At 43.4% G+C, this 144179-nt stretch overlaps 6 protein-coding genes across 9 annotated transcripts in view; 2 read left to right on the plus strand and 4 right to left on the minus strand.

Moving 5' to 3' along the window:
- Positions 1 to 241: 241 nt before the first annotated feature.
- Positions 242 to 6269, minus strand: LOC310877549 (cytochrome c oxidase subunit 7A2, mitochondrial-like). Its single transcript, XM_083791456.1, has 4 exons — positions 6157 to 6269; positions 3666 to 3755; positions 891 to 975; positions 242 to 504 (listed from the first exon to the last, which is right to left on the minus strand). The coding sequence occupies exons 1-4, from the start codon at positions 6172 to 6174 to the stop codon at positions 449 to 451; spliced, it is 249 nt and encodes an 82-aa protein (XP_083647582.1). The 5' UTR covers positions 6175 to 6269; the 3' UTR covers positions 242 to 448.
- A 1821-nt stretch (positions 6270 to 8090) lies between these two features.
- Positions 8091 to 19491, minus strand: LOC310878273 (cell cycle control protein 50A-like). Its single transcript, XM_083792519.1, has 7 exons — positions 19008 to 19491; positions 17383 to 17505; positions 14284 to 14391; positions 12571 to 12658; positions 12205 to 12348; positions 11903 to 12112; positions 8091 to 11218 (listed from the first exon to the last, which is right to left on the minus strand). The coding sequence occupies exons 1-7, from the start codon at positions 19260 to 19262 to the stop codon at positions 11025 to 11027; spliced, it is 1122 nt and encodes a 373-aa protein (XP_083648645.1). The 5' UTR covers positions 19263 to 19491; the 3' UTR covers positions 8091 to 11024.
- Positions 19492 to 23626: 4135 nt separating this feature from the next.
- On the minus strand, positions 23627 to 59577 carry LOC310877637 (filamin-A-interacting protein 1-like). Of its 4 annotated transcripts, XM_083791584.1 has the most exons (7): positions 59240 to 59577; positions 43436 to 43542; positions 42854 to 43207; positions 41782 to 41958; positions 39448 to 39626; positions 25552 to 28351; positions 23627 to 24935 (listed from the first exon to the last, which is right to left on the minus strand). In XM_083791584.1, exons 3-7 carry the CDS (start codon positions 43193 to 43195, stop codon positions 24729 to 24731), a joined length of 3705 nt encoding a protein of 1234 aa, XP_083647710.1. In that variant the 5' UTR covers positions 43196 to 43207; positions 43436 to 43542; positions 59240 to 59577; the 3' UTR covers positions 23627 to 24728. The 4 variants fall into 4 exon arrangements, with proteins under 4 accessions (XP_083647710.1, XP_083647709.1, XP_083647712.1 ...); XM_083791583.1 differs by lacking the exon at positions 43436 to 43542; XM_083791585.1 differs by lacking the exons at positions 23627 to 24935; positions 43436 to 43542 and adding an exon at positions 25113 to 25352.
- An 8552-nt stretch (positions 59578 to 68129) lies between these two features.
- Positions 68130 to 81389, plus strand: LOC310877552 (prolyl hydroxylase EGLN3-like; the record flags this gene model as incomplete). Its single annotated transcript, XM_083791459.1, has 5 exons — positions 68130 to 68534; positions 75592 to 75711; positions 79077 to 79213; positions 79561 to 79634; positions 79878 to 81389. The coding sequence occupies 5 exons, from the start codon at positions 68130 to 68132 to the stop codon at positions 79910 to 79912; spliced, it is 771 nt and encodes a 256-aa protein (XP_083647585.1). The 3' UTR covers positions 79913 to 81389.
- An 8747-nt stretch (positions 81390 to 90136) lies between these two features.
- npas3 (neuronal PAS domain protein 3) overlaps positions 90137 to 144179 on the minus strand; it is a gene marked incomplete at its 5' end in the record, with an annotated part of 363474 nt that continues 309431 nt past the window's right edge. The window contains 6 exons of the mRNA XM_083791702.1: positions 90137 to 92376; positions 96363 to 96478; positions 96702 to 96849; positions 108617 to 108723; positions 111090 to 111283; positions 122489 to 122607. Of these exons, the coding sequence (XP_083647828.1) occupies positions 90650 to 92376; positions 96363 to 96478; positions 96702 to 96849; positions 108617 to 108723; positions 111090 to 111283; positions 122489 to 122607 (2411 nt within the window). The 3' untranslated portion in view covers positions 90137 to 90649. The remainder of the gene's footprint in view (positions 92377 to 96362; positions 96479 to 96701; positions 96850 to 108616; positions 108724 to 111089; positions 111284 to 122488; positions 122608 to 144179) is intronic.
- Positions 118875 to 120782, plus strand: LOC310878461 (eukaryotic translation initiation factor 2-alpha kinase 1-like; the record flags this gene model as incomplete). The annotated part of the gene is made up of 1 exon (XM_083792790.1): positions 118875 to 120782. The coding sequence occupies one exon, from the start codon at positions 118875 to 118877 to the stop codon at positions 120780 to 120782; it is 1908 nt and encodes a 635-aa protein (XP_083648916.1).

The following is a 144179-nucleotide window of genomic DNA, read 5'->3' on the forward strand; positions in this document are numbered from 1 at the left end:
CCAGCTGTTTAACCAAGCACGTCGTCATTCTTTTTTTTTGGCATCTTTAGGTACTACTCACAGCAACCACACCTTACTTTAATTAAATGTTCACACAGGATGCTTTGATCTGTGGGCCAGAAAAATCAGTTCATGCCGGTAGGGTTGTGTTTTCAATGCCATGAACACAGTGGAAATAAGATTGGCTAGTAAGTGGTCCGATTCAAGCAAGCATGAATTTAAAAGACAAACACTACTGAACTCTGGTATATAATTTATTATCTCTGGCACATTAATTGTACAATCAATAAATAATGATCCCATGCATGAAACATATTGACATTGACAGGACAAATAATCTCCCAGATTACATATCTGCACAACAGAGAAGAGAGTAATGTGAATTATATTCAAGCTATGTTGCTTTAAAACCACTAGATAAAGTCTAGTTTTCCAGTATGGTGGTTCACTATGGTTTCTTGGGCATGGCAGCATTATACAACGAATATAGAAGGTAGCAAGTGCCTGTGAAGAGATCAAACAGAAGAGAACAAACATTAATAATGGACAAAAATGGCACATAAGACAGTTAAATGTTAGAATACTTGTTTGTTCAGTAACAGAGGTCTTCCCCTCATTCCAGCTCTTTAGAAAAGACATAAAAAAAAAACATATATTTTAGCTCAGGATACTATTTCTCAGGGAAGAGAGAACCCCCAAAAGATAATTTATCAGCTTCTAATGTTATAGTGACGGGTTCCAGTTGCATTTAGTCTGCACAGTGACATTTTACTTTACTAATGAGCTGCCATGATCCCTGATACTTAACACTATAGCAAATTATTGCAATACAAATAGATATTTAACAAAAAACATCACTTGATTATTTTACACTGTTAAAAAGGACATACCGACACCACTGCCAACCATGGTGATTCTGTACATAATTGCATCCTTGGTGCCTCCCTTCAGGTGTACGGGGACGCCGTTGTCTTCCTGTTAATGCAGGAGGCGGGTCATTCCCTCGTCACAAACACATCAGTCAAACAGCCTCACTCACAGCCCACACAATAAGGATAAATGTTTGCACTTTCAAAATTAAAAGCGCCTTTCCATAATACGGATATTAACTTGCGAGGAAACAAATATAAAGTTAATTCGAATTTGTGTATGGGGAATAAAATCTAAAATAAAGAGCATCATGCGTTTCAAAGTAATGTGCGAGGCCAAAAAGAACAAGTGTTTTCCTACTACATTGTTAATGCTCAGCTGTTTTCCAAGCTCACACCACCTCAACAGCTAGGAGGTAAACTTACCGTTTACATCAAAAGAGATCACCAAAGCAACTAAGATACAATAGTATGCAGTGCAGGAGCAATGACGTTGAACTATTATATGAGATTTAAAAAGCAAAAGTAGGCTGGGTGTCAGACTGTCAGCAGCTGTGGACATGGTTATTTCTAGTACTATATATTGCAGGGATCAGCAAAACCTTCCTCTGTGGAACATCGATTTGATGCAGGCTTTTTGCTTATCACGCTGCATGCAAAATTAGTACATGTTCAGCCGCAATTACAACCTACAGTAGCGACAAAAACCATGATATATACTTATCTGTCAGGCTACAAATGAGACACTAACAAGTCTCCAGAACCTAGGAATAAAGTACACACTAACATTATCATTAACATTATTTATACTTAAGGTTTTGTTCAAATACAAAGTAATGAAAACGTATTCAACGACAAGATTAAAAGGGCATAAAAAGAGTAAACAAGATGATCACATTGGGAGATATACTCAGTATTTACATTATTGGGTTCTGCATTGTACACAAAAATCAGGCCATTCCTAATGACAACTGAATGCATTTTAAACTGTACTGTAAACCAAAACATTAAGACGTACTGTGTGGGTTTTAGATGAGTTACATATTACACTTTATATTACATACTGTTGAAAATATACATATACCCTTAAGAAGACAACCTGTTTGTCAAAACATTGGTCAAATAAAACGTTTTTTGGCATCGGGACTCCTTTTCTTTTGAAAATATACATCCCAACATATTTTCAAAATCAATTTATACCATATCACCTTTTGTATACCCAAATCGGAGCAATGGTTTCTCAAATATAAACAAAAAAATAACACCGCTTCTAAAAAACTAGATCCACCTATATTGTTATCACATAACCCACTAGAATGCACACAAGGATGTATGACTGTTCTCAATTGAACGGTATTGCCCGATTGATTCTATACTTGGTTGGTTGCGCTCTGTTAGCCTTGCCGAGCCATGGTGCCCATACTAGGGCATCTGAGTTACCCCCAATCCGACCCATGGTGCCGAGTGTCAAGCAAGGGTCCCATACAGGTATTTTCTGTGTTTGTTATGAGGCTGGGAATCGAACCCTGACCTCCCAATCTCAGGGCCGACACTAACCACAAGGGCACTGAGCTGGCCCCCAATATAGCCGATCTACAGTCAAGCTCACAACGCTGTTGGCTATTTTCGTGAGAATATTGTTTACCAAGTAACTATTATCTGGCTGAGTGGCGAGAGTTTGGACAGAGGCACTCGGCCTACAAAGTGCCCCTCGGGGCATAGGTCTCCACCAGGCCAGGTCAGGTTGTGGCCTCCTTCGGCCTGGTGGAGCCGAACTAGCTAACTAGGCACTACACCACATACTGTATGTGGTCTTAGAGACTTAGACCCTTCTCGAAAGACAACATTGTGTCTACTTGTACGACATTGGCGAAGCTGTTACTCCACATAAGTAACATGTTTCCAACTGATGAAAGGTGTGTGATGCGAGTCGTGTCCAGATTGTTGTTTTTGTCAATCATACTTATATTCTTTGGCAAGTTTAATTCAAAAGTAAACAAAACTTGAAAAAACATAACTTTTCTTGAGTCTAGAAATTGTTGGGGCGGGCATTCCCTTTCAAACTCAGATTTTCCTAATGTAAAACATATTGTTTATAACAATGCCATATAATGTATACCAGAGGTACTTTTCTTTCACATTTCCATCATTTGAAAGTAGCTGATGCCTGCCTTCTCTTTGACGCAAACAAAACCATGTGAGCTTACTGTTAGTTACATTGTTCACCTTTAAACAAACAGTTCCACTGAAGTGGAAGAGTCATTACCCAAACAGGTAATTATGTCAAACAAACAGTGCCTCTTCTTTTAAAGTGGTCACTTGGGCAAGTGAAGCTTAGCTTATACAAAAGTAAAATCCTGTACCTCTGAGAATGTACAAATGAAAAGTCAGGGTTTTATAACACTGAGGATTTTACTTAAGTGCTGCTAACAATGCCCTGCTTAGGCTTGGAGATGCTGTACCTGAAAGAACTTCTGTTTATCTTTGATTTTGTTCTCTATCTGTCTGCGGGCACTGTCGCAAAACCGTGTGAGCTTACTGTTAAAGTTACATTGTTCACCTTTAAACAAACAGTTCCACTGAAGTGGAAGAGTCATTACCCAAACAGGTAATTATGTCAAACAAACAGTGCCTCTTCTTTTAAAGTGGTCACTTGGGCAAGTGAAGCTTAGCTTATACAAAAGTAAAATCCTGTACCTCTGAGAATGTACAAATGAAAAGTCAGGGTTTTATAACACTGAGGATTTTACTTAAGTGCTGCTAACAATGCCCTGCTTAGGCTTGGAGATGCTGTACCTGAAAGAACTTCTGTTTATCTTTGATTTTGTTCTCTATCTGTCTGCGGGCACTGTCGCTGAAGGACCGCTTGGACAGCTGCCGAAGACCCTGTTGACACAAGGAAACAATGACAGGAATTGAGCAAACCCAAGAGACGATGGATGACAATGACAACCACAGGTGGATTATATAGATGATAGAGAGAGCAAACAAAACGATCACCAGCACTCACTTCCATGTACTTTTAGGAGATTTCATTATCTGGCGCAGGCAGCACAACAATGGAGGTGTTTGGAGTCTTTGGACAACATTGTTGTGCTACCTGTGCCAGATAAAAATCTCCTAAAAAAGGAGGGATGTTTTGGTTTAGTTATTAAAAGACAAGTGCCAGCATTCCTTTTGCAGAGATAATGAGGGCTGGTGGTGACACTTTGGCTGCATCAATATTCAATTTACAGAATACATTTAATTTCAAGTCATCAGTGCTGGGAAGTAGATTGGCTATAAAGGAGTTGTCTACTAGTTTAACTAATTTTTTTCCCAGTAGCTTGTAGGGAACTTCACAACTTTCTGAATGCTCTGGTACAAAATGCCAGTGCCCTTGACCAAGGAACTGGAGTTGGTCCCCGAGCGCTGCACGGTGGCTGGCTGCTCACTGCTCCTCATGGATGGGTTAAATGCTGACTGAGAGGACAAAATTCCCAAGACTATAAAGTAAAATAAAATGATGTACATACTAGGTTTCAGCTAATTGAAGTAATTTCCCTGGGTAGCTTGTGAAAAACTACTGCTAGTCTGCTACATCACTACCCAGTACCCATCACAATAACGACATAATCCACAGTTGGGCAATCAGGCCTTTTTGCAGATCAACAACAAATAACATTATTAACCCCCAGAAAATGACAAGACATATTTTATTTATGTAAATAAAACCTTCCTCCACAGATGGTTAGGAAAATTTCATTTCATAACTAATATAAACTGATTGACTTAGTCTGTGCATTATTCTGATTGACAGCAAAGTGACCAGCTTGACTGGCAATGATAAATCACTCCAGTCTGGTAAAAGTAGGTTGCCCAGCCCTGTTTACACCACCCTATCACTCAATGTCATAACCCACAGGGACTCCTCCTCAGCCACATTAGGTACAAAGTAGCCCTGGTCCAGGGCTTACAGCAAGTCTCGACGTAACTACTCACCGAAACAAAGCCTGCTAGACCTTGATAAAACGAGAATAGACTTTTACCAAGGTCTAGCAGGCTTTGTTTCGGTGAGTAGTTACGTCGTTTTGTTTATTTGCTGGGATGTGCACAGGAGTGAGAATATCACCAGAGGGCTGCGGAAGGGACTTCCACAGGGCGTCAGAGAGACTCGCTGTAAGCCGTGGACCAGGGCTAGGTACAAAGTAACTTAAATTTTAGCTAGATACTTTTACTAAGTAAATTGCAGTAGGGGCAGCGGTGGCCGAACGGTTTGCAGAGCGGTCTTGATATCGGAAGGACGCTAGTTCGTATCCCTGGACCGGCACGTTAAAATTACCACCGTTGAAGTGCCCTTGAGCAAGGCATTGAACCCCGGTCCCCTACCATGAAATGTTCTATGAGCAGGGCCTGGCTGTAAACAAGTTATTGAGCTTAGTCCAGTTACCCTGGGTAAACATGGTAACTTTGCTTTGCTTTGCAGTTTATATGCAATATGTATTTTGAAAGATAACAACCTTTAATGTAAGAGGAAAGGAGGCACTGGAGCAACTAGACAGTTGTTATCAGGGTCACAGGGTGCAAGTAAAAGAAAAGTGACAACGCTTCAATGCATCAGTCTCAGTCACATATTCGTCAGGCAATGACGAAGATGTGACTGATACTGATACATCGAAACGTTTTTTTTTTATTGCACCCTGATAATAAAATAAGGGCCGAGTTGCTCCAGTGTGTCTGTCCTGCCTCTGAGATGCACCAGACTGGCCTGCCATAGGCTAGAGGCGCGGTTGGAACTCCCTTCTGCTTAACCTTTAATGTAACTCAGGTACATAGTACATACACTAGCCAATGGTTCACATGACGCTCACGAGGGTCTGTCATCATGATTATTCATGACGGTCATGTTTCAGGGCTAATACATACACATTACACATGCTATTTATTTTTGGGAAGACTGAGTAACTATAGTACTACTAGCTTAGTTTATAGATGCATTTTAGGTAGCTTGCCCAACACTAATGACAAAATACGAACAAACATTACCATTTGATTATGTTTATGAATTATGAATTGATCCAGACATTAATTTGCTAACGTACTACCCATGGTTCACATGACATGATAATCATGACAGTCATGTTTCAGGGCTACTAACGTACTAGCTTGTGTTTGCAGCTAGTATGCTAAGCTAGTAAAAAACATTGACAACTTTGTCGTACTTATATTGAATGTAAACGTTATTAAAACATTTCAGGGTAAATAGAAGCACGTTGCAACACATACAGTAGATAATTTCATATCTTACCATAAGTTGTCTGTACATTTTGACAGAATGTTTGTGGAGTTATATCCTGGATAACCTTATATCACACTGAGCACACGACAAGGACACAAGTATGGGTAACTTCTTCTAGGTTTACTGTCTATGTGAAACTCAAGAGACGTTGGGTACATTACTGCCACCTATTGCTCCGGAGTAACCTCGCCTCACCAGGCTTTCCGCCACCTCGGAGGAAAAGGTGAGTAACGAATTACATTTAAATCACATTGTAACTGCTCCTAACCCATCTTCATCTGGTGCAGAAATAAGACAATGTCCCAACTGATATCTAGATTCTAGAGGGCTTTTTATTTATCCCAAGCGACAACGTGAAAAACTGCAAAGAAATCACATAATATTTTTTAGCCATAATGAATTTACCACATGAAATTATGAATGCCCTTGTCAGTCAGTCATGCTGTCTTTTTAAATGACCATGAATTGTCCATATGTCACAAACACAAACAAATACACGATACAATGGCAATATAACTTTTACAGACACGAAACAAAACAACTGGGAACATACCGTATGCGCCTTCTGCACAGACTTAGGAGTTCAGTTAAGTTCTTGTTCTTTTTTATATTATTTTCTTTCTTATCTTTTGTGGAGACTCTGACATGAAAGAGCTCCTCTCTTCACCTCTGCTCTGTTTGTTCTGCCCAAACATGCCCAAACCCAACAGGTGATTGAAATGAGGTGATTAGCTGCTTAGGTGAGCCCAGAGCCGTATAATAGGCTCTGGGTGAGCCTAATTCAACCTGCCCATGAAACAGACAAACAGACCACAAATACAGAGCACAGTAGATGGCACTATCTCACCATGCATTTACCATACAAATACCGAAATATAAAGTTTGTTGCCCAAAACAAATACAATTTACCATATGCATTTTCAGAAAAATAAGCTAAATAAAATATTACAGCATACCCATAACTGGGACAGCTACACACATGAGTGGTTACAGGCAGCCGACTGTCTGTCATAAGTAAACACAACTTTTATTTGTAATAGACTTTCAATCCACTACATTTACAGGGACTTCCGAAGGCTATAAAATGAACCACTTGAGCCCTAGGCTATTTTTAAATGATATCAATGTAATTATTTTATAGTGAAATGTACTATATATCTGCTATTTCACTAGTTTTATTAACAAGCATTTTGTAACTGTGCAAATGTTTTTTATTATTCCTATTCACACAAGTCGGTGTCACTGTCAAGTCAGCCACACCACAAGCCGAAGTGTTACTGAGAAAATGCTTTTAGCGTTTATGCAAATACTGTATAGTCATGTAGGCCTACTGGAATAATTTCTAGTATGGCAGCCTAAGGGAAAGCTACACAGTAGGCTATGGTGAAGAGCTGTAGTCAAGCATGATGACAACACTTCATGAATGCACAGGACTATAAAGCTATGAAGGAACAGAAAATATCAGACAATTGGCATCTGCATTAATATAATAAAAAATGGATTTCAGACTTTAGATGTTTGTACTACATATAGCCTACATGTAGTGTTCATTGCAATGATTTAGCAATGCCCTGAAAACATTTATTTTGCCAATGTTATTTGCATATAACTATCTGCTATCAAATCAAACGACACAAATGACCAACACATTGACCAATATATTTTTAATATGGTCATAAAACAACTCATCAGAACTCCTGATTAATAATGCATTTATAAAGAACAAAATTAAGTTAGGTGCAAAAAACTAACAAATGAGACACTTTTAAAGTGCATATCATTGGTCAAGAGTGATGTAATAACTTGATTAAGTTAATTAAAATAGATTACCTTTACAAAACCTTTACAGAAGACTGGACAGTATTTGCAAAAAATAGCTCATCAGTTCAACAAAACCTTAGGAATGCCGCAATCCACACAAACATTTGTATGAAACCAAACAGTGCCATAAATACGTTTTATTTTTGGTATAATTTGTCATTGACCATATATTTCCTCTGCAAGAGTAAAATACTTAATAAATGTTTTCCATCAGCATACTAACCCACTGTGAGCATTCCGTCCAATATTCAAGCCAAGTTGAAACAGCTAGAGGTATGTGTCAGTGGGACACAGTGATACAATCATCAGCAGGACATATTACAGTACAGGATGGCCACACAAAAACTCACTTTAAAATCTCAATTTAAAATTTAAAATATATACATCCTTCAATAAGCAAGCCATTCACAACGCACTTCTCAGAGAACACAATATATACAGTATGGATAAAATACAAAGTAAAACAGATATTGAACAGCAGCAGCCATCTTGAAGCTACACCACATGCACATAGACACAGAATCCAAGGCTCCAACACTCATGCCATGACCGTCGACGTTAGCCAAGCATGATGGCACACTTCTGGTGCAACACAGAAGGATAACATGAACCTAGCCCCCCCCCCCCCCCCCCCCAATTTGTGGAAGGTGGTGACTGGAAACCAGTGGTTCTCAACCTGTACACATTTGTTTTTGGGGGGGGGGCATCCCAGATGACAGTTGACTGACTGTTTATGGAACTTTTTAATACCTCAAAAAAGACCATTACTGCTCAAACGTAATCAACAAATTATCCTATAAAAGCTGGTCAAACATTGGCAAAATTGTCAAGTTAGCGGTTTTTGAATAATTTTGAAAATAGACGGTCTACACTACAAGCTGTCTACTCCTCATGTGAGGCTTTGTGAGCTTGTAGATCTGCCATTTTAACAATATGTATTCGTGTAACCGATGTGGGCATCAATAAAAGCTGCGTGCAAATGCTCTGAACGTGATATCCAAAGCACTCCTCAGCTCATAGAATGCCCTCTCAATGGACACAGTCCCCAATGCTATACAAGACCATGCAGTCTCCGAAGGTAGTGGATGAAGAACTGACGACCATCACCCCTCTCCCCGTGTTGACACAGTGGTTGCTGCCCTCAGTTAACACTGAGGGTTAGAAGTCGCTTTACTGCAGAGTGCAAAACTCAGCAGTAAAGCAAGCAGTAAAGCGAGTATTCCAACGTAACACAAACATACATTTACAAGGACCAGTGCATTCAGGCTAATATTGACAAGCAGTCCAGAATGGGGCTCCACTGGGCGCCCAGGCATGCGTGAAGTGGTCTCTCAAGTCAAGACAGATGCAATGTCTCCCACAATTTTCAAATATATCTGTACTTCGAAAGCTCTGAAAATTTGTAGAAAATAAAGTGGATGGCATGTCAATTCCCCACTCGTGTTTGACCTGTGCGGTCATGTAAATGTACTGGACGCCAAATTAGTCAATTCCTAGCTGCTTACCGAAAATGGATATTCAAAATATTTTAAAATACATTTTGTCACGTGTCATTATTGGTTGAATACCATGTGGAACTACAGACACACATTACACATTATGTAGCATTAGACAATTGTGGAAGAGATACTAATGGCTTGAGAGACTAATGGTGCTTTGGCGATACATAATCCCAGCTCACCATGCCATGGCTCTACCCTGCTCATTTGCCTTTCCATTAGTACCTGGTACCAGGTATCCCATACTGGAAACAAATTAATTGCTTCTGACAGAATTTTCCGTCCTATGAAATCCAATGATTGTCTGCTTCTGTCGGAACACTCCGTCATTTAATGTTTTTTATCGATATGGAGCGGTTAGAGTGAAAATCAACATTCAACTGACCTGGTTGCTAGGCAACGTCTTCGTCACTCCCAGTACAAGGACGAGTGCACACGCACGCCATAGCGGCCCATAATAAGTTGAATCTTTGTTGGCTATTCTCTCTGAAAAATGCACCGCTGTCCATGGTTTTGGCCATACCAAACGGTGACATCTAAATGCTGCTGACTACTGGTTGTCCGAGAATCTATGGATGGGACTGCATGGAAGCTCATAAATTGGAAATACCGTAGTTATGGCCACCCACTGGTGGTAATCAGTGAGATTAGACGGCATTGTGTCTGTGTTTACTGTAATAAGGACGATTAGCTCTAAGAGTAACAAGATGTAGACTTTATTAACATTAGCTTCCTGCTCCGTCTTTGTCTGTCTATATATAATCCATTGCACTTAAATATATAGCATTAGCACGGAGCAGTAGGGGCACATCACCAGTTTTGTGAAAAATCTGGTTTGATTATTTGTTTTCCTGTCAGGTAGCGTGTTTGTCACAAACCTACTTTGGGTATGTGTATATTATCTGGCCATGGTTCACCCTGACATTAAGCTCCGCTGTGTGTAATAATAAATTAAACATTTGATATCTCATTTATTTTGTTGTCTTTTTGTGTTGCGCTCTTAGACAAAAAAGGTTTAAACCAGTCGTTGAAAATGAGAAATGAATCAGTGTTGAGCAACTGCATGACCTATTTCTTACCTTGAAAGGGATAGTTTACCAAAACAAATTAACTTTTTTTCTTATCGATTACTCAAATTCATGGATTATTTTGTTGATGTTTTTGTCGCATTCCTAAACCAATAATTTGATGACCAGCAGTGGGTCCCTATGGAGACACAAAGGAGACTCTTTGGGGTGAGTAATTGTTAGAAAAAAAGTAATTCTGAGGGTGAACTATCCCTTTAATGACAACAGAAACTGTGACTAATGGCATGTACAGTATAGGTATTATAGTATAGGTAGTATATGGAGATTATATCCAGACATCATTAGCACTTTGGACGGCAGTTTTCATATGACGATAGCCTACGGGAGGAGGGGGTACTATGGGGGGGCCCCAGTGCAGTGGAAAACCAAAATAAACTGAGCAGAGTAGAGTAGTGGCGTGGCATGCCACAACTATGTATGGAAAAGTGACATAAGCATGAGGTTATAGGAAGCTCTGTATAGGAAGAAGTTAGTTTGGAATATCTGGGCTGCTGTTGCGGCTGCCATATTTGTGGTGGATGATGAGCAGAACCACCCCGAGGAAAAAGCAAACAGAGCCCACGGTGATGTACGCGATGCCCAGGAAGGGGTTCTTTCCGCCCATCCAGGAAATGGTGCTCAGGATCATGCGCTTCCTGCCGCCAAAACTACGCACAGGGTAATCTGATGCATATGGTTAAAGGAAAGGAAACTTCAGGATCAAGTGAAAAGTAAAGGAAGGTGCAAATGGTTCACCTAAAATATATGAAACATTTATATGGCAACTCTCACCTATGGTCATGAAGTGTGGGTCATGACTGAAAGAATAAGGTCAAGAATACAAGCGGCCGAAATGAGTTTTCTTCGACGGGTGGCTGGCATCTCCCTTAGAGATAAGGTGAGAAGTTCAGTCACACGAGAGAGACTCGGAGTAGCTGCTGCTCCTTCGCCTGGAAAGGAGTCAGCTGAGGTGGTTCGGGTATCTGGTTAGGATGCCTCTCGTCTCGGGCACCTCCCTAGGGAGGTCCTCAACGCACGTCCCACTGGGAGGAGACCCTGGGGCAGACCAAGGCGCAGTTGGAGGAAATACATCGATTCACTGGCCTTGGAACGTTTCGGAATCCCCCAGCAACAATGTTGCTCTGGAGAGCAACATTAGTTGCTGTTGCCTCCGCGACCCGACTACGGATAATCGGTTGAAGATGGATTTATGGAAGTAGTACATTAAAATATTGATTGTTGACAACTTTACCTTGATTACAAGTCACTGCTTTAGAAACTACAGACAATTTCAGGAAGAGGGAAGCAGGCTGTAAGGGCTGACTCTTATTTGAAATGTACAAACATTGCCTGAAATAAAAAGGATACTATAGGTGACCTCGAGGACGTATTTGCCACTGGGCAGAGTTGGAGTCATGCTGGACTTTTTCTGAATGATGCGGTACAGCTTCCGGAAAGTGGGCAGGGCGGCGGTGCGCATCCACACGATAAAGTCCTCGTTGATGAAGCCGTTGTTGTCTGGGTCCAATGGGTCCAACTCAAACACCGGCTTCCTCCAGTTCACTGGCTTGTTAGTGCCTGGGAGAGGACGAATGGCAATGAATTTGTTATCCTAGCGTCTTCACTGGCTATGTTTGTCAAGCAGGTCATTTGTATGGCATGTAAAATACCTTGGAAAGATAGGTTGAGGTTGCCGTCTCCGCCGGGATTCCTGAACTTCACGTGCTTGTCTGTCCACCAAGCAATGCCCTTCTTTACCAGAGGAATGCGGTTTTTCGAATTGTTGGCATCAATGTGAAACAACTCCAGAGTGTCTAGGAATCAGAAATATTGTTAAACATAAAAGTTTGTGGCCTATCCCTCCATGAAAATAAATAAAGGCGAAAGCCACACAAAAAAAACAAACATAAAAGTTTGTTCCCACAGGTCAATGTGATACAAGGTTCTGGTTGAGAAGGAGGATGTCATCAACATTCCTTTTACCGATGAGAATAAAAATGCAAAACTACAAATGCTGCTACATTAGTTTTACTCACCATTAAAAAGGCTGTTTGCAATGGCACCACATGGAGCGATAGGCAGGCCATCACTGGTACGGTAAGGCATACATTCAAAGCTTGGGGTCTGAAAATAGTGATGTAGAAATTGAATTTATCGCAAGGATAAGAACAGGCCGATCTTTAAAACTCAAAGTGTTGTGAGCTGAGCTTCTAGATTGTCCATCAAAACAGGTGCACCAAAGTTAGTTGTTTAATTAAGAAAGGCTGTAAAGCCTAGTTCAGACCAAAGATCGCAACACAACAAAATCGTATTATAACGTTGCAGAGAAATATCACAGTGGCTTGAATCACCCAGTTCCAGGTCAGCTGATTGAGTTATAAGAGATTCAACTTGCTGAAACGCAAGCAACAAGTTGCAACACATTTCTGATCACACAAAGATGTTGCTCACATGAATCTGCCATGGTAACCTTTCTGTGTAGGCAAAGTACAGACAGTCTGTAGATGCATGGGCCTTTCATAAAAAGATTGCCTTTTCACAATGTTTGCTTCTTTCGTACTTAAAGCGCAAATAACATGCATTTTAAAACTGCTTTTAATATTTAATATCATATTATCTATGTCCCTCAAAGTTATTTCTAATGGTTTGAGCCTCAATCACCACTCTGATATAACTAGCCGTTTTAGATGTAGTACCACAATGTCCTGAGGTGGTGGGGGTGCTGATATGCAGATTATTTAATATTTGAGTCATTATAATACTGATGCTAGATAAAACCAGGCTTGTTTCCATTCCATTTTAGCTTGGAAAATCAACAATGGTGGACATTGTAAACAAAGTGGAAATGCAAATTTGGAACTGAAGACTAAAGAAGAGGAGGAATTATACAAAGTAGGGTGACATTGGTGACATCACGATGAGGCCAAAATCAGTTGAGCTGTTCCTGAGAGCAATTTCCATTAAAGCACCTGTATGATATGAAAGCCTGATTGTTCAAAATTGGTTATTTGTGGGGATAGAAAACACATATGGGAGCCCCAAAAACACAAAATAAATGGAAAAAGTTGAATTTTATGTTATAGGTCCTTTAATATTTGACAAATTGTTTTAAAAAGGTCTTAAAAGTCACCAAATTGTAACTTCAGAGAAATGTGCAGAAACCCTGTAGTGTATACAGTAGACTGCATGTTGGTTTGTTTACTTTTGAGTGAGAAAACAATGTTGCATGTTAAGCTAATGATCTGGGGACCCCCAGTTTGGGAACCAGTGGCATAGAGGCCCTAGACTAGAGTATACAATAATAATTTTATAATAAAAATAGGTTGACAATCTATGGAAATGGTAAATGTTATGGGGGATTCTGTTGAAGTGTCAATGTCCCATCATATGTGGTCTGAACTAAGCTAGCTTAAGTTGAAAGCCAATATAATTTATTTTTTAAAGTAGATCAAATACAATCACTCATCATAGTCATAGCTCCTGCAGAAACATTCAACTTTACTTACAAGTGGCTGTGGTTGACCACATAAGTCAATGAAAAAAAACATACAAAAAACAAGCAAGAGAATAAATAAACAAACAAACAAGAAAATACAAAAACAAATGCAATATACAGTGAAGGTCACAGTTTCTCAATACAGTTGAAGGCCAGGGAGAAAACACAAGTCTTTAAAAATAAAAACCTCTAGTGAGTAGTAGTGACTGGGCAGAGCAAATGTGTAGAGACAAGCTGTTCATGAGTGGCATACCTTCAAAGATGACCTATCACCATTCAATTGGCTGTCATCCCTCGACTTCACATAACGCCTGTGGTTCTGGTAGAAGTTGGACAAGCCATAATACATGAAGACATTGCTCTGCAAGGGAGGAGAGGTGGAAATGAAGATATATCAATAGAGGCAAATGTAGATATACCAAGAAATATTTTGTATGATTCACCACACAGAACAGTTTCCTTTTCTAACAGTCAAGCAAAAGGTTCTGTTTTAGTCAACATACAATGCACCGTGCAGGTTGCATCATGCTGATTTCAACTAGCGGCGACAAAGAATTCAAAACGACCAAGCCTGTCTCAGCTGCTGCCGAGTCGTTTTTTGTTTTTGTTTTTATTAGGCATTTTTTGTATATGACAACTTCAGAATATCATTGACAATGATAATGAGTTATTCAGTTATATAAAATGAAAGATAATGACAGGTAATGTAAATTCCACATACAATACATAATAAAAATATATAAATGTGATAAACACGAAAAAACAAAAAACAGTTAAACAATGACAAATGTGAACAGACCAAACAAAGACAACAGGACAGACACTCTTGCTCTCAAACTTTCCCAACACGTTGTTGTAAATTAACTGAATTACAGACATTTATTTTTAAATGAGAAAAAAATTAATAAAGAAAAGAAAATACTCAGTTCCTTTTTTTTCTTTTCTTTTCTTTCCAATTTTCTATTATGTTATCTATTGTGTAGGAGGGGTTAGCGTGCACCTATTGAAATGATCAATGAAGGGTTGCCATGTCTGGTAAAAATCTATCTTCACTCCCTCTCAATTCAAACTTTATCTTTTCCAATTGCAAGTAGTGAATAACTATCATAAGTGTAGTGTGAGTGGGAACCTGTGCTCGTTTCCAATTCAACAGTATCAGTCTGCGAGCCAGTAGAGTTTGCCGAGTCGTCATTGAAGTGTTACCACACAGGTTAAATAGCACAGGGAACTAGTTAGTGGCAAGAATGACATTTTCTTCCTTTTATGGAACAGAGAACTTGTAGGGAGACAGAGAAGGGGAGTGGAAGTGATGAAAACAAAACATACGACTGATTGACACTCCACTGCGTCATTGGATCACTGAAAAAAAGTTGAAGCCATTGACACTTCACTGCGTCATTGGATCACTGAAAAAAAGTTGAAGCCAGTTCAACTTTTTCGTAGCTCGTCATACCCGTCATGCAGTGACGGGACGTGTCGCATGTCATTTTGTAGCTTCATGATACGTGATTGTAGCCTTGTTGCTTCATCGTTAGGCTTAATTTGGTAATTTGTATAAACCGACCAGCTGTTCTTCCAATACATATACAGCAGTAAGTAGAATACTAATACTGTATGTATACAAGCCACTGAATCCAGGGAGGATTGTTTCTCAGGACAATTGTGAGCCAACAACACTAAAATAACAACATATAAATCTGCCACAGCTAGGCTTAATGCATTTATCACTCTTTGGCGTTTTCCAGAAGCGCTTGCGATGAAAGGTAGACTTAAAAATACAATGTAAGTGCAGGGGGTTCTGTGAGTAATCGATAACAGCCTTGTGGAGATGTTGCTGGATTGACTTCTTAACAGCATGCTCTAAGATGGACTAATCAATTATAATGAGTGCTCGAGCAAACGCTTGAGTGTCTCTTCAAACACAAATAGATGACTAATGGACACCATCTGCTGCCAGATTTATTTTCTGGTACTGGTACACAAAGTCAAATCCTTTGTTTTATTGTATCCATTTGTAACTCAGATAATGTACATTTGTACATTCTTTCAGTTAAACCAATACAGAAGATTTTACTGTACTGATCGACAGCATCAATAACCCATTTAGACCAGAGGATGATTCTACAAATGCCTTCTAAATCCTGACAGTTTTCTGAAAAAAAAAACATGTTTATATGTCAGTCGATTTCAAACATTTTCATGTCAAGGACCTCCAAAATATATTAATTGGCCGCCGACCCCCATCTGAAAATATGTTGTTCCAGGGACCCCCCAGAAGCAAAGATTTGAGTTAAAAACGTTTGCTCTGAAAGAGTATATATTCAAAGATTTGCACTACATTTTCACGATTTTTCCGAAATAGCAGACCTACAAGCTCGTAGCGTGGCACTTGGTGCCGCGATATAGATATAGATCTGCTATTTTTCAACAGCTAAAGTATAAAATCATGCTTAAAAAGGGGTCCCTGGCCCAGGCCGTAGCGTAACGGTCTGGGCACCGGACTGGTAATCCAGTCGCAGTGTGCCGCGGGTTCGACTCCCGGACCCGACACGGCCTTTACTGCATGTCATCCCCCCATCTCTCTCCCGTTTCCTGTCAGCCTACTGTCTGTCCCTTCAAAAATCAATAAAAGGCGTAAGCCGCAAAAAAATATCTTAAAAAAAAAAAAAAAGGGGTCCCTGTCCTGAATGGGCTTATCAGTCTTAGGCCTCTTTTAGACGGCGACCATCTCCATATAACACGTCAAAGTCCCGTTGCGTTCTCATTTTTTCTTACCCTTTACACGAGAACGCACACGTTATGATATGATGTGCTATTATGCTATACTGTCGCTAGGTGGCGATAACGGGCTGCCAAATAGACAGGTCACCCACGTACAAGAAGAAGACGCAAGCGGCGCAACACTGGGCGCGCCACGGGATGATATATATTTATTAAATAAACGCGGCTGCCGTCTATCACAAGGCTTTTTATTTACATCATGGTTTTACATTCAACATCGCTGATGAGCATCACTTTGTAGGCGAGGAGGGAGGCTTGTTCAGGAACTCCATTATATCATAATGATATTGCTCTGCATCAATGTAATAAACATATGCGCTGTGAGCCAACGTGAGCGATGATGTCATAAGTTTTGCGGATTCACCGTTTTGCCTGTTTATATGGAGACCATAGGAAACGGCATTCTGAAAGATTTCCACTCTGGGAGGCGGTTTCACTTCGTTGCGTCTTCACCTCCTGAGAACACGGTTCTCGTCTAAATGACAGCAGCAAACGACACTTTATTTTGACGTTTTATATGAACACCATCCTCGTGTAAATAGCACCTTAGGCCCAAGGGAGCTCTTCTCACCTCAAATGGTTGCTCCAGTGTAAAGTTCACAGCGCAGTTGCACAGCGTGGTGCTGTTGAAGCTGAAGTTTTGAGCGCAGTTGTAGCATGGATGAGCCACGTTGTCATCACCAGTGTAATCGATCTGAAAACACAAAAGTTGACAAAGTTACTGTAAAACAAAACAAAAAAAAAACATTGCTGCAAATTAGGGATGCAGCTGACGATTAACTAACTTTTGTTTTACAATGTGTCTTTTGTTCTTTTGTTATAATTGTCACACATACACACACTGTGCGGTGTGGTATTCCTAAAGTAACCTAAGAAAATTATGCTTAAACGGTTAAACCTAACCTTATTCCTAACCTTAACCTCAGTAAAACTATGCCTAAACTTAGCCCCAGTAAAACTATGCCTAAACGTAACCCCAGTAAAACTATGCCTACCCCTAAACTTATTTCTAGCCATATTCTCAGTAAAACAAAATAAAGAATATAAGAACCGTCGGACCGAGTGGTCGGCGTGACTACACACACTACACACGCCATATATCTTTGATTAGATTTGTAATTCTTTACTTGATTCAATCCTATTTTTCCTATTTTTCCTCAATTCTACTAAACTTATCCCAAGATCCCCTTAAACAAGGACACGCATGTATTTCTTTACAGAATAACATATTAACAAAAACAAAACACATTAGCATAATAAATTATTAGTTAAACTATAAAAAAGACAAAAACATAAAGTAAGACAAAATAAAACATATACATCATAGATGATGGGTGTGCATCTTCAATCATCATAGGAAATATTCAAAATCGGGGTCACCGTCTGTCACTGAATGAGACCACAATCCCAACATCCTCCTCCTGTTGCAGTAGGTTACCAACACTTTTATCATTTCGTAAAAAGTAAATAAAAAGGACTCCATCTAGGTCTTCAAAAATAATGTCTATACTATTGTCACTCCCATTCATCCCCACAATGTCACTGTGTTTGTTATAGGGAACAGCTAATAGAGGTTTCATTTGTCAATGTCAACTACCGGTAATACAGTGAGTAGGCAGCGAAATGCAAGTGTGGTATGGCCCCCATAATATGGTCCACACTGCCACTGCCAACATAATCATTATCACAATAATAAAGATGATGATATAGATACAGAAGATAACGATAGATAGATAGATAGATAGATAGATAGATAGATAGATAGATAGATAGATAGATAGATAGATAGATAGATAGATAGATAGATAGATAGATAGATAGATATTTAAAAAGACCCAGGAGTTTAGTATTTACTGTCAAATAGTGACAAATACTGGTATTCATACACAGCAAGCAACAGGAAACTCTAGTGTGATTTAAACTGTCTCTTAAGTCTATAATAATAGTAGTCTTGGATCAAGACTATAATAGATGTATTTGATCAATTTTCACATTTTCATATGGTAGATATAAAATATTAAAATTACATCTATGATGATATAGCCTTTCTTGACATTAAGTAACGTTAACGTCACTCATTGCAGCAGGCAGCAGCCGCATTTAAAGCCAAGTCAAGTTGTCTTCTTTGATGTGCAGAATCTCGTCCATATATTTACACTTTTTATATTTTTATTTCATTATTATTATTATTATTACCTCAAACTCTTTGATGTTGTTTGACGTGACGAAGAGACCGATGCCGATCGGGATGAAGATGAGGCCGATGACGAAGAAGGCCGGGAGGACGGTGCCCGCGGTGAGGATGGGCTGCCAGGCGGGCAGCCTCTGCTGCTTGAACGCCGTGTTGTCCGGCTTCTTGCTCTTCGCCGCGGCCGCCGCGGCGGTGCCCCCCACGGCGGGCCCGGAGTGGTTCCCGTCCTCCTCCTTGGCGTTGTAGCTGGACGCCATCATGGTGGCGGAGAGAAATAATAAATAACCGTTCCGTTCCCCCGACCGACGTCGCCGCAGCTGGGGTTCTGTTCTTCAAGACTTCACGGCGACAAAATAAAAAAGAGACGCTCCGGATGGAGGAAAAGAGGATGTTGTGGTTGGAGGCGTGTGTGTTATTCTAAACAACCATTCATCATAAACTGCTTGATTTCTGCCTTGTGTTGTTACTGTAATCTGACCAGTGTTGCCAGGTTTTGCGAGAGAAACAAGCAAGTAACCAGTCCAGGTCTATGAACACAAACCCATATACTGTACAGTGTAGGCCTACAACTTTGAAAATAGACTTTGATTGATTGATTGAAATATTTATTAACAGTTTGTAGAATTTACAGTACATTTTAAGCACAAACTCAATACAAAGACTGTCAACTGTGAGTGGACGACCCAATTAAGCATTACACTTGTTTACAACAGGGTCCACATTGTTCAATTCATCAAAACATTTAAAGACATAGGCCTACAGACATTTAGAGACATACAAATAGACATTTCTATGTAGCTAAAGTACAGAACAGGAATTCATCATATAGGAAGCAAAAAAGGGAAAAGATACAATATACAGTGAGGGAAAATGGGGGGGGGGGTGGGGGGGATTCAGATTTTACAGAGGCCAGTTTCGAATTGCAGCCATCCGTAGGTGCCCTTTGAGAGCGGTTTTGAAGGAGTCAAGGGATTCACATGTCTTAATGACTGTTGGTAGGGCGTTCCACATTTTGGTGGCATAGGAGCGAAAAGAATTTAGTCCCTTGTTTGTGCCGAATCTGGGTTGTACATGGTTTGTTGCACTCCCTCTGGTGTTGTGGGTGTGGACTTCGTTTACATTAAGGAAGTATTTAGACAGGTACATGGGGATCTTGGTGGTGTATCGAATCTTATGGACCAGACCCATTGCAAGATGCTGTACTCTGTCGTCGACCCTAAGCCATCCCAGCCTGTCAAAGTGGGCAGGGGTGAGGTGGGTTCGGGGGGTGAGGCCAAGTAGGAGCCTGACCAGTTTGTTTTGGGAGGTCTGGAGCCTTGTTTTAAGGGCCTTTGAGGTGCTGTGGTACCAAGAGGTGGATGCATAGTCAAAGAAACCTTGTACGAGGGCTCCTGTTAAGGTCTTCAAGGTGTTTTTGCTGACCAGTGAGGAGATCCTGTAAAGGAATCTTGTTCTTTGATTGACTTTTTTGATTACGTTGGTGGCCATTTTATCACCGGAAAGATTGGCCTCCAGGATGGAACCTAGGTAGGTAATTTCATCTTTTCGTGTGATAATATTGTCACCCACTCTAACCAAGAAGCCATCTGCCTTGCTGAGTTTACTATTTGATCCGAAGAGGATGGATTCAGTTTTTCCCAGGTGTAAGGATAGTTTGTTATCAGCGAGCCAGGTGCAGATTCTACCAAGTTCAGAGCTGAGGGTCTTTTCAACCTGCAGTTTGTTCCTGTCCGAGACCAGCAGTGCTGAGTCATCTGCGAACAGGAACAAGTTGCAGTCACAAGCTGAAGTCATGTCGTTAACATAAATTAGGAACAGTAAAGGCCCTAGTATGCTTCCTTGTGGGACGCCACAGCTCACTGGGATGGGAGGGGACAGTGTTCCGTTCACCTCCACCATCTGTTCTCGATCTATAAACTCACGATGCGACGCGTTGTGAGATTGGTTATTTAAAAAAAATCTTGAAGTAATGTTTAAAAATGTGGAATGTGGGGCACGGTGGCACAGTTGGTAGTGCTGTCGCCTCACAGCTAGAAGGTCCTGGGTTCGATTCCCGCTGGGGACGCTGTGGGCACTGGCGGCGTGTTCCCTCCTCCGCGTCATCAGTAGTACTGGGGTATGGGTACTGATTCAGTACCCATACCCGAGGCGGGGTTGGCGAAAGGGCCTTTCTGTGTGGAGTTTGCATGTTCTCCCTGAGTCCCCTAGGGTAGATACCCTCACAAAAACATGCCGTAATCCTGGTCTCTAAAACTACCTCCCCCTGGCCAGCCGGGGCGCCTGATGGAGGGGAAAGGAACTGGTCGGAATAACGTGTCCCTTCCACGCGCTATGTCCGGCCGGGGAAATTCCCCCCTGTCAGGTGAAAAGAAGCAGCTTGGACTCCTCATGCATAGAAGGGAGCATGAGGTCAGTCCGCTGCCCCCCCAGGTTGGCAGAGGAAGTGTAGCGCCCAGGATTACATTAGATAATTGGCACTGGGTGAAAAGAAAACTGGGTTACAAAATCGTGGGATAAAAAGTTAAGAATAAAAAAAAAAGTGGAATGTTTTGTTAGCTCTGGTCCATAGACCAGAGCTAATGTTTTTTAAACATTTTAACAACAAACATCTTGTATGGCCCCGGGGGGTGAGATGGGCGTCGGCAGACTAATATATATTAATTTGGGGGTCCTTGAATAAAAAATTTAACACTGGTTTAAATTGTAAACATTTAACATAGGAAACAAGTCCAAAAAACCGCGACCCGCAACTTTAGAGAAAAACAAGCCCTGTTAGGTCGCTTAAGGTGGAAAGCCTGGTGAGGCGCAGATAGATGGCAGGCTAGATGCGGCGAGGTAGGGTAAGGAAAGGAAAGGTACTATTGTTTACCCAGGGTAACTGGACTAAGCTCAATAACTTGTTTATAGCCAGGCCCTGCTCATAGAACATTTCATGGTAGGGGTTCAATGCCTTGTCCAAGGGCACTTCAAGTCGCTTATAATAAGCAGACATGGCAACACTGAATCTGACAGGAAGAAGGGAGATGAAGCAGGAAGTTTTCTCGACCAATGAGGTGCTGTTGCGTGACTGTGACTGTGACTGTGACTATGGTGACTGCAGAGTAATGTAGTAAGAGAGTGGTGACACGCTTTGATCTCGCCGCAAAGCGGGTGCCTATGGGCGATAGTTCCAAACATTGCTCCTATGGCTGGAACTATTCCATTGAGATAGAATGAGTACTTCCGCATTCCATTGTTACAATGAGAGTCAACGGGAGTGTCATTACTCTCTTACTAGATTACTTTGGTAACTGTGTTTCACTTTCTATTATATGCTTCACTCTTTAATGTTTTCTGTTTGTAATCCCCCCTGGCTCTGATGTTGTATTGTTGCATTAATAACTTTGTTGTTTGTGTTTGTCTGTCTTGTCTTGTTTTGCATTGTAATGTATTGTAGGCTATGTTTGTATTGTGTCTGTTATAAAGATTTGCTAAAACAAAAAAACAACTAAAATGTTAATGTTACAGGGAATCAATAGGGACACAGCCCTGACGCCAATCTATGCTTCATATGTGTGGAAATATCATCACAGAGAAACGTGATTACAAAAGGTAAATTAAATGTAGCTTTTACTCTCAGCTCTGAACTTCACAACGGCCCTGTGTTTAAAAAAGTCTGTGGACATGTCAAATGTCCTTGTAGTAGGCCTAGCCTCCTCAAATGACCACTGACAATGATAACGCCTTTAATTTCACTGTCCTCATATCACACAAATACCAAATATCTCCAAAATAAAATAAAATAATGGAAAAACTAATAATAATTACTGAGTGCATGGACAACATGCAATGAATATGTCCACGGACCACCAGTTGAAAACTAGTAGTTATATAGTAACTGTTTTAACAAGTAAACATCAACAACATCACTTATAGCACCATTATGTGCCTTTGATAATGATAACACAAATAACAAATAATATAACTGGGCTGCTCTAAATACTAATATTCTAATCATTTTTATCCCACGATTTTGCAACCCATTTTTTCATCTAATGTAATACTGGGCGCTACACTTCCTCTGCCAACCTGAGGGGGCAGCGGACTGACCTCATGCTTCCTTCTATGCATGAGGAGTCCAAGCTGCTTCTTTTCACCTGACAGGGTGGACGTAGCGCGTGGAAGGAATACGTTATTTCCGACCAGTTCCTTTCCCCTCCATCAGGCACCCCGGGTGGCCAGGGGGAGGTAGTTTTACAGACCAGGATTACTGCATGTTCTTTGTCAGGGTACCTACCCTAGGGGACATGGGGAGAACATGCAAACTCCACACAGAAAGGCCCTTTCGCCAACCTCGCCTCGGGTATATGGGCACTGATGACGCGGAGGAGGGAACACACCCACAGCTTCCCCAGTGGGAATCGAACCCAGGACCTATAGCTGTGAGGCTAAATGCTAATATTCTGAAGATCATCACCTGCATATGATGCTTTCTCAGTCAAACATCATGCAAAGACCTGCTACTACACACGCCATATATCTTTGATTAGATTTGTAATTCTTTACTTGATTCAATTCTATTTTTCCTCAATTCTACTAAACTTAGACAAAAAGTTCACTACTACTACTAATAACAACAACAACCATGGTACTGTTCTGTTCCTCTGTATAAACGGATGAAATATGAATAACTCGTCTGCTCAAGTGGAAACAATCATTTTCTTTCATCCAACACGAGCATCTTTGGTAGTTGTTGTTGCAAACAGCTTGTTAGTCAAATTGTTCTAATTGGTGGTTACAGGCAAGCATTCAGCTGTGTCGAGATAGCCGTGAGAACTTTGCTCATAGTCTCAAATACAAGATTATATGACCATCTGTTTTGATTTCATTTTCTGGCCACACAAATAATAGGTCAATACAAACTCTTATGGCTTAGCAAATTACTGTGAAATTAAACAGGCGGCCCCACAGAATACTGCCAACATTTATAGAGCTAGAGCACTCTTTCATCTTGTCTTTTCAGAAAACAAATCTCAAGCCAGTACAGTTTGGTGTTTCTTATTTGGCTTCTAACATTCTAAATAAATTGTCACAATCCCCTTTCAAAAGTAAATTTTATTTAAATTACTTTCCATTACAAAACCATGTACACAATAAAAACAACACATCGCTTGAAACATAAAACAAATACTTGGACTTCTGGTAAATTAAAGTCTTTAGAAAAGATGTCAACAAAAATTCATTACATGTGAGAGAGACACTCGCTAATGGAAGAAGCAGTTTGAGTATAGTCTGAAACACCCCACCACACGCGCACGCACGCACGCACGCACGCACACACACACACACACACACACACACACACACACACACACACACACACACACACACACACACACACACACACACACACACACACACACAGCAAATATGCTCAATGTCAGCTCTACATGATAGAAATGGATATGAAACTGACACGCATAAAAGACTGCAAAAATATAAAATATATTCCTGATTTCAAGTACAACAGCATTCCACTGTATTCTACGTCGTTAAGTGTTGCATTGTTGAAGGGAATTAGGACACAGAACATCCTTCTGGGTATCTTGGTTGTCCTCTTATCTACATCTATCTGTAAAACCACAATTACAAATCTATATGGCAGGTAGCTCATTGGTACTGTTTGTTTTAGCACCTCATACCCATTCAATGCCTTGGATAACACACTGTTTAATCCTCCGGGTCTATCAGCCTTTTCCTCCATTTTGAAAGCCACTGGTGTTTACTGCAGATTTCCTAACTTCTATTCTCATTGATTGAGTCTCTGCTCTCGCCTCGAACTTCACGCCACTGGAGATCCCCAGGGCTCCAAGCACGGTCTTCCCCGTCTTCAGGCTCTTGGACATTGGGATACGCGTCAGCCCTCCTCTGGGTGGCTGGGCCTCTTGCCCGGCCTATTAGAAAGCAAAGAGAGAGGGTTCCGTTATGAATGAAAGGAGATAGATTGCAGGAAACATGCAAGGTAAATCACTGGGAGAAAGGAAAAACATATTTCAGGTGGGTGGGGTTTCCTGAATTCAAAACAATATCACCAATCATAAGTATCATATGGAATGAGTTCTAAGAAAATGCAAATATTTATTCATTCCTTCATTCCAAGCTGAGCTGGTGAGTGCTGGTGAGTGAGCCAAGGTTTCAGTGCGGCGTGCCAGCAAGGGGGCGTCGAGCCCCATGTGGCTTTTTGTGAACGTAAACAGAGCACAGCAGCTATAAATGACGTTGATCGTAACATGGTGGCAGTTTGCCACGTCGTTACAGCTCCACTGTGCTCTGAGGTGTGTCTATGAAGCCATCTCTGTCACGCTATCCTTCTGTACCACAAAGAGCAGATCATAACGCCCCGCTGAACCCCCACCACAATGTTGCATCTTCTTCACCCAACAGTGCCAACACCGTTATGTAACAGTGGAGAGAGTGTAGCTGTGTAACACATACAAATGTACCTTATACAATACATCATGCAGGACCAGTATATGTTTGCGAAAAAACAATATTAACAAGAAAACTTACCATTGTTTGTGATGGTCTGGAAGGGGTTGATGTAACTGGCGTAATGGTAATACTGCTCATCACTTTGTTGGGAGAGGTTCTGGCAGTAGTAGTGGTGATCTGGCGAGGGGAACGCAAAACGGTCCCTGTGGATAAGGTCATCTCCTTGCAGTCTGTTCCAGCAGTGAGAGGCCTGACCACCATCTTCGGTGCTGCGCTGTTGCCTAGGTGAATGTGGATCTTGTTGTCCTCCGTGGTGGTAATGACGTTGGCATTGACCTGGCACTTCCGGATGGGAACCGGGACCATCTGTTTCTCAGGAGTGACCTTGAACACGGCCCGGCCCATGGTCATCTCCTGGGGTTCTGGGGAGGCAGAGGCGTCAGGCACTATAGATGTGCTGACTGTCATTATGGAAATCGGGGACAAGGGCCTTCCTGAAGCTGAGGATGAAGTTCGACTGCTCTCTGGGGACTTGGCCCTGGATATCGTTGTGATGGTGACAGGTGACTTGGCTCTCTCTGGGCCCCGTGGTCCAGTGGTGTTTCTGCCTCTCTGGATAGCTGCAGTGTGTGTGGGAATGATTGTAATTTTGGGCTTAGGCTGGGCCGGGTTGGGGCTAAGTGGAGCAGAGCTGGAGAAGAAGTCTTCAGGAGTCTGGCTGCTGATCTCGAGTGTGGCTGTGCTGTTCTGGTGGTTGGGAGTCACTCTTATATGCACGGGATGCCCTTGCTTTTGGGACACCATCAGCTCAGTGGGCAAAGCCATCCCGTTAATGTGCAACGGCTTTTCCAGGTTATTCCCCTGAGGGGCATTTTCCTTTTTCCTCATCCAGGGAATCCAGGACTTTTTCATGCCTAAATCATGGCCAGGACAGCGCTCAAGACCACTGGTCTTCTCGGCTGGCTTCTTCAGGCATTTCTGCCGGAGATTACTCATGATGTGATTCTCTTCCTGGACAGACTTCCTGATGAACACAGCTGGGGTGTCCTCTTCTGCTGTTCCATTCGGAACCTCTGTCTGCACTCCAGTAGATGTCATGGCAATGTCTACCATCCTCCTCCCATTCAAGCTGGGCCGCAGCGCTCGGCTCTGTCTCTTGGTCACCTCAAGCTCTTTGGTGAGGTGGAAAACCTCAAAGCCCATGTTCTTGGCCTTCTCCTCCTCTTCCAAGAACCTTTGCTGCAGCAATGTGTAATCCACCTGGAGCTGAGACAGCTGATCCTCTTTGTGCATCAGCTCATGGATCTTCTCCTTCAGTGCCACAACGTCAGACTGTAGGTCTCTGGTTTTGGCCTCCTCTTTTTTGCAGAGCTGCTGGAGGTCCTCCTCCCGGCTCTCCTCCTCTCCTTTCTCGATCGCTTTGTTCCGTGCGATCTGGCTCCGCATTTCCTCCACCTGCTGTGAAAGAATGTTCGCCTTGTCTTGCTCTGTCATGAACTTTTTCTCCAAGAGGTCATACTGATCCTCTGTCTTGATCAGGTCTCCCTCTACCACCTCGAGCTGCTTGAGGCGGTTCTTCAGTCGCTCAATTTCGAAGGTCAGTTCCTTTACTTTATTATCTTCTCTCTTGCCAACATCAATTGCTTTATCCATTTCACACTTTACTATGTGCTTTGTGGATAGTTTTTCTGCTTGCTCCAGACTTTCCAAGGTCTTTTTCATCTGGCTGACCTTGGAATTCAGGTCCTTGTTTTTATCCATTTCATAAAACAGCTTGGTGTTTATCTCCCCCTTTTCTATTGTTAGAGTCCCCACTTTGGTTTCCATCTCTGACTTTAACTTCAGATATTTTTTGCTTTCTTCTATCAATCTCTCAGTGACCTCCATGACCTTGCCCTCCTCTTCTTGGACCCTCTTGCTCAAGTCCTCTTTTTTCCGCTCCTCTGACTTCATTCTCTCCATGAGATTCTTTCTCTCATCCATCAAAGCGACAGTCAGTGACTTGAGCTTACTCAGGTCGTCCTTGAGGCTTAACTCTGACTTCTCTAATCTCAACTCGGAGGATTCGAGCTCTTTCATCCTGATCCTGAGTGCCACAAGTTCATCTGAGAGTTCTTTGGTCAGGCCCCTCTCTCTGTCCAGAGCAGTGTGCAACTGGGTGCACTCTGCCTTGCTGGTGTTGAATGCTTCCTCAAGCTTCTCCAGCTCCATCATTCTCTTCTGGAGCTTCTCCACCTCCAGCCTGAGGTCTTTGCTCTTACTGTCCTCCTCCTGCAGTCTCTTCCTCAACTCCTTACACTGGTGTTCAGTCTTGGTGATCTCCTCGTCCTTGCCCTCCATCTCGAGCACTCGTTTCCGGAGGTTTTCCAACTCGGCAATTAAGTTGGAATTTCCGCACTCCCCATTGCTGATCTTCTCCCTCAGCTCCTGCAGCTCCTCCTCTGACTTCTTCAAGGCCCGGTTGCTTTCCTCCAGCTCATCCACCCTGTGCGACAGTCCAGAGATCTTAGTGTTAAGCTGGCGGCTGTGGGACTCCTGGTTGGCCAGCTTGGCGCTCATCTCCTCGTGCTGCTGGGCGAACTTGGCCGTCTTCTCCTTGAGTTCGGTGTCCAGGCTCAGTACCCTCTGAGCGTCCTCTTGAGAACGCCCACTGGCCTCGTTCAGCGCCTGCTCGCGCTGCTGCAGCTGCTGGCCGAGTTCTTGGACACGCTGGCTCTGCTTGTCGATCTGCTCCAGGTGGAGTTGGCGCTCGTCCACCAGCATCAGGGCGAAGGACTTCAGCTTGACCAGCTCCTCTCGCACCTTGGCCAGTCGTTTGTTGTGCTCCTTCTCCTTACGCACCTGGTAGGCCTTCTCGTTCTCGAGTAACTTCTTCAGTCTGGAAAGGTTAAAGGAGAGCATAAGGTGGTATATTAGTTTGGCATTTCAAACGCTGAATATCTGTGGTTTTTGTCAAATATCTTTTGCATTTTAACATGGGCTGTTGTTTGCATTCATCATTTATTCATAAATAAAAATTCAGAGTAATCATTTCAGTGTTGTACCAGTGTTAATTCTTTCAGCATATTTTGATTTAGTCTTAGTCTTTTGAATAACACACTATTTAATCTTAGTCCTTCAGAAATGTCTTAGTCTAGTCTAGTCAAAAACCTTAGTCTTTTAGTCTTAGTCAACAAAATGAACACTGAGTTGTACAAATAGTCACCAATTATATAATGATTTATATAAATGTGGGCTACCACAAATCGTGATGTTATTAACACATTTGAAATATGTATATATGTATATGTATGCATGCGAGTAACATAACACCATGTCAAACTTGGGTAGTGAAAATAAGTGAAATCAACTAGATTTTCAACTATAACCTGAACCGACAGTACACTCTTTTGTAAACAATTGAGAGGATAACTGGTAGGATATTTTAGGATCACATACTGTAAGTTGCAATGATCTACACAACTGCCAAACTGTTTCTATTCTTACTGGACTAGAGACTGAGTACAGGAACTTTAACTGAAGCCCACACATAATCTCTCTCTCTCTCTCTCTCTCTCTCTCTCTCTAGCTTCTTTCTATGCTGCTCATGTCCATTCTCATCCCAGTTGCCAACAAATTACATGCAAAGCGAATGCAAAACTGCACCATCTCTCTGTGCACTATAAGTAAAGGACTAATAGAATGGTCAACCAGCACATTTTTGCAATGCAAAATAAACCAAATATTTCATGGACAGCATCTCTGCGAGGCAATTATGCAACTGCATCCAACAACAACAAAAGAAAAGCTAAAATTACCTCCATTCAAAACAAAGCTACTGTCCTGGATATGTGGAAACAATCTTAAAGTTACAATCACAACTTACCCACTTAGGGATGACCTATACGCAGCTCATGAACATTAGCCCTTACAGAATCCACTGAAAGTACACAAAAGCTGACAGGGGGCCCCCCCTGTATCCAGTATCCACTGCACCGTCACATTCCAATATGTCATCTGGACAGTGAAAGGTGACTAAATAGAGAGGAGCACAATCGACCAACCGGACTCAAAGATAATGATGTCACTTAGCCCATAGAGATGTTGTGTGTGAATGTGAGACAGAGAGAGAGGGAGAGAGCGTGTGTGTGTGTGTGTGTGTGTACGTATGCTCGTGCGTGTGCGTGCGGCTGTAGTTTGGACTGTGTGAAGGGGGTGGAACCCATGGTCAAAGGGAGGGCGTTCAACAAGACTCCTCCCAAAATGTGTGCTTTTTCATGTTTTACTAAGACTCAGCAGGGGGGGGGGGGGGGGGGGGGAACAAACCTGAAAGTTTAAAACCACCAGAAAGAAAGTTGCATTTCCATTCTTCTCACAACATCATGAAGACCTATGTATATGCTCAGTAAAATCCTCATTGTTATGAGGAACAAATGTAACCAAATGGACCTGTACTGCATATTAACTGCTCTGGGAAAAATCTAAAAAATAGATGAAGTCCAGTATTGTTTTCTGAAAAGACAGGAAATTACCTCCTCAGACAGGAAGCTATATAATCTCACTGGTGTATGAGAAAGGACAGTAAGCGTGTCTACTAAAGTTCCACCCTGGGGGGAGGTGTGTGTCTCTGTGTGTGTGTGTGTGTGTGTGTGTGTGTGTGTGTGTGTGTGTGTGTGTGTGTGTGTTTGTGCGTGCGTGCGTGTGATCGTGTGTGCGTGCGTGCATGCATGTGTGCGTGTCTTGAGTGTGTGTGTGTGCGTGCGTTGCATGCGTGAGTGTATATGTACTGTAATGACAAATCCAGATAAGGATGAGCCAGGTTGAACTCCCCGGAGACAGACTGGGAAGGAATTCAAGGAACCCTGACAATATGTTTATGAGGTGCAGAGAGAAAAATGTTGCATGGTGTATAGATACAGTACATGTACAGCATAAACCGTAACATGGAGTGAAAAGAAAAAGCTCTCTGAGCTCACACAGTATTATGGAAAAGGTTGGACACGAGAATGATGGGGTTTCACCTAAATTATTCCCTTCGTGATCACAAGGATGCGTTCAGTTGGAGTTTCTAAATGTAGATTCACAGTTTATGAACGATGATAAAAACCACATTGATTACCACGTGTACTTTGTTGCCAAGTGGGATTTGGTTGCAGAACGCAGCACCTGATATTCATACTTCGAATTGGCAGAAGACACTGTGAGACCTTAGCAATTGGCACTCTAAAATTACATCCACGCAAAGGTCAGAGTGATGATGTCAGGACTACTTGGTGCCAATGGTCAAAGCCACGCAAGCCGATGTGGTTATTACATCCTGACCTTCAGGTTTAAGACAAGGCTTGGTCCAGAGTGTATGAGGACACTAAAAGACAGAGGAGTGGCGGTGTCCTCAGAGATATCTACTGTAGACTAAGTTGCAGTTATTAGGCTAATCCGAGTTAGTCTCTTGTTGGATGGATGGACAATAAGCATAGTAGTGCCGTGAGATCACATTAACCACATGACCCCAAGTGTACCTATTCTGGGGGAGAAGATTCTGAGGAAATAGCTGATGTACAAGTTCACAACACATCGCAATGCGATGCTTTGAGGGCTTGTATATTGGCCATTTTCATAAAAAATACATGGAAGGGTCATATTATAGAACCATGGGGGACTTCAGTCAATGAAGTGTTTAAGTGGTAAAACTTAAAATTCAAGCTATAGGAGTGATTCCTTATGCATCATATGTGAAAGCTATAGGAGTGATCAGTGAAAGGTATAGGCTATGTTCCACTTTAGCATACGTTTAGCATACATTCAATAAAAGGAAGATGATCACTCAAGGTTTCCAGTATTACAGCCTACTAAAATATATGCATTATGAAAGCATGTTTTCCAAAGCCCATACACAGGTGCAATCCATAGGCCGATACCCTCTAAAAATAATAATAAAATACTTTCATCGTGGTGGAAAAACATTTCACTCATCCAATGTTTCCTGGGGAATTTGCGGGGAGGCGCTGCAGCGTGTCTATGTCGGGAGGCTGAGGACTGATGCAGACATGACCTGCCAAAATCCTGTCAAAACAACCTGTTATGCACTAATGGCTGCTCTTGACAGAGAGAAACCATTAAGTGCTCTGCAGCCACAGTAATGGCACACAGCGCATGAGATTGATTTACTGTTAAAAGAAAGAAATCAGACGCAAAGTAGCGTATTTCTTCACATAATTTGTTTCTACAATGTGCAGTTTTTGATCAAAATGAATCAATTCAGAAAATGACGTTATTTTATCTATAAATGATTTAATAATATATTAAAATGTATTTCTTCAAGTGCGTGTGGAATGTGGAAGCTAAAGGCTTCAAGATGAGATTGGAATATGTAATGTAATCTCACTGTACATCATGTGTACATCTGCAGCAGTGGTATTCAGATGTTTTCAGCCTGGCTCTGAAAGTCTACGTGTGTGGGTCTGTGCGTGCGCGTGTGTGTATGTGCATGTGCGTGTGTGCGAGTGTGTGTGTGTGTGTGTGTGTGTGTGTGTGTGCGTGCGTGTGTGGTTGATGTGTTCCTCACTTCAAAGTCGCAGCTGGTAAATGCAGGGCTGATTTTACTAACTATATGTGCTGCTGGGTAGCTTAACATACAGTATAATAACACAACACAATGTAACATTTAAATCGGCAAAGCTAAATCTGCAAAGTAACTAAAGCTGCCAAACAATTGCAGTTGAGTAGAATGTACAATATTTGCCTCTGGGAAGTAGAAGAGTATAGAATAATGCATCTACAAATGGAAATACTCAAGTAAAGTGAAAAATACATAAAAACTAGAAAAAGTGCCCTTCTGGGCACAGGTCTCCACCAGGATAGGAATGTAGGACATTGCAGCTTGCCTTCATCTGGTGGTTGGATAAAAGGGCAACAAAAGTAAATTAGAGGTAAAAACACTTTTCGGCCAGTTATAGCGCCACCTTGAGGCTGAGTTGAAATTGTTCATGTGGCATTTCTTCCTCGGCCTAGTGGGAATGTGCGTGCACAATTTCACGGAAATCACGCGATGTGTTCATGATTTGCAGCATTTTGTTTGAAACTGAGCACTCCTGTGAACTTTTGAAGCCAATCTTAACCAATCAGGATGGAGTCTGAGAAATCTGAAAGACCCGTTTCGTTGAATGGCTCTAGAGAGACTGTGTACCAATTTGCACGATGTTTGGACAAAATCTGTAGGTGTACTGTGCAAAAACTTGTTTTGCACAAAGCGGCCTCCTGGTGGCGCTATAACAGGCCGTTCTGGAAATTTTGGGGCAGAGGTTCATCGTTGGCATCCAGGGAGTGTGTGTGCAAAATTTGGCATCGACCAGGTTAACGGTGGCCGAGATTAGCTGCTCACGGACACACGGACGGACGGACACACACACACACGGACGGACGGACGGACGGACGGAGTGCAAAACATACTCTCCCCCCATGCCTTCGGCCTGGTGGAGACAATTAGGTATTTTGTATATGCGGCTATAGGCACAACTTTATAGGCCATCCATGGAACAACCTCCAGGAATGGTAGATATTTCATCCATTAATCATTGCACATATCTCCATGCCAGCCAAACACTATCACCTCTTGACAAATTGCCCTGCCCTCTAAGAGTGTGAATCGCTAATGGCCACAACTAGCCTAAGTAAAAACATCTTCCTTGGTGCCTGTTATTCACATTCCTGCACAAGTCTGGCACAAGATGTCTTGTTGTGCCCCCGCGCACGCGCACACGCGCACGCGCACGCACACGCACACGCACACGCACACGCACACGCGCACACACACACACACACACACACACACACACACACACACACACACACACACACACACACACACACACACACTCTCTTCTTCACTCTCTCAAGTAGTTATCTGATGGATGAGAATGAGATGTTCCCACCTCGCTTTGACCAAAATGTGAGTGTCAAGCCGTCAACACAGTGGCTTGCCAGACATGACAGACATGGGGGGTGTGTGTGTGTGTGTGTGTGTGCGCGTGCTAAAGTATGTGAAATGTGGGTGTGTACTTGTACTTGTATTAGTCATTCATTCAACCACCTGCTCATCCATCCATCCATCTCTCCCATACAGTGTGGTCCAAATGTATCCATGTAATGTAATCCCTCGTCCAGGCACTCTCTGGGAGACTTTGACAGTTTTGTGGGAACCTCCAACACATCCCCTACATCTGCCATCAAAACCTGGCCAGTTTCGGTGGTGACACCAGTGGATGGGAATGTGGGCTCTGTCGGTGCTGACTGCTGAGGCAGCGCTAACTAGCAGAACACATGTGTCCCTCTCCCTTTCGCTCTCCCTGTGGGGTGACAGAGGGCGGCCTGAACACGCGCCAGCGAGCCGACACACTGGAAACTACCTGGCAAGCGGGACGGAGGTCACCTCTGGAGTGCATTTGATCCATTCACCTGCTTACCACGCAGCCTATTGCAGTGCTTCTCAAAGTGGGGTCGGGGGACCCCGAGCAGGATCCTTGAGGGCATTCCAGGGGGTCCCAAAATGAGTTAATATAGCATAAAAATCTTTTTAACCCTATTTTGTACTTTGGCCATTCGACCGAATTTGCGTCAAACTCATTGTGAACTCACAATTAAACTATTTAACACCACAAATCTATATAGGGGTCCCTGGCACCAAATCTTTTCAAATGGTGGTCCACATATACTCTATCTCAATTGGGGGTCCTTGACATGAGGACCACTGGCATATAGGATCAAATACAGAGAAGAGCAGACCAGCGGGGGAATGAGAGAAGAGAAGAGTAGTGCTGATAGTTCTCTTCAGTGTGCTTTGATCAACAGTAGAGTTCAAGAAGCATAACTGCGTATTAAGCCTATTTGGTACTGCACGTAAAAGCTTACGTTTCATGTTCTACTGGGGATTTAAAATCAGGACTTCCCATGTAGGATACTGAATGCTATTTTTAAATGGCCAAAATGTATATTGGGCTGAAGTGGGTAATGTAGGCCTATGTTTTGTAATAATAATCCAAATCTACAAAGTAACAAAAGCTATCAAATAAATGTAGTGGAGGAAAAGTACCAAATTTGGATCTGAGATGTAGTGGAGTAGAGGTAAAAGTATTGGATATTGGAAATATTCAAGTAAAAATACCTCAAAACTGTACTTAGGTACTGTACTTAAGTAAATGTACTTTCCACTACTGTCTACCACTCTCACAAAGTGGAATCCTGTGCTCATGAGCGTCGGGCAGTACTACTTGTCAACCAATAGGTGTTCTAACTCGCTGTTTCCCAAACAGTAGTTCGGTTTATTTTTTACAAAAATGTTTAGATTGTCATTATCGTGAGAACGATGGCTTCCATTTTCCCATTGCAACTTTTCAGGACTAGAAAGCCTGCAGTTTCTATTAGCTTGTATTCCCCATCGATGATGTGAGGTTTCTGGACTGCCCACAGCCCTCCTATGAGACACAGACCGAGTAGAAAAAAATGGCGCCATTCTTTCATGATTATTAGTGAGGACCTATTATATGAAGATAGGTTGAAAAGTGGTGAAGTGGTCCTTTAAGCCTGCAAATGTGCACAGCTTTTCTGTTTTATCAGGTACATCAAAGAGAAATCATCGCTTCTGTCTTTTCACAAGCTTAGCGGTGTCTATCACCTTCCTCTCACACTCATCCGTATGTGAATCTTGTCCTGGCCTAAACACTTTCTAGGGTCAGACACTGACCCTGAGGAATGTCAGTCAAGCAGCAGAATCCATGCTGAGCAAAGTTCAGGTTCGTTCATTTTAATGAATGCAACCAGCCAGGGCTTTCACCTACTGGGTAGCACGCATATCAAAAACACCTGCAGCCTGGCATGCTTGTCTTATGTCTTGTGTGCTATCACAACTTTACCGACCTTGCTATAGACATACTGTATCGCACAAATTCTCAACCTGTGGGCCGCGGTGGTATTTAAAGTGGGACCCCAAATAATTGGCAAAACACCACTATTTTATTTTCAATGATAAAATAACACCATACTATAAGGCATTAGACATTAAACCTGTTTATAGGAGGGGCTAGTGCCCCTCAAAAGCCTGAGGAGGACAGGAGTTTCTGAATGGAGGCGGAGGCATCGGTTCTAGGCTTCTCTGGTACGTCTGTCAGACTCCTTGAGTGATAGGCAGGGCTTTGTGACATGTTTTTTCTTGGGGGTTTTGCGTGACGTTCACATGCCGTGCTTAGCATAACATCTGTGCTTCATGGGCACAAACATATGCTGCGTACCGTACCTACCTATAGAGCTTACATAAGTGTTTTTTTCATCTGCAAATAACTTGCAGATGAGGTCAAAATGCTGTATTATGAGGTATTTCAATACTGCATGAAGCACAGTTGTAAAGCATGTGTGTACATGTGTGTCACATTCAGGTAGGTAAATTAGTTTAGTTCAATGGTTCCCAGCTCTTTTGGCCAGTGCTACCCTATTCTGTAGCTAGGTTCCGTAAGCCCCCTCACACCCTCAAGAGCCCCTCAAGAGCCCCCTTTCAAAAATATTACTTCCAGCGTCCTCCAATGCACGCCCCACCGCCGCCGGGGGCCGCCCCCGCTGAGAAACACTATAGTTAAAACAAAACAACACACTATATTTATTTTTTTTCATTTCGTGAAATCGCTATGAATAGGAATACTGCGTCAGTTCCATTGATCCAAGCCAGAACACAATTGATTGACTGACCATTAAAATAAACATGCCCTGAAAATGCATGCTCACCCGTCTGGCCCACCCATCTGACCACACGGCAGCCAAATGGGCTGCAATCTAATGACTGGCTGGTTTATTCTGTACAAATGTAACCAAATGGGCCGTTCACTTCCAAGTCCCTTTGGTATACACATATTAAATTGTACACATCTGTACAGTCCATCTCTTAACTTTACTGTAAACCTGTAAAGCATGGACCCTGTATCCTAGCCCCCTGATAGTGGCAAAACGGTTAGTTAGAACTGCCTGCCCTGTTCCGTGTTCCATGTGAACGCTGAAAGGAGAGAAGGCTGAGGGATAGTGTGTGTCCATCGGGTCAATCCAGTAATGCACCGTTTGAAGTTTTCGACAGTTTATGAAATGCAGCTGGGACTGTAGTACCTGCGTGGCCCCCAGTCTGCTCTGCAGATGACTGGCCATATAAATTACACGCACACACGCACACACGCACGGGCGCACACACGGGCGCGCGTGCGGACGCGCACACACACACACACACACACACACACACACACACACACACACACACACGCACACAGTATACATACTGTAAACCCATCTGTTATCCTTCTCAGAGCTTTTGGATGACCACTATATCCATTTATACAACAGCTCGGCCAATAAATGTTTTAGAATCTGTTTAGGAGAAAGGGCAGCAATATGGTAACAAAGCAAATCCCTGAAAACCTTCCTCCATGAGTCTAACCTTGGGGCTACTATCACAAAATACATAAAATAACAACAACAACAACAACAACAATAATAATAATAATAATAATAATAATAATAATAATAATAATAAATTGAAAACACCATCTCCCATCATGCACCTGTAACCCAACATGCATTTCCTTCCGGAGCAGTCGAGTGTGTTCGGCTGCACATGCAGGCGAAATGGGGCAAAGACAATACATACTAGGGCAGAAATGGTAGGGAGCAATGTCAATAGCACTGCACAACGCTGATAATCTACAGAGTAAAGAAGAGTAAAGAAAGAAAACCTAAATAAATACGATTTAGCCTATAGTGACATTTCCAAAATTAGGACACCAGGCTTTTCAACCGTATCTTCATATAATGGGCCCTCAATGCTCATTATGAGATGGTAACATTGCTCGGTGTCTCAGAGGTGGACTGTGGACAGGTCAGAAACCCACATACGATACGGATGACACCATTGGTAAGGAAATAACTGGAAATAGCTGGAAAGTTAGCAGGCTGAAATATAAGCCACTGTCCTTGCATCAAGAAAACTGTTTGAAATCTTTGTTTGGAATCACCACAGATGATGTAATCGGTAGCACGCACATTTTTAAGAACTGTCTGAGACACAGAGCATGAAGACCGTAATGGCACCATCCCAGTGAGCATTAGTGAGGGCTAATATATGGAGATGATGTTGATAAAATAAAACATGAAAGCAAAATGGTCAATGTAACCCAAACCCCTCGTCACTCGTCACGGTTTCCTACGGTGATCCCATAGTGAGACACAAAGGAAAGTTGAAAAAGAACAGAAGAATACCGGAGCATTTTAAATGCTGGATCTTTTCTTGTCAAATATTAATTGACTGGCCAACATATCTTTCTCTCTTTTATGTACTGTACACAAACAAGAAGATAGGCTTGCATGGCACCCTGGAGGTGTTGATGATGGTGAACCGAAACGCATCAGCGCTGGAAGGGGGGTGCGGAGGGTGCTCCAGCACCCCCTGCTGGTGGAGAGGAGAATTTCTTGACATGTCTATCAGAGCGTGCTGAATGCAGAATGCACAGCGAGTGAGTTGACAGATAGACACAACATGACGAGACAGCAAAAACCTATTGTAGTTATACTTTCACCTGCACCAGGTTTAAAGAAATCTAACCCAAACAACAACACAATATGAGTCACATACTGTTATTATGATTAACTCGGTTAACTAGGTCCTAAATAAGTAATTATTAGGCCAATTATACCCGAATAAGACCCGAATTGTTTTTCCCTCCCACCCTTCAGCTCCCCCTGGTATAAATACCTTCCAGCGCCCCTGCCGAAACGTCCACTCTCTGTGTCAAAAGACTATATTTTTGCATCCAAAGGGCCTCAATGTTCATCTGTCAGTGTTCACGCCTATATTTTTGTTTGTGGACTTTCATGCTTGCCTCTCACACCCGTCTTCAACCCTAGTAAGCCTTGAGTTTAGAGCATGAATCCTTTTTTTGAGGGGCGCTAGCCCTTCCAATGCCTGGCTTTTGAAATGACATCATATGGCAGCGAAGTCTATGGACCTTTAATGTTTGTTTAGGGCACTGACGGGACGACGTGAGACGTCATGTGGCCAATATAAAAAAAAATCTTGTGAGTGATTTTATTGTTTTATACAATAATAACACACTGCATTCATGTCTTGTAACATATATAGTGGCAGTGATTCTGCAATGAATGAAAGTGACACTGCCAGACTGCGCAGGCTTCTAAAAGTCATCCTTCCATCCTTTACAGGTGCCCCTCACTTCACGTGTGAATGCCACTCCAAGTCACTCTTGGTCAGATTCTTTGTAAAACATAGCATACATGAGATCAGCAAAACGTAGTGTAAACATAGGTGGCCAAATGAGGTCAGAGAGTGTGTGTGTGGCCGGGGTTCTGCGAAGCAGCATTGTTGCGAGGTCATCGACAGGTCAAACACACACACACACACACACACACACACACACACACACTGAACAGCTGAACGCTTTCATCTCCGTGAGAGTAGTTTAATTAAGTGGGCCACTCCAACACATGCAATGCACACGTGCACACACAGTGGCAGGCTTGTTCTTCATGAGACCTTCTACACAAGATCCTCGTTGTTAAAAGTGATATGTTTTTTGTTAAAATAAGCATTAACGTAGATCTATATTCCCATAGTAATCATTGCTATAGAGTGTCTCTCCTCTGCCCAGCTATTTAGTCAATTTAAAACACATTTCCAGGTCAGGAATCAGGATACTCATTTCATCCAGTGGTTCTCAAGGTGGGGTCCAGGGAGTCTCGTTCCTTGAGGTTGAGTTATGGGGGTCCTTGAAACTAAAAACCTTTTTAAAAACCACTCTCAAACGGGACACAAAATGAGCAGCCAAAATTGCTCTTCCCAGATTCAGTCCCTAATACTTTTTTCACCTCTCTCCTTCAAACTCCCAAAAGATCCTCACCTTTCTGTCTCTTTTCCTTCCTACCTACCTCCCCTCTGTCCCCCCTTATCCTCACCTCTCTCTGTCCTGCTCCAGGAGGTTGGTGAAGTCGTCGCTCTTGTTCATGTAGTCGGCGTGCTTGTGCTTCTCGCTGTGCAGCTCGTTGACCGTGTGTCTGTGGCACTTCTCGGCCAGCAGCAGCTGGCCCAGCATGCGCCGGTACGTCTCCTTGTGCTGCTCCTGTAGACGCTCCAGCTGTGAGGAGGCACGCACACGCACACACACACACACACACACACACACACACACACACACACACACGTTTGTATTATCCCGAGGCAGATTCTACAAAATGTTTTCAGCCAGGCACTCCCAAAATTGTAAATGTATTTGGCCGTGGACCCCCCCCATCTGAAAATGTTTTGTGCCAGAGACCCCCAGAAGGGAAGATTTATATACCAGGCTCAGGCTATACCTTTGCTCAGTTCAGAATGTGGAAGTTTGGTAGTAGAATTAAGATTTTAGTTTAGAGTTTATGTGTCACTTCACTGTGTTTGTGGTTTATATCCCAATAATGATGACACTGCACATTATCCCGCATATTACAAGGCTACTTACGAGCACAAATCAACAATTTGACACAGATTATTGATTCAAAAGGGTTTTATTAGCTAAAATGTTTAAACACTTCTATAGCAACGTAAACAGAGGCTGAACAGCAGTCTGTGATTGAGAACAGCTGTCTGCTATGCAGAAATAATGGACTGCAGCATTGCCGTGAATCGAGCATTCAGCAAAGCAGTGCGATAATAGCTGATACTTTGAATTATCGCAGGCCTTTAGCTGCACTGGCATATCAGTGAAGCCTGAAACGTCGACTTTTTCTAAAGCTTTATTGACAGGCACAGTGTGGAGAGACAGGAAACATTGAGAGAGAGTGGGGCGAAGCGCCTGGCAGCAAATGATCCTTTTGAAAATAGAAGATCTACAAGGTTACAATGCGTCGCAACACAACATTGTAAGCTTGTAGATCTGCTATTTTCAAATGATTTTTATACATTTGAAAAGGTGAAATGAAATTCTGCATAATGAGTCATTTTACTTTTGGTACTTGAAGTACATTTTGATGCCAACACTTTTGTACTTTTACCCAAGTACATTTTGAATTCCGGACTTTTACTTGTAACAAAGTATTTCTATATTACAGTATTGATACTTTTACTTATAAGTAAAACAATTGAATATTTTTTCCCACCACGGCATGCATGATGTCATCCAGCTTGTCATCACATCACATCACACCACCAAAAGTAGACTTTTTTTCAGCTTCTTGGGAAAATCGCATACTGACCTCGGCCATAGGCCTGTGGTAGACACCTTAAGGATTCACACATAGATACTGACCTCGGCCATAGGCCTGTGGTAGACGCCTTAAAGATTCACATATAGATACTGACCTCGGCCATAGGCCTGTGGTAGACACCTTAAGGATTCACACTAGATACTGACCTCGGCCATAGGCCTGTGGTAGACACCTTAAGGATTCACACATAGATACTGACCTCGGCCATAGGCCTGTGGTAGACACCTTAAGGATTCACACATAGATACTGACCTCGGCCATAGGCCTGTGGTAGACACCTTAAGGATTCACATATAGATACTGACCTCGGCCATAGGCCTGTGGTAGACGCCTTAAAGATTCACACATAGATACTGACCTCGGCCATAGGCCTGTGGTAGACGCCTTAAGGATTCACACATAGATACTGACCTCGGCCATAGGCCTGTGGTAGACACCTTAAGGATTAACACATAGATACTGACCTCGGCCATAGGCCTGTGGTAGACGCCTTAAGGATTAACACATAGATACTGACCTCGGCCATAGGCCTGTGGTAGACGCCTTAAGGATTCACACATAGATACTGACCTCGGCCATAGGCCTGTGGTAGACGCCTTAAGGATTCACACATAGATACTGACCTCGGCCATAGGCCTGTGGTAGACACCTTAAGGATTCACACATAGATACTGACCTCGGCCATAGGCCTGTGGTAGACGCCTTAAGGATTAACACATAGATACTGACCTCGGCCATAGGCCTGTGGTAGACACCTTAAGGATTAACACATAGATACTGACCTCGGCCATAGGCCTGTGGTAGACACCTTAAGGATTCACACATAGATACTGACCTCGGCCATAGGCCTGTGGTAGACACCTTAAGGATTAACACATAGATACTGACCTCGGCCATAGGCCTGTGGTAGACGCCTTAAGGATTCACACATAGATACTGACCTCGGCCATAGGCCTGTGGTAGACACCTTAAGGATTCACACATAGATACTGACCTCGGCCATAGGCCTGTGGTAGACACCTTAAGGATTCACACATAGATACTGACCTCGGCCATAGGCCTGTGGTAGACGCCGTGTGGGCTTGGCTTCACGCCAGCCAGCTGGCTGTCCCTCTGCAGGGCCTGGAGGGCAGAACCCGCGGCTGCCGAGCCGTAGCGCGACTCCAACATCTCTGCAGAGGACGTCTTCTTGGAGTCCAGAACATGGATGACGTCGTCTCTGGCCTGAACCCAGGCGCGCGCACGTACGCGCACGCACACACACGCACACGCACACGCACACACACACACACACACACACACACACACACACACACACACACAAACACACACACACGCTGTTAAATATGTTCACCACAGGAAACGAGGAGGAGGAAAGATTTACAGTACGTTTCTCTGACCATGGAGGCAATAAGGTCTTCGGTAATCAATCCCAAATGTAAAATGACATAATCGGTTCATATGTCAACATGCTTTGTTAGGACAACTCTTTTTATTCATATATTTATCAAGGTTCCTCTTGCTACTGAGCTTTACATAATCATAATCATGAAACATATCAGAACCTCATAAAAAACCATTCGTTTTTCTGCAGTGCATGTCAAAACCCCCTTCAACCACAAGATGGCACAATAGTGCAGTAAGAAGACACAGCAGCACAATGAAGGGAACAATAGTTTGACCTTTCATTGGTTTCTGACACAGAAACTGGGGACCCCCGAAGTGCTTTGGCCAGGTTCCTTGAGGGGAGACCTAACAGGTCTGTAAGTCAGAGTGTACAGATGTCAAACAGAATCAGGGTGCTGCTATTGTGCTTGTTGGCTCTCTGGAAACACTCTGCTACACCAGTGGGTCTCAAAGTGTCCTTGAGTGGGTTCCAAATGGGCCCGTACCAGTGTGTAACTCAGACTGCACACACACCATTTGTACACTCTCAGATTTATGGGGGTCCTTGAAATAAAAAAAAGTTTCAGAACCAGTACTGCACACTAAATGAAACAGAGCCTTGCCCTTAATAGTATCACCGGTACACCGATGTAGAGAAGCGGCCCAGAAGTAGGAAGAGTTATTCTGTGTGCATAAGAGCCCATTACGCGTGACTAGTGCCATATGAGCTCACCTGAACTTCTCCTTCCATGATGCCCAGCAGTTTGAGCAGGTCTTCCTTGGTTAGGTCCATGATGCCTGTTGTTCTTTGCTCCCCATCAGGCTGCCCGTGCAGAGAGGAGTCCTCCTCCTTCCCTCTGTTGGAGATCAGAGAGGAGTCCTTCTCTCGGTCCGAGATCACCTCGGCCTCCGGCCTCTCCTCCCCGGCCTCCTCCTGCTGACCTTTGGCCTTCTTGCGGTTCTTCATGGGCGACAGGCCCACTTCCTGCTCCTGTTTTCCGTGGTTGTCGCCCTGGGGGACGACGCAAAGCACCCCGTTCGCCGGGCTCTCCATGCTGCTGCTTTTAGATCGCATTGTCGTCTGTACCTGCAACACCACCGGAAAGGCAATAAAGGACCAGAGAAGTTTAGCTACATCGCAGCCAGGTCTAAAAGCATTTTGATACAATGGATACAATACAGTGGTGCAGGTACAACAAATAGGCTTCATGTGAACCACTTTAAAAGCCCCATTTTTCGACTTGGGACCAATGTCTCGCCGTACCGGGAGAAATAGCAGATCCACAAGCTAGCTTGTAGATCTGCTATTACTTACTTAGGCCCGTCGCTCCCAGTGGAGCATAGGCCATCTACGACTCTTCTCCATCCAACACGGTTTTGGGCTGTCCTTTCTGCCTCCCGTCAGCTGATCTGCTATATGCGCTATTAGAAAACACACACGTTTTGATTTTGAAACATGTATAATTTTACCTAAATGACAGGTTGGAAGGGGTTAAAGAAGAAGTAGAAGTAGGAGAAGTAGGAGGAGGAGAAGAAGAAGAAGAAGAAGAAGAAGAAACAACTAATCTGACATTTCGTGTTGTGTAAAATAAATAGTTGGGAACTGTTCCCAGACCGGGGGTGGTGCAGCGAGGAAGAGTTTTGAAACTTGGACCAATGTCGTGTCACTGGCTGACATTGATGACAACTTCTTCATAACTTTGGCACCACTTTGCAGTGGTGGAAAAAGTATTTTTTTTTTACTTAAGTAAAAGTGCCAATACATATGTATAGCTGCAATATAAATAGCTGATCTACAAGCTCACCATGCGTTGCATCGCGACACATTGTGAGCTTGTAGATCAGCTATTTTCAAATGGCCGAAATATATATAGGGCTGAAGTGGTTAGTGTATGTTTTGTAATAATAATCAAAATCTACAAAGTAACTAAAGTTTTCAAATAAATGTATAGTACGTAAAAGTACAATATTTGTCTCTGAAATGTAGTGGAGTAGAAGTAAAAGTACTGGAAATTGGAAAGTACAAATACCAAACTTTCCACCACTACCATGTTGTGCTCCCCTCCATGGCAGTCTTTTCCCACAGTGTGCATTGCATTTCATTTCATTTGAAAGCGTGTCCTCTGAAGCCTCGTCTTCTTACTGGATGTGTTTCATGTCATACTTATGGTCACTATGTGTACTATGTGCACGGTCAGGTCAGCCAGGTTCAAGCCAGGCTTTTTCACTTAAGCACCTCTCAGAGGTGCTTAAGTGAATGCATGTCATCCAGTCTTGCTCTACCACCTACTGTGACCATCTGAACTATAGCATAAAATGCCACAAAGAAGTGTGTGTGTGTGTGTGTGTGTGTGTGTGTGTGTGTGTGTGTGTGTGTGTGTGTGTGTGTGTGTGTGTGTGAGAGAGAGAGACCGGTAATAAGCAACACAAGCACTGTTTGCAGCAGACTGTATAGGAACCATTTACAGAGGAATCTCATGACTTTGACCACGAACAGGCTACACCAATTTTCATATCCCCACTGCCCCTCCACCACTTTTCTACACACTACACACACACACACACACACACACACACAGTGAGATCATTACCGGGTAGTAAGGTTGGCCATAAGGCCACATCTACACAGTATCATCTGATAATATCCAGCAAGCACAATCAGGACAGCAATGGTGTGCGAGTGTTCGATTATACGCAGATGCTTTCCTTCCTATCTCATGCTGGGTGTCGACTGTCTGGGAGCAGTCTGGCACCAGTTTGTGGCACCTCTGGATGCTTTGGTCCTTTTTGCAATTTTGTTTGCCGCGTGATGTCCAAGAGAAATGCAACCTTTCCTACATTCCTACAAAAACAATCCAGTAATTTCATGAAGAGATCGAAGATGAATTGGATTTGTTTAAGAAGTAGTGAAAATAGCCGCTCTACAAGGTACAAGTGAGCTCCAATTTCTTACTTTCTCTTTCGGGCCTCGAGCTAAAAACCGCTGATCTCTAGACCCTAAGAATAAATACATAGATGGAAGCCTGTATTCTTAATCTCACTGTTCTCCTCACACAGCATTTGGTGCTCCGCTCACACAGTATGAATCCTGAGTGTTCCTTTAACTCCGAGACTCAGAGAGTATTTAAATGTAACCAAATGGACCGGTAAAGGGTCACTCTCGGAGTGACAGAGAGGGTTAAACAAACATTGAGGATTGAAACACTAGGTACTTAATGGTCACACAATCACAGTTGTAGTAGGTCATCGGCGAGTTGCTCAAGTGTGTTTGTGTGTGTGTGTGTGTGTGTGTGCGTGCATGCGTGCGTGTGCACATGTGTGCGTTCCCAGTAGTACTTAAGGCTTCTCTCCTCGCCCTTGTAAGCTGTTTTTTGATTAATAGCCCAACAACAGCTCAGGGACACGGAGCAAGTGTTCTACATTGTGATTGGTTGCAGCCATATGACATCAGCGGGGCCCTTTAATTACAAACAGATAAAATATCCCCTCCACACCTCCCCGGTGATGTCATATAAGACCCCCGACACCCCTGACTCACACACTGAGACATCCTGAAGGAGCTCGCCGGATTATGAAATGCATTTCTCTCTTCAAAACACATGGACAATATGTCTGCACACACACACGCCACGCACCACGGCACATGCGTTATATAATAGACACTCACACACGCACACATACTGACACACACGCGCGAGCGCGTACACACACACACACACACACACACACACACACACACACACACACACACACACACACACACACACACACACACACACACACACACACACACACACACACACACACACACACACACACACACACACACACACACACACACACACACACACACACACACAGCGGTGCATACGTACTGTACTGTACTGTGCTCTGCTGCGTACTGCCTCTGTGTGTGTGTCGTGCTCAGACATATGGACATGCATGCACGTACAGGAGCGGTTGGCACCGCTCAAAAATATATCTCAAAATTGTACTTAGAGCAGTATATATTCAATTATCTTTGAGGGCTCTACTGTTACAGTTACGGTTACAGTTTAGGCATTTAGCAGACACTTATGCAGAGTCACTTATACATACGAATCAGAGTAGGCTAAGCATGTACCCTATAGTCAACAGACGGAAGGGTCATTTAAGTACAGTGCAAAGACAATAATATAGTGCTTCAAACTAACTAGGATTTAAGGGAAATAAACCCTTGATATTAATAACTACCTGAAGCATTGAAACCTGGATATTCTGTCCTGTGTGAACTAAACATCACAGGCCGGGGACACAATGTTTACGGTCTACGTAGAAGAGTATAAGGTGCAGGTCTTCAGCAGCCACTCAGTCCATTTGGAGCCCAAAAGGTTTATATTTTTTCCCCTGCAATGGTGGGTCTGTCGAGCTCAGACTCCAGTGATTTCCAATGACGCTTGAAACCGATCTCTTTGAATTCCACTCATTTCCAGGAAAACAGACGTAGGTATGCATGTGAAGGCAGGAGATAACAGGAACAGAAAGACCACACTAAGTTCCCCGTCGTCTCACTTTATCTTGGCTGCCTTTATCTTTAGTTCATTGGGTTTACAATGCATTGACTCCAGCTCGGTGGGGTTCTTCTGGACTATAGTGGGCTTCAGCCGCCCTGACCTTTTTACTGTCCAACACTGTTACAACAGCTCCACATTGCTCATGCCACCGTCCCATTCAAACAGTGCCAAAGCCTCTGCATGGCAGAGAAGTCGTGCGCTGGAGAGCGGCACTGGTGGGGGCATGAACGGAGGCACAACGGGGGCACGCGGGTGACGAAAGATGCACAGTACTGTACGTGACTGGTCAAGCAGATCAAGTGCCCTCAGCGAGTTAGACGTTGGAGGTCTATTTATAGTTTCTGGTTTGATGCCATTCGACTGGACTATTATGCCACTCAGCAGAATGCCTGTGTGTGGGTGAGTGCCAGTGATTACAACAGGCAACCTAACTGTATCCAGGTGCAGTGAAAGGAATTGGGGGGGGGGGGGGGGATTTAATAAAAAGACGTTTTAAACCCGATCCTTCAAATGTGTTCAAGCTTAGGCCAAACGGATCAGAGAGCATTCATCTCCCACATCTCACATCTATGCGATTGTATACAGAGTTGCTCCGTTTTTCATTGATTATATCATGTCACTTTAACCGTGCACATGGAACTGTGATTTCATATACCTGGTGCTATTCATATGCTGGACGTTTTCCCCCCTGCACACGAAGCCTTTCAGCCATCCATATACTGTATCCATTGCAAATGTTTAATCATGTACTGTACTGTAGGATGTGTACTGGCCTGTCACATTTACCTTCCTGTTCATTTCCGCTCTAATCTCTATTCTTGTGCAATGTTGAAAGTCTGCAGGAAAAGAAAAAGTAATCATCATGACTGTAACAATAAAGTGTGTAAAGTACCTCAGCAACCTAAATAGCTTAGTTGTTCACACACCATATAGACGATATGCGTGACATCATCATACCCGGAAAAGGTTATGCGGGAATGCCTACTGAGTGGCAAAAAACTACTTTCTGGCCTTGACAGCCCATGCATCCAAACAAAAAGTCCTATCTGATTGAATTAAACAACGTTAAACTCACGTTGCCACTCACTGGCATGTGCATACCCTCTATTGCACCACTATACATTTAGTTATACATAAATATCCTCGTCTTAATGTCAGATCTTTTCTGGCTACTAGTGTATATGTAGACAATGATTCATGCTCCGCAGTGCAGGCAGAGTTTAATTATAGGACTTTTCACTACAATGTTACATTATTGTGCAATTTCAGCTGGAGGGACACATTCGTACTCAAGTTGAGAAATCAACCGTGAAGGTTTGACTTTCCCATGGTCTCTGTGGTTCAACAATTCAATGACTGGATGCATTTCAAGCACCGCTATGTGAGCTAATGATTCAATAACAAGATCTATTTTTTTTGGCCTTCTTCATAATTTGTCATGTCATATCTAGTGATTGATCTACCCTGTCACCTGCGGGGGTCACTGATAGAGGTGAATTCTCCAGGGGCCCAAATGGAGATTCCAAAGCCACGTGGCCTACATTCCAGCACTGGCACGGGACATTCCCGGTTTCCTTTATGGGGGACAGAGTAGAATTGGCAGACAATGGGCCTCAACACTCGGACCGGTGCCAACCGTCAGAATGCCCACACACATTTGTGGCATCCAAACCATGCGCAGAATGCTTTTGTTTGCCCAGCAGCCAATACCGCCAACACATGTAGTGGAATATGAATGAGAGCACTGGTACACTCGTAGTGCCACAGCGTTGAAGGCCTGGGCCTTCAACTTGGCATCCCTACTTTGGGCACGCCACACGCGACAACTTTCAGAAAACTTACAAAATCTAAAACGTTAGCCAACACCTCAACTGAACGCATGGAACCACAAACTGATGGAGCATCACAGCCAACTACTGATGACCAGCTGTTCTGAATCTGACACTGAAGACAGAAATGGGTGGGAGGAGACCAGGGATGATGTTCTGTCAGCTTTAAATACACTGACAACATGTAGAAGGACAAACGTTGTCTTTACGCTACAACAAGCTGTCCCCAAACTCCATCCATGCACAGGGATGTTGCGAAAAGGACAAATAGCAAGATCACAACATGTTGCAATGGGACGCGTTGCGAGCAGTGCCGAGCACATAGATCAACTGTTTTTGCTACTACACCCTCATACAACAACAACAAGGTATAAAATAGGAAATAACTGGCTAAAGCGTGCCCCCACTACCACTAGAGCTCTGGACAAGGCCAGTCCACAGGCAGCGAACAGGGACAGCTGTCACACAGAACTATTTATAGACTCCCCCATAACACACGTGCCACTCTGTTCTCCAATGAAGGAGGGGGGGGGGGGGGCATAACATTTAGTTGGTGGTCAGCAAGTCAATCGATACCTCTGATGTTGAATTATGTAAGTTTTATCTTTGGTCTGGCATTCCAGCCCCAATGGGCGGGGTAAGGACTCTTAAGGACAAGAATACAGTTGTGGTCATTTCTAGTTGCTGAGTTTGCACAACTTTGTGTCTACTACACCTTGTGAGGAAAGGACTGTAAGTGATGGACCGATTTCATTCTCTGCCTGGATAAACAAAATATGCCTCGTTGCTTCCAAATGGCATGACAGATGTTAGGAGGTTGTGTATAATTAACATATCATCGCTGTCATACAGAAACCTTGTATCTCCGTATTTCATATTCACAGTTTTCGTAAATGAACACCTTATTTTATACTTCGCTGTCCGTGTCACACAAAATCTGTGAAAATAGCATATCTACATGCTCACAACAGGTCTTGAGGTGATGCGTTGTGAGCTTGTAGATCGTCTGCAATATTAGAGCTACTTTCAAAACATTTCTGAAAATCCTTTGATATTATCATGTCGAAAATAAGACCACCAGAATTGAAGTGGTCAAAGTGGGTTATGCAAATAAAAGGTATTAACAAGAGCTTGTGACAAAAAATAACCACAATGGATCCACTGGAGGACAGGTTATATACATACTTTCCATTATCTTAAAAGGAACGGTTTTGGACATATGGTTACCACCGACAGCAACGATACAGTATCCTACAGTAAGTCTCTGCGCGTACAGTATGTATATGTGAGCTTAAACGTATGCGAGTTGCAAGGCTGGCAAATGTAAACATGACGAAGCCCGGAATAGACCATAGGTAATGTAGTGACACCTATATCCATGTTGTTATCTTTGCACCCTCCATGAAATCCCAGACCGCATGTATGACGTGATCTCTATATGTTGTGAGAGAGTAAGAGAGGGAGAGAGATGCTGACAAAGCCCTGGAATGGAGCCAGCTCAGCTTTACAGAGAAATAAGAGATGAGGATAGCAATTGCAAATATTCTGATGTCGCCTTTGTCGCCTTTGGAAAACATGCATGGTTTGGTTGGGAGAGTTTGATATGTGCCAAATGGTTCCTTCCAACATGACTATATAAGGACTAGGGAATTGTGCTTTCGCACGCAAGAGTTTGGCAACTTGTTACGCCCGAGGATCCTGATCAAATGCAGCAAGGCTTGAGTGGTTCTTCCGTCCTGAAAAGAGAAACATGATTGCTGGCCAAATCATAAGAATTTCAATCAAAACTGTAGTCATGGACTAAAAGTCAATCCATTTATTATTGACTTTTTTATATTTATTCTCTGTGAAAGCTCCCACCATGTGGTACAAATGGTGCTGTCTCAGTGATCGTCTGATGGACAGTGCATTCCACACCAGACCACCTCTAGCTCTCGGGGGTCAGATATTACATAACAGGAATGTTCCAGGGAAATGGAGATAAGCAGAGGAACAAGACAAGCTTCCTCTGTTGAAATGCCTGCACCATTAAACTCCATACGGGCATGCATACGTCGCTGGATGCTGGATTGTTTAAGTACCACTAAAGTAAGCAGACGTGAGCCTGTTTGATCCCAACAATTGCCAAAAGCCCTGCACTCCGGCTTTACTTGCTACAGTACGAGAAAAGGCTTCTATTTATGTAGCGATGGCTTCTATTAATAACTACAGTAATTGCAGCAGTAGGTCAAAATGCTGAGTGGCAGTGCTGGAGCAAAATGTCAGCACAGGTAATAGGTTTCAGCTCGTAGTGGTCATGTTCCATGAACTTGAGACCCTCACTGGAACCCACGGTTAAGGTTCCCCTAAAGGAGCCAACTAAGGGGAACTCAGGTAAAGTGCTATATACAGTACAGTAGTACATTAACCCATTCTGACCTGAGATCAGATTCATACGAGGTTTCCGCCGGACACACACTGGTCTGATTAACCCATTCTGACCTGAGATCAGATTCTAGAAATGTCAGTCGCTCTTCGATTTTTCAAAAATAGCAGACCTACAAGCTCGTATCGCGCCACTCGGTGGCGCGATATGAGCTTGTAGATCTGCTATTTTTCAATAGCTAAAGCATAACATGATGCTAACACCAAAATGGGCGCCCGTTCAGAATGGGTTAATGAAATCTCAGATTTTGAGCCAGGTCAGTGCTTCTTGAGTCATGCATCTATGAAATCATAGATGCATGACGGATGATGACTGATTATAGATTATGACTGTATACTTTTTTCTTTTGCAGAGGCTTCATCATCAAGAACAACAAACGTGGAATATTCTCAAATGCAGATATCTCATAAATAGACATACCGGTATGTTGATTTATGAAGGATTTGTTGGAAACTTCAAATGGTTTTACGACGCAGTATACTTGCTGTGTAAATTCACAACAGGCAATCATAAATCTCTCATACGAGTTCAAGCAGGCACCATTTTGGATGTGTGCACCTGACCTTGGCGTGGCGTTCCCCGTGTGCCTAACGGGGTTTCACGCACAGTTGTGTTCGGTCACACAGCATGGCAACGGGAATGCGTTGTCACGAGTCACAACACATACATACCATTACCATCACATATGTACCATCACCAAGCGTATATCGCTGTTGGGCAAAAACCTCTTATCTCCATATTCTATTTTTGTGTTTTTTCACAAATGAACGTCCTACTTGATCACGCTAGAGTGTCACATAAAAGGCATCAAAAGTAGCAGATCCGCAAGCTTGTAGATTGGTTAGCTTTCTTTAGTTACTAGTTACTTACTTTGTAGATTTGGATTATTATTACAAAACTTACATTAAGCACTCTTTGCCCTATACATTTTGGCAATTTGAAAATAGCCGATCTGCAATCTCACAATGTGTCACGCATTGTGACACTGTGACTATTTTCAAACGATTTTTATACATAAACTTGAAATGGGACATTGTGCATACTGTAGGAGTACGAGGATGATATGGATGGCTGCCACTGCTGTGCATCAGCCCATGAGGCAGAGGGGCTGTGCATCAGCCCATGAGGCAGAGGGGCTGTGCATCAGCCCATGAGGCAGAGGGGCTGTGTATCAGCCCATGAGGCAGAGGGGCTGTGTATCAGCCCATGAGGCAGAGGGGCTGTGTATCAGCCCATGAGGCAGAGGGGCTGTGCATCAGCCCATGAGGCAGAGGGGCTGTGTATCAGCCCATGAGGCAGAGGGGCTGTGTATCAGCCCATGAGGCAGAGGGGCTGTGTATCAGCCCATGAGGCAGAGGGGCTGTGTTACTGTGTATCAGCCCATGAGGCAGAGGGGCTGTGTTAACCGCAGAGATTACATCTCTGATTGAGAGAATTAGAAAAACCACACCACAATTTAGGAGATGTAGGCCCTACAGTAAAATGATCCAGCTGTTAACTACTCAGACATGTACACAATGTCTCTGGCTAGACTAATCATTTGGTGTTAATTAACCAACCGTAGTTACTCTTCTCAGTCTCACTCTCTACTCCCGACGCATTCTCTCTCTCTCTCTCTCTCTCTACGTCTTCCTCAGTCCTTCTGGGCGTGTCATAACAGTCGAACAATCGGTGAAAGTCTGAGAATAGTCTGTGAAAATAGCAGATTTTCAGGGGAATACATTTGGTGTAGACTAGAGCATGGATCTTCAACAGGGGGTCCGTCCGGGTCCCCTAGGGGGTCCTCAGAGTTACCACAGGGGTAGCCTCGGAAACCCAGATATTTTTTTTATTTCCAGGGAGAAAAAAAAAGTCTGGGGCAGAGTCCACTTCAATTCGGCATAGAGTAGCGCGTTGATAACTCTCTGCTGATTTCTGATCGTCTGCACCTTTGTTAAATTGACACACACGCACACACATACACAGACACACTCCTCTCTCTCCCTCTCTGTAGCTCTAATTAATTAGTCTCATGTCGCACAGCTGCGTCTAGATTCTCCCAGCGGATCCTGCCGGGAGCTGCCTATGCCATACGGCATACGCCATAGAAAGCATAGGTGGACCCCAGGCTACCACAGGGGGAGGAGGGCCACCAAATCTTTGTGTGATAGGATATTCATTTTACATTAACCACTTGAACCAATAGCATCCCTATTCTGAGGACTTTAATACAAAATAGCAGTGCGTTATTTTCGGCAAAGAGGTTTGGTGTAAAGGGGAGAAAAAGCAGACTGAGTACAGAGTGAAATGTTACGTTTACTATACTGTACATATTGATTGTTTATGTGTTTAAAGGTCTGAAAATGCACATTAACCCAACATACACTGATGAGAGTGCTGTCAAACAAGTCTATGAAGAATCTATGAAATCAAAAAGTTTAAGCTGCAACACAGTTTTATACAGTTTTATGCTTCATTTCTCTCTCAGCTACTCATCAATGAAGTACAGTATATACTGTAGTGTAGGGTATAAGAGGAAAGCAACACACTGTGAACTTAAACTGGCCAATGGAGCATCACATGACTGGATGCATGACGTGGATACATATCATCTTTACAGCTAGGGGGATCAAATGGATGCTGTTCCACAAATAGAGACAGCAAAACGACATATGGATGAAATAGATTTAAATGGGGTACTAAGTCATAAGGTCAACCATTTGTCTGAAGTGTTCCGTCTAAAGGCCCACTAGATCAGTATGGAATTCCACGCATTGACATTCCTGTCTCGCTTGGGCGGGGTCCTGAAGACACGCCTCAAGAAGAATCTTAGCAATTCCATTGGGTACATTCGACTCGGAGTCACAATACTACTGTACGCATTTAACCACTTAAACCCTATAGCCTATACTTAGTTTAGCGGGGTCCCCGATGTACGCTAAGATATAGTATTTCCCTATACGTACATCAAATCGCTTCACCAAAAATAGCCAAAGGTCAAGCTCACAAAGTCTATGTTACTGTAGCTCATTATGCATGTCACATACTGTAGATGTGTGCAACCTGTAGACACATTGCATGCATCTAAGGCCCACCAGTTGCAACTCCTTGCAACTATAGTCGCAACTCCTTGCCAGAAAACAAACCACTCATGCAACTGCCATTGGGGATAATGGTTGCAAGCATGTTGCAAGGAGTTGCATGGCGAATCATTGGTCTGGTTTGGGCCTAAAACTGCTCAGCCTTGAAAAATTAATGATGTGGATAAATCCCAAACATTGTTTGAGAACTACTAATTTAGAAGACATCTGTAGTTGGGTTTAAGTAAGTCCACCACTGGTGTGTGTGTGTGGTATTGAACGACAGGACACAATGACAGGTCAGTGTGCTATCACGTGTGATTTGAGTAAATATGCACCAGATGATCCTCTAAATCCATGACATCAGCGTACAGATGCAAGCCTTCTGCTGGCGGCCACCACCATCACATCGCATTGCATGCCTGTCCGATGCAAGAGTCATGATGATGTCACTTCCCCTCGAGAGCCGGGGAGGTACGGTACAGTACAGTGAGGAGGAGAGGAAGGGAGGGATGGACGGTGGCTCCATTCTCTCCGTTCTGGAGCATTCGTTCCCAAACCTCTTCAGCTGAGACTCAAAGGTTTTCGTAAATGTATGGATATATATATATATATATATTATTTTTTTTATATCGGAAATATGATATTCTATGAAATATTTCAGGTATTTTATTTTATTTATAATCTAAATCTGCAAAGTAACTTGTAACTAAAGTTTTCAAATAATTGTAGTGGAGTAAAAAGTACAATATTTGCCTCTGAGATACAGTACGACGGCAGTTGAAGTATTGGAACGTTAATAAAGTACCTCAAAGTTGCACTTACTGTATAAGTACAGTACTTGAGTAGTTACTCTTACCCAAAGTAAATGACCACACCGGTTTATTTTTTCACACATAAAAAGACAATGCAGCATTAGATGTGTACTGCACCCTACCCGCTGTGTGGCAGAGGCATGGAGCAGAGAGGACTGGCAACCAGCCAGAGATATAAATAGAAACCACTAGCTAGCCTACTATTCACACAAAACCGGACAAGATTTACACCATGCCTGAGGGAATATCAGACACAAACAATGGTGCAGCTGCAGCAAAACAATGTCGGTGAATGCCAGGAGTTAATTGCATGGGTACTTGTTACTATACATCCAGCAATTTGAGTTCAACCTCCGAGATAACGAACATTAAACATTCCGGCATTGGCAACACTTCATTTGATCATTTTTTGTCAGTCATTCGATTTTTCAAAAAATAGCAGACCTACAAGCTCGTAGCGCGCCACTCGGTGGCGCGCTATGAGCTTGTAGATCTGCTATTTTTCAATAGCTAAAGCATAACATAATGCTAACACCAAAAGGGGTTCCCACCCAGAATGGCTTAAAGGAGCCATAGGCAGGATGTGTAATTGGTAAAGTGCGAATTAAAGATGAATTAATGATGAACTCATACATTAATTCATCATGAACTCTAATTCATTAATTCCTTGCCCTCACCATTAATGGTGAGTGGTGACGTCACTATGACTTAACCAACTGTTCCCTTTCTATGCCCTGGATGAGTGCTCATAGGTTGGTACTGAGGATAAATCGGTCTCTGGTGGTCATTCACAAACATTAATGCTGAACTTCCAAATAATGTAGCAAAGTCTTAAAACAAGGTTGAGATGAACATTTCTTATCTTTTCTTTTTTTTAACAGTTTTAAAGAGATTAAAAGAAAATCATTGCCCGATAAATGGAACACTGTATACGGTTTACATTAAACTTATGAATCACAAGTTATGGTGCAACTGAATGAACGCATTGTATGCACTGTGTGTATGATAAATATCACATGATTGAGAGACGATCTTGGGTTGCTACGGAGTTTAGTTATTGAACTAAAAAACATGCGAGTTATAAGCAGCGAGCTCATGCAGTTCTACCAAATAAGCAAGTGTGTCTGTCTGCAACGAGTTATTATAGAATTAGAATATAGAATAGAATATTTGACATTCGTGTTCAGAGTCCAGAGGCCCTTATACAACAGGCTGTGCATGTGTCAGTGACAGCTGTTGTCCAAGCAGACCTATAGGATGATCTGACCACAGCGGAGTGACCAGCACAAAGCACTTACTACTACTCTCTCTCTCTCAGAGTCACAGACCTGCAAGGGTCCAGTTGGAACCGCCTCAAGGAACCCTGAAGTCCCCCTGGACCACACTTTGAGAACCGTCTGCTCTAATAAACCACTTAAACCCTAAATACTTTGTTTGGTTAAAGTACTAATTGTGCAGAAGTTTGAAGTTTTGAAATGTATAATAGTCTTTGAAAATAGCAGATCTACAAGCTCACAATGCCGTACCGCGACGCATTGTGAGCTTGTCGATCTGCTATTTTCAAATGTATGTAGGGCTGAAGTGGTTGATGTATGTTTGGTAATAATAATCAAAATCTATATAGTAACTAGTAACTAACGTTTGTAGTGGAGTAAAAGTACAAATTTGCCTCTGAGATGTAGTGGAGTAGAAGTAAAGTAAAAGTACTGGAAATTGGAAATACTCAAGTATAGTAAAAAGAAAATTGTACATATGTACAGTGCTTGAGTAAATGTACTCAGTTACTTTCCACCATATATCTCATAGCTCAACTATGTCCCTATCACTCTTCCCATCAGAAAATAACTGCAGTGACGTAAGGCTGAAGTAATGTCGTGAGGCAAGCCACTCGCACATTTAGCAGAGCCCCAGATACACAGTTACACACCACAACGCCACTCATGCCAGCCACCCAAATTTAATTTGCTCGAGTCACGTCGGTTTCTCTTTGAACTGGGACGTTGTTGTTGCCTTCGGGGCGATGACTCAGAGTCAAGTGTGTGACATCACAACTGATATGAACCAGTCTGCACAAGCCGACATACTGTACATACATACATACATACATACATACATACATACATACATATATATATATATATATATATATATATGGCAGCTCAACAAGCACACCTCGCATCGCAACATCCTGTGAGCTTGTAGATTGGCTAGTCTAGTCTAACTTGGACTCAGGGGGGTGGACGCCTCTGCCTTGCATAGTCCCCAGTGAAAAGGCAGGTTGCCCTTCATTGTTAACCCTATTTTGGAATTCTTTAAAAAAATATATGAAGGTATTGTGGGCTGGGATTTTACAAAAAAGCCCCCCTTTTAAATACATACATACATCTCAAAAGTTGAAGCAGTTTTTAAGGACCCACTTTTAGGCCAGTGCACAGAGCATGCTTTTGCCTTTTTTTAAACCCCCTACCCATTTTAACCAAATACATACATAAATACATACATACATACATACATACATACATACATACAGCGCGAGACACGCATATGGTAACACGTTGGACAGGCGACAACCTATACGGTCGGACACCTGAGTGCAGGGTCTTAACTCCGGTGACCCTCGGCGGCGGCAGAGTTCTGCCATGTGGGGAAAACGTGCAGTCCCTTGCAAACATTTGGAGGGTATCTGCTTATCCAAAACCTGGACCAAGTGCAACAATGTTAATGAGCTGATATCTCTCTCTCTCTCTCTCTCTCCCACCGTTTCTCCTTATGTCAGTGGCGATACCATTAAGTGCACAAGACCACATCGGCAAGAGAGAAAGAGAATTGGAGAGAGAGAGAGAGAGAGAGAGAGAGAGAGAGGAAGAGAGAGAGAGAGAGAAAGAGAGAGAGATAGTGAGGTAGAGATTTAAAGAGGGAGAAAGAGATATGTGTTTCACATAGCTGTTCCACATTATCCCCTGGATGCAGGCAGAGAGGTGCACCATACATAAGCAATTTTCATGACAGTGAAGGCCTGATTTCTACTTAGTTGCGTGCCAGGACCGTGGATGGAAAACAGCAGATTTACAAGGTCACAGCGCGCCGCACCGCGGCACGCTGTGAGCTTGTAGATCGGCTGTTTTGCAATGGCATGACACGCAACCAAGTGTAAATCAGGCATAACTCGACAGTCCTCCCTCGCTGAAGGTGAGATACATTGCAGATTTAATTTTTTTTTCTCCACATGGCTACTGGCTAGACGCCGTGATGTGTGCCTTGATAAATGTAGCTAGCGCGAACCATGTGTCTCCTCCAATATGCGGATGACGTCTTACTGATAAAACGGTGAGTCCTTTTTGGCGTTCCAACACCTCATAAATATCCGGCTTCAAAGATGTCGTTCCTGTGGCAGGTCTGGGCCTCTTAGGGGAGGCGTTCCGTGTGCCAGGCTGAGCGGTTGCAAGTTCACAAAGGTAACTAGGGGTCATGGTCAGGGTGGTGAGGAAGTGGGAGAATATGAGGTAACACAGGTTGCATGTATACTATGTATCTGTGTGTACGTGTACGTGTACGTGTGTGTGTGTGTGTGTGTGTGTGTGTGTGTGTGTGTGTGTGTGTGTGTGTGTGTGTGTGTGTGTGCGCATGGTCATACACGCTTGCACGCTATTCATTTGAAAGCATAACTTGATGAATACGCTGGATTAGCCGTGCCCTAACTCCTACAATCTGAGCATCTCAAAAGAGCCTCGTTTGTCTGGCTTACACACTGTCAGTCCTATTCTCTGGAGAAACACATGGTCTGCAAAGTACAAGAGAAGAGGTTCTCTCTCATACATACACACACACGCACGCACACACACACACACACACACACGCACACACGCACGCACGCACGCACGCACGCACGCACGCACGCACGCACGCACTAAACAATGACAGCAATATAAGTAGTAATTTATTGGAAATGTTTGATTCATGACTTGCTCTTCCCGGTCCTGTATGTGTTGTCACCGTGCCAGTATCTTTAACTGCAGCACTGAGTATAGGTCCCTTGTCTTCTCCATGCAGGCAAGTCATTAATGCACGGCATTAAAAAAATCCATACAATTTGAATGTATTAAAAAAACATGAATTACAGTACATGCTCTGGTCTGGGGGAAGACTTGAGTCCATTCATCATGGTACATCTTACGGTTAGTGGTAAGTGGCCTGGACCGCATTCTTTTGAAACAGTCTGCCCTTTATTGGCATTATAAAACCGATGACAAAGTTCAACAACGGCCCCTGTGTGCGTGTCTCTCGTCTGGCTTTGCGACAGAGCAGTGGATGCGATGGCCCGGTGCCGGTCTGACAGAGCCACATGGTCCACTGTATAGCTTAGGTACTTTCCAATGAAGCCGGGGACCAACAGGCACATATACAGCCCTTTCAGTATGAGATTGAGAAGCTGACCTACCTGCTGCTGTGTGGCCCCCAGGGTTAGGCAGCGTCCGTTAGACCCGGTGTAATCCCAGAGGATAGGTATCTCTGCGAAGTAAAAGTATCCACTGCAGTCAGTCCTCTCTTGTGTGGTCCACTTGTGGTCCTCTTGCTAGCCAATTGTGCTATAGCTACTGAGTGGTGGTGAGTGCCATCACTGAAGACAAGCTCAGCCCCCTATCTCTCTCTCTCTCTCTCTCTCTCCCTCCAAGTCTCTCCTTCCCTAAGGGCTTCAGGTCAGAGGGAGACAGCAGGGAAGACGGCAATAAAAGAGTGTAACTTCACCCCCCTGCTGCCACCCTGCCTTCCTCCTCTCGTTCTCACAACCGACCCAACTGCTCACTCCCTCCCTCCCCGACTCCCTCACAACACTTCTCTTTCTCCCTCTCACTGAGAAGTCAGCTGAGGAGTGTGTGAGACAGAGAATGAGAGAGAGAGGGGGGGGGGGGGGGGGCACTGAAGGCAGAGGAGGTAGGCAGTTATTATTCTATCCCCATAGTAATTGAGAAGAGCCGTTGCTTTGTGAAGAGCGAGCGAGAGAAGAAGAAACCTGGAGAGAGAGAGAGAGAGAGAGAGAGAGAGAGAGAGAGAGAGAGAGAGAGAGAGAGAGAGAGAGAGCTGCAGTCAGTGTGATGTCCTTTGTCACAGCTAGGGCCATGGATCTTTTCACACAGCAGCAACCTCCTCCATTGTCCCTCTCACACTCCTTGACTTGGAGTCACCAAGGCTAAAAAAGCACAAGCTCTATATTTAACTCCTCCACTATTTGCCAGCATGTTGCTGTTAGCAGCTGAGGCTAGCTGAATGCTAGATGTTTGGCTGGCCAGCAGCAGGCAAGCTCATGCTCCCCTATGAGCCTCTGTGACAGCTGAACCGCGCCATGCCATTCTCTCATGCTGGGAAAGTCCGGTCCCATCAGCCACCCAAGCCCTCGCGGTCGTTCGACCAACCACCAATTGCTGACTTGGGAGGCACTGCTGGTGCCAAACTCTCCAGGACTTTGGCAGATGAGACCACCTCATTGGCCCTGCATACACAAAACAATCTAAATTGGGCCAGCAAGCTATATTTGAGGTACAGTAATTGTGGGCAGCATCAATGGGAGTGGTTGGAATTGCTGCAAGGGCATTGTCGGGTTAGATATGTGGATAGTATGGTATTTGAGTTGGGGCCAGGGAGCTTTTTTACATGTATAGGCACTAATAAGGGTGGCAGTGACTCAGGCATCTGGTATTCTGAAGGTCCCCGGTTCGAAACCTTAATTGGCTCCTCCAGTTTTCATGTGTCTACTAGCAAGTCATTCAACCCACAACTGCTCCCCGTGGGTTCAATGTTATCAAGCCCTTTCTGGGTCAGTGAAGAGAAGTTAATTTCCCTTCAGGGATCACTATAAATCAGTTGTTCTCAAACATTTTCATGTCAAGGTCAAGGACCCCCAAATTGATGTATGTATTTGGCCACAGGCCTCCCTCCATCCCCCCATAAGAGAACATTAAATGTTGCCTAACAAATTTTGTCAACACTTTCCGAAAATAAAATACGGATTAAGTATTCGAACTGTTCCACACCCCCCCCCCCCCCTCCACACCCCCCCAAGGACCCTTGGTGGTTCCCAGACTCCATTTTGAGAACAGTGATATAAATACCACCCTTCTAATGAAGGGTGTGAAATCATATCAATGAAAAGCAGATTGTTTTTCACTATAATGTCCTTTGTAGCCACCAGAGTCAACTGCACCATATCTCTGAATCTCTCCAAACCAAAGACAAGCGGAAACCTAAAGCGAAACAGTCACAGACAGTGATGGAAGAAGTAACCTACTCACATGTGTTTTAAGTAAAAGTCTCAAAACTTATCTATACTCTGTCCCGTATTAAAAATGCACTATACAAAAGTATCGGCATCGCAATATACTGTCTTAAAGTACCAAAAGTGAAAGTACTCATGCATTGTGCAGAATATAAATATAAAAATCTGCTATTTTAATTTAAAATGGCTGAAATATACAACTGAAGTAGGTTAGTAAACACTTTCAACATAGGCATGAAATTATAGATAGACTTTTTCAAACATTTTCAAAAACAGGCTTGTGTAAAATGTGAATTAATTGGTGATGAATTGAATGGCTCCATGAAAATAGTAAATAAATATGGAGAGACAAGGTTTCCACCAGCGGTGACAGTGAGAGTTTTCTCTCGCAATCACTACTCCAACACCTGAACAACCGAATTAAGTCAACGGTTAACCCGCTCAGCCGGGGGCATCAAAGACGCATCGATCCTTTTGTAGTCGGAGTGTGCGTGCGCGCGCGTCGCTCAAAACGAACCGGGACGGAATCAAACAAAGTGCGATTGTTTGACAGGCTCCTTCCTCCCAAAGCATGATGTAATCTCTCGACAACATGTGGCTTTTTGCGAAGGAGGATCTCTCCAAACTGAGGTCATGAGAAGTATATTTTGATTGAATGTCATAATCCCCACACCCAGAATGAGGTCATGATGTGGTGGGAAGAGGTTTGTTATGATTTCAGTCTGTATATGTAGAATGCCCACAGGACGGTGGTCTCGTTTGGCTTGATCGGGAGGGGGGTGGGGGGGCTGTGGTTTAAAATGATTCACTGGCGAAAAAATAAATAAAAAATGTGGGCCTGTTAAAGTAGCCCACATTCCCACACTCATGTGATGCTGATCAGTGCGACTAAATGAGTACAAGATGGTCGATGAAAATGTCATTCTGAGATATGTGTTTGTGTCACCCCAAGTCAGAGGAAATGTCATAGAGTGAAACAGAGGCAGCATTTCAGAAACAAGTAGATAAAAGGGTGGCAGCATTTTAGAAACATAAAGTAGAGGGTGGCAAAAACGTGACCAGTGTTTAAAAAATAGAGATCTATATTAATGAGCACATGTTGCGAAACTTACGATGCCATGTGAGCTTGTAGGTCTGCTATTTTAAAAAGAAAATAATAATGATTTAAAAAGACGTCCAAACTGTTACTGTGTGTGAGGAGGAAGGGGAGAATGTTTAGGCCTGTCACAAAGATGCAAAATTATATTCATCATACACGCTCCCAAGAATATTTGATGCTTGAGACCATACATGCCTCCACTACATCTGGAAAGTCTGCCTTCAAGTGCGCTGCCCCACACACTTGGAACACCTTACAGACTTCACTAAAATACAGCTCTCTTCCTTCTCTATATCGCTTTCATCTTGACATATCAACGCTGGTACATATCAACTGTACCTGTTTTAATTGAGCACTATGCAATGTTCCCTTATTATTATTATTATTATTATTATTACCAGTAATATTTACTCTATTTATCTATGTTTTCTTTTCTTGTTGTTTTCTTGTTTTATGTTATGTTACATTGTAACTGTACATTGTTGATGTGTTGTAATCTCGGCACCACTGAAAAAGAGGGTCCCAGCCCTCAGTGTGTTCTCCGAGAACTAAATAAAGGTTGAAATGAAAATTAAAAAAAATATTATATCCGATTGACATTACACCACTTAAATGGTGTAAAAGATCGGTTTCTCAAACAATGTAAATTGGCGATCACCGATCGAGTCATTTGGAGTGAACGTCAGACGATCTCCGATCGGTGGCCGATCATCGGAGCATCTCTAATAACTTGCATCACATTTTGTCCTCAGCTATAGCCTGGGTAACTAAAACCCCCACATACAGATGGTTATATCGTTGCTGTCGGGCAGAAAACTCTTATCTCCATACTCACAAAAAGCCATGAGCAGATCCACAAGCTCGACATGGCACTACGCAGCACGTTTCGAGCTTGTGGATCTGCTACGTTTGATACTATATTGAATTCTGAAAAAGTAATAACAGTTTTGGAGTCGATATTATCCTCACACACCGGGCGGTGCATCAACCAATTCTCTCGCGTGGCAGTCAGAGCCCCCCCGCCGCCAAAGACTCAGCAGTATAGACGACCCAACCAACGGCCCTGTCTGTCGTCAACACACCAGGGTCACCATTAGCAACCTTGCGCGCTGACTTCCACTTCCTGTTCCGACGTCACCTCAGCTCTCTGGGGTCACGCTGTGCTCTGGCCCTGATGACAGATGCTAATGAGCTGCCCTTGAGCTGGGCCAAGACACATATGAGAGACCAGGCTACAACGGTACGATAGAGGGTTTTGTTGATCTTGGACTAGTGCCATTTAAGGAACAAATGGTTTTGGCCCTAAAAAGCATCATCTTACAGACTGTGGTTGAAGTCATGAGTCAGATGTTTCAACTTTACTGCCACCAAGTGGCCAGTTATTAACACTGCAAACTGTTCACATCAAATGTCGAAACAGTTACACAATTCTAGGTATAGGTATACTAACTCTGTATGTTTTTGCTTTGTTTCTAAAAATGCCGTTGACAGTAAATACTACTGCTGCATAAGAGGGTGATTTCTCTTCTCACTTACTTACTTTGTTGTACAATTGCAAACCAATAAAATACAACAACAAACTAAATAACAAGTAGTTCATTAGGGTACTGTACTGTAATAATAATAATAATAATATTAATAATTTTATCCTTAGTTTTAGTTAACTATAATAACCTTGATGTAAAACACATGTAAACACTTGCTTGTGCATCATGGAGGCCAAGGTGAAGCGTTGGCAGATCCAGGGTTGTTTGAGTGTGTCTGTGGCGGTGACTCGCTTGGTGGGGTTGATGGACAGCATGTGGTTGATAACATCCTTGGCTTCAGGAGTCTCCAGAGGCCATAGCCTTAAAAAAAAAAGCACATGTAAAACATGTACAAATGGACCATTACAGGTCTGTAACTATGAGAGTGTACAAATGGAACATTAACACTGGGGGTTTTACAGTGTAAATTGGGGGTCCACCGTCCAAAGGACTAATGTGGGAGTCCTTGAAATAAAAATAATAAAACTCATTGTAGGCTGCAGTTGCTCAATAAAACCAGCAGGTGTCATCAGAAAACCATTTCTTAGACTGATAGATGTTATTAGACAACTGAATATAAACCATGATCAGTTAAACACTTTAGTGTGTACATCATACAGTAGAGTACAGTATTGAGCATTGAGTAGTAGAACAATGGTTCCCAAACTGGGGGTCATTTGTAAGCGGTTTCTTACTCTGAGCCATCTTCAGAGGAATCCACGGACAGCGAGAGGCCTGCAGATCTCCATCTCTAGGGGCTCTGGTTGAACCTTCCAGTGGCGTCGAAAGAAAGAAAGAAAGTTCAAAATTCAAGTGACCAAGAGCCAGATATACGTATCCTGTCACAACATACACTATTACACAGCCTAGTCAGCCTAGGGTGCTGTGACAAAAGTCTAGAGGTTCCACAGAATACTTTGAGATTTGGAATTCGCAATATCACTTCAGATTAAGCACTTAGGCCCGAGTCTAGACTAAGTAAAACAGACCTGAGTTGCAGAGTGCATTATATATATATATATATATATATATATATATATATATATATATATATATATATATATATATATCTTCAACAGATAGAGACGATGTACAAGGTCACACTGTGTCACATTCCAACAGCTTGTGATGTTGCAGATCTGCTACTTTTAGTGACATTGGATAAATGAAGGGCCTGCCCCTGTACCACATTGTTTGTACTTAAGCCTCACTGTGTTAAATCGAAACGTTGTCATTTTATTCCTGTTGAATAAAAAAAGACTCAAACTGTCTGAGATGCTCCAGTGCCTCCTTCACCAGACCAGCCTACACCACAGGCTTGAGGCACGGTGGAACCCCCTTTTGCTATAAATTACTTTGTCCCAATAGTTCTATTTAAACTACCAGAGGCCTTTCATATGAGTTGCTAAAGAACCTACTCCAAGTGGCTAACGTTAGCAGCTAATATCTTTCTCGAGTCAAGACAGATTTTATGTTGTGAAAATGTTCACTGCACAGTGCACTGCAGTCTCTGTTCCCCACAGGAATGTAAACAAAACAGGAGGACAGCAGCACTAGTTCCAAACCAGTGTTTAAACTGGTCTGAAGCTATTATGTGTAGTGATTGCATGTAGGCCTACCAACCTGCTCTGTGTAGTTTGATGACTGGTTGTAAAAGAAAGCTCCAGTGTTCTGCTTATTTTCTGCTCAATGTGTTGCTCAAGCAGACATCTTTAGGTTCTCATATTCTCTGATAATTCTTTCAACTTCACAACAAATCTCAACAAGTCTGTGGTTGATAAAATTACATTTGTAGTAAAGTTATATAAAAGACTTAATTTGGTTAAAAACTAAAAAGCGTGAGGATTGAGGAATTAAATATATTACAGTACAAGGCACACTACACTGTATTAAGCTGTGTGTACTGTGTGGCCACGGGTTTCTGACAGTCAGAACCATCTAGCTCTGGTCCATAGACCTATAATTCCGTTGCTGACGTTGTTGTATCATTTTTTTTACTCCCGTGTCAGTCAGAATCCAACTCCCGTTCACGCGAACGCGCAACAAGTTTTGTTTTTGTTTTGTTTTTCAGTTCCGCCAGCAGTTGGCGCCAGATAACCACCGTAGAAAGCATGGGCGTCTATTTAAATACACGTTTTCTTTTAATGGGGAGTGCCATTTTGACAACAGCAACTCTGTCATAATTTCACCTCCCGCCTCTATATCATAATAAGTATTGGACACTATCAAGATGTTGATACTGATTTTGTATTCATCTTTAGGGCCCCAAAATTACACCTTAGAAGTTAGAAAGGAGTGTCTATTTCAAACATAGTGTTTTTTGACTGTTGATATTGATTTTGTATTCATCTTTAGGGCCCCAAATCATTATAATCATACCCTAGAAGTAGAAAGCAGCTAGTGTCTAATTCTTGGCTCACTTCTCTAGAATGTTTACCAATATAAATATTGCAATATAATGTATCATATTAATATAATATAATGTGGCTTTTGTATAACACTATTTATATTCAATGTTTGTAATATTTGTCAGATTTCAACAGCCTACCTCTTACATTTTTTCTGAAATCAGACTGGCATTTTCGTTTACATGGTTGAAACTGATACAATTAGTAATATAAGAAGCAATTGGCATTGCTATTTAATTTAATATTAATTGAAAGGTTGTGATGTGAAATCAAACCTCACAAGTTGTGTCTGCATGGGAGCAAACCTCTGGACTGGGTGTTTATATGGTTTTTTGTTACAATTTACAATACCAGTATTCGTATCACTATCAGCTGCTTCAGCTTAGGTGTTTGAATTTATTGAGTGCAACTCGGCAGAGTCGGCACTAAACAATATTCAGTTCACACCTTTTATCACTTTAATCCCCATTGCGCGCGCGCGCGCTCTCTCTCTCTCGTCAGCAACACGTGCGCGCAGCCAAACAATGTAGGCTATCATCACACGTGTGTTGGTTTGTTATGTTTACTGTTCAAAATGAAGTGGAAGCCGAGCTACACTTCCTAACCATCTGTCCATACCAAGACATCAGAGACACATACTTCCCACAGATTACAACCACACACGTAGATTTTGAAAACATGACCAATGACAAAAAACTCCCATATCTGCTGGGCGAAGTACAACAAGTGCAAACACAGCAGCAAGATTCGGGAGTTGCTGTGATAGGAGAAGGATATCAAACGGAACACGACCACCTAAAGACTAATCATTGTGTATATTTCTGCACAGAGGCAGCCTCTGTAGACATTTTTAAAGCTCAGCTCAAGACCCTGCACTTCTGCAACATTGCTTTTAATTGATCATTTGTTTTTTATTTTTTGTTATTCATGTCCTCACTGTATTGCATTACTGCTTGTTTTTTTAATGTCGTTGCCTTGCTTTTCTTTTATTCTCCATTGTTCTGTAAAGCACTTTGAGCTGCATTTCATGTCATGAAAGGTGCTATAGAGAGAAGACTTCCCGGCAGGCAATTTGGAGCAGGTGCGATGATGACAAAGAGTATACAATGTGGAAGAAGGGACATCCGCACACTGCCACTTGCTAGTTCAGAGCAATTTTATTAATTGAGCAACGTTTCGCTCAATTGATAAAATTGCTCTGAACTAGCAAGTGGCAGTGTGCGGATGTCCCTTCTTCCACAATGAAAGGTGCTATACAAATAAAGTTTTATTATTATTATTATTATTATTATAGGCCTACCTGCATCCAGTGATCTTGGTACATAGAAATTGATCTATTAAATATTCTGACTTTCAAATGTACATCATTTTCGTTTGGATTGTATTGCTGTACTGTGCTTTCTGCTTTGGCAATGTTGTAAACGTAGCCTATGTTTTCTCATGCCAATAAAGCCCTTTGAATTGAATTAAATTGTTAATTATGTTTAGGCCTACGTGCTGCTGAGGCTGAGCGCAACACGGGCTACATGTGCTACATGTGGCTGGCGAAGTACTCAATGGCGGAAGGCGCGCCTCCTCCTACTCGAGTAGAGTCAGTACAGTACAAAAGTAGCTACAGGAACGAATACGATAGACTATAGTTAAATCCCCACAGACAACTTTCACTATGTGGAGGACTGGTTATTAAGTAGCCTACACTTAGCCTATTTTTTACACTTATTTGGCCTTGAAAGTGAGTGTTATGCAGTGCTTGTGTTGATGTTGAATGTTGACTAAATTAACTTGATGTCCTGTAATCCCAGCCTCCCACTCCACCATCTCCTCCTCTAACCTCCCCCTCCCTCCCTGACCACTTCCATTCACTGGACTGAAACAAACTCACCTAGTCGGTCCCAGTGAAGTTACTCATCCTACTCCAGGCTCCAGCCCTGTAGCCCTGGTCCAGTGAATCGCTAGCTACGCCTACGCCCATTCATAAATATGTTCTTATATGAATATGAACAGACTGAACGCTATAGTCAAACATGCCGCTTATTGAGCATATGAGCGACGCGGACTTGGAGCGTCTGGCGTTGGACCGAGTGGTGCCGGCCCTGCTGGAACTGGGCTTCTTCTACCTGGACAACTTCCTGGGCGACCTGGTCGGTGACGTCGTGCTGGAGCAGGTGGAGCACATGCACGGCTCCGGCAGCCTGCAGGACGGGCGGCTGGTCGGGCGGCCGGGCGCGGGGACGCCGCCGGGGACCCCCGTCCCCGTGCCGCAGCCCCCCGGGGTCCCCGGGAGGAACGTGCGGGGGGATAAGATCGCCTGGGTCAACGGGGCGGAGAGGGGATGCGAGGCGATCAACTATCTACTGACCCTGATGGACAAGTTGATCTCCAAGTGCGGAGGTCGCCTGGGGAAATGCGTCATACGGGAGCGGTCCAAGGTAAGAGCCTGAGAGAGTCAGCATATAAAACTAAAAGCGCTTTTTAATCCTGGGTTATAATAAACGTGTGAGACTCATGTGTAAATTGTAGGCTACAGTGCTTATTGTTGTAAGTGTAACCGCGTCCGGGCCGGGGAACGGATTTGAACCCAGCCCCAGGTCTCCCGTGTGCTGCGTGTGTGCATGGGAATTAACCACATTTCTCCCGCTGAAATATGAATAAATTCCCACTTGGCCAGCCAGGGGAGATTTGGGGCAGTGTTAATTTTGTTGACTAAATTAAGCTATAGTCCACCTACAAAACAACCACTGCAGATGTGCTGCTGACTGCTGTGCTGTAGAGCCTAGTTATAGACACAGGCTTCAATATAGATTAATAATTAAAATAATTCCAGATTGCAGCTTTAGCTTTAAAACGTGATTTTACAGCATAGTTGAAAAGTTGAGAAAGATGCTCAACTATATGAAATGATGGCAATGGAGGCTGGTAGCCAGAAGAGATATTATGTGTATGATCTCACCTGCCAGTCTCAGGAGGAAACTATAGCATTAAAATAGAATCAGGTGTAATTGCAAAATGTAGTGTGGGATGTTGTTACTGTGCTGCTCAACATAAAATGTATTACTCACTCATACATAAACATATACATAAACATATACAATAAACATCCAATCTAGATATATCGTCAATCACATTAAAATTTCAAACAGATTAGTGTCCACAATCCAAACCAAATCCAAACCAGATGATATATTTTTAAATAAAAATAAAAAGACTGTCTTGGCTTCAGGTATTTGGGTTGCCAGATCTGACCTACTACTTGGTGTTGATGTTTGAGGACAATTGGACTATAAGGTTTAAACTCTAGACTATAGAGTTACATTTAAATGAAGATTTGACTCAAACACACATAATGCGCACGTGTGTGCGTGCATATGATACGTGTCTTTGATTTGTTTTGTTTTTCTATGTACAATCACTTTGTCTGTATTAAGATAGACAGACATACAGTATTGTTATTCATCCCACAAGGGAAATTAAGGTGTCGTAGCAGAAATACACACATGCACATTTAGTCATTTACCTGAGCTCACAATGTCCACAGTGTGTGTGTGTGTGTGTGTGTGACTGTGTGTATGTGTGTGTGTGTGTGTGAGTGAGTGCGTGCGTGCGTGCGTGTGTGTGTGCGTGCCTGTGTGTGTACAGTACACGTACAAGTACAGTAGGCTACAGCACCAGAGTCACGTAGCTCCTTTCGCACGCAAACAACAAGTCCATATCTGGCTGTGTCGTTATCAAACCTCAGAAGAATACAGACTAAAAAAAGGCTTGTGCTGTCCATGTGTGATGTGTCACCTGCAGCCTTCCTTGTGGCCTTGTTGTACACGCTACAGCACTTTAAATACGCTTCCTGCCATGGTTGTTGTGGAAGTGGAACAGCAAGCATCCTGGTTCCAAAACCAGTAACAGACCAACTGCCTCCACGATGATTAAAGTGCCAGTGCACTTTCAGCACGAGTTGCCACAGTTGCCACTGTCAGAGTTCCCCCCCCCCCTAACCCAGTAGTGAGAATTGTTTCTTGTCTGTATATCCTTGTCTGAAAACGTAACACTTAATGCATTTACTCTTTGTAGAATGTTTAGCAATATAAATATTGCAATATAAGTAGTAAAGTTAAGGTGTGGCTGATTTAACATTTTGTAACACTATTTATGGATCCATATTCAATGTTTGTAATCTTTGTCAGTTTTGAATTTCAGGCCTACCTCTGAAATACACTGAAATATAATAATATTTTAGATGAGTCAATTAATGTTATTCAATATTGCCAATTTAATACGTTTTTTTGTGAAATCCAAACCTCACGATGCAAGTTTTCTCTGGGAGCAAACCTCTGTTTTTTTTTATTACAGGACCAGTATTCGTCTCACTGCTTACAATGTGCTTGAGTGCAAGTTGGCACGTACACATTCAGACTTTTATTATCACTTATCCATTTGCTCTCTCTCTCTCTCTCTCTCTCTCTCTCTCTCTCTCTCTCTCTCTCTGTGTACGTGTCTCATTCAAGCAGGTCAGCCTTGAATAGCTACACAGTACACAAACGGACACATTAACCGCTTCAAACCTAGCATCCCTATTCTTGGGAGAATATTCTGTGAGCAGAGCAGGTCTCTGCATGAGCTCACAACGTGTCTAAACACCAGTACGACACACTGGCTTTATTCCTACTCTTCTTCGAACAATTACTGTTATGATTATTATTGTTATTATTGTGCATTATTTTGTGTTTTGATTTTTTTAATGAATTGTTATTGTGCATTATTTTTGTTTTATAATGTTTGAACTTTTAAATAAACACCTATTCATTCAAGTACATTGGCTTGGATTGCCTTGTCAGCAAAGATACAGTACAGTATGCCTATGTACACAGTGTAGTGTAGGTTACCTAGTGTAAAGCCTTGGGGGAGCCTCGTTTGTAATATTGCAAAACATGCAATAAAATCCCCCTGAACAATGCCCTCTCCTTCCTCTAGATGCAACATAAGAATTTACTAAACACTAAATAATATAGGCGAGTGCAGGCAGGCAGACAGACAGACATGCAGACAGGCAGGCAGACAGGCAGACAGACATGCAGACAGGCAGACAGGCAGGCAGACAGACAGACATGCAGACAGACAGACAGACAGACAGACACTGTGCAGCCTCTCACGCGCCTCACGTAGTGCTGTCATTAAGCCTTCAGCCATCTGGCTCTCCGCCAAGAAGCCTGGACTTCCGCTCTTTCATTCTCTCTCTTTCTCTTTGTTAATAATAATCATAATAATCATATTCATAATGGATGTAATGAAGCAAAACAACAAATAAAATATAGATACAAACAAGTAAGACGCGCAAACGCGGGAAGCGAACGCAGCTCGTAAATTGCAATAACAACAATTTGAATAAATTACGTATTTTTTTTTCTTTTTAGTTAATACTTTTTTTAAGTTTTCTACTGTGTGCGTGTGTGTGGTTGTTTGTGTGTTTGTGTGTGTGTGTGTGTGTGTGTGTGTGTGTGTGTGTGTGTGTGTGTGTGTGTGCTACAGCTGCGCCCTCTGGTGGTGGGCGGGTGGTGTCACAGCGGGACAGACAGACACACAGACAGACAGACACACAGACACACACACACACACACACACACACAGACATGATCTGCAGGGTCTCATAGTTAGTGCTCATTGCGTTCGCAATAAACTAGTACTGATAAGAACGCAGGTATGATTTCTTTTAGACATACTTTTTCAAATATTTTTAGCAGCGATGTGGGATGTGTGTCGAAAAAGGGGCAGCATAATTTATTAATAAAGTTTTTATTTTATTTAGTTCATTATAATGTTGCTTTCTGTTCTCACCCTGCGCTTCTTAATTACGATAACCTCGTCTTCATCTCTCCATCCTTTTTTTCTCCTGTCACCCTGTCTCTAATCAATTCAATTCCAATCCATTGTGCGTGCATTTGAAAACAGACGATCTACAAGCTCACAATGCTTTTTAGACATTTAAAAAATGAATTGAAATGAGACATTCTGCATAATGAGTACTTTTACTTTTGGTACTTCAAGTACATTTTCATGCGAATACTTTTTTACTTATACTCAAGTAGATTTTGAATTCCGGACCTTTACTTGTAACGGAGTAGTTCTACATTGCAGTATTGATACTTTTACTTAAGTAAAACATTTGAGTACTTTCTCCACCTGCACTGTGTGTGTGTGTGTGTGTGTGTGTGTGTGTGTGTGTGTGTGCGCGTGTATGTTTGAGAGAGAAATTGAGGACACGTACAGTGCGTACGTGCCGGGGTGCGGGGCGTTGTAAGCGGACACTAACATACTGCTTCCCTCCATGTACGAGAGGAGAGGAGAGGACCAGACTGAGGAGGCACAGTGTGTGTGAACTGAGGGAGGCTTATCAGCTCCTTCCATTGAGACGTTTGGCTTGCCCTCCCACTCTGACGTCACCCTTACACAGCTACGTACGTGCAGCTGTGCATGTATGTAAACCCTGATGCAAACAGCTGCAGGGTTTGACTGGATTGTTGAATTCCTACAATGCACTTCAAGGGAAAAGGCCCCGCTCTACTCTTATTAAGTTTCAGGCGTGTGCTGGGTGCAGATTCGAAAAGAACATTATGGAAAATGAATAAAATCCGCACTCTCAGTCGAGTAAAGGCTCATACATACTCCAGTTTTTGGTGATGGGTTATCACCGGGTTGGAAAACTACACCATTACGTCAGTCGCGGTGATGATCAGCTATCACCGCGGACACAGACCCATCTCTCTGTTTTTACTATCAGACAAGTCTTTTCACTCTGGAGCTATCACCCCGTTCACTGATTGGTCTAGAAGTTGGGTAAACCACAGGGAGGCGGGGTCAATCCTTAAGGACATCACCGCGAGTATGATGGCCTCAACTCTTATCACCGTTTTAGGTGATAAGCTATCACCTAAAATGGTGATAACCTATCACCAAAAACTGGAGTATGTATGAGCCTTAAGAGTCTTTGTTTAATAATGATAGTGCTCCGCAGCAGCAGTCATACCAGACAGACAAACGCGTTTCGGCGCGCAGGCCTTCGTCAGTGTCAAAATGTATGACAATTTGGCTTGGCTTGGTGTACTTTTTTTTGGTTCGTTGTTGTTTGGTTAACCCATTTTGACCTGAGATCAGATTCTAAAAATGTCTTCTACATCCTGACAGTTTTCTGAAAAAGCTATGTTTCTATGTCAGTCCTTCTTCGATTTTTCAAAAATAGCAGACCTACAAGCTATGAGCTTGTAGATCTGCTATTTTTCAATAGCTAAAGCATAACATAAAGCTAACACCAAAAGGGGTTCCCGCTCAAAATATAAAGGTAGGTCACGGGGAGCAAACATATTGCGTGCAAACATTCCCTTTGTTCTTTATTTGAAGAAGGCACGCACGCGCGCACACACACGCACACGCACACACACACACACACACACACACACACACACACACACACACACACATTTAGACTAGCTACAGTAGGCCAATTCATTAGGGTAATTGTATTAATTTAATTCTGTTGTTGCAACTATAGGTCAGGACTTACTGTCTTACAAAATAAGAGTGTGTGGTAGACTTCATGTTGATAATGTTACAATGGAGGATTTGTATGAGTGTTTATACAAGCACAAATACATTGCAGTACTTTATATAGTATTTTTTAAAGATATTTTTTTGCGGCTTACGCCTTTTATTGATTTTTGAAGGGACAGACAGTAGGCTGACAGGAAACGGGAGAGAGATGGGGGGATGACATGCAGTAAAGGCCGTGTCGGGTCCGGGAGTCGAACCCGCGGCACACTGCGACTGGATTACCAGTCCGGTGCCCAGACCGTTACGCTACGGCCTGGGCCGTTTATATAGTATTAATTAAACAGAACAATATGGCAGAATAACGGCACAACATTCCCGCCTTGAACAGGCTGTGTAAAAGGGTATTCTGTTCTGTGTCCATGAGTCTAATGAGACTCACATTTTAATTATCAGCTTTCCTTCCAGACAAACACTCATTGTTTTTAGGTGGAAGGAAACAGTTTTACGCGACTGTCTGTTGACTTTAACACAATGCCAACAGTGTGTGTGTGTGTGTGTGTGTGTGTGTGTGTGTGCGTGTGTGTGCACACTGTGCACACGTGCGTGCATATGTGCATGAGTCAGCTGTAGGCCTATATTCCTTTTCTTCATGGTTCATGCTCTAATAATTGCGTAGAGGACCGAACTGAAAAGATCTTGATAAAAACTTGATAATTGCACATCAGTAATCACGCAACACACAGAACACATTTTTTAAATGTTGAACCTTCATTTAATACAAAACAAATTGCCCTTGAAATACATCACCATGAAATGTGAGCGAACCTCCGAAAAACGGAGCGATAATAGAGTTACAGATCAGTCCTGCTTGCAGCGTACACGCCACTGGCCTAACCCACTCTCTGAGAGTTAAATGAACACTCTGCATTCTGCAAGTGTAGTGCGGCGTTCCGGCGTCTTACAGAAGCTCAGGGTCTTTTAAGGCCAGTGTGGCGTTCTTATCACTAGATTGCCACCGTTTGGCTCCTCAGGCTTCCATCTAACTCTGACTGAAGGCACGTAGGCACAGCCAAAAGCCAGGGTGAACACTAAAACATGCACGTACACACAGCAGAGTACAACATTCCCGCATACTGATGTAGGCATGAATACTTAGTATGTACACAATGGTGATTGGACGAAGTGTACTGTAGGCCAATAGCCCGACCAGGGTGAAAAACATTTGCAAGTGTGTGTGTGTGTGTGTGTGTGTGTGTGTGTGTGTGTGAATGTGTGTGTGTGTACATATTTAATGTGTTCACACTATATGGGAGCACAAAGTTACAAACATGCACATTCACACAGTTATGCGTGCACACTTGCACCATGCTTCCATGCACACACAAACTTTGTAGATGTACGTGTAAATGCACACGCATGTACACACACAGAGAGGAAGTTGCTGTAACCACCTGTTTACCAGAAATACTAGTATTATGTTTTGTAAGCCACTTGCAACTGTCCTACAACTGTCACCTACACAAAGTCACAAGTTCTCTAATCCGAAGGACACTTCTACTCTTAGGGGATCTGGCATTGTTATATGTTTTTATTCAGAGTTCAAAAATGGCATTTGGATGAGCTTTTTGGAAGGGTAAAAACATATGAAACATACATTGAAATGTCCTAGGCAAATAACCTTTGACCCATTATGAGCTTGTAGATCTGCTACTTTTGCAGAATTCTTGGCTATATTTTATGACAAATTTTATGAACAAAATGGGGATACCAGGGATTTTGTGGTAGTTTTAGCTTTCATTTAAAGTTTAATCCATATTTCAGTATTGTGCCTTTTAATGAATGGGTGCTTTTGTGGAGTTTCCAGCATAGTCGGCGGGACCAATGAGATTGCTTGTTGTCGATTGGCTAATGAATTGTTCTAAACGTTGTTTTGTCTCTGTGTGTTGCGAGGCAATGGTGGCGTGTTACCCGGGCAACGGAGCGGGGTACGTTAAGCACGTTGACAACCCAAACTCTGATGGTCGATGTGTCACCTGCATTTACTACCTAAACAAACACTGGAACTCCAAGGTGGGCTTACTGTGTGTGTGTGTGTGTGTGTGTGTGTGTGTGTGTGTGTGTGTGTGTGTGTGTGTGTGTGTGTGTTACTATACTGTAAGTATACAGTGGATACAATAAGGACTTTATAAAGGACTTTTCTGATTTCTTGGCTAGCATTCTGATTAAGTACGATAAATGCTTATTTGTTGGTGATACCAACGTGCACGTTTGCTGCATTTCTAAGCCACTAGCTAAAGATTTCTTGGATGTACTTGATGCTTTTAACCTTGTCCAGCATGTTAATGCACCTACACATGAACTTGGTCACACGCTAGATCTCGTCATTTCATATGGTTTGCAAATCTCTAATGTGCAGGTCTGTGCTCCAGTTTGTTCGGATCATTTCCCTGTACTTTTTGATTTTATATTGCCCTGTGACACGTTTAAATCATGCACTTCTACACGCCAGTGCCGTGTGTTGAAACCTGCCACCGCCGCTCTTTTTTCTTCAGCTTTTAATAGCGTAGCGCATGCTGACATTAGCCTCTCCGAGGGTCTTGACACTGAGCAACTTACATCCTCGTTTCTTTCCACCTGCACTGGCATTTTGGACAATGTTGCGCCTTTAAAAGCCATGCGTCCCAAACCCAAGTCTGAGCCTTGGCTAAATGACACCACCCGCGCTGTCAGGAGAGAGTGTAGGAGGGCTGAGCGCAGGTGGAGAAAAGACAGGCTCCATGTGTCACATGACATTCTTAATGAGTGTTGGAAAAAATATCAGAGGACTGTCAAAGAGGAAAAATTAAGGCATTTCTCTGACATTATTTCAAAAAATATGGATAAACCACGCATTCTTTTTAAGACCATTGAGCAGCTGGTAAATCCCCCCCAACCCACTTGTCTGGAAGCTTCTCTTGATGTCTGTGAGAAATTTCTCAGCTTTTTTATAGACAAGGTCAATATGATCAGAGCACAAATTTCCCCCCCTGCTTTTGACCCCTCCATGGCCGTCACCTGCACAACTACACTTAATCATTTCCAGCCTATATCTTTCTCTAAACTTAGTGAAGTTGTCTCACAACTCAAAACATCATCCTGCCCTACAGACGCTATCCCCACACACCTCTTTAAGGAGGTCTGGGAGACCATTGGGCCTAGAGTCTCAGGGATTGTACCAGCGTACTTTAAAACAGCAGTGGTGACACCCCTGATAAAGAAACCTAGTCTGGATACCTCTATTTTATCTAACTACAGACCCATCTCAAAGCTTCCGTTCATTTCTAAGATCCTTGAGAAAACGGTGCTGTCTCAACTCCAGTCTTTTTTGCAGCTTAATAGCATTTTTGATGTTTTTCAATCTGGGTTCAAAGCGTTTCACAGCACAGAGTCAGCGTTGTTGAAGGTTTTCAATGACATCCTATTGACCACCGACTCTGGGGACTCTGTGATCCTACTACTCCTAGATCTAAGCTCTGCTTTCGACACTCTCGATCACAATACTCTCATATCTCGTTTGGAGCTTTGTGTTGGTGTCAGAGATACCGCTTTAGCCTGGTTCTCTTCCTATTTATCGGAGAGATGCTTCTCTGTTAAATTTGGCGAATTCGTATCGTCCTCCACCCCCCTGTCCTCTGGAGTCCCCCAGGGCTCGATCCTTGGGCCTATTCTATTTTCTTTACATCTACTTCCTATTGGCCTTATCTTTAAGAAACATGGCATTTCGTATCACCTTTATGCGGATGATTCGCAAATATACATGCCCCTTAAAAAGGACAATAACGGCTCCCTGAAACCTCTGCTTGAATGTCTAAGTGACATCAAGGCATGGATGGCTCTTAATTTTCTAAGTGTCAACGAAAGTAAAACGGAGGTTATAGTGTTTGGACCTAGCGGTCCTGGTATCGTTCCCAATGACCTAGGTTCCCTGCAGCCATATGTGAAACCTGTGGTCTCAAACCTTGGCGTCAAACTAGACAATGCCCTTAAACTTGACAAACAGGTCAATGCGGTAGTTAGCTCTAGTTTCTATCATCTGAGGCTGCTGGCCAAAATCAAGTCGGTGCTATCTTTTAGTGATTTTGAGCGAGTTATACATGCCTTCATATCTACGCGGTTGGACTACTGTAATGCCTTGTACGCTGGTTTAAACCAAGCCTCCCTTGCTCGACTCCAGCTAGTCCAAAACTCAGCCGCTCGTCTACTCACAGGTACTCGCAGACGTGAGCATATCACACCTGTCTTGGCCTCCCTTCATTGGCTCCCTGTCCGCTTCAGAGTGGATTTTAAAATTATTTTATTTGTCTTTAAATCTATAAATGGTCTGGCTCCTCTTTATCTGTCTGACCTTATTGAGGTTTATACCCCTGCTAGATCACTGCCGTCTGAGGGCCAGCTAAACCTCAGGGTCACAAAGAAGACCCGCTTAAAGTCCAGAGGCGACCGAGCCTTTTCTGTTGTAGCCCCTAAACTATGGAACGCACTCCCCTCCCACGTCAAATTGGCCCCCTCCATCGAGACCTTTAAATCCCGCCTGAAGACCCACCTCTTTACCTTGGCTTTTAACCCCGCTTGAGTTCCTTTGGTCCTTGTATATGTTTCGTCTCACTGTGATGCTGTTGTTTTTCTGTTGTTTTCTGTAATGTGTCTCAGTTGTTGTCACTGTTTGTACTTTGTTTTCTCGCTGTTGTTTTTCTGTGTGGTAGCTTTAGTGCACTTGTTTTTATTTTATTTTATTCTCCTGTACAGCACTTTGTAAACTCTGAGTTTTAAAACGTGCTATATAAATAAAGTGGATTGGATTGGAGTAGTATAGTATATAGTATTTCGTGTAATTATAGTATCATATACATATACAAGTCCATTCAACACAGGCTTGTATTGTAGATCTGCTATTTTTTGGCTTATGGTTCAAATGTCAATGAGAAATGTTAAAATGACATCCTCACAAGTTTAGTAATACAAACCTTTAACTATAGTTGTAACTGTGACTTGTAAGGGTCTACCAGAGTTCAGTGACTTCACAAGTTTACATGAACACCTCATTATCCACGAATAAAGAGGGTGCAATTAACAAAATGTGGGTTTTGATGCGGTCCACAAGACACTATGCCAATAATAATAATAATAATAATCATACTATAATTAACCAAATGTCTGAATGTGTGCATGTCTGAATGTGTGTCTGTGTGTCAGAAACACTGCCGTAGCTCCTCACTGCCTGCACCAATCACTCCCACTTTTCACACAGGCATTGACCATAATAATATGGAGGTCTTAACGAAGCCCCTTTTTCAATTTAACAAATTATAATAATATAATATTAATAACAATATAATAACTAATACTAATACAACAGTACTAACAGATGAACTCACGGTGTCTCTGTTCTCCATCAGGTGCATGGTGGGATTCTGAGGATCTTTCCAGAGGGAAAGTCGTATGTTGCAGATGTCGAGCCACTGTTTGACAGACTGCTGTTCTTCTGGTCCGACCGCAGAAACCCGCATGAGGTCCAGCCGTCATACGCCACTAGGTAACCAACCAAAAAAAAATATCACTATCTGCATAACAGTCATCTTTTGAGCAAGTCATATTTAGATAAATATGACTTAGACAAAATGTGTTTTACTGCATTGTGCTCTTCTAACACTGCTGATTCACTGATACCTCATCAGTGAATTGTGATATAGCAGATAATACAATATAACTAGTACATGTGCAGTGGATGGAGGTGGTAGGGCACCTACTGGTCGACAAGTAGTAATGCCTCAGTCAAGATTAGATTCTTGGGTATAAAATAAAGTTAACATACAGATTGCAGCTTGAAGAACACAGACCTGTTTGTGTATGTGTTAGAACTCATGTGTTGTTGTGTGTCAGGTATGCCATCACTGTCTGGTATTTTGACTCTGAAGAGAGAGCAGAAGCTAAGCAACGCTTCAGAGACCTCGCAGGTAAGATGCGCACACACTCGAGAGAGAGACAGTCAAGTCAAGTCACGGTGACAAAACACAGGCATGACCCGCACTTACTCTGGATACGTCACGGTGTATGACTTGGCCATCTGAACTGAAGTTGTGCGCTCCATGGGCATAAATATGTGTGTGTGTGTGTGTGTGTGTGTGTGTGTGTGTGTGTGTGTGTGTGTGTGTGACTGTGTTCCCATGGTTCCTTACCTTCTGTAACTTGTGTTTCAGCATCCACACAGAAGCAAGGGACTAGCTCCACATGAATGGAGAGAAAACAGCACCCTCTCGTGGCTGAACCTTAAATGTACAGAAAGTGTGACCTGATCTGTACAGACTCGACACCCAGCGATTGCTTCCCTGGATTTGCCGCCGCGCTTAGTCATCGTCATAGCAACGAGTGACTCTGCTGCTGTGACTCAACCTGCTTAAAAAGGGAAACACAGAGTTACGAGTTCACCTTTACAGGCTTAGAGCTTACAAACATAACCTTTGTTTTTGCGTGTGTGTGTGTGTGACAGACATGCTTATCAAATGTTTGTAACATAACGTACGAAACACAGATTTGTTGTTCACCATCTGTCTCAGATCTTTACAGGTAAAAAGGCTTACTTGAAAATGTCAGATAGCGGTATTCTGATTACAGTATCACCCTGTACGGTGATACAACTACAGTGTGATGCTGTGGCGTCTATTCTTTACTGGGGGGGGGGGGTCCAGCCTTTATTCAATGGCGGCAGTAGAGATAGCCAGGAAACGGGCAAGAGAGAATGCGGTGGAAGGACATTGTAGTAAAGGGATGGGAGCCTGGGATTCCACTTGAACCTGTCCGCCTGCAGCAAGGACTGAACCTTGATATGGTATATGTGCTCCGCCGGAGAGCCCCTGGGGGTATGACCAACACATTGTGGGGGGGGGCTTCACTCAGAGCAAAGGAAGGAAAGACACTGAAGAGACACAAGCACCTCTCATATTAAGAAGCTATAGACTGTTCATCTGTTGATTTGGTGTTCTTTGTTTTATACAAAGAAAGAAATACTGAACTTAAGGCAATATATTTAGAAGGCCCATGGTGAGTGAAGGCATCTCACATGCCTGCTGCCCTACAAAACAAAACACCAGTAATCTCCTGAGCACTAGTAACACATAGAAGGATGTAACTATATCTATAATGTACTTATGTACCATTCATCAAACGCAACATGAACTGTAGTAACTACTATTGGCCTTTGGAGGGCAGCAAAGGTTGAGCGTTTGTGATGCCTTGAAGCACACCCGTCCTACACTTGGAAAAGACAAGGACGAGGACAATATGGATTCTACTGAGGCAGCACATTTGACTGAGGAGCTGTGAGGCGTCTGTCAGGGAGTGTGAGAGATGAGGAGATGAATTATTGATGTTCACTTCAATAGACACTTCAGATATGTTATTGAGACCTTATAGTGTCTGGGCCCCAAAATATGTCTCTCCCTCACTCTCTAGTCTCTGCACAGTGAAAAAGAAAAGAAAAAATAAGTGCTAACTTAAATGTAATCAAGTGCACCGTTGTGAGATTGTAGATGTGTTATTTTGTGTATTTTGTTTTCTAATATCACAGAATCAACGTGAAATAAATAGATTTAATTTTCCTTTTCTTTTTTACAATACACTACAATGATTAGTCTGATTAACCACCTTTTCTTACTAGCTGATCTACATCAGTGTTGTGAGCTCCAGACAGTCAACCATACAATAGGGTTTAAGTGGTTAAACACATCTCTGGAGTGTTAGTCAGCTGTGATGCTGGTCAGAACAGCTGACAGTTATTACCATGATGATGTACTGCATGGTTAACGCTTGTTTTGACCAGTCACATTTGAACAATCTTATTTGTCCCGTTTGTCTTGTGCCAAAAACGAATAAAAAAAAGAGAAATTCGGGGCACCTTTTTGTTTGTTTTGTTTTGCTTTTGCTTTTGTACTTCATGGGGGTCCATTATAGACGTGGCTGCTTGCTACCTTTATCCATCCTGGCTTGTTTCTCGTCTGAGACAAAATTAGTTACAAGATGTATTTATATGGACCACATTGAGACTATTGACTCGAGATGATATACAACAATATATATTATATGCAATACTATATGTATAGACAGCATATACTGTACTGCAGATGTCATGTCACACTTTATAACAGTTTTAAAAGGTGCTATAATAATAATGATAATAATATACATAAAAATGCTAACTAAATCCAATGTTGTTCCTAGATTACGTCAACATAATGTTTTGGCGGACTGGCATGCGGTTTCAAATTTACCCACTTGGTGTCTCTCTTCTACTACTTAAAATTTCGATTCTGTGTCTGACAAGCCCTGGTTTGAGGTGTATTGATAATACAACATTGACCATTTGAAGAATGTAACATAATACTGTATGGCTCTGATACAGTATGAAGGTAGGGAAGGTATAGGGCGGAACGTAGGCCTCTGTAGGTCTAGGTCTCACTCTCTGTTTTCCACACCAAAAACACGAGATAAAACTCAAGAACATAACGATATATATTTTATTTGCAATTTAACAATTTACCATTATGCATGTTAATATTAGCAATTCAGGCCTGGGTCTCTAACATATGCACAAACAAATATTTTATGATTTAATGAGCCATTTGCAGTGTCACTGTACAAGCAGTTTGTACTTCTTTGAGACAAGCTATGCTGCTGACAGGATCAACCAGGTAGTGTCCATAAACAAAATGTAACAAACTAATTATATTTTAACCACTTGAACCCCAACATACAGCATGGAGATTTGTTGTACAGTCGTAACGCAGGTCGGATTTACGAAGAATAGAGCATTATATAACTTATGATAGTAATGTAAACAAAAATATGTAGTATTAGTGTGTGCTGTGTGTAACTATATCGTTGCTGTCGGGAAGGAACATCTTATTTTCATATTGTTTTTGTACATTTTAACGCCCTACTTGATCATACTGCAGCATCAAACAAAAGCATCAAAATTAGCTACAGTATCTGCTATCTGCTTTTGAATTTGAATCCTGAAAAGTAACAGTTTTGGACATATGAGGTTTCCACCCGACAGAGACGATATGCCATATTACAGTAGTATCAGAAATAATTGTAGCCTGAGTACACTGAATAGGGATGACAATTTACCAAGATTTCTGGGCCCTGGTGTAATATGAACCTAAAGCAGCCTTGCTTTAATATCTACATCTTTTATTAATTATCTGAACTCATACTCATCTCGAGGCCCAGAATTCCAAGCCTCCCTTGGTAAACGGACCACTGATACACACGCTGTGTGCGAGATGGCAGAGTCATGGTCGTGTACATATACTGTACATATGGGAATCAAACCTTTCCGTTCCATGTAAGGTTTTTGTGTGTGTGTGTGTGCGTGTGTGTGTGTGTGTGCTAATAAAAATGCGTTTGAAAACTATGATTTAATAAAGCTGTCATTTCCTCTCAAAAGCTTTGTTTCATCATCCTCTGAATAGATGATGAAAGGAGAGCTCTTTACACCTCTCTCTAGTTCTCCTCGTTCTCTAGCCCCCTCTTCCTCCCTCCCTCTCTCTCTCTCTCTCTCTGGACTGTTTTAATGATGGCTCCCCCAGGTGAATGAGTAAGGCTGCTGGATCTAAATTCCACATCAGAGCGACTCAGAGAGATGGACAGCCAGAGGTTATTAGAGGGCCTTCAGGTTCAAACTCTCTCTCACTCACACACACATGCACAGCACACGCACGCATACCACGTACACAGACAAGGCTCAGACAGGTACACGCACAAGCACACACACGCGCACATGCACACTCATGCATGCATACACAGATATTACTGCAACACGGGCACACATTATAGACTAGATTCTCTCTCTGTCACACACACGCGCGCACGTGCACACAGACATTTGTGATCTATCATTCATGGGTGCTCATTTAAAATAGTGTGAAATATTTAAAGTTGGCTGGCCAGCCTCAGAGGTCTGGGTACACTGACCTCTTCTTATAACACTGGAGAGGAGAGGAGTTGGGCAGGATGAGGGAGGAGCAGATGCAAGGATGATTTGACAAGTGATGGATGGATGGACAGCATTGTGAGCTTGTAGATCGGCTATTTCTTTGCGAGCGGCACATCGTACGACGAAGTATAAATCAGGATTATGTAGCCCAAACGTACAGTCCAGATCCCCGCAGTGTGTTTTTCCTGTCAGGCAGCAAGTACAGCTATAGCTGCTAATAACCCACAGTGTGTCAAGACTGTTTCCACTCCTCACTAAATCTTAGAATGTACCTGAGTGCACGCTGTTCCCAGGAAGAAGAGAAAACCAGTTAAGACAAATCGCCTCGAGGCTTTCCTCTCTTTGTAGCTTCTCCTCTGATCTCGCCGACAAAGAGCTACCAGCAAGGTCAAGGAGAATGAAGAGAAAAGTTGGGAAGGATGTTGCATATTTTAGATATTAATGTTTTCCTTTCCCGGGTTCTTGCTCGCTCCTTTTTCTTTCCTCTAGTTCTCCTGCTATATTCTATTCACCCATCTATCTAAAAGCTAATTATAATTCCACTGAACCGATCGGTTTCAGATCAAGTGTCAAAATAAATGATTGTTATGAGTGGAGATGAAGTTTGGGTTGGAATGGCACGGCTGTTGTTGGAGGTGGTTGATGTTTTGATGGTTTCGGTGAGTTAGGGACAGGAATAGTGATGGGGTTCAGGGATTTGGAGTGGGTGAGGTTAAGGAGGATTCGTTTTGGTGGTTTAAGAAGGCATAGATATATGCAGTTCATTGGAGCCATAGGAGGGGCGGAACAATTTACACTGGGGGAGGAAGTGCGCCGGGAATTGTGGAAGGCATATGCTACTTAAGTGACTACTGGCCAATCACAGTGCATCTTTTCCGGGACATATTAGACCCGAACATGCACTCTGTGGCACACGCTCACGCTTCCGCTATGCTTTGCAAGGAATCTCGGGAAAATGTTGCCCCCTCTCGAGAACATACGCCCCACAGCCGGAAGAGGCATCTACCTTTATTATGTCTATGGTTTAAGGAGTTTGGTAGGGTCTGTTTAGGGACTCGTTTTGGGGTGTGGTTAAGGATTGGTGTGAGGTTAAGGTTGGGGTGGAGCCGAGTGGTTATGGATTGGGTTAGTTAGGGTTTGGTTGGAAGTGGTAAATAGTGTTTGTAGACGGGAATGAACACGGTTCCTTCCTCAAAAGTTATTGTTCCTCGTGTTGTTCAGTTTCCCCCGTGTGGATAGTCTGGTGATACGAGGCCATTCATTTTGGCCCGGCTGAAGAGAGCGGCATTTGTTCCACTTTGGTCATTGGACTGGACAGTGGGACTGAACGACGTGAGGAGGGCAGAACCAGAGGCACTGAACGGTGGATGAATCACTGGGACTAATCATTTACAATGAACAGGAAATTAAACGAGTCACTGAAATGAACGATACATCCAGTGGTTAAGGACTAGGTTGGGGATGGCTAAAAGCTACAAGTTGGAGTTGGGTGTAGTAGTTTAGGGTCGCGGGTGGTGTTTAAGGATTGAGGTTGGGTGTATTTAGGAGGTTGTGGGGAGGTTGTTAACTTCTGACAGAAGGCGCTGAAGGATTGGGTCGGGGGTTGGTTAAGGACAAGGTTAGGTTGTGAAGGATTTGGGTTCGGTGTGGTTAAAGGTGCTGCTGGGGATGGTTGAATGTGTCAAACCAACAGAAGTGCAAGAAATGATGCAAGCTGGTAACAAATTCAAGAGAAGTTTTATTATGAATATGGCACCTGTTGGATGGTCGAAAAACTGGGTTACAGAAACTCAACCGTGCATGACCGATGAAAACCTACAGAAAGGTTGAACAGAAGAACCCTGCTGTAAAAATGAATTATGTACATTTTTTCTTCAGATTTTGCAGCATTATTCACGGCAAATGAAATAAAAAGATGTTGTTTTTTTTCTTTCTGAAAAAAATCATATTATAAAATAATAATAATCATAAGAATAAACAAGCCAGGCACTCAAAGTTAGCATCAGTTAGTTATGTTTCTTTCCCCCGTCTTTCGAGAGGAAATTAAATCAAATAACAAAACAAATAAAATAGAAATGTACCATACTTTTTTTTCTCTTTTTTAATATTTTAATTTGTTTTGTATTTAGAATCTTATAACACTGTTAACATTGATACTAAGAGGGTCCCTCTGTCCCGTTGTTTGGCTACTTGGCACCAAGTTCCTCGTAAAAGAATCTGTATAATTAGTTGTACAAGAAATAGTTAAAAACACAGACACAGTCTTCACAGGTAAATGAAGTGATTTTTTCAATATTTGTAACTCTTTAAACACTATGTATTTGACAGCAGCTTGTGATTAAGGTTTTAAAGTTTTTAAAATCACCAGCAATTAATCATCTTTCGACACAAAACACAGAAAAAACATTGAAACAGCTTGGTCCGGCTGTTTGGTTTTTTTTGTTACATGTGGGTGTATTTCCTGGGCCACAGTGATTTGTCTAAGTTACAACCCTGCCCCTCCCCCACCTACATTTCCGATCCCCCAGTTTTTCCTTAACCCAATGAGGTCCAGCGATTCATCTCCCCCGCACACCACCCCCCCCCCCCCCCCCCCATCCCACCCAACCCAACCCCACCCCACCCGAAACCTGTTAATCTCCGATAGGTAGAAAACGCTAAAATCTAGATTCAGCATTAACCACATTTAAGCCCTATAGTTCACCGAAGTTGCCATGCAGGACTCTATATTCTTCCATCCTGTTTCCGTGCCACGCCCCCAGAATGGGGACGCTAGGGTTCATGTGGTTAATCTGAAGGACGGAAAAACCCAGTGCTCCTGGAAATGACGACAACACTGACAACTGGTTAATGGACCAACCAACCAAACTCGACCGAACACACCCAACCCAAATCATGTCCGTCTTTAAAAACGCATAAAAGTTCCTGACGTGGGTTAATTATATATTTTTTGTAAATTGGAGTAGTAAGTAGCAGTAGAATTAGTAGTAGCAAGACATTGAGTTTTCTCCACAGAGCACAGTATTTATTTTCCTGATGTAAGAAGAAGTGTTGGGAGGCCTGTGTTGGTTTGTGATACAGACTTTTAGGAACGCATGGCCTCCCCCTTCCCTGTTCGGGCTCAGACAGACTAGAAAACACGCAGAACGTCGACAAAAGCTGCTGGACCGAGAAACCGAGGGATCGATTGATTGAAGTACAACCGAAACGCGTCGAACGACAAACTTAGTAAACATGCAAGTTGTTTCCAAAACACCTATAAAAATAGATTTGTAGTGCGAAATATTTTTTTCTTTTAATTTCTTTAGAAATCTTTAAAATTGTTTTCTTCACTTGTCCTGAAATACTACTGTGATCCGTTTTTTATTTTATTTTATTTTTTTCTTTAAACCACTAAGTTCTTTATTTGTCCTGTGAGAGTAGTAGTTGCACGTAGGGTCTTTTGAAAGTGAACAAGTTTGGTGGGAGCCAATGAAATACACCCAATGCATACAAGAAGCCCAAGGGACTCTGGGAATGTTTCACAACTGAGGCTTTTATGGTATTTCAGAAGATAGACTACATCTAAATGCTACTTTTTCTAGCATTATTAATGTGTAATTAGTGAATTTATTACTATTCATTATTATTAATATTATATCATTCTTATCATGATTATAATTATATATAATTATTCTTATTGTATGCGAGAGCTGGAAACTATGATTCCCAGAATTCCTCAGTGGCAAAATGGCTCCATAAACCTTTGAGCTAGTTAAGAAGAATCTTTTCATCTCTGAGAGAAAGAGAGCGAGTTAAGAGTTAAGAGGTCTTTATAAGACTACACAACAGCAAAAAGCAACAGCAGAGAGGAAGAGAGAGAACAGATTAGAAAAGAAAAACAAAAGAGAAAAAGAACCGATAAAGGTTTTACAAAGACAAAAGGAAGCAGCAAAAAAGGTGGACTCTACATTTTCATTTTTTGGAAAGGCCACCGACACGAAATCCACAAACCTCCACATGGTTCACTAAGACTGCAGATAGAGAGGCTTTGGCGGAGAGAGAGAGGGAGATGGAGGGAGCGACTAGCCGCCCCCCTCGTCTCCCTCTGTCAGCCCGAAGCCCCGCGCTAGAGATTAATAGCACAGAGAAGGACAAAGGACAAAAACAGCTACAGTAGCTTTGTATATACTGCATATAGTCATCACACACAGAGAAGTCGCGATGGAGACTTTTTGACAGCCAATGACACTTACACATTGTTACACGTTTAACGGCTTAATCACACTGGGTATTAAGAATGACAGGATGGGGGAAAACGGGCTGTCGTTTTTTAAAAACATGGAAGTGACAGTTTTATACCGTTTTATTATTACTTATTCTTATCTTTTTATCAAAAAGAAGAAGAAGAAGAGAGAGAAGATAAAATGAACAAACAAACAAGAATCACAGTGTTTCTGAACACCAAAACTGTGAGATTAACATTTTCTTTTTTTGGCAACAGAGGAGAAAAAACAAACCGAAACAACAGAAACGACAACGAAAAACGTTGTTCAGGAATGTGAGTTTTTTTTCTCTCCCCGCAAAAAAAAAATCATATTCCATTTTGTTTTGATTGATTGATTGAAAATGCACTGTAATGTCTTTATTACAATCTCCGTTTCTGATATGTGGTTTTGTTCACAGAGTCCGGTGATGATACAAGGGTGGAAGAGAGCGGATTGAGAGGAATTTCTGGAGGTGATTCTGGCTTAGGAAGTAGAGGAAGAGGAGCTGGAGATGAAGGATGAGGAAAAAGGAAGGAGAGAGAGAGTAGTGGGCTAGTAGTAGTAGTAGTAGTTTAGTAGTAGTAGGTACTGTACTTGTAGTAGTAGTAGTAGTAGTAGTAGTAGTAGTAGTAGTAGTAAAAAAAACAAAAAAAAACAAGTGAGTGAACAGGAGCCGGTCAAGGGTTTTCAACATTCATTTTTCAAGTTAGCAACGTTAGCTAATTAGCCTCAGTCTCACTGAGAAGTCAAAGTGATCAAGTAAGAGAAAAATAAAATAAAAATCGACCAATTAACTCGCTCCATGTTGCAGGCGCTTCCCTCCTCAGCCCAATCACATTGAGCTTGTCAGACAGCCGACTTCCTGGCTGAGGAGAGGGGAGTGCATGGGGCTTATGAAACGTGTTGATTGGAGGTTTTTGACTTTACTGAACGGGGGAAAAATGTTTTACATTATTATTTCCCCCCCACAAAAAAACCCAAAAACGATCGGTCTGTCAGGAGCTGTGAGCCGGAAACAGCACCCCATCAGCCAGCTGAGTCAGGGTTGCTGGACGGTCAATAGCACCATGGATCCAGAGACGGAGGAAAATAGCTAGATAGCTAGTAGTACGGTAAAAAGATAGATTGATTGACAGCTAGCTAGTAAGACAGAGTGCTAGCCAGTTACAGAGAGAGAGAGATACGGCCGGGCTACACTGGGTACGGAAACGGAACCGTACCTCGGTGTGGAGTGGAGCGGCTGCACCGTCAATTTGTCCGTCCCGTGGGGAGTTGTATTTGCTGTTTTTTTACTCTGAAGGCGAGATGAAGGGCTGCGTAACCCCCATGGACACGCAGAAAAATAGAGCACTAGCGTAAAAAAAGATTCACGTGCGGAGCTTACGCACAACCTGCACACCGCACCCGTGCTCGGTGTAGCCGGGTTCCATTGATTATAGCGGCAGCGTACCGTTGCGGACCCCGGTTCGCGAACGGAGCGAAGCAATTCCGCGCCAATTCCGTCCCCAGTGTAGCCTGCCCCATAGAGTGAGAGAGGGCACGAGAGAAAGAGCGCTAGCTATCTGAATTGCCAGCAAGAGATGTGTCAACTACAGATGGGGCTGGGAGAGAACATGGCTATTTCATTAGCTAGAATAGCCATATAGAGAAACGGAGACAGAAACAGAGCTAGCTACACAGAGATTGAAATAGAAGGCTGCCTAGGTAGCCTACAAATAGACAGAGGAACAAAGCTAGCTAGTGCTATCTAGGCTAGCATAGACAGATAGAAATGGTAGGGGGTGAATTGAAGGAGAGGTGATGAGGTTATGTTTGGTGCAGACCTGTAGGAGAAGTCCTGGATTAAGAGACGAAGTAGTAACATTCTATTCACAGCTCGTTACCCGGCTGAAATTGCTTTTTTAATGCTTGATTTGTAAGTTAAATCTGAGCTAGAATATATTTGTAAAAAAGAAAATAAATGAAAAAAGAGAAAGAATTAACATTACATTTTCCCTAACTACGTATTTTCCCTCATTGAGAAACAACCTCAAAAAACCTTTTTTCAAAAGATTATCACTGAGACCTTTGTCGAACGCAAGAACATCCTCCTATCTTTCAGAATGTGTTTTCATCTAAGCCTTGATCACATCAAGATACCGAGGAGAACCCGATAACGAGTTTCTGACCATACAAATAACCTGTACCGTCCTCCTTAAATACAGACACAATCAGCATCTTCATAAAGATGTAACGTAACGTCAAATGAAAAAGCATCCCCGTCGGGCTCCAGTGGAGTCCTCAGGCAATATGAATTCTCTGTAGGCAAAAAAGGAATTCTTTACAATAAAGAATAGTCACGTTTTCTGTTTGTATTCAGAGGGAAACAATGTCACGGTTCACGATAAACGGGAGCAAAGGAGAGAGAGAGAGAAAGGTTGAGAGATTGTAAGAGGGGGAGGAAGAAGAGAGAAGGAAGATAGAAAAAGGGGGGATATGTTTGAGGGTCATTCAGGTCTGTTACATAAGCTCAGTTGCTCAGATTCAAAGTGCTAGAATACATTTTTGTCGTCCTCCCTTTCTTTCTCCTCTCTCGGAAAGCACAGTCTTACACCGCGTAGATAAAAGAGCGAGTTTTAGTAAGTAGTCTTTTATTTATCTTTTCTTTTTCACTAGTAAGTAGTCTTTTGTTTCTGACACAGTTTGTGATTCTGCTTAACACAGTAATGCGGTCTCGAGCGGTTCAGCGTTAATCCTCCTTCCTCTCCAGTGTGGTGTGCGTGTTGCTGTGGATACCATTGCTATACACGGGGAACGGCAGCGTCGAGAACAGGCCCTCCGCCGTCGTGAACACGTTGCCCACCGCGCCGGGCATCTGACCCCCGATCAGACCGCCGTTGCTGCCCGTCATGGCGGTGGCCGCCGCCGCCGAGCCCACGAACGGACTGCCGGCGGCCGCGGCCGCGGACATGTTGAGCCTGTGGACGTGGTGGTACAGCATCTCCATGGGCGTCTTGGGGTCCAGGCCGAACCCGGAGCCGTCCCCGACAAAGTTCATGGCGTTGGGGAGCAGGTTGCCCTGGGCCATGGCTAAAGTGACGTCTGCCGGGGCGTAGCGGATGGTCCCGGTGGTGTAGACCCTCGGAGGCGCGGCGCCGGCCGTGGCGGCCGTGGACGAGGAGGCCGTGAGCGTCCCCGCCACCCGGTGGACCAGCGGGAGGACCACGTTGCCCGCCTGCAGCCGCTGGAGCGCCTCCAGGTCCCCGGAGTACAGCAGGGAGGAAGAGGAGGACGACGACAAAGAGGACGACGAGGACGAGGAGGTGGTGGGCGTGCCTTGATGCTTGTCCCGCGGCGAGGCGGAGAGAGGAGGGGAGAGGGGGTCGGAGGAGGACGAGGCGCTGGAGGGAGGGGCCAGACTGGCCGCGCTGGAGGCCGAGGACGGGGCGGAGGAGCTCCCGTTGTAGGGAGGCTTCCTCCCCGCCCCTCCTCCGCTCCCCTCCGTCCCGGGAGGGGTGAGGACCGAGTCGGGGATGGACACCTGCAGGGAGCCCCCCTGCGGGGAGGGGAAGGCGTCGTGGGAGCCGGGGGCGGCGCCCGCCAGCTTGGAGGTCATGCTGTAGGGGGACTCGTTGCGGGAGATCTCCCTGTTGGGAGGGAAGTTCCAGATGCTGCTGTCATTGTCGAAGTTGATGGGTTCCGACATCTCCGTCTTGATCTTGAGGACGGAGGCCGCCGCCGCCGCCACGTCGGGAGAGGCCGCCGAGGGGAGGAGGTGGGTGGAGGAAGAGGAGGAGGACGCCGAGGCGTGCGAGGGGTCCACCAGCGGGACGGGGCTGGGCGTGGTCGACAGCCGCAGCCTCCGGCTCCTCATCCCATCCCACTTCTGCTTTTTCCGCCGCTTCTTTCTCTTCTGCAGCCTGGCGCCCCCGCTGGTCACGGCGCGCGCCTGTGCCTCGGCCGCGCTGTCGCAGTCCTTCATGTCGCCGTCCTCCTCCTCCTCGTCATCGTCATCCTCCTCGTCCTCCTCTTCGTCCTCCTCGTCGGACGACGACGACTGGCCGTTGCGAAGCTCCGCCCCCTCCCCGTCACCGTAGTGTTCTACCTTGATGTGAAGACCGCCGCCCAGCGTCCCCAGACCGCCCAGCGCCCCGAGACCCCCCAGCCCTCCTCCCAACCTCCCCAGCCTTCCCACGCCGTCCCCTCCTCCTCCTCCCCCCCCCACCCCGCCGCCCCCCACCCGGCCGCCCTCCACCTGCTCCTCCGCCTCTCCGTCGGAGTGCTCCCCCAGGCTGTCGTCGCTGTCCTGGCTCTCGGGGTTGCTGGAGCTGTCGCCCTCCTCCTGCCGCCTCATGTCCTGCTCCGAGGAGGTGTGTGACTGGCCGGGCTGCTGCTGCTGCTTGCTGTCCGCCTCTGGGTCCTCGCTGCGTTCCGACTGGTGGCCCGGCTTCCCCTCCATCTTGGAGTTCTCGTTGTCTGTTAGGGACAGAGACAGGAAGAGGTTGGTTGATAGTCTAATGATGGTTCAATATGATTTCAAAGCTTTTTTTGAGCGACCAAGTGTGTATCTGTATGAGTACGAAGCCTCAACTGCTGCAATACCGCTGGTTAACCTAAATCACACTGAGATTTATCTTACATTTGATAACATGTAAGATTTATTAAAGGTGCAGAATCTATATAATTTTGGACGGCTTTCAGAAAAACAAAACATTCCCTTTGTACAGTACACAGTATCAGTAACTAGCAGTGAACTGCATGTTGGCACTGAGCAGCCTGTTACCCACCCACACACACACACACACACACACACACACACACACACACACACACACAATGTGGTGCCATGCTAACTTATGCCAGCATAACGGCAGGTGCTGCCCGGTTGGCAGGTCTCTGTATCCTGCATGGGGCTAAAACACTCAATTGTTCCCTTGTACTCGTTCCAGTTTGGTGTCTTGGATCAAGTTTTTACTATTTTTAGCTGCGAGCTAGTATTAAGCTAGTATTAAGCCACTCAAGTCAGTCGGCCAGCCTGTGGGTCCAACATTTTCAAGCTCAAACCAAGAGCTGGTCAAACAGCTTATCACGAATAATGTGCTGTTTTGCCTCGTATTAAATTGCTGTTGAGCAACTTGACACATTATTAAATGTAGCGGTGGACACTGGACAATTACTTGAGTACTGTACTTCAAGCTGTATTACCGGTTTGTTTTAGTGAATACATTTCACTATTTCAATATTTTGTCCAATCTGTAAAGTCAAGTATGTTAATACAAATATACAATATACAGTAACTACAACTGGGATGGTTGTAGTTGGTCTCTATGCTCGTTAATCGAGACGTTTTGATCCAATTTCTGGTTCGACACAAATTTCAAAATTAGATGTCTCCCCACAGCAAGCAGGCAGTCTCTATTAGTGAGGTTGTAGTTCAGCTATCTTTGCTATTCTTGAATGTTCCTCTTAGTCTTTCCTTTAATGATCAGGAAATTAATAATTGTAACTTATTTTAACTTTTTGTATAATCGCTTAGTTCGGTTAAAGGTTGCATCCCTAGTATCACTGCGTACGTAAATCATTTTAGTCCCTGGTTTCACACTATATATTTATGCACCAACTTGTTCTTTAAACAGATCCATTTTCCAGTGGTGATGTCTCATTCTGGAGCGAGCCTACCCTAATCCAGTTAAACAGCCGTGTTGGCAGCGGGCAGCGTTGGTATGGTGCCTCTCTGTTGCCGGTGCCCGTGGCCAGACGCTGTAGCGCTTGGCACCAGTCAAACACACTCACGGCGCCAAGACACCGCCCCACCGCCACATCACAGCTGGCAAGCATCTGATGATGCCAATGAAGGCTAAACTAGATCACATTATGAACACCGGTGTGCCGTGTTTGCGACGTGTCGTACAAAAAACAACGTCTGCAGAGGTGCAGTAGACGTCTGATTTTGAAACCGCCGGGCACATCTGAATCTTCCCTTTGGTTTTCCATCAAATACTTTAGCTTTTCTATCATTTGCTTTATCTTCATGTCTTTCTCGTTCCGGAAATAAAAAAAGCTTGAACGCAAACACATTCGATCCATTGCTTTTCGTTTTACGCAAACCCGTGACGTGACAATAATGTTGATTCTGATTCTTCCTGTATCCTGTAACACCAAAAGGGGTTCCCGCTCAGAATGGGTTATACACCATGCAAATCCCGGGTGGCCTACAGGTATCTGCTTGAGGGTCAAGCAGATATTGACACAAGGTCGATTTTGACACATTTCTACTGTACGTTACTACCGTATGCGTTTACTCCCTAATTATTATTACTTTTTAGTTTAGATGTATCTCTTTACCCTGGATATGTCCTGTGTTTCATGATTACTATACATTTCCCTCACGGGATCAACACATCTAATCTATGTGATCTCAGCTTCTGCCGTCCTATACATGGCAGGTTGTTTTGTTTAAATCTTTCAGCCCATTGACCCAGATGTCCACCACATTATAACCTTATTTCAAATCGTTTTCTTTTTAAATCATTCTGCTGTCAAGGCGCCGCCGTTTTGTCCTTGTCGTCTTGCCGATTTGGGAATTGGTGATTATTCTAGCGTTGTGCTCATTGTGAAGTCGCTGTGGATAGGAGTGTCAGCCAGACGCCAAAACACTTGACTCTCAGGCTCATTGAAATGTATTACATTTACATTTAATGTCTTCAGCAGGTCCCATCATTCGGAGTGACTTACAATAAAAGGGAAGAAAGACAAGGGAACATGCAGGTTTCCTAGACTCTGTTACACGCTCTTATTAGATCTGAACACATCCTCCTGCTGTAATTTCTCTAGGTCAGTGAGTGGTTCTCGAACGTTTGCATTTGGCGGCGCGTTTCGAGCTTGTGGATCTGCTGTTGTGTGAAGCTGTGGTGTGATCACGTAGCGCGTACATTTTCTGCCCGCCAGCAGTGATATAGTATATACACTCCTGCTGATTTAATATCAGTTCCCACTGCAACGTTCTCTCCTGTGTCTCTCAGCTTCCCAGCTGTCAGTAACGAGTCTAACGACTACCGTACATTCCATTAAAATTGAGTGGTTTGTTCACGAGTAAATAAATGGAGACCAGTTGAAAATGTTCTCCGGTTGTCCTTTTTCTTCTGTAGAAATGTATTTGAAAATAAATAAAAAAGTCACACTTGTGTGAAGTGAGGGGTGCTCTTATCATACATTAGCTAATCAAAGCGTCACATTCCGTGCTACAAACACACAGGACACACAGAGCTGTGCATAGGAGGGGCCCCTCAAAAATAAGGGCCAAGGGGGAGGAATAGTGTCCCTATGCACCATTATAGCCAATAATTTAACTGACCAAAAGTGCCTGTAGGAACTGTTGTCTCTATGCTGTGTCTGCATGCCAGTACTCCCAGTAGCTGTTGGCTTTGTAGCACTCATCAATGATAAATGCTGACACGTATATAGAAGGCCAATAGCCTCTTTCTCTCTCTCTGTGTAATCAAATATTTTCTATTTTATTGGCTGATGTGATGTGATGATAAGAACACCCCTTACTTCACACAAGTGTGATTTTTTACTCAAATCTTTGCTTCTGGGAGTCCCTGGAACAAAACATTTGGTTGAGATGGGGGTTTTGTGTGCTCTCCCAATGGAGAGAGATAATTGCAACTGTAACACATTTTATCCCGGGTTTCCTGTTCAGACAAAATGGAATCTTGGCCAGGGGAGATATTGGGCTTATGAGCATCGGCCATGCAGGCTACTTGTCAAGCAGCAGGTGTTCAACAGGGTCGAAATGTCTCAATGGGAGAGTAGGGAGACCTCCTCCAACCACTGCACATGTAGGACTAGTTGCTGTATTAACTAGACATGCACTCTGTGGAGGTGCCAACTTGCGCTACTGCTACTAACTAATGTCTATTACAACTGCCGTTCTAAATCCTTTAGACCCGTTATTGACCTTATACCAACCTTGAAACGTACCTTAGTTACTATAATGTCACCATCAACAGCCAATAAGGGTCCACCATTCTTACCCCGACATACTGCATGTCGTACTATGCAGCCAATACACAACGCTGCTGCGCCAGTCGGGAGGAATCTGACCCTTCTGACCCCCCCCCCATCCACCACCCCTTCCACCGCCCGTGATTATCAATGCACAGCAGCTTCACAACATTCTGCTGCCCGAATGGGGTCCCTCAGGATTCCTTGACCAAATGGACCTGTACGCTTCCCAAAAGGTTAACTGAGGAGAGCGGGTCCTTGAAATGAAAAGGTTTGAGAACCAACTGTCCAATAATCTTATGTTGTTTGCCCTTGCTAAAGTGTATTACCTCGCTACAGTGCCAAGCAATTTATCTCTCTCTCTCTCTCTCTCTCCTCTCCTCTCCTCCCTCTCTCCCTCTCTCCCTCTCTCTCTCTCTCTCTCCCCCCCCCCCCCCTCCACTCATCCTTCCTACCGGAGGTTTCTTTGCTTTCAGATTCAGAGTCCGATGTCTCGGACGACTCTGAGGTTTTCTCCGGCAGGTTGGGCAGCTGGGCGATGTCCATGGGCGTGTCCTTGTACTCATGTAAACTGCAGAGAGAAACACGCAGACAGTTATAGAACCTATACATGTGCACAGCAGGTCCTTGTTAATCCCCGTTATATACTGTACAGTACTGTCGCTGTTGGTTTCGATTGTGAGGACACATATTTGACCCGGAAGATGATCTTATATGCAGTTATTAGATTTGTTCTATAACCTTCTTTGACCCAGAAAGATGTTCTTATATGCAGTGATTGGATGTGTTCTTACCTGAGAACATAGTTGACCCAGATGATGTTCTTCTCATTAGCGTTCTTGGCGTTGATGGCGATGGTGGCACTGGACTGGATCCAGATGTAACCTCCATTCTTCTGAATCCAGCGGTAATACTTGGTCACACACTGACCCTTGTTTATTACTAGAGAGAGAGAGGGGGGTGGGGGGGGGCATATTAGGTCACAGCAGAGAGTTGCGTCACCTCCGTTGACTACATCGGGCCAGGTCTTCTAAATAGCCTTCTATTGGCGAATAGTGACAAAGCCCTGAACCGGAGGTTTACGGAATGCCCTGGAGTCTATGAGTGTTTGTCACTATATTCTGAGCTACATGAACCACGTGCCTGTACACTAGTAGGCCATAAATGGACTACTAGTGCTCAAGCAGAGCGCGCAAGTACTCCCGACCGCTACGAACTTACTATCAGCCCCTCTGTTAAATATTGAAATTAAATACTTAAACAACAAATAAACCTTTAAAGAAATCCGACATTAATAAAGTGATATGAGGTAGGGGCAGGCAATATGACAAAATATTATATCACAATATCTTTTCAGAAATGATCACAATATTGATATTAATCTGGATATCATATTTTTTATATAATCTATATAATCAATTTGTTTTTATACTGATAGACTATTAGTTTGGTATGCAGATAGATAGATAGATAGATAGATAGATAGATAGATAGATAGATAGATAGATAGATAGATAGATAGATAGATAGTCAATTAATTTTATGAATGGATGGACAGACAGACTATCCGTTTTTATCTTGCTGTTCTATCATGTGAGTGTGACATTTAGACAGTGCAGAGGCTACTCGATGGTGAATTAGTAATGTAACATTCTCCTTGGCTTTGACTGCTTCAGTTCAGAAGCGTTGCATTTAGAGTTATGGACCTGAGCTAGGCACTGACTAATATATCCAGCCAGGCAAGGGCAGAAGGTTCCTATAATGACAGTGGGTGCCCACCTTAGAGTAGCCTGCGCACACGCTTTTAGCGAGGTGCTAAGCAAAGGTTTTTTTGGTATTATCAATCAATACGTCCACTCCATGTGCGTGCGCACGTGCACTCTTTACGTGCGCGGCTGCACGCTGTTTCACCCACGTTTGGTTAAAAGTTATATCAAGTGATGTTTTAACATTACAAACTTTCTAAATAACTTTAGTATTCAACCGTTTCAACGGTCAGGGTCCTAGCAAGTCCTTCTGTCTACAGAGAAGAGAACTGAGCAGCAACACAGGGAGGGGCGGTGCGGTGGGAGCAAAGGGACAGATCTTCAAATGAACACCGCATTGAGCCTCGACACGTTGTTAGCTTGTAGCTCTGCTCTTTTTGGCGAACGACACCGCCGTTCAGAAATATAAATTTAGGTATAGAACCGCGACAATATAATGTGCACTTGCTGTAGACAGAGACTTGTCTTTATCACGATTGAATGGTCAAATCCTGTAGTCGCACCTGTGCTACAAATCTAATTTTACAACTCGCACAGTGATATTTTTAGTCGCAAATGCGAGTACCTAGTCGCACTGTCGAGCCCTGGGAATAGCTGTAGTATGCGTATGTCGTCTGAGTTGTTTTCCCCATGTGGTCAGATGCCTGCCTGGGGGCGGTGTGAAAAAGGGTAGGTGCCTCTGTGCTGGTGGAGAAGTGTGACGATTATGACGTCACAGCAACTTTGCCCGTGGGATCGTGTGGTGATGTAAAAACAATATCTGTACAGTAAATATGACAGTTGCGTCGGTAAAATGTAGCCTAGATGGATTCTGGGAGCGTGCAGATTTGTTTTGGCATGGAGAGATGTGTGCTAATAGTGTGGCTCGGTCGGAGATAGACCACGGACAAATAAACGGGTTTTTATTCACTAATAAATTCATTATTCATCTTATTGAAAAAATGGCTTCGTTAAGACCTCCATATTATTATGGTCAATGCCTGTGTGAAAAGCGATTGGAGAGATTGGTGCAGGCAATGAGGAGATACGCCGGTGTTTCTGACATTCATTCATTCATTCATTGTTAGAATTATAGTATGATAGTATGATGATGATAGTATGATGATGATGATAGTATGATGATAGAATATGACCACCATGACAATCATACATACTATAGCCTACTTTTGGTCCAGCCGACCACAATACTTTCACGCTCTGCTTGCACAAGTATTAATTATAGGTAGTTGCATGTTGCGTTTTTTTTAGGGGCTTGTTTCCAAAGTGTAGTTACTTATTTTGGCTTGCTTTCCTATAATGTTCTTTAAACCAGTGGTTTTCAAACATTGTCATGTCAAGGGAGGACCCCCAAATAAATATTTGTCCATGAATCCCCCATCTGAAAACATGTTGTGCCAGCGACCCCAGATTTGTGTTGTTAAAAATGTGTCTTTTTTTTCCTTTTCTTTTTTTGGAAATAGACAAAACACCAAAGAGAACAGGAGTCAGGACCACGAGAGAGAGAGAGAGAGAGAGAGAGAGGGGTGAGATAAATTGAATTCAGAGCACAACAGACAGATGGAGAGAAGTAAAAGAGAGCAATAGAGATAAACGGAGTGAGAACAACAAAAAAAGGAGAAATAGACACAGAGAGAGAGAGGGGGTACGGGTCCATCAGGTGTCAGGTAACAGCTGGCTGTGAGATGCTCTATTGCTGCCATCATTAATCACACACACGGACATATGTAGACATGTGTGTAGACGTTTCTAGGAATGTGTGTGCTGTGTGTTGATATTTCCCCCCGTGTTGTAAGACTGCAAAACAAATCACCAACAAAGTACATTATTGTCAACCCTTTCTCCCGACATAAAACATGAATAATTCCGCATCCCTAAGTAGCCATTTGTCTTGTGATCAACTGTGATTGTTGGAGCGGCGGAATGGAACCCAGGTCTCTGCATTTAGGACAGGAACGCATGCGGTGTCATCTAATAGCTTTGAACCATTGCCATTATTTTAAACTTCAGCTGTTGAAAAATAGCAGATCTACAAGCTCATAACGCGGCACCGAGTGCCGCGCTATGAGCTTGTAGCTATTTTTGAAAAATCGTGAAATGTGGCGCTAATCTTTGAATATATATTCTTTCACAGTGAACATTTTTAACTCAAATCTTTGCTTTCTGGGAGGTCCCTGGAGCTAAATATTTTCAGATGGGCGCCCGCGGCCAAATACAGATAATTCTGGGGGTCCTTGACATGGAAAAGGTTGAGCACCACTGGCATAGAAAGATAAGTTTTTTCAGAAAACTGTTTGCAACTGACTTTTTTCAGGCCTAAATAGGAATGTCTCTCATTCTTGAACCTTATTTGACTAACCGTCACTGTACACAAAGCACCGGCTAAAAGGGAAAGATGGTATGAGTTGCACGTTGTTTTTTTGGTTGTTTTATTGTTCTAACACAATGGAATAAAAACTAAGTGAGACCACGTTTTGAAAAGTGACGATAACCAAGAAGAGAGCTTTCTGCAACATGTCCACCAGCAGTACCTCTCTTTCACCAGGAGATGGTGCTGTGGCACTATGACAGCCCTCAACTCTCTCTCTGTCTCTCTGTCTCTCTCTCTCTCTCTTTCTCCCTCCCTCCCTCCCTCTGTCTCTCTCTCTCTGTCGTTCCTTCGCCTTGGCTGAACTGGAGCGCCTTTCCACCGCTCAGCCTCTGTTTAGCAGCACGCCAACAATACATTTTGTCCAAATGAACCAGTAAATGGTTATCTAAACCCGTATGTACAGGCATTAATCAGCCAAGCGGCTTCAAACAGAAACATTTAGAAACGATCGAGTCGCACTGAGAGCTAAATTCATGCTCTTCTACTACTCCTCCATTTAATTACGGTTACAAATGGCCTCTTTCCACGAAGAAGAAAGACCAAGCACCGCATGAAGGGAAAGGAAAGCGAGAGAGAAGAGGAAAAAGAAAAGAAAAACAGAGAAAGAATCCAGAGATCCAGAGCAAAATGGAGAGAGAAACAGGGAAGCATAGAGCAGGAGGGGAGGGGTCAATTTATATTAAAAGAAGGGCAGTAATTAAAAACTATTAACAACTAATAGCATTGTTTAAGACCACATCCCCAGGGTGAGATAATTAACTTTGGTCCGACGCCAAACTGACTGCATGGTTTGACTATTCATAGAGTGAGTTAGAGAGAGAGAGAGAGAGAGAGAGAGAGAGAGAGAGATGGGGTAATGAAAGAGAGTGAAGCAGAATAACTTGTTTGCGTGTTAAGGCAGGGATGGTGAAACCATGTCACCTTGACTTTGACCTTGCTTTGTTTGTACCGCAGAGTAAATAAACACCATACAATACACGCACGCACGCACGCACACACACACGCACGCACGCACGCACGCACGCACGCACGCACACACACACGCACGCACGCACGCACGCACGCACGCACGCACGCACGCGCGCGCGCACGCACGCGCGCACGCACGCGCGCACGCACGCGCACACGCACAGTTGTGTGCTGCCTATTCAAATGACTATGGCCTGAGAGCACTAGTAAGAACAGAATACCCTCAACTAAAGTAATGGAGTGTGTGTGTGCGTGTGTGTGCGTGCGTGCGTGTGTGCGACAGACAGACAGACAGCACTAGACATGAAGTCAATCATTCTAAAGAGAGCGAAAGAATGTGCAAGTGTCTGATACAGCAAGAGAGACGGATGCATGGCTGGTATGTGTGTGTGTGTGTGTGTGTGTGTGTGTGTGTGTGTGTGTGTGTGTGTGTGTGTGTGTGAGTGCGTGCGTGCGTGCGTGCGTGCGTGCGTGCGTGCGTGCGTGCGTGTGTGCGTGCGTACGTGCGTGCGTGCGTGCACACGTGCATGCGTACGTGTGTGCGTGCGTACGTGAGTGCACACATGTGCGTGCATGTGCCAGACAGAGAGAGAGAGGTAATTGATAGCACGATTCAAATTATGCGAGGATTAACAACAATATGTAAAATGTCTTTATGCAAATTAAACATAAAGAGGGAGGATTTATACAAATTAAAATCCCCATTTTCAATGTTTTAGTGTGAGCTCATTTACTTAAGGGATTAAACTGGGAATGAAAGGAGTCCCGTATAGATGTTTGTGTTCAACAATATTCTGCATGTGTTGTAATGATTCTAATGTTTAAGAAAAAAATGTCATGCGTTTAGAGATTCTGATTGAATAATGAATAGGCCTACTTTATTAAGAGTTTCCTAAATAAATAAAACATAAAAGCACAGAAGATTACAGTGCATTTATGGTGATAGGCTTAAATTTAGTTTTTGCAGGGGCCAGTTCTGAATTGCAGCCACCTGGAAGTGCTCTTTCAGAGCGGTTTTGAAGGATTCACAGACTGTTGGTGGGGCATTCCAGTAGAACAAATTAAACCGCATGTTTGAGCCGAATCTGAGTCGAACATGATTTGTGGAGCTCCCTCTGGTGTTGCGTTTGTGTTACATGGGTGTCTTTGTGGTGTAGTGTATCTTGTAGACCAGGCCCATTGCAAGTTGCTGTACCTTCTACCACCCTAGCAAAATGAGCAGGGGTTAGATGAGTTGTAGGTGTGAGGCCAGCACGTAGTAGCCTGACCAGGTTGTTTTGGGATGTCTGTAGCCTTGTTTTGAAGGCCTTTGTGGTGCCATGGTAGCATGAGGAGGGCTATGTTGTGCTATGGTAGCATGAGGAGGGCTATGTGGTGCTATGGTAGCATGAGGAGGGCTATGTGGTGCTATGGTAGCATGAGCTGCATGCATAGGCATAGTGACATTGGATGAGCCCAAAATATTGTTTTCATTGTCATGATTTGTCACGATCCAAGTTGGCTTTGTCCGCGGCGTAACCGTCTTTAAATAAATACTTTAAGAAATGAGGAGGAAAATTAACGGCGATTTCTTTTCCGGGTCTCTCGAGGGGGCGGGACTGCAACGCTATATTCCGACTGACCAGTGTGGAGATCCTGTGCAAAAATTCTTGTTCTCAAGTTGACTTATTTTTATTTCTCTGTACTGGAAAGATTTGCCTCCAAGATACTACCCAGGTAGGCAATTTCCTCTTTTCTTGTGATAACATTGTTACACACTTTTATTGTGACTTATTATTATTGTGAACATTATTCTAATGTTTTTATTTTGTATTGGTATAAGTCACTCTGGAGAAGGCCATCTGCTACTGCCTAAACTGTCACAGTTTAGGTATTAAACAGAGGCTCGTGGTTTATATATTTGCTGTAGGCATAAACAGAGTTTTATTAAATAAAAAAAAGTATATATTTCTTACAAAGTTTTAGACTTTAACTACTATTGTAGAGAAATAAAGATTGAGAAATACAGATTATCATTAAATTCAGTCTTAGACAGAGGGACAAAAATGCAAGCGCGCGCGCGCACACACACACACACACACACACACACACACACACACACACACACACACACACACACACACACACACACACACACACACACACACACACACACACACACACACACACACACACACACACACACACACACACACACACACACACACACACACACACACACACACACACACACACACACACACACACACACACTTTGTCTAATTAAACCTGTATATAGGAGGGGCTATAGCGCCCCTCAAAAAAAGAAAATCTGGGGTAGAAAAGAAGTAGCCGATCGACGAGCTCACAACACGACGGCGTTGTGAGCTCGTCGATCGGAAATAACAAAGCCCTGCGGGACTCCGCGCTCAGCCATATGGGGTTTATAAGACCTGGAGATCCAGGAGCTGAAGCTCATTTCTTTCAATTGAACAACTGTGAAATCTCTCCAGATAACAGTCTGGAAGCTAAACGCCTTTAAATCCTAATGCTATCAAACGACGCCTGCTGATGCTAACATTCACAGCCTTAATGTGTTCAGACATAGAATCTATAGAGCATCGACTTGCAGACCGCCATGCCCTCTGACACCACATCAAACCAAGCACTGCATGAAACACGCACAACGTTATTTATTTTCAGTTCACATATGACTGTGATTTCCTGTTCATAACGCTGTCTTATACGTCAAGCTGTCCTCTGTAAAAAAGAAAGAAAAACAACAACTCTAATGTGTAGAGCTCTGGTCTTTGAAGTTGTACTCTGTAAAATCTCTCTAAAAGATAAATAATGTCTCCCTGTAAAGGTCTGCTCAGTAGAACTCTCCTCTGTATAAAGCTCACCTTCTCTTTAAAGTGCTCCCCTGTGTAAAACCTACTGTAATTCATGCTCCGTCGAGAGAATAGCACACCTGCCAGCTCGCAGCACGCGTTCTGAGCTTGTACGTTGTCGTTGGTTGTCGCCGCGCGACAAAGTGTGAATGGGGCTTAGAGTTCTCCTAGCTCTCACTCCTCATGGTAGCCCATCTCTCTGGGAGAAGAGGCCAGTGAAAGATAGGAAGTTAACTCATCTGGTAGCTCCTATCTCTGGGAGAAGAGGCCAGTGATAGGTAGTAATAGTGCTGCTGCTGTTTATAAGCTTTGGTCGTTCACAATCCAGAAGGCTTCTCTCCCTCTCGCTTGCTTTGGAAATTCCTCTCTGGGGTTTGTTTTATCATTTCTGGATTATTATTATGTATATATTTATTTTTTTGAGGGGCGCTATAGCTCCTCCTATGTCCAGCTTTGAGGGTTTGTGTAAACACAAACATTACGTAAACACAAACATTGAAGGCAAATGTGACGACGCAAATTGTGATTGGCCGGAATATGATGATGTATGATGATAAGCGTGCTCCTCACTTCACGTGCCTCACTTTACACGCTCTCTCTCTGTCTAAATTTGACACACGCGTTCCACACCCCCACAGAGAGGGCAGTGGCCGGTGTTGAGTCAGTCGGACCCACGGTTGTCCATAACCGCCACAAAAGGCCTCTGCCCTCAGCCACAGCTGACATCACAAAGCCTCTACCACTATATTCTAACTATAAATGCACCAAGTCTGTGTGTGTACGTACGTCTGTATTTGTCTTATATTCCTTAAGGTGGTTGTATTCCACTTGACATCCATCTCCTGTCATAGCAGCTCACAAATATTGCTGCTGTGTTTGTACATTGTTGTACTTCACCCAACAGATATGGGAGTTTTTTGTCATTAAGTCATGTTTTCAAAGTCTCCTTGGGTGATTGTAATGTGTGGGAAGTACGTATATGTCTCTGATGTCTTGATACAGTGGGCAGACGGTTAGGAAGTGTAGCTCAGTCTCTACTTCGTTTTGTGTGCAGTGGGTGCATAGTCTGTCTTCTCCTGGGAGCCAGGTATGCCTATGGCAGCCTTTCTCAATTGTATGATCGTAAGTGTTCAATGAGTCTATATCGAGTTAATATTTTCCTTCGTTTTGGATCAGTTACAGTGCTGAATTATTCTGCTACTGTGAATTTTCTGTTTAGAGCTAAATAGCATTCCATTTAGCTCGGGGCTTTAGGTAGATCTTTTCCAGTGTGTGAGATAGCTTTCTTTTAGTTTTCTTATGATTTGGTGTCTGTCTGTCTGTCTGTCTGTCTGTGTCTGTCTGTCTCCTTTAACCCCTCTCTCTCTCTCTCTCTGCATGTCTCTCTCTACCAGGTGAGATCTTTAACCCTCTCCACTTACTCCTCCATTAAAATCAATCATCCCAGGTTCTCAGTCCATTGATCGGACGACTCTAATGAAGGAGATATTCCCACCGTTGGGGAGGGGTGGAGAGACAGAGACAGAGAGAGAGAGAGAGAGCGAGAGGGAGAGGGAGAGGGGGGTATTTAAAAGGGAATAGTAACTGCTTTAATCTGCTCCTCTCTCTCCTGGAGCCCCAGGCTAACCCCCGAGCACCATTGCTCTCTCTCTCTCTCCCTCTCTCTCTCTCTCTCTCTCTCTCTCTCTCTAATACACTACGTTCACTGTCCTCTCTCTCCTCCTGTCCTTCACTACAGTTTAATCACTTGGATCGCCTCCTTGTGTTTCCCTTTCAGATGCCCTTTATCTACTGTAACTACCCTGTGTGTGTGTGTGTGTGTGTGCGTGCGTGCGTGCGTGCGTGCGTGTGTGCCGTATAAAAGTGACGGTAATTTATGTGAAATTGTTTTATGGAGAAGTCCTTGTTATCCTCTGACACACACACACACACACACACACAGGGGGGGGGGGGTTACTGCATGTGACAGCAGTCTTTTTATGACAGACAGACAGACAGACAGACAGACAGACAGACAGACAGAGGTATGCAACAACACAGCAGACGCATGGAAGACATAGTGTTTGTGACACGCTTCATACATGGCCGTCTCCATATATGAAGATCAAATCACTGACCTCATCAAACCCTAGATAGCCATACATGGAGAAGACTGGATCATCAACTAGATCTGCATATATGGAGCCGGCCAGCAACTCTACATCTGACCTCACACCCTTAGAACCCCATATATCGAGCTGACCTGTTCTGACACTACCCCACCCGTCCTTCCTCTTCGATGTCTCCCTTTTGACTGATACCTGTCCATTCAAAATATAGATGGGCCCGCCCCAAAGTTATTAGTACAGCCACACCCGGCCCGAAAATTAAGGCCTGGCCCTACCCGGGCCCTCATCAAACCCTGTACGCTCAAGACACTGCCCCCGCTGCCACCCATATATGGAGCTGACCCGTTCTGACATTCCATAATGTTGATCTGACCTCATCAAACCATGTACACTCAAGACACGCTCCACATATGTCCAGTACAGAATTCATTCCATATGTTGATCTGACCCCCCCATGCCAAAGTGCCAGCACTCGCCCAGCAGTCTGCCGTGCACGCGACCTTAATGCGTCTCACTGGTACTATACCCAATTAATATTCACATTGTGCCCCAATCCAGGATACAGATGGCATTAAATCATACACGTCAGTTCAGGAAACAGTCCACTCAACCATTGATTGAATTTGTAGATCAGAGGAGATTAGAAGAGGGAAACTTTTGGACGTGGTTCACCAGCAGAACAGCTCCGCAGCATGAAGGGAATATGTCTCGTCTGTAATTGACTGGAGACGTCATTGAAACCCCAGTGCGATGCAGTGGAAACTCGGATATCTTTTGATAAAACAATTCTCATTTTGTATATCGTCTCGTCTCCTCGTCTGCATGGTAGTGCTGTACCTCGCCATCTGTACATGATTTGAATCGGTTATGTTTTGAATATAAACCACCTTCCTGGTCATGAACACTATCTCGTCTCTGTCGGGTGGAAACCTCATATGTCACAAAGTGTTATACTCAGTCAGGATTCAAATTCAAAAGTAGCAAAAGTAGCAGGTCGTGGCAGGTTTCGAGCTTGTGGATCTGTGACTTTTGATGCTTTTGGGTGACACAAGTCGGGCGTTCATTTACGAAAAGTAAAAATGTGGATATAGGAGGTTTCTGCCAAACAGTAATGATCTACTATAGTCATAGTTCCGGAACAATTATTTCCACAAATCATTTTGACAAATGTCTCACACTTTCACTGAAGTAAAAGTATTAGTTTGATTATACAGTAGGCTTGATATACACAGAGAAATCCTCGATTGAAATGTAGCCACGCCCACGTGTCCCTCAGAGTACACATTCGTGAGGATTCTTGCTGTGTACTAATAACCGTATTTTGGAACAAAATCATCCGCATTGAAGTTGTGAAAGGGAGATTAGAGTAGCTCTGGCATTAGCAAGACACCTGATAAACATCCCATAAACCTCAGAGAGAGAGAGAGAGAGAGAGAGAGGGAGAGAGACTCTGCTTCAGACACAAAAGAGCAGAAACTCTCGCCGTGACACCAGCCCCGGCCATCTGGTCTGCACAGTGAGAAGAACAAATCCTCCTTTTCAGGAAAGAAATTAATTTTGAAAGAAAAAGAATGAAAGGGGAGCGGAGGTGAGGCGAGATGCGTATTAAACGACAGACAGAGTCATTTATACTTCTCTGTGCCGGAGACCTCTCCCTGACCCCCTCATCCACACAGGAAAAGACGGGAATAATCTGCTCATACTTTCCTCTTTTTTTCTCTCTCTATCCCCCATTTTTGTCTCTCGCTCTCCCCTTTCCTCTTAACACACCTTGACCCCGCGCGCTCTCGCTCTGCGTTGACCCCGCCGGGCCACCGTAGAACACTTCCTGATTGCTATACTCTGGACATAGCGGGCTGGAAATTCGGGGGGGGGGGGGGGGGGGGGGGGAGGTGAGGAAGTTAGAGATGTAATTGGAAAAGTTTGAACCGAATATGTAGAGTTCTGATGTCTGCAGGAGGGCTGACACACTGTTCTGTTTTATGATAGGCTGGGGAGCACGCACACAAACACACACACATCCTGTTGATGAATGTCTACAAGCATAGTCTGTGTGTGTGTGTGCATGCGCACACATAATGTGTTACTTTTTCACCCTGGTTGGGTTGTGGCCTTAAACCGTCCAGTCACGCATTTTGTCCTCCTATGATCCAGGGTGATCAGAGTGTGCTACAGTGCGGAACTGCGGATTGTAGACACACTAGTCTCGGGTAGGCAGACAACTATCCCACAATCTGCGAATGCTATATAAAGTCTGGAACTACACCTCCTGAAATCCAAGTAAGGAAGCTGCCATTTCCTTTCACGAAAATATATTTTAAAATATCGTAACATTTTATTTTCGCATTTCCTTTCCTGCTAAGCAACAAGCTATATTATGCTTACATGATTTCTATTTAAGAGATTATTAAAGAGGAACGGAAGTGGGGGGGAGGCTCCACTTCCGCTTTATCGCTTACTCATGCTAGAGCTTCCGTTGCTCCAGACTGTATGACAGCAGCAACAGGCAACAGTCTGGCAACGAGAGACTATAAACACATGCACTAACACCCAGTAGTATGTTGGATCTGATCCCAGATCAGAGGAGCAGCTGAATGCAGTAACACTGATCACAGTAAGGCTACTCACGGTCCAGGTGAGCGTGTCTGATGCCCTCCACATCCTCAGCATGGATGAACTGGTAACACCGCTTCCCCACCACGTCTACTGGCGTCAGGTCCATGTAGTCACTGATTCTACACATTGCACAGGCACACACACACACACACACACACACACACACAATTTTCACACACAATTTTCAGACATTTAAAATGGCGAAATAAAATTGTAAATGGTACATTTATATAGCGCTTTTATCGAAAGCGCTTTACATAGATTGTACATTACATTAATTCATAACACATACATTCATACACCGATGGTGGAGGAAACCATGCAAGACACCGACCTGCACATCGGGAGCAATTAGGGGTTCAGAGACTCGCTCAAGGACACTTCAACACTAATTCTTGGGGAGCCCGGGAACTGGGAATATCACAGTTCCCATCTGGCCTTTGGCTCTGTACTTGGATTGTTCCTTTTTCCCTCTTTCCTGAAAATAGCTGATCTACAAAGTCTTTCTTATCGCGCAGAGATTTGGCTGCGCCCCTGTAGTCATTCTGAGGACCCCTTATGGGTCCTCGACCCCCTGTTGAATATGTATATTATAATTAATTAAACCCTATATTCATTGCCAGCAAAGAAGGCAATCTACAAGCAGTTGTAGATCTGCTACTTTCACTATTTGTTTGTACATTTTCAAATGTTGGGGTCCATTTGTTTCCTTGTCTACACGCTCAGAGATAACAATAAGGTCTTTACTGTGCACCAACTCAACACAAATTCCTGTGTGTGTGTGTGTGTGTGTGTGTGTGTGTGATTTGATTACAAGGATTTAGATCGTGCCAACAACAGCAGCATTGCGATATGTATTTATGTATTCACACAGACACATACACACACGCACACACACACACACACACACACACGTGCACGCACGCGCACGCCCCGGTTGGAAGGGTGTTGGAGTGAGCGCTAGTGTCTCCGCGCACGACATCGCCGAACACAAATCCTTCCCCGTGTATTAGAGGCTTTGACTGTAAATTCGCCGGAGAGGAGCATAGATAGAACAATTTCTCTTCTATCATAGTGATACCGGGAAGGGGGGGGGAGACCCTAACCCATTAAAACCGGGAAAGCATCTGTGGGGGTTTTTTTTTTGGCGTACAAGCTTGTATGTCAGCTTGTATGTACATCTGCTAGTTTTGAAAATAAAAATAAAAATAAATAAAAAAGTGTGAGAACGATTTAGAAGGCATTGGTATAGAGCCGGCCTCGGGTCTCAACGGGCTAATATCTGGCCCCGGGCAGATAACATCGCATCCTGTTCTTGAAGAAACCCGCCGATCCCATTCCGCTCTCATCCCCATGAAATCTCATCCTCAAAGAGAGAGGAGGTAATGGGAGTGCGCGTGGCGCTCGCGCCTCCCCGTTTCCTCCTGCAGAAAAGCCTGCTATCTCCCCTGTATTCAACCTCCATCTCCACCGCGTTCTCTGCTCCTGAAATGCAATCTGTCAGCTATCATTTTTTTATTATAACACGATGATGGGCTCATTTCTGATGTACATCACGCGCGCGCCTAAGCACGCACGCACGCACGCGCACACGCACGCACACATGACAATAGCTATCATACAAACAACCAAAAGCACATGCAAGAACAAACATGCACACACAGGCATACATGTACAGTATTTACACAACAAAGATGTGTGTGCGCGCATGCACACACACACACACACACACGTGTGCACGCACGCACGCACACACACACACGCACACACACACACACTTGTATGTACCTATGTTTTGTGTTGAAATATTTCTGATACTGCTCTCTTGTCTTGTCTATCCTACACTGTCTCTCTCCCAGCTTTCTCAACTCTCACAATCTGTCTCTCAAACATAGTTTTCTGCTCAGCTTTCCTATACTATACGGTCTCTGTTGTTGGCCTGGAGGACAGACAGACAGACAGGATGATGGGAAGAGAGAGAGACAGACAGACAGCCAAACTGGATGGATTCCCATGGATGTACTGTGCACCTTCATGCTGCCTAGAGCAAGGGTTCCCAAACCATTCAGGTCTGTTTATCATTATACATCTCCCCCTCAGCTGTCCTAAAGTCTGTCTTTCATGCACTGTCCTAGCTCCTCTCCTTACTAAAAATCACACCCGTGTGAACCGAGTGGTGCAACTCCCCCCCCCCCCTCCTCCTCCTCCTCCTCCTCCTCCTCTTCTCTCTCTCTCTCTCTCTCTCAGCAGGCAGCACTGTCTCTCTCTCTCTCTCTCTCTCAGCAGGCAGCACTGTCTCTCTCTCTCTCCGTTTCTGGCAAACAGCGCCCCTTACTGGTACTCATTATATGATGCTCAGAGTCACATGAACACATAGGTGAACACATAGGTGAACACGGACAAAGCTGTTCCTTGGAGTGGTTGCACCACTCAAAAAAGACGGGAGACACGCATGTCTCGTCCCTGCCCGTGTCTGGATCTGTACCTGTTTTCACAGTAGACGATGTTGAGGTCCATGTTGACTCGTGTGACGAACATCTGGCAGTCGATGCGGACTTCGTTGATGGTGGGCGGGGGCAGAGCGTGAGCCACCACCACCATGCCAATGATCTGATTGGGTATCGAGCGGCTGTGCGTCAGAGCCATCCTGATTCGCAGACGCCCCGTGACGTGGATCACCTGAGTCCGGAGAAGGAAGAGCAAAAACAGAATTTTTCAGATCAAGAATTCAGATTTTAACCAATTAAACCATTATTTTATACATAAAAAATAAAAAAAAGCATATATACAAGCTTTGCTTGTAGACTATTAAAAAAAAAGAAAAATACAAAGAAAAACATTTTCTCAAATCTTTGCTTCTGGGGGTCAATGGAACAGTTTCAGAAATCTTTTCAGGATTTAGAAGGCATTCGTAATGTATCGTATACTATGTTGAATTGTGTTGTTTATTTTCCAGTTTACCGACTTGGTTTTGTGGTGTGTGGTATTGTATGTATGCAAGGTGCTATGCAGCCGCTGACTGAAGGTTTTGTGGTGTGTGGTATTGTATGTATGCAAGGTGCTCTGCAGCCGCTGACTGAAGGGAGAGGTCAAGGCAGAAGGTCTAAAGTTCCTGACAGAGGTCTCTCCTCCTCTTCTTCTTATGTGACTATAAACTAGCACAATAAATTGAGGCAGTGGGATTTCCTTGTGTCTTACTTGTGCTGTTTGATTAAGTATGTATTTCATTTGTTTTTTGTTTTTAATTCAACAACAGTGCCGCAAAAAAAAAAGAAAAAAAGAAGCAATTTCCATATCTGGCCACAGCCTTGATACAAGAAGCATGTTAATGCCCGACTCATTTGTACAATTGTTGTGACTGGCTAGGAAGACCACAACAAAACTAAACACTTTGTCCTCCAGTAACCCGAGGTTCCTCTGTGGAACTGTAGGTTTCTGCAGATCCGTAAAGCCGTGTGTGTGTGTGTGTGTGTGTGTGTGTGTGTGTGTGTGTGTGTGTGTGTGTGTGTGTGTGTGTGTGTGTGTGTGTGTGTGTGTGTGTGTGCGTGTGCGTGTGCGTGTGCGTGTACGTGTACGTGTGAGTGTGAGTGTGTGCGTGTGCGTGTGCGAGATCAAACACACAACAGATTGCGATGGAGCAAGAGTGTCTAAAAAACAGGCCGAGAAGGAGCAAGATGACAGAATGTTGAGGGATTTGACAGGTATTTTTGTCGGCAGTTTTCAGCAGGGATAAAACAAAATGTTAACAGGAAGAGAGAGGCAGAGAGACGGAAAGAGAGAGAGAGAGAGAGTTGAAGAAAGGAGTATGTCAGGCACTTGAAGCCATGCTGGTCTCAGAGACATGAATACAAAACACATCTCTCCACACAGAGGAGGTGAGAGGTGAGGAGGAGAGGACAGGAGACACTACTTTGCATCTTTAACCCATTCAATCTGGGAAAGCATCCATTGAGTCATTTTAGTCTTTGGCAAATTAAAAAATAGCAGATATACTGTACAAGCTCATCTATTTTGCAAATCTTTGCTTCTGGGGGGTCCCTGGAACAAAATACTTTGAGATTGGCATCGGCGCCCAAACACATTATTTTGGTGGTCCTTGACATGGAAAGGTTTGATCACCACTGGTATAGCAACATGCATTTTTTAGAAAACTGATTTAGAAGACATTTTTAAAATCGGCCACAGGTTGAAATGGATGAAAGTGTAAGAGTTATCGCACTTTGTCCTCTTTTCACAGACAAAAGGACGGGTGGGCCTCTCAGGATGGGTGGGCCTCTCAGGATGGGTGGGCCTCTCGGGTGGCACAGGGGTAAAGTTCCTGCCCACCAGCATGGGAGACTATAGGACTTTGAATCCTCCTTGTCTGCATGTCCCAATGAACACAATTTTGACTGTGTTTGCGGCAGGGAATCTGGTGTGTCACTGTGTCTGACACCGCACTGTATACTAGCCACTCCAATTGGTCAGGAACTGCAAGGAATAGCGCGTTCCTCCACAGCCTCGACGCCACGCGTATCGCAGGAGACACACGATTCCTATTAGAACTAAATGTATACGAGTTGGCAGTGACAAGGTACTATAGAATACAAAGGGAATCAGGAATTGGCATAACTGCATCGGGGGAATAAAATGTGAAAAAAACGGAGGGAGAGAGGAGAGAGGAGAGAAGAAGGAAGGAAGAAGGAGAGGGAGAGAAGAGGGTGAAGAAGAGAGGAGGCCGAGAGGTGATGTGTAGAAGACAGTTGATATGTAAAACGATAGAAATAATGCTGTCATGTTGAGAAAGCAGACTCGACATGCTCTCAGATCAGCACAGGAACACGCACCACCACATTATTAAAGTGTAACCCTGTAAAACATTCATCAGACAGAGCTGACCGAGCATGTATTATTATTACATACAGTATACTGTATTGAGTATAGTGCATACGTAATAACCCATTATGTTATTAACGGCCCTATTATCTATAGATCTTGTGCTTAATGGCTTGATAATGCATTTAAACACACACACGAGAGAGTGCGCATGCACGCACGCACCTGTGCACGCAGGCAGGCAGGTATAGCAGGCAGGCACGCACGCACGCACGCACGCACACACGCACGCACACACGCACCCCTCCTTTCACCTACGTCCTTCTGTTCAATGAATATAGAAAGAAGTTCAGATTTAAATAAATACACACTGAACGTATTGAAAATATTAAAAAGATTCACAAACGCCCTGGAGCCGTGTTTGTCTATGTGTTTTGTCAAATGCAGGCATGTGTGCTTGTGTGCGTGCGTGCGTGCATGTGCGTGCGTGCGTGTGTGTGAGAGTGAGAGAGAGAAGAACTAAATGCTCTTATTGTAAGAACAACAGCTTCAACAAAAAATATATAATATTGTGTTTACACTAAATGGAAACTGTTGCAATGAGAGAGAGAGAGAGAGAGAGAGAGAGAGAGAGAGAGAGAGAGAGAGAGTGCTTACCAATGCCGCTATGTGACAACACAAGCATTTCCTTCAATCAGAGTCAATGGGATGGCTATAGTGCCCTCACATTCTGTGTCTGTCTGTGTGTGTGTGTGTGTGTGTGTGTGTGTGTGTGTGTGTGTGTGTGTGTGTGTGTGTGTGTGTGTGTGTGTGTGCGTGCGCGTGCGTGTGTGTGCGTGCACATGTGTGTGATCCATTCACTCTAGTTCACTATACTTGTGAGGGCCAGATGTACAGTAGCACAGTAGCATTTCAGTAATAGACATTGTGAGGACCATTTTCCTGGTCCTCAGAAGAACATACATTTTTTCATGCTTAAAAAATATATTTTTGTGAGGTTCAGGATTAGACATTTAGAAGTTTAGCTACTTTCAAACCTGCAAAGAAGAAGTCCCACGAACCCTGGTGGTTTTTATTCATCCAAAAACAATATACAAGCCCTTTGCAAAGACGCTAAATACATTGAACCGAGCCGTCTGTTTTCTAAAGCTAGAGTTTCGAGGTACAAAATGGAAAGAGCGGGTCCATTTAGTTAAACCCCAAAGACTTATTTGTCTTTAGGCTTACGGTTAAACATGGCAAGCAATAAACAAACCTAAATACATGAATAAAATAAAATGTTGATGTCCTCACAATTATAATGATATATACAAACCTATGATGTGTGTGTGTCTGCAATATGTACAAGCATTTGTGCAATCATGCATGTCTACGTTTGAGCGTAACGTATGCAATGCAATTGTGTGGATGTGTGCGTATGTGTAATGTATGCACGGCTCTGTGTGTGTGTGTGTGTGTGTGTGTGCATGCGTGTATGTACGTGTAATGTATGCACGGTTGTGTGTGTGAATATTTATGTCTGCACAGCCTGGTGTCCCTGCCGTCACAGCGATTTGCATGTGATCTGTGTCGACAGCAGGTGGAACACGGCATCACAACATGAAACTCTGTCTGTCTGTCTGTCCATCCGTCCCATCCATTGATGTCGATCAATCGACCCCTCAATCAATCAATCAATCAATCAATCAACCAATAAATCAATCAATTAGATTGATCTTCAGATTTTAGAGCTGAAGTAAGTTAGTGCTTCCACTGCTCACAAACAGAAATTAGAACTGCACTCTGTCGAGTGCCAACTTGCGCGTTGCACATGCGCAAGTTGCACACAAGTAGGCCATAAATGGCTAGTGCGCAAGCAGAGCGGTAGCCCCGACTGCTATGAACTTACTAGCAGCCCCTCTGTAAAATATTAACATTAAATACTAACAAATACACCTTTAAAGAAATCTGACATTAATATAAAATACAATTATTTTGTTTAAAACAGTTAAAGAGAAAAAAAAATATTATTTTAAGATGATATAATATCTCCTCTTCAAAATGATTAATTGAATTTAATTCAGAGAGAGAGAGAGAGAGAGAGAGAGAGATAGATGGGGATAAAGACAGAGACGCCTTGTAGAGAAACAGACAATCTCAAAAGAGCTCTCTCACACACACAGTGTACACGATTGATGCACGCACGCAGACACGCAGGCACTCACACACACGCACACACACGCACACACACACACACACACACACACACACACACACACACACACACACACACACACACACAGCACAAAGTGGGTGGCATAGAATTGTACATAGACGGAAGGACACAGAAACACAAAGTACACGCACAGGTGTACACACACAGGTTGGCCGGAGAATCCTACATAATCCTGTCTGTAGATGTGAGCGAGAGAATGGTCACAGAGCTTAGCACACTATAATGTTAACACCATCTCACCTCTATTCGCACGCACGCACGCACACACTCTATTTAGCCATGGATAGGATTATAGATTTACATGTGGAGTATCTTCTATGTGATGAGACTTTAAGCCTCAGGTGTGTTTGCACCTCTATAGAGCCAGAGATGGTCAGATGATCTGATCCAGTGGTCTTCAACCTGTGGGCCGAGGCCCCACTGGTGGGCCGCCAGGATATATGAGCCCCCAAATAATTGGCAAAACATAGAGGTTGTGTTCCGGGCCAGAACGCAATCGATTGATTGATCATAACATGCTCTGAAAATGCAGCCTGAGCCTTGAACACTCGCATCACTGAAGTTAGGCCACCTACCACGCAAGCTGAATTCAGGTCATGACTGAAGTAAGGCCAGGTACCACACAAGCTGAATTCAGGTTATGACTGAAGTAAGGCCACCTACCACACAAGCTGAATTCATGTCATGACTGAAGTAAGGCCAGTAGGCCACCTACCACACAAGCTGAATTCATGTCATGACTGAAGTAAGGCCAGTAGGCCACCTACCACACAAGCTGAATTCATGTCATGACTGAAGTAAGGCCAGTAGGCCACCTACCACACAAGCTGAATTCATGTCATGACTGAAGTAAGGCCAGTAGGCCACCTACCACACAAGCTGAATTCATGTCATGACTGAAGTAAGGCCAGTAGGCCACCTACCACACAAGCTGAATTCATGTCAAAAATACCTTTTTTCCTGTGACGTTATTGGCTACTGTCTCCAGACGCTTTCCAGTGGGGTAGAGCCATTGGGCTGTATTTTGCGTGTCGTAAGTACCAGGTCTTATTACTTAACTTAAGACCTGGAGGCGTGATCAATGCCATTTGGCTATGCTGAGTGTCCAAAGAGCATTGACCACGCCTCCAGGTCTTAAGTTAAGTAATAAGCAAAATAAAGCCCACAGTCTTTTAACTTGAACAATGGGCTGTCTGGAGGCAGTGGCGTGCACAGATAGACACTAGGGGGTGCTCGAGCACCCTCTGCCCTTTTCCCTCTGGACAAATGTGCCCTTTAAAAATATATACAGTGTACACTGAGTCTACAGTATGTGGACCATGGTGACATTGATCAATTCTTGATAAAAAGCTTCACTTGAGCACCTGCCCCTCTAAATGTCTGTGCATGACACTGTCCGGAGGTGTGAAGCACCGCAAATAGGATATAAATAGGATATAGAACCATCAGTACTAGAGGTCCTGGTAGGATATAAAACCATCAGTACTAGAGGTCCTACAAAACGAGCAGTACGAGAAGTCCTAGTGGGATATAAAACCATCAGTACTAGGTCCTGGTAGGATACAAAACCATCAGTACTAGAGGTCCTGGTAGGATATAAAACCATCGGTACTAGAGGTCCTGGTAGGATACAAAACCATCAGTACTAGGTCCTGGTAGGATACAAAACCATCAGTACTAGGTCCTGGTAGGATACAAAACCATCAGTACCAGAGGTCCTGGTAGGATACAAAACCAGCAACACTATGGGATTCTTTGTTTAAAAATGTGAGGGGCGCTAATATATTAAAGTCTAACTCATGTTGATTAGGTGATGTAATGGTGATGTAAACAAACGGTGCAAACACAAACATTAAACGCCATTAACAATAAAGAGAAAATATGTTGTAAATGACACATTATGATTGGTGACGTAAATGTTCCCTTCATTGTCAATGCGTTTACAAAACAAACATTAAACTAAAGACAAAAATTAACCTGTGTATAGGAGGGGCTAGCGCCCCTCAAAAATAAATCACACCCATCTGCGTGAAGCGAGGGGCGCTCTTATCGCCATACATAATCATACATCATCATACATCACATTCCGTGCTCAGCCAATCAAATCATCACAAAAGGCCTTTTGGCGTCTTCACTTTTCTGCCCTCACTTATATTATCTTCAATAATACTTTGCTCAGCCAATCAAATCATCGCTATGGGGTGATCAGCCAATGTTTTTGTTCACACAAACCCGGAAAGCTTGGCTTAGGAGGGGCTAGCTCCCTTCAAAAACCAGACCGTTACTTAATTGGGAATGATGCAGTCGGTAACGATGCAAGTTGGGAATACATGCCACACCTGGTTCTGCAATACCTGTTGTATCAGTCCTGTCGGCGTCCCCTTCCATCTCCATAATAAGTACCACAGACGAAAAATAGTCTAAGTCCAAATTTCATTCTGACCCCTCCACGAAAAGGCCTCGTTGTCCTGAACCCTTATCATGTATACATTATGGATCAATAGTGTGGACTTAGACTGTTTTTCGTCTGTGGCATTATAAGGAGATCACTGTATCTGTCTGTTTTATTGTGTCCCTTTTTATGTCCATATATAGATATCTCTATATCTGTCTGTTTTCGTCCCTTTCATGCCCAAATATTACTACTGATGCTTGTCTGACATCATGCAGACTCCACATTTGGATACAACTGACCTAAAACTCTATATAAGGAGCTGGCTGACACATCAGCATTATGAACTCCATATTTAGGCATGGCCGACCATGGAACCCCGTATATGGATATGGCTGATGTGACATCATTGTGATGACAAGAGCACCCGCGTCAGAGTATAATAAGGCCTTGCAGTGTCAGTGAGAGGGTTAGATTAAACAAACACTCCTGAGAATCTCCAACGATCTGCAACATCCAAGTCCACAGTGCATCTTCAAGACTCGACTTTCAAGACCCCCTATGTCCATTATTCTGTCTCCGCCCTATACCCAGGATCTAGGCACATACTCCTTATCTATAGTTACCTCGAACCACCCTCCAGGTTAGACATCTCAGTTTAGGTTCTGATCAGACACCACTGCTGGATCTGGACCTCCATCTTGGTGTCATTCATTTGTTAAGGACATTCTTTACTACATACAGCTCTTCACCGGTGTGATAGAACAACACAGCAAATGTGCTGTTCCAACACAACACACTCTGATGAGTCCAAGTCAGAGGAATGTTCTAGTGGTAGTAACAGCTCCATGAGCAACCTCTTGATTCACGGCAACCTTTCAACGGCCAGAGGACACAAGAACACCGTGTTCAGTTTGACAAGCAAAGACGACGAAGATGACAGCGTCCAGATTGATGCTTCTGACACTGATGACAACCGTGAGGTTCTGATGGCTGGGAAGCAGCAGTATCCTTCCATTCAGAAGTTCACCTCCGCAATTCCCAACCAGCTTCTCCTGGGATCCCTAATAGAACACCTCTGTGTCATGTATGAGAGTGGCCCGACGCGCTCACGCATGCTGTTCAAAGTCATTGGCCAACATTTAGCGGCCTTGAACCTCCTCTCCCCTCTGGCCATCAGTGACGAGTTCAGCACCATCAGACTCCAACACAACAGGGCCCTCACTGAACTGATGCATGCAGCCAGCTCCTCACTGTTCACACAGGATCGGGAACTTCTTGGCACAAGACCCAACGAGGGACCCAATGAGGGACTGTTCCGGGCACAGACGTCACGATATCTCAGCGAGTTTGATGAGATTTGTAGACTTGGGAAAGGATCCTATGGCAAGGTTTTTAAGGTCACAAATAAGCTGGATGGCCAGAATTATGCCGTGAAGAGGATTCTCATCAAGAATGTGTCCAAGCAGTGTCCATGCATGAAGGTGCTCAGGGAGGTTAAGGTGTTGTCCAGTTTACAGCATGTGAATGTGGTGGGCTATCACACTGCCTGGATGGAACACATTCAGCCTGCAGTGCACCCTCGGCATTTCCTGCCAGCACTGAAATCACCTGCAACAAAAGATGGCAGTGATGATGAAAGCCATGGCAGTAGCGGCTCAGGTTCCTCGATAGTCTTCCAAAACTCCATTCACACAAAGGGGGATGATGCTGTAACAGCCAATGGATCTCCAACAGAAGCAGACTCAGATAAAGCCTTAGTTTCAAACCCGGACCAGGGGAAGGTGCCGTCTCCCACAATGATGCGTCACATCCCAGAACACAACGTCCCCAGTGTGTTTCCGAATGAGCGGCCGCCGCATGGACAAGTTAAGCTCTCCACCCGTTCTGCGGTGGGCTGGGATGACTCCGACCCGTCGGAGGAGGATTCCCATCTTACTGGAGAGAGTCAGCTGTGGCTGGACAAACATGCAGCAAAGTCTTCCAAGGAGGTCCAGTTCCATCTCCTGCTCTACATCCAGATGCAGCTGTGCGAGCGCTCCCTGAAGGATTGGATCTCAGAGAGAAACGCCAGGGTCACAAATAGACTCGCCTGTACATGTCCCTATGGAGGTGTGGACACGGAACAAACTCTCAGCCTTCTGAAGAAAATACTGGAAGGGGTGGAATACATTCATTCCAGGGGTATCATTCACAGAGACTTGAAGCCTAGTAACATTTTCCTTCAGGGACATGCCTGCCAGGTTAGGATAGGAGACTTTGGCCTGGCTTGCAGGGATATGATAGTAGGTGAATCGTTGCATTCTTCGTGCCATAAGGCTGGCTCGTCACACACTACAGGTGTGGGGACATTTGTGTATGCTGCTCCGGAACAACTAGAGGGCAGCCACTATGATTCCAAATCTGATATGTACAGCTTAGGAGTGGTAGCCCTTGAGCTTTTCCAGCCCATCGGCACAGAGATGGAGCGAGTACGGACCCTCGAGAATCTTGGAGAAGGGAAGATCCCAGAGGCCTTCTGCCACAGATGGCCAGTCCTGGCCAAGCACATCACAAAGCTCACGAGCAAAAACCCCTGTGTCCGCCCCGATGCCACTGAACTCCTATGCAGTGAACTCTTTAGCAGTAAAGCCATGGTTATCCATAGCTTGCAGAGGAAGGTGGAGGAACAGCAGGAAGAGCTTAGTCAACTCCGGAGACAGATCAGTGAGCTCCAGAGTTCACAAAACCACATTGAAAACTCAAATAGGACGTGATCATGACGTCAACCACTTTATAGACTGTCCAATCATTTTTGGCAAGGTTTCAGCCTGATCCTACTTTTTTGACCGTTATAACATTCTTTGAAATGTTCCATGAAATATTAAATATTTCATGGAATTAGGGCTATGCCTGTTGGGAATGGGTAATAATTATGTAACATATGTAATATAATATATTACTCTTGATTCCAAGTAATAACTAACATAATATTACTTTTTATGGAGTCATATGTAATAAGTAACATTAATCCCCTGAGTAATATTGCCCAACACTGCCCTTCACAGGCCCTTTACAGTCTATGGTAGTCTCCTTTCACCTCGTAGTCCACTACCAGGTCTCAGAGTTACAGACCCATAAGTGTCCACATTTGGACAATGTGAAAATAGGTCTTGTTACACATGTATGGCAATGGTTTGTGTTCTGGTATTCTGACATCAGAACGCTGATCAACCAATATAAGATGATGCAAACGGTCCAGAGACTGAGATCTAGAGAGAACAGATAGATGTATTAAGAGAGGTTAGAGTCAGTGGTTAACTATAGGCTACGAAAATCCCAGGAGTGGATAGAGTGGATCATATAATTAATTCAAACGTATAATTGGGAGATCTAAAGGTCAGAGGTCCTTTGACTTCGAATGACTCTGAGCTTCAGTTCTTGACCGTTTCCTGACCGTTTCCGAACGAACGAAACTGCTGCCAGAACTGCAAAAAGTGGCGGAAGAAGAAAAGATGGTAGAAAACAATAGGGGACTTTCTCTCTCCTAACTAGGGTTCAAGCACCACATGCATTCAGTGGAAGGCATTCTGTATCTCCACCAGGCTGGGAGTGTCCAGTATCAAACAAACATTGCATTTTATGTTTGTTTAAAGTGCTTTAAACACTAGAAAGTCCATATTAATAGAGACGGCACCGGGAGGAAACTCTGAGGCGAAATGGACAAAAGTTCCAAAGTTGGAACTTCATAGCATGTGTAATGATTGGAGTATTTTGATTATGTCACAGTTGCTATGGTAGCAGAAATCATATAGCAATAGGTGTCCTGGTAGGACATACAAAAGCAGTACCAGAATCCTGGTAGGACAGAAGCCAACAATGCAATGTTTTTCTATAAGATATTCACTTTATATCCAACAGGTAGTTTTACAACCATAAGGTGTGTGTGCTCCTGTACTCTTAGTGAATAGCCTGACACTCATTTCGTTTCATTTCATAATTCAGACTGAAAGCCCTTCCCTCGGCAGCAGTTTCTGGATGGGCGTTGTCAAAGCGGCAGTCTTCTGCGATTGGCTCACACCAGAGTATAGACAGAGTTGCGACATTGAGGGGAAAACAGTCTGTGGTCACGTGGTCCATATACTCGCGCGAGCCCATAGACTCCTATGTACTGTATTCCGTAAACTTCCGGTGTCCCTGTTCGCCAATAGAAGTCTAGCAAAGCATATGACGTTGCTAACAAAAACAAACACGGTCAGCAAACGTTGCAAGTTACCACAGCCATGTTTGTTGTTTGACGTCATCGACTTGAAACGGCGCCGATTGGCCGTACCTGCGGTATCAGATTTTCAACCGAGGCTGCCATAGAGTCACCAGGCCTGAATCGCCCAGAACATATTGTTTTATGGGCGTGGCTAGCGATTCAGGGGCTGGAGCCAGGCTACTTAGTGAAAGCACGGAGGTATATATACACTGAAAATACCTTATATCCTGAGGACTTGATGTGTACTCCTCTCTTGGTGAGCGTAGACTTCATTCTGATGAAGAAGGAGCGTTCCAGAAGGTTGTCGGCTGCCAGGAGGCTGGGGCTGGTCGACTCCACTGGGGGAAAAAACACATGAAACACAACACAGGCTTATATCGTCACTGTCCTGTCCGGTGGAAACATTCTATGTACAAAATCCTTCCTTCTGGTATCATAAATGTTTAAAAAACCCAGCTTGTAAGATCTGCAATTTTCGCTGCCTTTGTGCAACACTCTTGTATGTCTAATTTACAAAAAGAAATATGGAGATGCAAGGTTTCTGCTGGACTAACCTCTCAGCACCACTGACTTAAACATGTAGTATGCAGTAGTGTTGTATAAGTAGGGATAAACGGAAAGCACCCGGGAAGAAGTGGACTAAGACAACGTTTTTTCCTATGCACAGCTTTGTGTGTATGTCCGTTCCAGCACGGAATGTGTTTGTAACACGGAATGTGATGATTTGATTTGCTAGGCACGGAATGTGATGTAAGATGAAAAGAGCGCCCCTCACTTCACACGGGCGTGATTATTATGATTTTTAATTAACTCTGGAGGGCATCTTTAAAACATTACCCCCACGCAACCACACCTCAAATTCCCTTCAAAGTTGCCTTCCCTACATCTGTCCTCAGGCGAAGCCCTTCTAACTCGGTGGTGTCAAGCGCCAGCGCCATCCCTCAGTCAGCTGTGCTGACAGTCTGCCTGCTACACGGCGGTTCCTACAGGCCGGCCGGCGGAGCAGGCAGAGGAAGAGGGAGAGGCGGCCATTAGTGTGAAGGTGAGTGTGTCCATCCGTCAACATGTCTGCCATCAGACCTTTTAATCAAATGCATATTCATAAGGCCTCCATTCATCTCCGACACTGATGGAGGACGAGACAGCCAGGGAAACGCCCTGTATCACAGAGGGATGGACACGCGCGCACGCACGCACGACGGACACACGCACACACTCACACACACACAATGCAAGGGAAAAAAACACACGTAGACACAAACACATGAATATGCAGCTTTGTTTGTATAAGTGCTGACACACACACACACACACACACAGAGATGTGCAAGCAAATGTACATAGACATAGTGTGTGTGAGTGCACAGCGCACACGCGTGAGTAATGTACGGACATAGTGAAGTTATGGTGTGTGGCACGCGCACACGCGGTCAGCAGTACGAACACAAACATGTCATTGTATGTTATTGATGAGGTAGAGAGAGAGGACGACTGTCTACCTCTGAAAGTAATACTGTAAAAACCTCATCATTTACTCTCTCTCCCTCCCTTCCTCCTCTCACTCTCTCCTTCACTTCCACTCGTTTTCCTCTCCTCCTCCGATTCTCTCCCTTTCTCGTTTCTCTTCTTTTCCTCTCTCCGAACCACTTTCTTTCACAGTTTCACCCCATCTCTCTCTCTCTCTCTCTCTCTCTCTCTCTCTCTCTCTCTCATGTCAGATGTGTAACAGTGTGGTTCTTGTGGTGTTGATCAGACCACCTGACTACAGAAAAGAGAGAGAGAGAGAGAGAGAGAGAGAGAGAGAGAGTTTGTCCATCTGTTTGGCTCAGCTTGACTCTACTCGTCCCGCGATTCAAACCAACACACACACTGAGCTGCTATCGACCTCTGTGACTGACAGGAGGAATAGGGTTTATGATTGGATCAAACAGGATGAGGGCGGGGTTAATTGGGTTTGAGTGCCTTTGTGCGCTAAAATTATATGTTTAATAAATAAATACATTCAAATCTAAGAGAACAGTATTTATTTGTGTTTATTTGTTTATTTATTTATATTGATTTGACAGGGACAGTGCTCATTAATCAACATTTAAGTTTTCACATCCATGTAAATGGGCCAGAGTTAGCCATACGCTAATTTACATCTTTCTGTCGTCCCTGAGCAAGCTCTTAAAAATTGTAGTAAAACTATACATACAAAACACAATACAGTACAGTACAATATAATACAATACAATACAATAAAGTACAGAGAGTATACAGCAAGAATGACAGAAAGGGGCCTTGGCTGGCTTAGCGGTCCAGGCACCTTGGCTGGCAATCCAGCATGACAGAGTGTCGCGGGTTCGAGTCCCAATCCCGACAAACACTGCTGCGTGTCTTCCCCCATCTCTATCCCCGTTTCCTGTCAAGCTATACTGTATATCTAAGGCAAAAAAAGCCCCCAAAAAACAGACAGACAGACAGACAGCATGTGCAGCAATCTGTAGCGGATTGATGTGAAACAAGATCACAGCAGCACTCCACATACAATCCTCTTAACTTCAGTGGCAGAGTTGCGATATTGAGGGGGCAGAAAACAGCACGGTCACATGGTTCATGTACTCGTGCGAGCCCATAGACAATGCATTCCGTAAACTTCTGGTTGTCCCCATTCAACACTTCCCCATTCAATAGAAGTCTATAGAAGAGCCGCCATTGGACTGGCCCCATGAAGTGTTTGCATAACTCTGTCTAAGGCGCAATTCATACTCCTATTTTCCGTTCGGCTCTGTAGAGCCTACAATGTGACGTCATTTGAGGTTCGGGGGGGCTCTTCTGTGCTACTGAGAATTTCTGACGAGCCGAAATCATTTGGGCACTACAGCGGTAAAATAGGAGTTTACTCTATAGCTTTGGTAGTAGCAGGTAGTGCTACACTAACAATTACAGTAAGCCAACATGTGCTATGTTATCACACTAGTTAATTTTGATGAATGGAAATTATTTTATTTGCATTTAGGCCCTGTCCTATGTAGTAATTAACTTGTGAAAGACATGGCATGAGCAAAAATGATGATTATTGATTAGTTAATTGATCATTACAAAAATCACACCTGTGTGAACTGAGTGGTGCAATTCCCCCCTTCCCCCCATCTCTCTCTCTCTCTCTCCCTCTCTCTCTCTCTCATTAGCAGCACTATCCCTCTCTCTGTTTCTGGCGCCCCCTACTGGTACTGGTTGTAGGAGTGGTTGCGCCACTCAATAAACATGCTCTGAAAATGTACCACTGTGATAGACTTTCAAATGTTCTTTGAACTCTTGAGTAAAATAAACACAAGCAATTTACTGCATTGAAACCTTATGCACACAGTTTTAAAATTAAAGTGTAAGTTCAATTAACACTGGACTTTACTGTGTGTCAACGCAAAGCATCCAAGAATATTCTCCGTCCCATCCCGCACCTGTGTGTGCGTGCGCGTGTGTACGTGTGCGGGCTGTGTGCTAGGAAGCAAAATCGAGTGAAACATTCTCCATCGATTTGTTCTGAAGCTAAATGCTAACCTTTGTCTTTCCATTTGTCTTATTTGGCTACTCCTTCATCATAATTAACATACACACTCCCTGCGCAAACAAACAAACAAGCGTGGGCACACACACGCACACACACACGCACGCACACGCAAACGCACACACACACACACAGGTCTTGTCCTAGCCTATCAGTTTAAATGAGCAGTTTGTTTTGACCTTCCTGGTTAAGTCAAGGTAGATAAAGTAAATAAATGAACAAAGTGAATATATTACATATGCTAATGAGCACACACACACACACACACACACACACACACGCTGCAATAAAACACAGGCAGGGTTTCCATGGCAACCTAAGTCTCTCTCCATCATGATAACAGCTAACCACTTAAGCCTGAGACACCCCACCTCCGCGCACACGCACACGCACACGCACACACACACACACACACACACACACACACACACACACACACACACACACACACACACAAAGCTGCACTCGGGCTGTCCATCCAGTGTTGATATGGTAATAGAGGTGGCGAGGGCAAGTTCTTATCAATGACAGGTCACACACACACACACACACCCCTGACCACTGCTGGCTACAGGAAATGTTCTGCAGTCAGCAACACCAGCGCACACTTCTGTGTGTGTGTGTGTGTGTGTGTGTGTGTGTGCGCGAGTGAGTGAGTGAATGAGGATGGATTGTGTTTTGTTGAGTCCAGCTGCTCTGCTAACAGTTGTGATAATGATAATGTATTGACTATAGTAACATTCTCATCTGCCGCGCGCACACACAGTACACTCACATCGCGCATGCACGCCTTCATGTCCACGTGAGTCTTTAGGCTAGAAGCTGGCATCTGTTGTTCAACAAAAATGTCGATATTTATTTGAAGTCAAGGTGTAATTTCGACGTCTGCAGACGTCTACAAGCTCTGAAGTAGCAGATCTACAAGCTCACAATGCGTCGCCTCGTGACGCATTGTGAGCTTGTAGATCGGCTATTTTCAAATGGCCGAAATGTATAGTATATAGGGTTGAAGTGGTTAAAGTGACGTTTTGTAATAATAATCAAAGTAACTAGTTACTAAGGTTTTCAAATAAATGTAGTGGAGTATAAGTCTGAGATGTAGTGGAGTAGAAGTAAAAGTATTGCAAATTGGAAATGCTCAAGCACAAATTAGTGCAAATACCTCAACATTGATGAATTGAACATGATCCTCTTGTAAACAAGTGTAATGCTTAATTGGGTCGTCCACTCACAGTTAACAGTCTTTGTATTGAGTTTGTGCTTGAAATGTACTGTACTTCTGCAAACTGTTAATAAATAAATCAATCAATCAAAAGTACAGTACCACCACTGCTCATTATGAAAAATGCACGGATTAAAGCAAAATAAAATCCCACGCCTGCCCAGGCTCTGGACCCCTGCCCATGCTGCATACAGTACTCTATATGGAGCTGGCCTGTTCTGACAATCCATCAACATTATAGTTGGTCATGCCTGACACAGAACTTCATTATATAGGAATAAAGGGACACATTGAGACAGATACAGAAATCTCCATATACTGTATGGGCATAAAAGGGACACAGACAGATGGGTGGAACAGGTACTCCATATATGGGGCTGGCCTGTTCTGACATCATTCAGACATCTGCATAGACTCCATATTTGGGCATGCCTGACAAAGAACTCCATACTGTATACTGTATATGGGCATATAAGGGGTGTGGCATGCATTTCCACCTTGCATCATTCCAAGTAGACCGCTCTAGCTCAGATATAATATACACCCAGGGCCGCTTGTACCACCATCACTGCGCCTACTACATCTTGTTTACAGTATTCACCATGCCGTTCCATGGAAGTATTACCGTTCGGGTACTTCGGTTCTCAGGTAAGAGGGGTGCTACTTTTACTCCTGTACAATTATGTGCAAGGTTTAAAAAAGAAAGACAAAGAAATGACTTTAAAACAAACCAGACACCATGGCGGCACTGACCGCTCTGTACGCTTGTTGCCTTCCATTCATTTGCAAAGCAATGGACGTATTGCAACATGGAAGCTGAACCTGCAACTGCCAATCACTGTAGTCAGTTTATTATTCATCTCAAAGCCGTCTATATACTCACCACACTGTCATAAATAATAGGAGTCTGTGTCGACAAAAGTTGCACTTAATGTCAGCATTATGATGAAATCGTGTTGCCACATAAACCAAAGCCTACGAGCACACGTTAAAATGCCCAGGTGTTAATTGGCCCATTTGTAAGGAACAGGCATTGAAGGGTCTATTGGGTTACATTTGTACCGTGGTGGAATACACGTTGTAGGGTACTTAAGTAAAAGTATCAATGCTGCAATGTACTCTGTTACTGTACTGTACAAGTAGAAGTCCCATATTAAAAATGTACTCAAGTAAGTACAAAAGTATCTGCATCAAAATGTACTTATAGTACTAAAAGTAAAAGTATTCATATTGCAGAATATCCCATTTCACAAGTTCAAAATGTGTACCAAACGTTTTGAGCATTGTGAGCTTGTAGATCTGCTATTTTCAAATGACCGAAATGTATATAGGGTTGAAGTGGTTAATGTAGGCCTATGTTTTCTAATCAAAATTAAAATCTCGAAAGTAACTATAGTAACTAAAGTTTTCAAATAATTGTAGTGGAGTAAAAGTAAAAATTTTGGTTCTGAGATGGCCGGATGTATGGAGAACAGGGATGACTGGAGGCGACGATGGAGGGCTCGTCTGAGGACGACATATAAGAGAGATGTACAGTAATGGAGTAGAAGTAAAAGTATTGGATATTGGAAATACTCAAGTAAATGTACTTAGTTACTTTCCAGCACTGGTTACATTTGTACACTCCCCCGGTGACATCTAAACAGAGGATTTTACTGTGCAACTGTCAGAAATTGTGTGCAGTGGTGGAAAGTAACAAAGTACATGTAGTCAAGCACGGTAATAAAGTACAATTCTGAGACACTTACAAATACTTTACTTGAGTATTTACAATTGTTGATACTTTATACTTCTACTCCACTACATCTCAGAGGCAAATGTTGTACTTTACTCATGCTACAATTATTTGACAGCCATAAGAAATACAGATCATAGCCAGTCTGCAAGTAATCAATTGAATAACGGTTGAGAACATAATGGATAGTGAACAGCCCTACTGCTGTTCACCTCCCGGTCACAGTGCCATGGTGTAAGTAATGATTTAGCAATGCACACGCACAGCCATCGCATTTCAATTATTTCATTTAACTACAGTGCAATAGCAGCAACCTTTTTAATTTTTTTAAACCATGTCCAAAACGTACTGTTAAGGAATCTAATTAAAAAATAGCAGGTCAAGCGCTTCGAAATTAAAGTTAAAATAGGGAGATAACAGGTTTCCGCCCGACATCAACGAAATAATAGTTTGTAGTAAGCAATCCCCGGGCCATATCAAATAATATAATAATGAATAATAATAGTTTGTAGTAAGCAATCCCCGGGCCATATCAAATAATATAATAATGAATAATAATAGTTTGTAGTAAGCAATCCCCGGGCCATATCAAATAATATAATAATGAATAATAATAGTTTGTAGTAAGCAGTCCCCGGGCCATATCAAATGGGCTCTCGTGCCACGATTAGCCCCCTGGCCGGACCTTGGAGGACATGTGGGCTTTATCGTCTGCACTAAAATTACTGTATTATTACCTGCCTAAATGTTGCCACATTATATGTTGCCATTGCAGTATATTATATATATATATTATATATATTGTGATTTTTCACTACAGAAGATATAGCTCACTTTTCAAAGAGTATTTAAATTAGCTACTTTTTTCCACATTTTTACTCAATAAATACAATTTCATCAAAGCAACAGTACTTTTATTTGTTTTGCAAAAAAAAGAGAGAACTAATTCAACGTCTCATTTACAATGAAAATTGTAGTCCTGAAATTCTGACAATGGAATTGAAAATGAAAAACAAAACTTTGTTTCATCATAATCCAGTTCAAACACATAACATACTGTGCACACACACTTGTGTGTGTGTGTGTGTGTGTGTGTGTGTGAGACATGTGTTCATTATACGTCATCCTGTAAAAGCATAAATCAGTGTATTCTTTTGCATGTTGACTGACAGTCTTGTTCCTCTGTGTACATAATGCGTACATTTGCATGTGTGTGTATGATTATAAGTGAGTGGATCTATACATACAGTGTGAGAACGAGAGAAATGGCAGATGGGTGTGTGTGTGTGTGTGTGTGTGTGTGTGTGTGTGTGTGTGTGTGCGCGCGTTAGCGGTGTGCCGGTGTGCACTCGCTGTTCAAGCCTGACTGAGTCGTTTGATCGTTGATTGGCCCTGACAACGTTTAATCTTAAAAAATTGAAAGAAATGAATTAATATGCAAATTCAGAGCAGCTTTGTAATAAAAATGTCCTTGGGAGGGAGGAGGAAAAAAAACTGGGGAGGAAAAAAAAGAAAAGGAAAAGACAGACGGCAGAGTGAGAGAGAGAGAGAGAGAGAGAGAGAGAGAGAGAGAGAGAGAGAGAGAGAGAGAGAGAGAGAGAGAGAGAGATATGGGGGGGGGAGAACATGAGGTTTCCCAGGAGGAGGAGATGGAGGAGGTGTACAGGACTGTAAATTATCCACCTCCTCCCTCCCTCTCTCTCTTGCTGTTTCTCTCTCTCGCTGTCTCTCTCTCTCTCTCTCTCTCTGTCTCTCTCTCAGTCTCTCTCTCCGTGGTGTTTTCAGTCAGTCAGAGGTACACAGGTCCTACAGGAAATCAGTGAGCTGCTCTGAGTCTAGAATAATTATGATTGAGAGAGAAAGTGGGAGGGGGTGAACTGAACAGAGCCCTTCTCTCTCTCTATCCGTCAGTTTGTCTGTCTCTCTCTTACTCCCCCTGTGTGTGTGTGTGTGTGTGTGTGTGTGTGTGTGTGTCTCTCTCTCTCTCTCTCTCTCTCTTTGTTATTCACTTTGAATTAATGGGATTAGATTCCCCTCTCACTTCTACAGACATGGACACACAAGAGCACACATGCACGCAGGTATGCACGTACGTACGCACACAGGTACGCACGCATGCACGCACGCACGCACGCACGCACGCACGCACGCACCTTTCCACATCAGCACCTTTCCATCAACGGCGCGCAGTGTGTGTGTGTGTGTGCTTCAGTACGTATATACTATATGTGAGTGCCAAAAGATGCTGGAGTGAGCCTGAAAGTGTGTGTGTGTGTGTGCATGCAGGCACGTGTTTGTGTGCGTGTACGTGCGTGCGGACAGGCATGTGCCTTCATGTCCCTCTGCATCTGCATGTCTTGGATGTTTACAAATTAAACAACTTCAGCACACAACTGGGGGGGGGGGGGGGGGTGGCGCCTTAATATACGATGGCATCGCACGACCGAAAACAGCCGCCCAATACAAGCTCTCAAAGCGCCGCATTCCGCAAAGCCGCATTCCGTGTGATGACGTCTAAGTTGCCGATCGACAAGCTCACATATAGCTTGTCGAACTGCAGTTTTTCCGCAAAACCTTTCGCCACAATACGGAGGCTGGGGTTTACGTGGTTTAGGAGGAGGAGGAGTGAGAGTATATGAGATGAAGAGGAGGAGGTACAGTTGGGAAAAAGAGGTTTGTTTTGTAATTCTGCCTGTGCCTCGGTCTGTCTGGAGGGACGGAGCTTCTACAAGACAAAGATTAACAAGAACAAAGAAAGCAGGTGGCAAGGCACCTTGTCTCCCACACACACACACACACACACACACACACACACACACACACACACACACACACACACACACACACACAGGGATCTAATTATCAATTGAGAGGGGGAGGCTCAGGAGAAACTTTCTCTGAGACTGTTTGAAGGACAAATGTTTAATTAAAAAGAACAACTCACCCAACACTCATCGTTGGACAATACCCAGAGAAATGCTCGTGTCCATGAACATTACGTAGCGCGCATGTGTGTGTGTGTGTGTGTGTGTGTGTGTGTGTGTGTGTGTGTGTGTGTTACTAGACTTGTGAGTTCCACATGTCCCCACAGTATACATGGTTGAGTAATAGATATTCTGAGGACCATTTTCCTCACAAGAAAAATAGTTTAGAACTTTACAATTAGGAAAAGATTCAGGTTGTGGTTAGGATTAGACATTGAGATATAGGTGTTATGTGTTTGTGGGTCTCTCAGTGCCGTCAATTATATGCGTATGCGTCAGCACAGTCAAAGTTAATTTAACACCGACGGTGTGCAAATGTAACCAAATGGATCCACAAGGTCCAATTTGGTTCCACTTCGTAAAATCTCTTGAGTTACAAATTGATGAACGAACACCGAGGATTTTACTGTGTTAGCCCTCACGAATCTATCAGTCTCCGAGTGTGTGTGTGTGTGTGTGTGCGCTAACTCTCAGCGGGACTGTGTATCATTGTCAGGCGTGTAATAACGTAGTAGCGTTGGGGGGGAGTGAGTGTGTAGCACTGATAACTAGCTAAATGACTGAGACAAGCAAAGGCACACGGGCACAAGACAAAAGCGGCTGCTCCGACAAGGTCGAAGTAACCTCTGGTGAACACTGCTTAGACCTGCACAACAAACTGAAGCAGACACTCTGTAATTGGCTTAAGGAGTGGAATATAATACCCACCAGATAAGATGGACATGCGGAGCAAATTAGCAAGTTAGAATAGAAAGAATCCACACAATTAGCAACTTAGCGTAGCGGCTGGCTATACCGCTGAGGCTCCCGAGGTCCAGACCTCGGTAACGTCTCCTCTAATATATTTATTTTATTATTATTATTATTTTAGCAGGCATATTTCGCTTTAAGAAAAATGGTAATAGTACAGTTCTCCAAAGTGCTTTACAACAGTGGGTTCTCAAACCTTTTCATGTCAAGGACCTCAATATTTATATATGTAACTGGCCGCGGTGCCCCATCTGAAAATGTTTTGTGCCAGGGACCCCCAGAAGAGAATATTTGTATTAAAAAAATATATATATATATATATATATATTCACAATTTTCCAATACTAAAGGTTTTTAAAAAATAGCACATTATACAAGCTTGCAGCGCAACACGAAGTGAAGCACTGTGTGCTTGTATATATCTACTATGTTTTAATAGCCACAGGTGCAGTAAAATATGGATACATTAAAGTGTATTAAAACACCCCCTGAAACTCCCTGAGGACCTCTGGGGGTCTCCGGACCCCACTTTGGGAACTACACCGTTTACAATGTGCATTATATTCATCCATTCACACCCATTCAACACACCAGCGGAGGAAACCATGCAAGGCACCAACCTGCTCGTCAGGAGCAGTTGGGGTTCAGTGTGTTGCTTAAAGACACTTCGACACGGAACAATCGGAACCGACAGATTCCAAGCTCGACCTCCTGAGACAATGTCGCCCCACATCCCATTGTTATAGGCTATTTTTTTTATTGTGCGTCAATATGCCTATAGTTAAACAGTTAAATAATGGATATGGAAATATCAGACATAAGACAACCACCAACATCAGTGTTGACTCTATCTAATAATTTCTGAATGTAATGCATCAGTATAGCTAGCATGCCATCTAATGTAACAATGTTCATGTTCTGTTCATGAGTGAATTATGGCAATGTCATCGACAAAAAAACGGCACATTCAATTGTTTGAGATTAAACTAGATTTCTTGAAAACCAAATAAAATTGTACAAACATATGAAAACAAATCTAAATTGCCACCACACAAGTGTGGATTTTTTGTGATCTGTCCCTTCAGGGCCAATATAGCCTATAATGGTTAAATAATGCACTAAACTTTACCTGCAAATTGCTATCATACAGTATATGCATTTCTTCAATTCCTTGAAAGGTAATTCTACCGTTATGTACATGTTGGCCGACAAGCTCCACAAAAGCTTGAAGACCTGCCATTTTCTGTGATTTGATGTAGGCTAGATGAACAAACAGGAGAGGAGCTAGTACAGAGCCCTGGTAACTAGGGCTTTAGAAACAGGAGAGGAGCTAGTACAGAGCCCTGGTAACTAGGGCTTTAGAAACAGGAGAGGAGCTAGTACAGAGCCCTGGTAACTAGGGCTTTAGAAACAGGAGAGGAGCTAGTACAGAGCCCTGGTAACTAGGGCTTTAGAAACAGGAGAGGAGCTAGTACAGAGCCCTGGTAACTAGGGCTTTAGAAACAGGAGAGGAGCTAGTACAGAGCCCTGGTAACTAGGGCTTTAGAAACAGGAGAGGAGCTAGTACAGAGCCCTGGTAACTAGGGTTTTAGTGGGAGCCGTCGTGTGTTTATGATTACCGTTTATTCCTACGCGTTTATGACGATCGTTAGTGTTATTATTTTTAATAACACTGCAGAGAAATCTCTGAATAGAACTTTACGGTTGATAATTCATCATCCTTTTATGCGCGTGGAGCACATGCGAGTAGAGATTTATTAGTCCAGATTGTTGGAAATCAATATGAAAAGTATATAACCTTCTCCACACCTCCTGAAGCTCAGTTGTACATTTACTGCGGCTATATGACCCCATAATGGAGCCCAAATTTCACCTCTATTGGTTGTGAGTTATATAACTGGTTATTAAGAGCTAACTGATACACTGAATCCACTATAAACCAATGGAGTCATGTCCGTCATGTCACATTAAAAACGCCAATGAAATAAATTATGTTGTAAATCTAACTGACGAACTGATGTGTGAAGAAGAATATAAGTTGTGTCATTGTGCCAGAAGATATTGTAGCCTATATACAATGCAAAGAGTGGCCAGAGATAAGTGATGAAGACAATAATAATAATAATAATAAATACTAAATAGATAGAATTAGGGACACTACTGTAGGTAACATTTGTGTGGTTCCCACTAGTTTATAAATGCAACCAATCATTAGAAAAGGAACAGTGCTTACGGTAGGTGTGTTTCCATCAAATCATTTGAAGTATACCTCATGTTATTTTGTATAATCTGTATAGCAACATTTGTCAGGCCCCTGAGCTGAGACAGAGATGCAGCAGGGATCTCCACTGCATGTTGTACAAAAATCTGTTTATATATTTGAATGCCACAGACGAAAAACAGTCTAAGTCCACACTATTGATCCATAATGTATAAATGATAGATTACAAGGCCTTTTCGTGGAGGGGTCAGAATGAAATTTGGACTTAGACTGTTTTTCGTCTGTGGTACTCATTTAATTGATAGCTCCTTACTTGTTTAACACTATTTTTGCCGGGGAATTCTTCAAAATAAAGGTGCTAGAGTGCCATCAATAAAAAACAAACAAAAACGGGTTAACCACATACACCCTCAATTAAACTTGACTTATGGCTCTGTACTTGGTCTGCTCTATTTTTCCCTCTATACAACCAAATCTCTTCTCCGAAAATAGCTCATCTACAAGCTCACAGCATGCTTGTATTCTCAGCAAATATAGTAATGAATAGGGATGCTGAGGTTCAAGTGGTAGTTCCTATAGTAATGAATAGGGATGCTGAGGTTTAAGTGGTAGTTCCTTTGGCACACAGATTTGGTGGTGCCCCTGTAGTAACTCCCGACGACCCCCTAGGCTTCCCCGGACCACCTGTTGAAGACCCATACGCCATATATTGTCATCTGTGGCATTTACTTTAAGCATAATCTCCTGTGTCTGCGCTCCATCTGTACGTGTGGTGACAGAGTGAATCTCATGCTCATGTTTCATACAGACGCACAGATTATAGTTAATATGAAACATCACTTCACTATCACCAGCGCTGGCTCATATATCTCTGGTTTTATATCAAAAAACACCATCAAGCACCCTATTAAGTACTGTCACAACATTTGAGGTGTGTGCATGTGAGTGCGTGTGTGTCTGTCGAGGCTCAATAAACCACAACAAATTCTAGAGTCACTGCTGTTATTGTTGAACACCATTCCTATTCTGGAGGTATAATAAATATATATATATATATATTAGGCGAGCATTCTCACAACGCATCACGTTACTACAAGTTGTGAGCTTGTAGGTCAGCCATTTTGGGCTAAGAGATTTGGGCATAGAGGGGGACAACATTGAGGAGGACCATGGATAGAACCCTGGGGGACCCCAGTTCACGGAGTATATATAGGGTTCAAGGGGTTAACCGTATCAGAACATCTGAGAGAGACTATAAGCCAGTGGTTACCAAAGTGGGGTCCGGGGACGCCTAGGGGTCCTTGAGAGTTCTAGGGGGTCCCCAGCTAAATGATAAATAGAAACCAAATGGACCCTTATGGGTCTGTAACTCTAACTTTGATTTTACAATAAACACACATGTAAAAGTTTGGAACCACTGCTATAGGCTATCGCTGCAGCATGGAGCCTCCCATCTCAAACGCCTGGTATGACAATATAGCATTTACACAGGGAAAATATATTCATCACAAACGACAATAATGAATTTGTTTCATTTCACTATGGAGTTCTTATTTTCCCTAGGAGGACAGCAGAAGACTTATGAATATTTATTGAGGCGAGTGTCCTCACGGACAAAATAGCCAACACGAACAATGCATATGAATTCCTTTTATTTTACTATGCAGTCAAAGTTTTTTTTTTTTTTTTTTCATTGGTTGGTTTTTATCCCTAAGAGGGCCAGCGAAGAGTAATGAATAATGAATGAGCCAAGATGTCCTAGTGTTCCGAGTCTTCCAATCACGTTCCAAACAAGGCGCGCCGACAAAAGCGAGCTGGAAGCCCCCCGAGGCGTACCCTACGCGGCCAAGGCGTTTGTCCAGCGAGTACCCATGATGCCAAGCGTCGCAGAGTGGGATCCAGCAATACACAAGGGTTTTTTTCTCCAAAGTACTTGACAATGACCGGACAAGGTTCAATTATTGCTACATGAAATGTATCTTCGTTACATTAAAGTTTAATCGATGTTTCTTTTTCTCCCAGTAATGTAATCGCACGCCGGTGTCCCACAACCAAAAAGGAGCAGATCTCCAAGCTCACAACACCTTGCAGATCTGCTATTTTAAGTGTCACTTGAAAACCCCAGCATCCGTATTCTGGGGGAAAACTTTTGCTGAAAATATAGCTGAGCTTGTCGGTCGGTTCAGTGAAGATATTTCACGTAGAAAAACAGATAAGATACTAGTATAGAGCTCCTCTCAACACTGAGTGTTGGAATATGGAAAGTTTTTCGTCACTTACATTTTTCAACACAAAAAAACACATTATTTAGCTTCATCATTGTATTGTGCGTAGATTGATGAGGGGGGGGGGGGGGGGAACAGTGAATTGAATCCAATTTAAGATGAGTCTGAAACATGATGAAATGTCTGAAACTTGGGGTAAAACCTTTTCCCTATTGGATTTCTATCCATATCTACAGACACTAAGGCAGGACGCATGCACACGCACGTGCACAGACAGACAGACGGACTTCATACAGTATAAGCTTAACTGTTATAATACTCCCACAGGCAGTGCCCGTATGCACGCACACACACACACACACACACACACACACACACACACACACACACACACACACACACACACACACACACACACACACACACACACACACACACACACACACACACACACACACACACACACACACACACACACACACTTCTCTGCAGCATATAAGGCATTCATCACAGGCAGATGTATTGTCACTGAAAGTTTAATTGCGTAAACACTTTGTAACTGTCCTGTCATATTTCTTGTCAGGGAGACTCTCTCTCTCTCTCTCTCTCTCTCTCTCTCTCTCACCTGGGTCACTATCGCTATGGATGGTAACTATAATTGAATTGCTACCACTGCATCACTGACACAGCGTCCGCTGCAGGAAGGGGTGTGTGTCTTTGTTTATGTGCGCGAGTGCGCGGCTGTGTGGAGGAAGTTGTGCTGCTCAGGAGAGGAGATGTTGTGAATAGAATTTGTCTCTTATCAGACAGATGACACATTTGTGACAGGACGGAGTTTACTGCAAAGGAGGAGGTTTGGTGGGAGAGGGAGGGGGAGAGAGGTGTATATTCCTGCACTATCTGCATCCAGTGATCTTGGTACATAGAAATTGATTTATTGAAGACTCTGACTTTCAAATGTACATACATTTTGTTTTGATTGGATTGCTGCATTGTTCTATTGTGCCTTTTGCTTTGGCAATGTAAAGGTATGTTTTCTCATGCCAATAAAGCCCTTTGAATTTAATTTAATTGAATTGAGAGGGGCAGAGGGGACTGTTTTAAGGCTCCTCTCATCTCCTCTCTCACCTATTTGCTGTTTTGTTTTTGTTACTCTTCTTGTCGTGCCGTGTGTTTTAATTTGATTGTTTTTATTACCTTGTTGATCACTGTACAGCACTTTGTAACTTTTGTTTGGAAAAGTGCTTTATAAATCAAATGTACTTACTTACGTACTCTCGCAGAGTCTGATAGGCATACTTTATGAGAACAACAACCACACACCTCAGAGTTACAGTTGGAATGGAAGACCATTTCCTGCCATTAAGTGTTACTTGAGATACATAACATTAGATTGTACTGTGCACAAGCACCAACACAAACACAAACACGCAGATGTTTACTCAAATACATGATGTGCACATAAAACATGACCACACATGATCATATATATAGGACACACACACACACACACACACACACACACACACACACACACACACACACATTCCACAAATGTATTTAAGATTAAATAACTTATCACACGTACACAGCATATTCAATGTATATATATATATAAATTAAAAAAAAAAGTCTAAATTGAAAATGGATAAATTGCGATAATCAACATGAACCATGGTGGAATTTGAGACTCCATAATGTATTGAAATGTCCTTACAATTGTCATCTAATCCCATTGAGGTCAACCCACTAACCAGTCCTAATGTGACTGATTTGTATAAGGAGAAGGCTGTGGCTGTGGCTCAAGAGGTAGAGCAGGTTTTCCAATGATCCATGGATCGGCGGTTCGAATCCCGGCGCCCTCCTGTCTACATGTCGAAGTGTCCTTGGGCAAGACACTGAACCCCAAATTGGCTTCCGCTGCAATCGGTGTATGAATGGGTGAATTTAATGCACAATCTATGTAAAGCGCCTTGGATAAAGGCATGACCATACCGATCATGCACCCACACAACTAGGCAGCTAGCACACCTCATAATGTGTCTGTCAAGAATGTGTCTCCTGCTGAGAAGGGAATTAAGGGAGACAGAAACAGAGAGACGGGTTGGAGGAAGTCTAAAAGTAGAAAAGGTAATGACATCTTTCCTAAAAACCCTTTTCCCATGATGCACCAGTATGGGAACTAGACGCTTGAAGAGGTACAACAGTGAACAAAAACCTTGTCTCACCTTCCTACTCTTTCTTCCCATCATTCCTGCTCTGCCCCTCCTCCTCCTCCTCCTCCTCTGTATTCTGACATCCTTATCAGTTCACTAATCTTAAATCAACCTGGCTTCTAATAGTCTAGAGACCACTTGATCCTGTCTTTCTCTTTTTTTTCTGATGAGCTCTGATTCTCCCCCCCCCCCCCCCCCTCCTCCTGTGATCTCAGAGGTTTCCGGGGAGGCGTGACAGTACTGTCAATCCTGGCTAAGGCTTCACTAAGCTGCCATTAGCTGCTGCTCTGCCTCTACTGGGGAAACACTCTTTTATAGCTACAAAAGGAAAGAGATAGGATGAGGGAGAGAAAAGACAGAAAGATTTCCTTTTGGGAAAAAGGATACGTAGCCATGAAAGGCGAGGAACACGGTGAGAGAGAGAGAGAGAGAGAGAGAGAGAGAGAGAGTGGGAGACAGAGAGGGGGAGAGATGTGGAAAATAGTGGTAGAGGGCATTTGTGTGCTTTCTGTGGAGATAATATTTGTCGAAGAAAGTGAGTGTGTGCCTGTGTGTTCGCGCACGTGTGTGTGTGTGTGTGTGTGTGTGTGTGTGTGTGTGTGTGTGCGCGTGCGCATGTGCATGTGCGTGTGTGTGTGTGTGCCTGCCGAACATCTACGTTTGGGTGCGTATGTTTTTTATGCAAGTGTGTGTGCGAATAAACATGAAAGGAATGACATTGAGCTCGGGTGGCACAGAGGTAAAACAAACTGGCCTACACTGCACACCTCAGCAGTGGCCCTTTGCCTTGCATAAACTCTGCATCAGAATACTGTGTATCACCGTTAGCTCCAGGTCACCCCATACACACCATGAGGACACCATGCCGTCTCATCAACACAATGGCGAACCTGGACGGTATATACACAGTACACTCGACACCTCTCCCCTGGCTCCCTGTCCTCCCATGCCAGGGCTGCCCAAACCGCTCCATGCCGAAGGCCGACCTCCCAAGGAGACAGTGGTCAGCTCAACAGATTCAGGCCTGCATGCCTTCATGAATAAGGCAGCAGCCCCAAGGCCCAAGGTGGAAACCTTGTATGTCCAAAACTGTATAATTTTATTTAAAAAAATATATATATTTTTAAATAGTGAAAAGGCCAATCTGCAAGCTCGTTGCGAGCTTGTAGAGCAGCTATTTTCATTACTTGTGTGCTACATTATTGTATGATGATGTAGGACATTCATTTACAAAACATGCAATCATGGAGATGCAAGGTTTCTGGTCGACGACACATCATCATTGCCCCTGAAGCCTGCCCTGCAGAAGTCGCTGGAAGGGTGCCACGCCGGGATGCTACGTGCGGTACTAAAACATCATCATCCAGGACCAGCACATTGCCAATCTGTATGGGGCTGGCTATATACCCAGGGTGAGTGAAAAGGATACCGTAGTGGCCAGCTGAATGGAGCATGGTCTGTGAATGCCATCGACACCGGGAGCTCCTATAACCAGCAAACTTATGGACTATGTATGGCAGTGGTTCTCAACCTTTTCAGCCCGTCAAAATACTTGAACTGCCCCATGCACACTGACAGACATTTGGAATTGTAGGCATTATACTGTATTTAGTTTGACTCGGTTCCACAGATAAATACTTATACTTATACTTTTTAAAGGTCTTTCTTAAGTCTTTCAATTGTCACTTCACTGTCATCTGGGGACCGCCTCAAAATCATGTGGGGACCCCCGACCCATAGGTTGAGAAGCACTGACTATATGGGTATGAGCCAGCCAACACACAAGCATCGATTACAAGGGCATCCCGCACCTGTCTACATGGATGCAGGGATAAGCGGCTCAGAGCCTCTGCCTATGATGACCAAAAAGCCTAATATCTCCCCTGACTGGCCAAGGGGGAATTCCCCTTTAGAATAGTGGATACGATGTACGGAGGGTGAGATGACTGGAGACACTAATGGTGGGCTCATTTGATCTGAAGACCACCTAGAGAGAGATTGAAGCTCGCCCTCTCTGAAGACGAGGAGGAGGATTAGTCGCCCTTCACACAGCAGACCAGGAGGCAACTTGGCTTGAGTACACTTAGGGTGCGTTCAGAAACACGCAACGGGAATGTGCTCAGTTTTTCTTTAGTGCACTGGGCGGTGATGTCATAGAGCGTGCATGTCATAGAGCGTGTGGCTTATTTACGAACGGCCAGTTAAAACAACACACCTTCCTGTAACATTGAAAGGTAATTCATAGTGCTCGAGACACCACAGTGACGCGCACACACTGGACAACCACCACTTCGGAGTATAGGGTCGGTCAGTGCAGGCACACCCGGGGAACGACAATGCTGCATGCACATGAGTGCACTGAATTACACGAACGACAAGAGGGCACACCAGTTCACTCAGTGAACAAGTAAACCAACGCAGAGGCACAGGTTCAATTCCTGCCAACGGTACACCTCCGGTTTTGCCGGGCGCTCCTAAGAACACAAAAAGATCTTGTGTTGCACAAAACAGAACCGATGCACATCGATAAGCTAATTCTACCTTGTCTAAGACAATATCTGTCGCACAATTTTTGATTTGTCACTTGTATAAGTTAGTGACAATTAAAATCTTCTTGACTATCGTGAGAAACCGTTGTACCGCTTGTATAAATTTGGCCCATTTGTGTAAAACCACACTTCTCGATAATTCGATTAATCAAAAAGGTAATCAATAGAATTACTAGAAAACTATGTTTAATTGCAGCCCTATGAAAGGAGGTAGAAGGAAGCGATATGGAGGGAGTGAGGGAGAGACTGTGAGTCAGGTGAATACAGAATATAACTGCATGACGTTGCTGTCTGGCAAAAATCTCGTATCTCAAACTTTTCATGTTTTTTCCCGATAAAATGAATGGCCTACATCATACAAGAGTGAAAATTGACTATCTACAATCTGTAGATGGGCTACTTTCACTATTTTGAAATGTTTAAAGATAATGAAATAGGACCGGTTTTGGACATGCAAGGTTTCCACCCGATAACATTTAACATTAATAATATTTAACTTGATGAGGCGCTCGCAGCTCATCTGACAGCCGAACCGTGAGAGGTCACATGCACACGCACGCACGCACGCACGGTAGCGATAATGCTAAGTAATTGTCTGCAGCTGCAAACGTCTATAATTGCTGGGAGAGAGAGAGAGAGAGAGACACGCACACAGATAAGTGCAGAGAGCGAGATACTGTGTATTAACAACCATCTTGTCTTGACAGTGATCTGATGTACGAACAGCTTTCTATAATTGACTACACACAACTATCGGAGTGTGTGTGTGTGTGTGTGTGTGTGTGTGTGTGTGTGTGTGTGTGTGTGTGTGTGTGTGTGTGTGTGTGTGTGTGTGTGTGTGTGTGTGTGTGTGTGTGCGTGCGTGCGCATGTGTGTTTAAACACAACAGAATGATCCACCATTTTTTACCTCACAACTCTGGTTTAAATTAAACTACGTAAGACCATAACAGCATACTAAATATAACACAAATTGTTTAATAATACTATCAAATATTACACAGAACACACAAATCTGACAAACAAATATTATCAATTCATATTTTGTGCTTGTAAGTCAAAATAGCATGTTTGAGGCTAGATTACAGATTACAGCATACTTCAAGTCGGAGTCACTCAGGGATCTGTATACTAGCAGGCTCTTGCCTTTTCCCCTCTACACTATGGTTCCATGTGGTTACAATATATGGTTTCCATGTCAACACTCCACGCTCTATAGACAAAGTGGGCTCAGCCATAGCTGAGGCGTACCATTAACCGTTCCCGTCCGTAGGACGTAGCCACACGTCCTATAGGGAATACAGAGTAAAAGCGGCCATGTCTTTCCGGCACCCCAACGCTTCTATTTTGAAGGAATCCCGGCACTGATTGTGTTGAGCGCAGCTTGACACCTCAATATTGATTGCCTACACCTGGCATGGATTTGTCTATATACAGCCAAAATACATTTGGTAAGATGTTGCTCATAAACTGTCAAGCAGAGAAGCTTTTGTTGCCATTCCATTGCTTCAGGCATTTCAATTGCACAGTAATTCACAGTTTCAACAATAGGCCTCCATTTCAGCCCACAAACAACCGATTCACATCAATGCAATCAACAAAACAACAAAGCAACCCACTGTTCCAGTCGCACTGATCAGACACATTATTTTCCTTTGCATTACAGAAGGAGCGCACACACACAATGACGTTTTGAGCAACAAACTGTTCCAGCGATTTCCATAAACACTGCCGATTTTCCACAAACTTAGACAATCCTTATTTCACGGATTCATATTATAGGGCACGGATGTCTATCGGGCATTTCTGATCTGTTCATTCCATAAAACATATACACGCCCAATACAAGTGAATCATCTTATTCTGGGTTTCAATAATAGTATTGATGTTGGACCGTTATAGCGCCACCAGGAGGCAGATTGTTTTGGTTTTTTTCAATTACTCAGAGCTGGCATGTGGATTTGTGGACTTTAACCCATTCTGACCGGGCACCCATTTTGGTGTTGGCATCATGTTATGCTTTAGCTATTGAAAAATAGCAGATCTACAAGCTCATATTGTGCCACCGAGTGGCGCGATACGAGCTTGTAGGTCTGCTATTTTTTGAAAAATCAAAGAACGACTGCCATTTTTAGAATCTGATCTCAGGTCAGAATGGGTTCATCAGACCAGTGTGCGAGTGGAAAACTCGTATGAATCTGATCTCAGGTCAGAATGGGTTAAGGACCACCATAACTCTGAGAGTGTACAAATTAAACCCAATGACTGTCAGGGTCCATTTATACACTCTCGCAGTTGGACAGGGTCCAATTGGAACCCGCTATAGATTCCTATAGCTGGGTTAAGATCGGACCGTTAAGAGAGAATCGTTACGGAACAGGAATCGTTAAAATCCTAAAGGATCCCAACCCTATTCATCACACAGCAATGTATATACTGTTGTAGGGTTCAGATGGTTA

This window comes from Protomyctophum parallelum (genome assembly GCF_964188405.1).
Source record: "Protomyctophum parallelum genome assembly, chromosome: 20".
NCBI lineage: Eukaryota > Metazoa > Chordata > Actinopteri > Myctophiformes > Myctophidae > Protomyctophum > Protomyctophum parallelum.

Bases quoted from the DNA above. Each gene is read 5' to 3' on its own strand.
- LOC310878273 (XM_083792519.1), bottom strand. From the start codon at position 19,262: ATGATGGCGTCCAGCTACAACGCCAAGGAGGAGGACGGGAACCACTCC. The intron at 12,659-14,283 runs GTATGCCACTCA...CACTATTTTCAG, and splicing joins GTGATAGGTCATCTTTGAAG to ACCCCAAGCTTTGAATGTAT. The intron at 12,349-12,570 runs GTGAGTAAAACT...TCTGATTCCTAG, and splicing joins TGCAAACAGCCTTTTTAATG to ACACTCTGGAGTTGTTTCAC.
- LOC310877637 (XM_083791583.1), bottom strand. From the start codon at position 43,195: ATGCGATCTAAAAGCAGCAGCATGGAGAGCCCGGCGAACGGGGTGCTT. The intron at 39,627-41,781 runs GTCAGTATCTAT...GCCTCCTCACAG, and splicing joins ACCACAGGCCTATGGCCGAG to CTGGAGCGTCTACAGGAGCA. The intron at 28,352-39,447 runs GTGAGGATAAGG...TAACCTTTCCAG, and splicing joins CTGGAGCAGGACAGAGAGAG to ACTGAAGAAGTTACTCGAGA.
- LOC310877549 (XM_083791456.1), bottom strand. The intron at 976-3,665 runs GTACAGCATCTC...CTGCATTAACAG, and splicing joins ATAAACAGAAGTTCTTTCAG to GAAGACAACGGCGTCCCCGT. The intron at 505-890 runs GTATGTCCTTTT...ATCTCTTCACAG, and splicing joins CATGGTTGGCAGTGGTGTCG to GCACTTGCTACCTTCTATAT.